The sequence below is a fragment of the Malania oleifera genome, chromosome 10 (assembly GCF_029873635.1).
Source record: "Malania oleifera isolate guangnan ecotype guangnan chromosome 10, ASM2987363v1, whole genome shotgun sequence".
Lineage (NCBI taxonomy): Eukaryota > Viridiplantae > Streptophyta > Magnoliopsida > Santalales > Ximeniaceae > Malania > Malania oleifera.
The window spans coordinates 48,336,389-48,455,977 of record NC_080426.1 but is presented as its reverse complement, the minus strand read 5'-3'; the positions used below and the strand labels follow the sequence as shown (position 1 = coordinate 48,455,977).

The window sequence follows — 119,589 nt, the reverse complement described above, 5'->3', positions numbered from 1 at the left end:
GGACATCTCGTGAGGACCCTCGGTCGACCAAAGCGTTGGAGTACATTTTGGGCTCGGTCGACTAGGTGGTCAAAAAGTTGACTCCTAGGAGGTTCGGTTGATCGGGGCCAAATGAACTATATAGTTTGGTCAATCGGACTGTGGTCAACTTGTTGACCCGAACTAGGTTCGGTCGACCGGGGGCAAAATACATGTGCGGTGCTGGTTGACCGAAGGTGCACATTTTGTGCATTTCGGTTCTATTTCATGCAACAAACACTCTATTTAAAGGATTAACACATACAAGTGAGTGTGTGAGTGTATTAGGGTCATTTCTGGGTCCTTTTTGAAGACACCGAAAAAATCCAATGTCGGTCGACCGAAGGGTGATTTCTAAGGTCTTTCTAAAGTCATTTTTAGTTATTCTTGGTTTGAGCTTACGTATTAGACCATGCAAGTGATGTGTATGTGCTTATTACAAACCAAAGACCCTAATTACTATTACAGACTCTTTGCTTGAATGAGATAAATCACAATATAAAAATTGGGTCTTCATTCTTCACTTTCTTCCATGTGCATTAAGATCTTTCAATTTAAGTTCCTACACATAACCTCAGACACCCATTAGATATAATGAGTATTTGTTATAATCAAAATCGGGCGTGACCTATAAGGTCAACATTTTGTTCCCTTGTGAAGGCTCTGTGTGAGCATTAAGGGATTTGTTCCCTTGGAAAGGCTCCATGTGAGTGTAAAAGGATATGTTCCCTTGTGGTGTAAAGGTTTTTCCGTCCTTGAAGGAGATTGTGATAGTGGATTGAGAATCCTTGAGTGTGTCTTAAAGAGTGGACGTAGGTAAGGAGCTGAATCATGTTAATATCGTTTATCAAGCTTTTTTTTCACTATACTCTTTAATTTATATCTTGTGCATGATTTACATTATATATTATGTTATACAATCATTTGTATCTTGCCAAAATTTTATATTTTGTAGAGAAAAGCACAAATACGCAAAAGAGTTTATTCACCCCCCTCTATTCTCGACCCTAGGGCAACATATTCTACTATTCAATTTTGTAAAGGGAATTTGGGCTTTGATGTTCAAAGTAGTCTAATGGGTCCTTGATAAGGATTGTTGATAACAAAATAAGATAGGTAAGTGTTTGGTGAATATAGCATTTTCATTAAGCAAATGGAGGCATATATATGCTTTTATAGGAATCCATATATCAATTTTGGAATTTTTTAAAATATATTTTGCATCATAAAACGTGTTCCATGAAAGTCTTTGATGAAACTTGGGTTTTAGCCTGCTTCAGAAATGGTGCTATATAATGTGTGTGATTAGAATTGGGCTTAGACAAATCTACTTTAAGAGTGGTTCTATTTGATGCATGCAATTGAGGCTTGGAAAACCCTTTTGTTTAAGTGGTTTTGATGTGGGCTTGTTGATATATGTTTCAATCAATATGTCGACAAGATGGAGTGGGGAAACATGTCACAGGCTTTCATTATTAAGTAAATGATGTGTGCTTGAGAGTTGTATGGCAACCTTGGACTGACATGTTTGGCATGTGGATGTTTGACTTGGAAGGAAGGAATGTGAACTTGGTTTGTAGAGACGTAATCAATGTACTTGGATTGTCTATATGACTTTTTGGTAAATCCCAAGAGATAATTATGTGGCGTTCTCGGTTAGTTGAAGTGTAATTCTTTAAACCCATTAATGGTTACTAATGTTGGAGCAATGATAGTGTGGAATTATTTAACTTTAGGGGAACATCGGGTGTGTTGTCCTACCACTTGGTGTCTTTTCCAACATTAAGCAAGCATCCCTCGTATATGAGGTTTTGACATCTTCCTGAGATGTTTGAAGCTTTTGTTTGAGATTGGAAGTCTTGTGGATAATCCAATATGGCGGAAGGTGTTGTGTGTCACTTTCGATTCGAGTGTTAGGATGGGCATCTATGACAACCTTTAGGGTTAGCTTCAGGAGGTTATATTCGTGGTGAGTTAGGTTCTTTCTAGCATAGGCAATTGTCCAAATCGGGATGGGGAGTTTTAGGTCAAACATGCTTGTCATAAACACATAAGTTTTGCTAACAAATCTCTTCCCACTAAAATTGATATTATGGGATAAAATTCAAATATTAAAAAAGTTTCATGTTCTTTAATGATTTTAAGAAGTTCTAAAAATGTCAAACTAAATTTTTGGCTAACATTAAGACTATTCTATGTAAAAAAGTGAAGAGATGAGATTAGGAGATTTTTTTTTTCTAAATTGAAAATTGTGAAAAATCTAATTGCACTATCGAATATGATATGACTGGGCAAAGATTCAATAATGAGAGGTATAAAGGTTATTAAAGTGGATAAACCTAGAGAGTACTTAAAAACATCGATGACAATTTTGAAGATATATTTAATAATTTTAAGATTTATGCGGTAAAATATTTAAGTTATTTATATATTTATTTTGAAAATTTTGAACTAAGGATAATTAAAATATACACCTATTTTAAAATAAACTTATCCCTAATTTTATTTTTATTTCGATTATTCATTATTATGGTCAAATTGATAATGTGATAATGTTTACAACTAACAAATATTTTTCAACTAGTTTATATGACACCAAAATTTAATGAGTGAGTGATTGCCCCCATTGACCAAAGGTCGTACTTATGTTACTAGTCACACAAATTAGGTTCTCAAGGCAATTAACCTTTATAATATAGAGATGAGAGTTGCCTTCAATGCTTGTGGGAATGGGTGCAACATATTCATTGTTCAAGCCACGATTCCTATGTGACCATCTAAGCTGTGTCAACAATTGTCATACAATGTGATGGGGGTAAAAATAACATGTATACAAATGACTTAGTTAAGGAAGACTAAGGGTTATCTCTTCATGAAGATGCAATATAAAATTTAATTAAAAAGAGAAATAAAGGGGTATAACCCCTTAATTGTGGAGGGAAAATGAAAGGGTATAACCCTTTGGAATTAAGAACATGTAATCCCCTTAGATTTAAAGGCACATTATTAAACAAAAAGGTACTTTGACTATAAATGTAGAGCTCTTAGGGGAGATACACTCATTTCTTCTTACTATTGTCTTTCCAATGCTACCTTTTCTATTGTTTGACTTAAGCATCCAAATGATCCCACGAAGTACTATTCCCAAGTCCTTTAAGCTTCTTTATTCTTTGTGTGTAATCAAAATTGCAAATTGGTCAAGCAAATTTTAGCGGCAACAATTTTGTTTCATATAAGGGAAGGAAAGGATTTTGTTGTCTCAAGATCATGTCAACCTCACACAACAATTCTAGTTATAGCCACTTGAAAGGAGCCAATTACCCCTTGTCAATGCGATCACCACATACTAGTGCCCCCTTCCCAACATGAAATGGTCCAAGTGGAGTAATTTTTAGCCTTTCAAAGGCAAATGAAGGCATCACTTGAAGAAATTTTAAGGCAAAAGATAGATTCTTTGGTAGTTCAAAATGAAGCGACACCACCACCCTTGATTTTGCAGGCAAAATGCAAGTAAGTTGCAACCCTAGCACGTCAGGAGCAAAGTCCAAAAACTCCTCCTATTCCAATTAAAAAGGTTATGGGTGCAAATGTTACTAATAGTGTGGTTGCTAATAAATGTTGTTCTTAAGCATGCGAAGGAAAGTCTAAGGAGACAGATGAGCCATTTGAAAAATGTTAAAGGGAGTTTGAGAGTAGTCAGTATTTCCTTCCAAATTTTGGACCCCCCTAGGAGGTGATGAAAGTGTTTTTGCCCAAAAATAATCAAGATGTCAATCTTTGACATGTGATGATACATCTGACCGATTCATTAAAGACTTTGATGCAGCTTCAACGGAAACCTAATGCCATGCTTCAAGGGACATCTAATACCATCATATGCAGAACCTCTATAACAACTTTGAGAAGACTGGAATAGTCATGGTGTAAAGCTTTGAAGTTGCAATCTATTTGTTCTTTTGCAGAATTGGAGGTGGTTCACGAGGCATTTGTAAATAGTTATAGGATATAGAAAACTTTTACTTATTTTATGAATTTCATCAAAATATAGAAGGAAATGTTGAAAAAGTTTATGCGACAATTTTCGCACGCAACCTAGTGAGTGAAAAATTGGATTATGGAGTGGCTACAATTGCTTTGTAGTAGGCCTATGTCTAGCAGAGCTCCTTTTTTTATTGGGGAAAAGCCACCAATGGATATGTGGGAATTAATGACTTGAGCACAAAGTATATTTGGATGGAATGGTGAATAATCAGAAAAACATGATTGAAATGAAACTCCTATTGAACTTTCATGAAGTCAAGAACATAACACAACAATATATCCTAACACGACTAAAGAAACAATACCTCAAGTCAAGTGTCAACATTGTACCTCTTAAAATACATCTCACGATCACATTTTAATGCAGATAAAGTCGATGAATTATGTTACCTATCTGAGATCAGAAAAAAGTCCCTATATATAAATGTAATACCACATATGAGATTGAGGTCTTATTGTCAACGATGTCATCTCTCTGAGTTCACAAAGAAGGAAGGAGAGATCTTGGAAAGAAGAAAAGAGCTTCAACAATTGTGCATCTGGAAGAACCAATTTCTATATAAATTGTTTTTATTTTTCTGGCCCAAAACCACCAAAAAAAAAAAAAACAATAGAAAAAAAATGAAAATATGAATTGATAAAAGGTATAATAAAGATATATGAAACAAACCATAGAAAACCCCGTAAGCAGGAATCTTAGTTGTCGTGATGACCTTGGCCCTTCACTTATGAACTTGTTTCTTAAAAGTTGGATAAAGAGTGCTATTTAAATCTATCTTCCACAAAACTATGCAATTTTTTATATTTCCAAGAAATTGGCCTCCATATAGGAACAAAAAGACAACTTATGTAAACACATAAATAATAAACCTCAAGGCCTACATAAAAGGGTTGACCTACGGGTCTACACAAAAGGTAGATCTTTAGGGAGCATAAAGGATTGAACTCTGCTTATATTTGATAGCTATGATTTACTTGCAACAAAATGTTAAGTTTTACTATTCAACGGTTCATCTCTACTTGGGATTCAAAATTTAAGCTTTGCGTAGGATAAACAACTAAGTTTTTTCCCGAAATAATTAGGTAAGCCTTACTCAAAATTAATAAATAGATAAACTTTGCTTATGTTGATAGTTTATACACCCCAAATATATTACCTACCGTAAGTCGAGGACACTAGAGCCCAGCATTGATGAGAACGGTTACCACCCAAGTCAACTGCTCGATTAGAGCAATTGACGCCAACACCATGATGATTAGAGCAATCTACGCCAACGTTGTAATAACCGAAGCGATTCACGCTCGTACCATAATTCGCCAATAAATGGCATATCACCCTCGAGTCAAACTTCATCACTATAAATAGGGATTTCGATAAGAGGCTAAGGTATCTCATTCTAAACTCATCTTTACTATTGCATAAAAATCTCTTAAATCAATCCCTAACTTAGGCATCAGAGAGATCCCCTGAAGCATACCTCGGGTCCTCAAAGCCTTTTATTTATCTATTTTCAGGTGGTTGTGATCAGGGATCGTGAAGGTCGTTCAATTTTTGACTACAACGGTTGACACCATCTATGGAAAACTCTTGAAAGGTTTTCTTTTTCAATCCTTGATCATATAACTACATTAAATAATTCAAATCCAATGCATTGGCTCATCTCTTTCCATGTTTCCCTTTGGGACCAGCATTGATGAGAAGCATTTGAAAATATCGGAGCTAGGGTTTCAAGACTAGAACCTTTCCCTGAGATGAGTCTCAAGCCTCACGATGCTAGTCCCAACTCTGTGATTTTTACTTTGAAATTTGTTGTTTATCAATTGACACATCTTGTGCATCTGTATATTCCTTTTCATTTTTCTACATAAAGCATGTATCAATAATCGCGATCCACCATTTATCCCTGTGGATGCTAGAACTTTGCTATCTGCATTTCATCATCATTGCAGATCAGAAATAAAAGGAGTGGCGATGAGATCTCTTGAAGCGACCATAAGGACGTGGCCAATTGCTGCCTCACCAAAATCAGGATCCAACAAATCCTCGGTTGCAGAATCGTCACCATCAAATGGAATAGTGCGCACTTTGGAAATGGCAGGCATCAATCCTTGGCTAAAACTATGGCAGTCCATGGTTTTCTCCTAGTTGAGGCAGAGGCAAAGTGATTGACGGCTTGGCATGGAAATTAGCAGTTTTGATTATGCTAAAGCAAAAGTATTGATCGTTGGTTAGGAGAAAAATGAAGGCAGCGATGAGCAAGACAGAGACGAACAAGACAATTGGGGATTTTCCCTCCCTTACCAGACTCGAAAGCAAGATCTTCATCGCCTATAGAGAGAATGTGCCGCAGGCGATTGCGATGATACCACAGGATCCCCAACGGTCGCACTATTTGGATGGCTAATCTACAACGTCTGCAATTCCCAGATCTCTGCCGAAGTTACCATAGGATCCCCGATCACATGCCTATCTTCATGTCCAAGGTCCAAATGAACGTATTTCTTTTGGAAACACATCTTCACCACGTTTGGCACTGCCAACATCGGTGCCAGTGCCGGATCCTGTAGCTTCGTCACCAGATCCAAAGCAAGGCTTTTATCCAACCCAAACAAAAAAAAAATTCGGATCTCCCGTCGCCGTGGCAGCAGGCGGCAAAGATGTTACCAATGACTACATCTCAATGAATGAGCGCATCAACAAACCACTTTCGCTTCGATTTGGGCTCGTCGGATCCAATGCTCGTCGAAGTGGGAAGGTTCAGGTGGGAGAGGAAAGGCCTGAGCCTCACAGGATTGCTGGTCGTACTTGAGCATCATGTGCTTGAGGTCTTCATCGTTGGTTATGGAGATCAAAGTGCCAAGATCCTCACTCGAGAGCTGATACTCGAAGCAGACGTTGGCACTGTAGAAGATTTCCGGTCAGACCATCTAAACACGAGCTAAATACGAATCCGGGACTGTGCAGTCGGACTCAGGTAAGCCTTCAAGAACAAGTGAGACCTAATCTCCAATTTGAAACAACACAAGTAACAAAAGTTACACATAAACCTGGGCATACCCAGGGACTTAAAGCCATATCAGAACAAGGAATAACCAAGGATCATTACAATCATAGCATCAACAACTACACAACCACACTGTACCAAAATATAGGAGTACAATAAAATCCACATAATGCAAAATTGTAGGAAACAAAACGCACAGAAATTGCAGAACCAAACACAGCTTACGGAAAACCACTACTGTTTATCCAAACATAGTCTGCAGCAAATCCAGCATCTGCAATCCGAAGTCAATAAATCATGCGGCCCACCCACACAAATGACGTTTGTTGAACACAAGTTAACAAATCACGCGGCCCACCCACACACTCCAAAACACTAATCAATCATTTCCAATTACTTTCAATCACAAACCAACATGGCCCACTGCCAGCCTTATGGAGCACATTACAACCCATAGGTAATCCAAAAATTGAAAAACCAAATTGGCTGCAAAAAACCCACTACTGTAAGCCCAAAGACAACTTGTAAGAAATCCAATAGCTAAAAAATAAAAAACCCCTCATGTGATGATATGGGGTAACTGAAAAGACAAGAGACCACTCCAACACAGGACAATTAAATTGTTGACTTTATGAGTTCAATACTGTTTTGATAATGACAGATCACTTGGTATTTGAATTGTATAATTGAGTTTCAGGATCATGATTTAGAATGCACGAACGGTGAACTTGTATGGAAGCCACGAGGAACCTAAAGTACATATCACTTGACACAATCCATGGAACTAGAGGGATGAAAGGATGATGAAGTAAGCTTCAAGTTCAAGATCTTCAATGGAATGGGTATTTAGAATTGAATTTATTTACATATGTCATATGATATAACTTAAAACTCAAATATACCATAGAAAGACCTTAGGACTCATGCATTTCATGAAAAATACATTTACATAAGTTCTAAGTTGAAAGAAATTTTTCGAGGCGGATTTTAGAGGCCTCATTGATGAACCCAATGGCCTCGTCTACGAATGTATGAAGGTCACTCGGCGATGAACAATGTTGTCTCGTTGACGAAAAAGTACTAAGAGCCCAAAAAGTTCAGATAGTGCTCTCGTCGACGAACTCATGGCCTCGTGGATGAACGGGTGTTATACACCTTTCAAAATTTGAAATCTACGCTAGGTGTCCCAAGCTAAACTATCGACAGTTAGAACTTGATTTCCTTCATGTGTTCCCTTTGTGTCTGCTTTCCACTCAGTATGTGAGTCATATTTCACAACAATCTTCACCTTGGCGAACATACGCCCCTTAGGAGAAACTGAAAACATGAACCCACTGCTCCACCTTGAACTTGGGATGTTAGGTTGGGTTCACCTCCCATCTAGCGACTAGAGACTAACACCAAGTCCAAGCAACGCTTGAACTTGCCGATGACAGTTTTGACTTCTACCATCAACACCGATTCAGTTGTAGATGTTACACCCAAAGACTTCACCCTAGGCCTCCTACAAGACCTTCCCACAACAGTAAATGCAAAAGCTGCTGCAAGCCTTCTATCACAAAAGCCCCGTGCATAGTCTTCAACAAATCTCACAATTGACGGTCCACTTTGCTGCATACCGAAACACCTTATTGCACCATCATGGGGGACCTTTGACATATCCCGAACATCATAGTCCGTCCTTGGGTACCAAGCAGTAGACATTTCACATCAATTCTCCACAGAACCCCCCTAAGATGGTAAACAAAGTCTCCCTGTAGTGTTGTCCACAAAGCCACCCTGAGATAACACCAATCTCCATGTAGCCCTGCACACAAAGGCACTCTGAGATAACACTAAAATCCTTGCAGCTTTATCTATGCAAATATTCAAACAAAAACCTTCTTGCGCGTAACCAACATATTCATGTTAAAAACTTTCAATAGAGTTCTCAACTCATTAGCCTCAGTCAAATCCTTCCCAGCCTATAACATGTCATTCACACATAACATATAAATCACCCCATTGCATCCTATCACCCTCTTCCCTAGTGGAAGCCTCACTAACTCACACACGTGGTTCTTATACAATATTTCCATTTCCTCCACCATAACACTTATCCATTTATTTTTCCCTTTATTGTGCACTGCAACTTGAAAAATGGTTGGCACCTTGTTGCTAGTAGTAATGAATGCATAAAACACTAGAATGTCAAATTTATACCACAGTGGTGGTCTGATAGTGCACCTGGGCCCACCATGATCATGCTTGTCTCTCGAGCTAAAACTCCCTGCAATAAGAACAATGTCATCTTTACCCTGAGTTTGTAGCTCCACCTGCATCACATGCCCATTTATACTGTGAAACTATTGACTCGAGATTGAAATCCCTACATTTTTGCCCTGAGTATCTAACTCCACTTGAATTATTTATTTGCTGCTGCTGCAGTTTTCTGGAATTTGTTTCACTTCCTTTACCTGAGTACGTTGTCCTAAGACTTTATCACCAAAAGTCACGTCATCGATCACCCATTTGTTTGCCACAAGATCACCCAGTGATGTAGGACGAGATTGGTCGACCTATGTTCTATGGTTTCAACCCTTATACAAACACATACATTCAAAACACTTTGATTTAAGAATTTGATTAACCAATATATACACCATAAATCATGCTATCTGTTGACCTTATAGGTCACACCTGGTTTTGATAATGATAAATACTTGTTGTATTTCATGAGTGTTTGAGGATATGTGTAGGTATACTGTTGGCAAGTCAAAATGATAGCACAACGAGTAGAAGTTGAAGGTCCTGAAGATCCTATTTATGTTGTACTTAAATTTATTATTCATTATGGGTCTGAAATAGTAAATAAGATCTGGGTTGTAATAATCATATGCATTACCTGCATGGTATGATAGGTAAGCTCAAACAAAAAAGGCCTAGAATGGCCCTAGGACACTCATACATGCACATATATATATGGTCATATGGAAAGGGTGATCACATTATCAAATTGAACCGAAATGTATGAAAAATACATGTTTGGTCGACTGTACTTGAAAGCACAATATCTCTTAGTCAACCGAATCAGGACCGGCTCAGCACTTTGACCACTATCCGGTTAATTGAGTTCCCACGTGTGAGAACTCTACACTCTGGTCGACTGAACTACTTAGTTCAAAAACCTCCTCGTCAATCGAACTGCGCAGAAAAGGAAAATCGCCTTTGAGACACTATGTCCCATCGACCGAACTGTTAGTTCAAATTATGTCCTATCGACCAAACTTACACAACTCGGTCAACTGAACCTGCCTTTGCTCTATCGGTGCTCTCGGGTTACCCCAATATTTTTACCATGGTTAAAATAATAAAACGGGTTTATTTTGGTTAAAATGTATTAAAACATTTATAATAATTCCCTATATGTCCTGGACGACTATAATCAATAGGAAGTCTATATATACCCCCTCATTTGGAATAATTAGAACAAGATTAGCAAACTTGATTAGTGATATTTCTCTAAATTCCAAAATCATTCTCTCTTACTACCAAGTATCCTACACTCATACTTACCTTACTATATTGTCAAAGATTCGTTTGTAAGTGTGAATTAAGTGTTCTTGTCCTATAGGTTTGCTCTCTCAAATTTGTGGTTGATTGATAGTATTTTGTTTGAGAGCAAGACCTCAAGTTTTCTTAGGAGACTTTATTAATAAGTCTTTCCTAAGAAGACTTCACTGGAGCTTCTGAGTATTGCACTATCATTGCAATATCTTAAGAAGTTCTCATTCGATTTTGGTTGCTAAAATATTTTCAAATCATTTTCAAATATCTCGTGTGTTTCATTTTTGAGAAAAATTCTTGAAGATATATTTGTTTATGTTCTAAAGATCTTTGTTGCAATATTCCTTAAGTAATATTATTTTTTAACACAGAGATCAAATCCTTTTGCAAACAAAATCTATACATCTCTTTAGGCATATATATTGAGAAAAATCATTCGTTGAGATATATGAAGTGTAGCAAGTATCTTTGTTTGAACATTGTGATTGAATATATTATGTGATACAAAGATTATATTATTTGCACTCTCACGCACTGATTGCAACGCTTGCTTAAATATTTGAGAGTAGACATCTTAGACCACATTAAGCTTACTTCATTATATCATTTGGTGGTGTACGTGATTGTTTATATCGAGTACATATATGCTTTACATGAAAGCATAATCACTGTACCAATTTCACTATTGTGAACATACTGTTGTATTTCTAGGCCTGAGGGGGTGATAATCCATCCCAGTAAGGATTGGTTGTAAAGGTTGAGGTCAGCCCTGTACTAATTGACCTGGTTTGTTTAGGTGCCGCTCCTCCCATTTAAGTGAGCATTATAGTGGTAATCCTTGTACTTGTTAGTTAAGGTGGGAAATGGAGTGGGACCATCTGCAGGGTTAGAATTTAAAGGTTCCACAAAAGAATATGCTACAAGAAATGAGGTTAGATTTTCAACATTAAAAACATTACTTATGCTAAAATCAATAGGAATATTAAGTATGTAAGCATTAGAACAAGTTTTCTTTAAAATTTTGAAATGATTCATCTTGTTAGCATGTAACTTCCTCACCTTTCTTACAGGAATCTGCTCATGACGAATACGAACTATAACCATATCACCATTTTGAAAATTCTTTCAACATGCAATGTATATCAGCATGAGATTTATAATGTTCAATATTCAAATTAACCTTCATTCTTATTTTAGAGTATAGATTGTGTATATGCTTTGCAAAAGCATCTGTTGGCTCACTCACTCTAGACTTAAGTGGTAGTAGAATAAGATCTATTTGCTTTCTAGGACTATATTCGGTGACAACCTGAAATGGGCTAAGGCATGTGGTCCTATTCACTGAACTACTAAATGCAAAATTGGCCATATGAAGGCATAAATCCCAAGCTAGGATATTTTCAACCACCTTACATCTCAATAGGTCCCTAAGGCTCCTATTCACTACTTTAACTTGCCAATCAGTCTGCGGATGATAGGCACTAACATATGAGCCTAACATAGTCCACAAGGCAAGAAGTAACCTATGAGTTGTACACCTCTAATGGAAACAATGGTTTTGAGAGACCTATTCTCGATGACAATCTTGTTGTTTGCTCTATCATGGGTGCATATAATCCAAGTGTCATTTTCCTTGGTAGTAAGGAGAGTAGGGCAAGCATATGGGCTTAAACTCCTCTGAACAAAGTCCTATTCCTTCAATTCATTCACTTGTTTCAGCTCCTCATGTTTTATCGGGTTCATTATATGATGTGGTAAATGAGGCAGAGATGAATAAGGAACAAAGCCAGTGACGCGTTGATTGTCTCTCAAGGGAGATGACATCCTTAAACTCAAAAGGTAGGGATGATACTTCTAGTGGTGTTTCCTTCTCAAGAAGGGGTATTTCAGTCTCCTTAGTAACAACCACATTCACTTCCTGTGTATCTTGACTTTCCTGCTCAAATTGATTCTTATTCAATGATTCTCTACTAGTTTCTTTCTTTTCCTTCTTATTTTTCTCGCCATCTTCCTTATCAAGCACTAAGTTCCTGGTAGGACATTGTTTGGAAAAGTGTCCTTGTTTATGGCACCTGAAGTACACTATACTGCTAAAACTCTGGTGAGAGGATCCAGTCATAGGGGCTTTTCATTTGTCCATAGGTTGTTGGATTGTGGGATTGCTCCCTTGGAAGGCGACTTGACCTGATTGCACTGGTCATGATTTGTTATAGCTTTATACCCTTTGAGAATGTGGCTCATTTGAAAACTATTTTCCCAGAGGCCCTTTATTCATTTGTTCAAAGTCATGAGCTAGATTATAGGTTTGTTCAAGGGACTCAATGTGAGGGGGAAACAGTTCTCTCCTTAGTTCAGGCTTTAATCCTATGTGAAATCGGGAGATCTGTTGACTAACAATATTATAGACACATCATTTTATTGACAAATTGACTCATGTATTCTGAAACAGTCATGCTACCCTGGTATAATCTGTAAAGTTGATCCATAAGGCTCTCTATATAACTAAGGGGTACTTACTTATCCCTTAACCTATCCTTCATAAGATCCCAATGCTCAATGGGTCTATGATCTAACCTCACTTCTTGCCTTTCGACATTCATCCAATGGAGCTTGGCTTGCCCGATAACCTCATTTTTTGCAAACTTAACCCAATGAGGGTTAGTCATCTTATAACAATCAAAATAAGAATCCATCCCAATCAACCAATCTTGGAAGACTTTAGGATTCATCTGCCCATCATAGGTGGGGGCTTCTATCCTTATTACATCGTTGTAAGGATCATGATGGCCCCTTCAATAAGATCTCCTAATGTGAAAGTTATCAACGTCATAGTCCTTATCATCCCAATGTTGGGGATAAGGCTCATGGCGTGGGGGTCTCCTAGAAAAGTCATCTTGGCGATTCACCCATCTTTGTGGAGGGAGGGAAGATTTTTCTCTAGTAGGCATAGGTGGCTCTCTCTTAACATTAATCCTACGACCTCAGTAAGGATTCCCGACTTGAGTAGGCATCCTAGGGATTGGGGAAGGATTCAACCACACTAGGGAGGCCATTGGAATGGTGTTTGATCATGCAAAGTAAGGTCTAAGGTGAACCTATCCTAACTAAGTTCCACATCCAAAACTCAAAAGATAGGTGGGTTGTTTTGGTCAAAACCGTCGACTGATTGGGCCAAACCGTCGACTGTTTCGGACAATACTGAAATCCTGCAAGCTGCTACAGCAAACACCCTTTGGTATTTAAGACATAACTTTTGCTAGAGAACTCCAAATAGGGAAATCTTGGTATTAAAAGAAAGCTAAGATAATTTTCCACAACTTTTGTGTTCAAACACTTTGAATATAGGAAGTTTTTTATAGAGAAAATGGGACATCAATTTGGCGGCAGAAAAATGAAGATTTTGGGACTTAAAGGGTTCGCCTGATTCGACCTAGGCTTCGATACCAAGATGATGTAGGATGGGATTGGTCAATCTATGTCCTATGGGTTTAACCCTCACACAAGCACATACATTCAAAACACATTGATTTAAGAATTTGATTAGCCAACATATACACCATAAATCATGCTATCTTTCACAAGTTGTCGGAATTTTGAAAAGGTGAATGTGTTTGTCTAGAAAATAAGTTTCAAGTGTTCAATGATTAAGGAATTTAGTTTTATGGGGAAGATGATACTTTTAAAATCAAGATTACAAGTTCTAAGCTACCAAGCTAACATTCATGCAATTGATTTTAATTAGCAAGTATCAATATTGAAATCTAATAGTTCAAATGTGCTTTTCAAATATGGAATTTCAGATTTTCAAGCAAAGGCTTCACAAGATTAAGCAAGGGTTTAAAACAAATACTGAGTTTACCAATAGATACGTTGGATTATTGACGTTGTTCAACATGAGATAAACCACGCCTTAAGTCCTTTTCGAATCACCAAGACAAACACATCAATGGAGTGGGGAAATAGTGGTCGTGTGGGGGTGTATGTATTTTGGTGATGGTCGTGTGGGTGAGTAGGGAAGATGAAGATGTAGTCGCTGGATAGAATAGTGGTCTCTCACCACCCGATCTCGAGAGAGAATGCGTAGCCTTACACTATATAATCTAAATGATTGAACAAAACTAACAAGCTTCAACAAAGGAAATTCCTTCAATATTCAATATATCAAAACTCTCTTCTCTTTATTACAATGATACATGACATATATAGACTTAGCAAGGGGAAAGGGGAGACAAAGCATTAACTAGCTAAGCTAGCATGGGGAGACAAAGTATTAACTAGCTCAAACTTCCCATACAAGCATGGGAGACAACACACTTAATACTACCACAACTTTCTAACACAATAATTACGCTCTTACGAGTTACTAAGCTCATAAACACTAACACAACTCACTAAGCACACACATGTTGCTTAGTTGACTTAAAATTATTACAAATTAAATATAAAAACATAATCCAAAAGAAAGTCAATTCCGTGTGGGGCCCATTGGAGCCATATGGGGTCCATATGACCATGTGGGACCCACATGGGTCTTCTTGCTTAAATACTTCACTAGGCGTCTTCTTGTACCAAAAGTATTCAAGTACCTAATTTTCTTGAAATAATATATCCAAGAACAATATAAATCAATACAAATAACAAAGTCTTCCAAAATAAGTCTTCCATCCAAATAGTTAGATGGTCTTCAAGTATGATTTCCCATTAATCCCACATGTTCCTGCAAAATAGATTTAATGATGGTGGACATTTGGAGGTCGTCCACGTCTTACCATGTTTGCAAACAAGTGGACATCGGGAGGCCGTCCACGTATCACCAAATTAGAAAAAGAACGGGGTGTGGCATGTTGATCCCCTTCACCCAGCTTGCACCCACCATTCTTATACCCCAAAAAGATGTATTGTTCGGACATAACACCAAGCCTAGATCCATTTTCACTAGAATAGTGCACAAGTGGACATCCACTCACACCTGAGTAGTCTACCACAAAACCTGTCCACAATTCACCTACAACTCTCCCATCTAGTGACACCTTTGAAGATCGGTCACACGAGAAATGCGTGTTGACTTTTTGAGTTCGATTCCTATTTTAATTATGACAAACCATAGCATCTCATTTGTGCGTTTAGTCTTTGAACATATTTATGATGCAGAATGCGCAAATAAGGGATGCAAAATGGAAGTCAAGGAGTACCTAATCAAGCACAAATTTTGGCGTATTCCATGGAGTATTAAGGAGTAGAAGCATGAATATTTTATTTATTCTTTAAGTAATAGTAATTAGGCTTTAATTTGTGCATGCATAATCATATGATTTGAATTGAAGCTTTCACAAAATGACCAAGACCTTAGATTGACCTTAGGGGTATAAACTTCTCATGAAAACATTTTTCTAAAACAAGTTTTTTCAAAAAAGAAAAAAAAAAAAAACCCTTCATGTTTCTTTTGTCGTATTGATGAGCACTTTTATCTATCAATAATTCCTTATCATAAAAAGTATTCAACATGAACGTTATGGTATTTTCTCTTAGCTTTCTGTTGGTACAATGCACTTTCAATTTGAAGTTGTTTAGATAAGTTTATGTTCAAAATACTAAAGGGTGTTCACAGTAATAAATATCCCTTCATGTTTCTTTCGTCTCATTGATGAGCAACTTTATTTATCAAAAACACCTTATCTTAAAAATTATTCGACACTAAAGTTGTGTAATTTTCTCTTATATTTCTATTGATACCAAGAATGCTTAATTTGGAGTTGTATAAAAAAAGTTATGTCTGAAAAACCGAAGGGTATCCAAGCAGAAAACGCCCCAATGGTTGAAAAATGGTTAGTTTTCAAATTAAATTATATTTAATATCCCAACATCCATAAAACAACTAATAATGGGTTTTACCTATAAATACAAGCCTAAACCACTTAAAAAATATTAGAAAACCCATTTGGGAGCATTCTTACATATTCTCTCTTTCCCAAACATATTTTATACTCCATTTTTGAAGATCAAAGCTTATTTCTCCTATTCTTCTTCTTGAAAATCTTTTTGGGGGAATTATTTTTTGGGTTTACAAGCAAGGTTTGAGCTTGAGCATCTATTTATATCAATATATATTGCTTGAAAGCCTTCTTGCCATTTGATGCTTTTCAAAGGTTTAATCTTGAAGAAATTCACTCTCCTACTCTTTTTTTGAAATATCATTTTTGGAGAAAATTCTTGTTGAGTATTACAAAAAGTCTTGTGTAACGTCCCTCAATTTCTTAACATAAAATATCACATAATAAATAAAATGGTCAACCCGAACCCGTGGGTAGCGGGGACACCTGTCAAACACAGAGGAAAACCTAGCAGTAGTAAACATAAAATCTCAAACATCCAATCATAAAACATAATACCAGAGCATTCTATACATCCTCACATACATCCAAATATCTTTAGGGTCAAACACAAAATAACTCTGACGTTATTACAAAATTTTACCCTTCTCACAGGATAATCTCACTAGCTTAACGGCGGTCCTGACCCGCCAATCTCTTAGGAGCTCCTGAAAAATTAATTAAGTTTGGGGGTGAGACACTTCTCAGTAAGGGAAAATAAACTAAATACAGCTGTGTGACAACATGAATATTTAATACATTTGTACGTATACAGTACATTTCATAATTCTATAAACATAATCATATCATACTGGGTAAATATATATTTTCACATCTGTTAATAAATCATATCATACATAAAATCATCTGTTATAACTGTAGTACTGAAAACAAACCCAGGATGACTAGCTAGTTGGTGTCATGTATTACCCCCCATGACGTGTTGTGCAGCCCGAAGGCGGGACTCGACAATGGCTGGCCGACCACTGCCGAATCAAATATGTCTGTAAATACGATGAGCCCGTCACACCCTGGTCCGGACTGCCAGGTGAACGTCCACACTCTACTGAAAGCCACATCGACTATTCATCTCTCATACCCTCGTGGGACGGTAACACTAATAAGGCCTCGTGCCAAAATTAACCCATAGCTACGGTACCGAGCTCCTGGTTTGAACTAAACTAACATCCTAGTTGTGAAAACATATAATACATGATCATACGTAACATCATTACGGCCTCGTGCCGAAAACATAGATACGGCCTCGCGCCGAAATCATACATATGGCCTCGTGCCAAAATCATAGTAAATATGGCCCCGCGCCAATAATATAAATACGGCCTCGTGCCGATAGCATAAATACATGGCCTCGCACCAAAAACATAAATACGACCTCGTGCCGATAACATAAATATATGGCCTCGCGCCAAAATTGTTTCAGATATATATATATATACTGAAAATACATCATTTATCACATAATCGTCAAAACCATCACAACATAACTCATATTTTCATAATACCTGAAATCATGCTTGGTTCGTAAAATCTTTCACATCATAATACATTTCACATAAAATAATATTCATGCCACACATATGCTGTTAAAAGTCATACTTTATATTCTAAAATCGTGAATTCCTTACATCTCATACATACATATACATTTTAATCATTATAGCAGTATTTTCCCATTCGTACATTTCATTTGTAATACATAATATAACATATGCTTTTCTGAAAATAAATTTACTCATAATCAATAATAATTTGTATGGAAAATTACTACTTTAGTTTATTCCCTTACCTGACTATTGAGAAATTCCTTAGGACCCAAATCCTACGCCCTTAGCGCCCGAAATTTAACTCCTGCAATTTACATTTTCCCCAGATTAATTAATTTATTTCTCCAAAATAATACTCATCTAGCCTTCCCTAGGCTCCATATATCTCAAATTAATATTTAAACTATTATTTAACATCCCCACTTAATTTTTCAAGTTTTGTCTACAGGTCCCAAAATTAGACCTGCGGCACTCACCTGGACCCTAAATTCCAGAAATCCTACTTCAATCCTAAATGCTTAATATTTTAACATTTCTAAATTAATGCTAATTAATTAAAAATAAGCCCCTTAATAATCGCCGCACCCCAAATTTGGGGTTTTGGCCCGACACCCCCACGAGAATTCCGTCCCACTAGACTTGTAGAGAATCATCCCTAGATTCTCGTGGTAGTATCCGTTCGTCAATTGGACTTATATTTTGCAAGAAATTAAAGAAAAAGGGGAAAGTGGCTTACCCCAGGGAATACGCTTACGCCTCTCCTACCACCGATCTGCTTCGGTAGAAATGACGGCAGCAGTGAATGGAGTCCATTGGTATCTTCGGATTTTCGATCGGGCGAAAATCCGTCACGAAATCGAGGAGAGAGGGAGAGAGAACGTGAGGAGAGAGAGAGAGATTGCAGGTTGCAAGAAAAGAAAAGAAAAGAAAAGAAAAGAAGAAGAAGAAGAAAGGCGGGGGGGTGGCTGTAGGAACAAAATTTTTTATTAAAAATTTCATCCTGAAGCTTCAAAGAAGCTTCAGGATGTTAGATTTATAATAATAATAATAATAATAATAATAATAATAATAATAATAATAATAATAAATATATATTTAATTAATATTAAAAATAATATATTTTATTTAAAAAAATAAAATTTAAATTATTATTTTTTTTCTCTTTTTTTTTCTTTTTTTAATATCCAATTTAATTAATTAATTAATATTTTTATTATTTTTATTTATTTATTTATTTTTATTTTTTTTTTGAAATCATTCTATTAATCTTTTATATCTCTTTTTGAGGTTTTTACATCTTGAGCATATTTTAAATCATATATTAATTGCTTGAGAGGCTTGTTGATTTATCAAAGGTCATTTTAAAAGAAAATCATTTTCCATTCTCTCACTCAATTAATTGTAAAATATTTTTGAGAGATTTTATCATACTCTACCGAACTTCATTTGAAAATCATTTAAGAGTGCATTAAGAATTTTATTTATACAACCCATCTTATTTTAGAAGCATTTTACTTGTACGCAAAATTTCATATCATTTGTATTTATGGTTCAAGTTGTGAACCGGGAAGAGGTAGCTACACCTCGTGTAAGCAACGGATTGTAAAGGAAAGTTTCGCCCTGGTAAGAAGCGGATTGTAACGGAAAATTCCGTCCCAGTTTTAAGGAGCAGATAGTGGAATCCTTGGGTAGTTTGTCCAAGGCGAGGACGTAGATAGAAGTTGTCGAACCTTGTTAAAAACTGTGTTTGTGCTCCCTCTTCCCTATTCTATATAATTTTTGCACTTTACTTTCCGCACTTGTATGCTTATGTTCAATTTGTGCTAAATGTTATAATTATTTTAAATATTTGCATACATTATTATTTGTGGGATTCATGCTTGTTTAGAAAGACCTTAGGTTGTGTTATACTGATTGAGGAATTAAAATAAGGATAAATTAACCTAGAAAGAATTTTTTAAATATCCAATTCACCCCTCCTCTTGGGAATACACCATAACTCTCAATTGGTATCAAAGCCTTGTTACAAAAGCTTAAATGCATTTGTTAAAGATCGCGATGACTTACATTGGTGTATCCCTATTTTGTGAGGGACAATCTTGTTCTAGGCCTCCAATTTTTGTGGTGAAAATTTTACTGTAATAAAAATGAGTGTTTTTTTTTTTTTTTCCAAATCTATGGATTGGAGGGCTTGGAGAATAATAACTCAAGGGAATTTTGTGCCTATAAAAATTGTTGATAATATTGAAATTCCAAAATTAGAGAATGAGTTAAACGAGCATGATATGAATTTATTGTAAATTAATTCAAGTGCTTTGAACATGATTTATTATACTTTAGATGCTAACATCTTTAAGGAAATCATGGCATGCTCAAGTGCAAAGGAGATATGGGATGAACTCAATAGGAGATATAGAGAGACCAAGGAGAAACTACCACTCCAGATGCTTCAAGCTCAAAAGATCAAGAAGGAGAAAATGTTTACTTTATTACTCTAACCAACAAAGAGGTACATTCCTCTCATTCTATTTCTTTAAATAATTCATGCACTGATTCTTACGATTTATCTTGTGAAAATTCTAGTGAATCATGTGATGAATCTGGTAGTGATGATAGCATGTCATCTTACATGGAATTACAAAAGGGATTTATTAAAGCTCATAAGATTCTAATAAAGTTGTCTAAAAAGAAAATATTTTTGAAAAATGAAAATAAAATTTTAGGAAAACAAATAGTTGATTTAAAAGAATCTTATACTATCCTAGAGAATGAAAAGATTGAAAAGGAAGTAGAAATTAAGAAATTAGAAAACAAGAATAAGGTATCATTGAAAGAACAAGAATCGAAAATAATTGTTACTAAGGAAAAAGATTTGAAAATCATGAGATTATAAAACAAGAATGAAAAATTGGAAAAAGAGCTAAAAGTCTTAAGATCCCAAATTTCTAGTGATAATACAAAGGATCTTCTTATTTCTGAGCTTGAGTGTAAAGCAAACTCCATGACCAAAGAGTTCGTAAAATTACAAGCAGCTTGCAAAGGTTTAAAAGATTTAAAAATGATAAGTTTGGAAAGAAAAGTAAATGACCAATTTTAAGATCATTCACACATTTACTAGGGGCAAAGAAAATTTTGACAAGCTCTTAGGTTCTCAAAAGATGACCTTAGATAAGGAAGACATAGGTTTTAATGGCATTGAAAATAGGAAGAAAAATAACTTATACATAGGGTACTTTGTAAGAGCATCTAAACATTATGCTAGTACCTCCTCCACTCCATATGCTCACACCACGTGCTTTTTATACAAAGAATGGTCATATCAAATTCGATTGCCCTTACAAAAGAAAAAGTGTGAAACCCAAACAAGTTTGAAGAGTCAAAGAAATACTAGGTTTTAACCTGCTAAGACTCAAAGAAGAATGGGTTATTAAGAAAATCAACCCCTTAGAAACCAAGGAAAAATGGGTTCTAAAAGGAATTACATAAATTGTCTTTTCCTTAGTTTTTAGAATTTGTCTAAAAGGGATAGTGATGATTAATTAGTGAATAGTGCTTAAATGTCTAGTTTTAGCATACATATTCACTGTTATACTAAGAACCATCGAAAAGCAAGCCAATATGAAAAATTTGTGTGATAAGTCCAATCTATTCGTTTAATGTTAACATATCATAATGCTTAGACAAAATATGATAATATTGGTTATAGCTTGCTCAAATAAATCCACTTCCAAATGGACAAACATGTCTTCATTTGTTAAATGAGTTTAATGTTATATGAATGCTTAAATGTGATTATCTTAATTATAGCATATTTTGTCCATTACACAAGCTTGAGCTTTAGGGAATTGATCATGGTACTATTTATCTTTTATCCCTAAACTCATACAATAGCTTTCAAGAAAGATCATAATACTAAAGTTGCTAGAATTTCATGTTTTTTTTAATAAACATCTTTAGTGGAAAGTTTGGACAATGTTATCAAATATGGGTTCTCTGAAGATAAATTCTAATATTAATCCAAGAACCCTCACTCAACATTGAACCTCAAAGTATTTGTGAAATGCAACATGATGTTTATTATTCAGATCATACGGTTGAGTTAAATAGAAAGAAAAGTCACTCTAAATACTCTTCTAAATTCATAATTGATTTATCTTGTGTAAGAGTATTTATGCATTCTTCCCTCATAAGCTCTTGTCCTTAAACCAAATTAATTAGAGCTTTTGAATAATGTTGAATGGTTAGGATGACTGCACTAGGTTTCAATCTAAAAGAAGGTTAAAATGTCTAAGGAACCTATGCAGAAGTAGTCGAAATGGAAGGCCATTCGCACTAGTGCCCCTCACATGCTGCAAAAATGTGAAAATGGGCTTAATTCACTAAATGAATATTGATTGTGACCCTTTGGTTCCTTAAGCCTATACATTTAAGGTTAAATATAAAATTATTGAAAATTGAGGGCATAAGATAATAAAGAGTTGGCTGCATTATTGAGGGGGAGTAGCAACAATTTTGAAATTCATTGGATAAACACTATAAGGCATTGTGCTTATTTTGGGAATATCTTTATGTTTTATGCTTTTGTGAGAACTGCATATCACTATCCATATTCTGCTAAATATTTAAATATATTTGATGAATAGTTAATATTGTTTATAGCATGAACTATTATTGAGATATACTGAATTGCATACTGTAAAGATAATTAGGGTACTTGCATGCTTTAACTGAATGCCATCTACATGGCTAATGCAGATGCTTATGAATTGCATGTTGGTAGTTAACTAGGATCTTTTATGTGGTCTTGAATGATCATATACAGACATACATGCCAACTAGTTGACCGAGGATATAACTCCATAAGACTGATTTTAAATACAAAATTATTTTACAAGTCTTATGTAGTATCATATATTGACCATGTTGAACCTAGCATTTTTAAACTTAAGTGGTCACTTAGTTTATTACATGCATTGTGTCATTATTAAATAATTACAACTGATGCATGATAAAAAGATCATTTGCATGCTGATTTAATGGTAATAGTAAACCTTTACATGTAGAATGATCATGGCTTAAAATTTAGTGCATGCTAATTGAATTTTAGAAATATCTTAAATAGCATGCTAATTAATCTAATTGATTGGTACATGTTGAAGCCTATATGCTATGGGCTAAATTGAAAGACATGTACAATTTTCATGAAATTCTCCTAGGATGCTCTAAATTATGCATATTCTATGTTGCTAGGATAGTCTAAGATCATGGACACCATTTGGTCCAAATCTTTGGGTTATAAACTTCATGTAAGACCCAAATGGTTAATCAGGCTATTTTAAATTCAAAATCATATGGCTTGATTAAAGTCCATAAACTTGGATAAATTGCACAACATTGGGGTAGCTTTTATTTGTCACACGCTCATTGAGTCTTTTGAGTCTTGTTGCCTTCTTGAACCCCAATTGCACAGTTATTGCATAATATTTGTATATAGCCTTGATTGTCTATTGAGTGCTGATTGAAATGCAATACGTCATGCATATGTGCTGAATGATTTATATTTGCTGCACGTTGAAATCTTTTGAAGGATGAATATATGATGAAGGCGTGAAAAATGAACATCATCCTTGAACTAAAAATGCAAGCGTGCATGTATGTAAGTATATAGGGGAATTAAGTCCCATCATTAGAAAATAAAATAGAGCTTTATTGAGCATTCTTGTGGATTCATATGCATTATTGCTTTTTGTTTATGAGTACTAAACTTTTATGGAAACCATGAACATCATATCCCACTTTTATGGATCTATAATTTAATATAGATTGTTCTTGGGTTATATGAACATCATTATAGGGCTTAATTTCAATTTTTTGATGCATGTCTATTCTATATGGATTTTACTGGTTGGATGAAATGCGAAAACAATATCCAGTAAATTTTTTAAGCTGGTTGCTTATACTGTTGAAATGAAGTTTTCACAATCAGTATCAATATAAGTAGTTGAAAACATCTAAACACATACTCAAATTGAAAGGGGGAGCTCTTAATATTAAATTTCTATCTAGTTATGCTCACCAACATTATACCTTAGATTAAAAATCTTCTCGGGCATGTGCATTAAAGTATGATGATTTTATTAAAAATCTTACATTGAAATATGTTATTTTGCCACAGCCTTCTTTTCCAGCCATATGATCTACATGGTATAAGTTACCTTTTTGGATCTATATGACTGAAGTTCTCTGGTTAATTTATGAAATGTCTGCGTTTAAACGACCACCAGAAAAAATTTTCTTGCTTTAACTTTAGTGATTAAAATTATTATATTGCAAGCATTGTTCCCATTACTTATTGTTAATATTAAGGGAGAATTTTTTATGACAAGAACTGGTTTTATAAAAGATATATCTTATCTTTTGCCTTGAGCTTAAAAGCATTCATGATATATATTTTGTAATCTTCTTCAATTTGTTTCGTCATGATATTTCTAAAATTCAAGGGCAAAGGGGGAGTAAGTTTACATGTTCTCTTTTTCAAAAAAAATATTTTTTACCCTTTTGCTGATGACAAAAGGGGGAGAAGATCTATAAGCAAAATTAAAATTAATTTATTCTCCTACTTTTGTTAATTACAAAATGGAAAATATTAAATGTGCTTAACTGAATATTTTTTAAATCAGCTTCAACGTAAACTGCACATTAAACTAAACTAATCTCAAATGCTTAACTTAGAAATTTCTAAAGTCTTCATGTGTCAATATGAACTTTATTGAATATCATTTTAAATTATGCAAATTGTAAGGGGGAGCCGTGTCAGGCAATTCCAATTTTGCTCATGTGTTTGTCATCATCAAAAGGAGGGAGATTGTTAACTTTTTGAGTCCGATTCCTATTTTGATTATGACAAACCACAACATCTCATTTGTGCGTTTAATCTCTGAATAGATTTATGATGCAAAAGGCACTAATAAGGGATGCAAAATGGAAGTCAATGAGTAACCAACAGAGCACAAATTTTGGCATATTCCATTGAACATTAAGGAGTAGAAGCACGAAGATTTTATTTATTCTTTAAGTTGTAATAGTAATTAGGTTTCAATTTATGCATGCATAATTATATGATTTGAATTGAAACTTTCACAAAATGACCAAGACCTTAAATTGACCTTAGGGGCATAAACTTATCATGAAAACATTTTTCCAAAACAAGTTTTTTCAAAAAAAAAAACCCCTTCATGTTTTTTCTGTCGCATTAATGAGCACTTTTATATATCAATAACTCCTTATCTTAAAAAGTGTTCAACATGAACGTCGTGAAATTTTCTCTTAAATTTCCATTGATACTAAGAACGTTCAATTTGGAGTTGTATGTAAAAAGTTATATTCAAAATACTGAAGGGTGTTTACAGTAGAAAAACTCCTTTCATGTTTTCTTTGTCTCATTGATGAGCTATTTTATTTATCTAAAACACCTTATCTTAAAAAGTATTCAACATTAAAGTTGTGTAATTTTATTTTAGCTTTCTATTGATACTAAGTACGTCAAATTTTGAGTTATATAGAAAACGTTATGTCTAAAAAACCAAAGAGTGTTCGTGCAGAAAGCGCCCCAACGGTCGAAAAATGGCTAGTTTTCAAATTAAATTATATTTTAATACCCCAACGGCCATAAAATGACTAGTAATGAGTTTTCCCTATAAATACAAGCCAAAACCACTTTAAAAATGTTATAAAAACCATTTGAGAGCATTCTTGCATATTCTCTCTTTCCCAAACATATTTTATACTCCATTTTTTAAGATCAAAGCTTATTTCTCCTACTCTTATTCTTGAAAATCTTTTTGGGGGAATTATTTTTGGGGTTTACAAGCAAGGTTTGAGCTTGAACATATATTTATACCAATATATGTTGCTTGAAAGTCTTCTTGCCATTTGATGTTTTTCAAAGATCAATATTGACTAAATTCACTCTCCTACTCTTTCTTTGAAATATCATTTTTGGAAAAAAAAATTGTTGAGTATTACAAAAAGCCTTGAGCATATATTAACTCATATATAAATTGCTTGAGAGGCTTCTTGATTTTATCAAAGGTCATTTGAAATGAAAATCATTTTTCATTCTCTCACTCAGTTAATTGCAAAATATTTTTGAGAGGTTTTATCATTCTCTGTCGAGCTTCATTTGAAAATCATTTGAGAGTGCATTAAGAATTTTATTTGTACAAATCAGCTTATTTGAGAGGCATTTTACTTGTACGCAAAATTTCTCATTTGTATTTATGGTTCAAGTTGTGAACCGGGAAGAGGTAGCTATGCCTCGTGTGAGTAGCGGATTGTAAAGAGAAGTTTCGCCCTAGTAAGGAGCGGATTGTAACAGGAAGCTCCGTCCAAGTTTTAAGAAGTGGATAGTGGAATCCTTGAGTGGTTTGCCCAAGGCGAAGACGTAAGCGGGAGTTACCAATCTTCATTAAAAACTTTGTGTTTGTGCTCCCTCTTCCCTACTCTATTTAATTTCTGCACTTTACTTTCCGCACTTGTATGCTTATGTTCAATTTGTATTGAATGTTATAATTATTTTAAATATTTGCATACATTATTATTTGTGGGATTCATGCTTGTTTAGAAAGACCCTAGGTTGTGTTATACTGATTGTGGAATTAAAATAGAGATAAATTGACTTAGGAAGAATTTTTTAAATACCCAATTCACCCCTCCTCTTGGGAACACACCATAACTCTCAATGCGCCATACTCACTGAATTCACCAAGAATTACCCTACAAGCCCTGTATATAACCTGCTATGCTCACAAAACTCATTGAAAAAAAGCAGCATACTAAGTCCCAACGTGTGACCTGAGAATCTCTCTCCTAGTCTAATTCTCCACCTCAATCACAAGTTAAACCTGATAAACAACTCACGCTTGTGGCAAATAAGATAAACCAAAACCTTTCGTGATAAATTGATGAAAAACATATGTCTGCCCCGTGATACTATCATCACTAGTCCCAAACATTTAAATACATGTAGTCACCCATATGTCTTAACTGCATATGCCACAGAACGCCTGACTCAGATTCTACAACTGCAGCTCCACCTACAACTATAATATCCTGCACTGCATAAATATTTCCCGCTACCTTTTCTCCTTTCATCACTATCAAGTCGCCTTCACACACATTCATTTCCCCACTTTTAGATTTGTACCTATATCCGTTACAATCTAAATTGCCCAATGAAATTACATTCTTCCTTAGATCCAGTACAAGCCTTACATTATATAAGGTTCTTACAACACCATTATACAATTTGATTTTGACATTTCTAATACCAATTATTTTGTATAAAATACAATTTCCCATTAAAACACAACCAGTATTAACCAACATGTATGTGTTAAATCATTTTCTATTTGCTGTCGTGTGATAAGAGCATCTAGTATCTAGGATCCAAGAATCATCTGTGAGGCACTTTGAACCTGATGAAACACATAACATATCACCATCACTACTTCCTAAGTCTCCTTCTACTACATTTGCAAATTTTGACAAACCCTTTTTTGGGGATAGAATTAGTATGCCCAAGATCCAATCTCACATAGTTTGAACACATTTTTTATCAACAGTTTTGATTAATAAATGATATTAACAGTTTTATTATTCAGTTATTTAATTAACTAAATAAATATCCTTGATTAAATTTATAGGCTTTTCATCATGATGGAGATTGTGATAATGAGAGTTAGGCATTTTACTATTTAATCTAAATTATTCTTAGTCATAGAATCATTAATATTATGACATTAATGATCCAATTAGATCAATATATACATGCGGTGATCTCTATAAGATAGAGATTAGTTGATTTCATTAACTAAATTACATATATAGATGATGCTTATGGAGATATGATCATTGAATTGACTCAATTGAAAATTCCTAATGATTAGAATTACCATCAAACTGTCAATAAGATATTTTCTTGAGGAATATGATGTAAGAATTTTCTTTAACTTGAGATCTTCATAGCAATTAACATATTATTTATTGTACTTTGATTCTAGACATGTATTGTACTAGGGTGGTAATTGAAAGGATATTGGATATGATTTAAAACTTGTAGAATTAATGATTGATCAAGATGGAATCCATCAACTCTTGGTAATGAGTTTGAGCTCTATGTTGTCATTAATTATAACATCTAAATTAAGACCTTGGCCAGGGTAGTTGAATGAAAGAAAAAAAAGAGTTTCTTATGTCATTCATTAGTCAGTTAATAGACATAGAACATAGTAGGTTACCTATTGAGATTTGACAGTTGGACCATATTCTAGGGTATACCCGGAGCTATAATGACGGAAGAAAATACTACATTATTCTTCTACGGATTATTGAATATAATTGTGCACTTCATGATATTTGGTTATTAAAGAGTGTTATTAGACACCAACCTTGATTAGTAGATTGGTTTGACAAACTTACTACTGACTTAGTATTGAACCTGTGGGGTCGCATGCTAACGAGTATTCTGATATTTGCTAATGGATTATCTATTTTATTATTTGATAATTAAATTGGAGAATTTAATTTAATAAAATAAATAAAATTTGTAGTCCAAATGAAATATTATTATATTTTTGGCTAGCACCAAGAATATAATTAATATTGGAGACAAACTAATGATTTCCTATTTAGAATAGGAAATTGATAACATCTCTTTGTTATTTAATCGACCAAAATAATTTGCCAATATAATAAAATAACTTATCTCCACCTCTCCACCTACTCCTTTAATGGTGATTGCTATAAAAACCCCTCCCCATATGGACATATGTAGAGTGAAATAAAAAAGGCTCCTCCCGCTAAAGAATGAAGAGGCACAGAGAAATAGAGAAAGGATGGGAGATTAGAGAAGGTAGTTGCACTTGCAACAAGTAATTCTATTAAAAACCTAAAGATGTAGCATATAGATATTTTCAGGTTTGTCTACTTTTTCCATTGATCAAAGGGTTGATTACAAATGTCTATTTCGGTGTGGATACGCATAGAATCTTCGTACTATTGAATAATTTTAATATCAAATATTCGTTTCCAGGTATATTGTTTCAACATTTAGAATAATTTTTAAACATAGATAGATTTATCTTGGATTGTTTTAATCTTCCGCTATGTGTTTTGAACACATAACAATCCCACACCCTTAGACATATATCGACTTTCCAGTTTTCACCAAACTTATGTTGGAGAATCCTCATCCATGACGCGATACAACACGTCATCAACCAAACATAGTTAGATGGTTGATACTGTCTTTGCCACCAATTCATTCCAAGTTGCTTCATCCATGTCTTTCAGTTGAATTCCATATAAGGCCTTCACCATGTCTTGCTGCACTAAGAGATCCTTCTCCCTTCTCTGCCACAAACCAAAATTCTCGGTTCCATCAAACTTGACAAGGTCATATTTTGCATATGAAGATCCAAAAGCCATTACAACAATGCTCTGATACCAATTTGTTGTGTAAACCCCCCAAATTTGCACAACATAATATTTATGTGTAAAGGATCAAATATACAATGCAATAAATGATGAATATACAAAACAATCCATAGCCACAACAAGTAAATGAGAGCAATAATAATCACAAGAACACAAGAAATTACGTGATTTGGCAATGCCTACATTCATATGAGCAAATGACAAAGATTCATTATCTTCTTGTCCAAATTACAAGAACAATACATCAATCCTCTCAACTCTTACAACCATCATTCAACCATACTCTAAATACATCATATATGGCATATCTATAGATTTCTCAGAGGTTTTCCCTCCCAACCCCAACCATATTAACATCCACCTTTCAAAATTTGAAATCTGCACTGGGTGTCCCAAGCCAAACTGTCAACGGTTTCAGACACAATGCAAATTGTTTGAAATCTTGCTCAAAACCATCGACGGTTAAAGCCTTATTGTCAACGGTTACCTTACTGCTGCTTGATCTCCTTCATGCTTATGAATTTCGGTGTTAACCCAAGAGGGGGGTGAATTGGGTATTTTAAAAATTAAGTCTTTCAAGTTCTAATTCTGAAAATTTTCAATTATGAACTTGCAAGCTGCTTACAACTAGTTCAGTGTTCTTCAATTAATCAACCTAATGAGTGATTTTGTCAATCAATCAATTTTACCCAATTACTTTGCAGGCTCTTAGCTTTACCGTGATCCAAAGAGGAGGGGTGAATTGGTATTTTTAAAATCTATCCCCTAGGTATTCCTCCTAACAGTAGTATGTCCATAATCCTATGGTCAATCTAGTGCGAGTAACATCAGAAATTAAATAAAGCAGTTTAATCAATTGCACAAGCACCAGAAAGTAGTAAAGAGAAGGGTGACACACATATATGTTATCGAGGTTCGGCCAACTGCCTACGTCCCCGCCTTGGCTAACCAGCATAAGGATTATCACAATAACTTGGTCACTGAAACAGGTGGAGCGGCACCTATACAAACCCGGTCAAATTATCACAGGGCTGACCTCAACCTTAACCAGGTCAATTAACACAGGACTAACCTCAACCTTTACACCAATCCTTACCGAGCTGGAATACCGCCCCCTCAGGCCACGCCTGGAATCTCTCAGATATACAAACAAAAGGTACAGTATAAGGGTGCTTTCACGTAAAGCATATTTGTACCACAAATGCGCACAATCACAAACACCACATATGATTTAACAATGTAAGCTCAGTGTGGTCTAAGTAGTTCAACTCTCAAATATATTTTCTATCAGTGTTATATGTACGTGAGAGTGTCAACAAGCAATCTTTGTATTTCTAGATGTTCTCAATCAAGAAGCTCAAACAAAGATATCTTGCAATATTCAAGTATCCCAAATTGCAGAATATGTCAATCACGTGAATAGTGTATATTCTTGGTTTGCAAGATATATGTAATCTTTGTATTTCAGCAAATGATGTAAACTTGAATGGATATTGCCACAAAGATTAATATAACACACAAAAATATCTTTTCACAAATGTATCGATATGAATACCACAAGATATTTGAGTACGTTTGAAAATATTTTTGCAAGCCAAAAACAAATACAAACTTCCTAAGATATTGCAATGAGAATGCAACACTTAGAAGTTCAGCAAAGTCTTCATAGGATAGGCTTATGAGAAAAGCCCCTTAAGAATACTTAGGTAATGCTCTCGAGAAAATCGATTCAAACAATTAAAGAATGAGAGAGCAAAACCTCAAACCAATAACACTCAAATACACTTACAAATGATACTGAGATAAAGTAGGTAAGTTTGAGTGGATTTGGAGATAGTATGAGCAATAGGAAGTATTTAGCTTGAGAGAGAAATTTGATTTTTGGTTTTTGCTAATCAATCCTTAATTCTCCTAAATGAAGGAGTATATGTAGGCATACTGAAAATTTTGACCGTTGGGGACCTATTAGGGATTGTTAGAAAAGTTTAATGATGTTTAAGACATTTTAACCCTGTTTAAAAAATATTCACTGCAGTAAAAAATCAGGGCAACCTGAGAGGTCCGGTCGACCAGAAATGTTTCGATCGACCAAGTCTCATATGGTTCGGTCTACCAGGGGACTTTTGAACTGAGGGCTCGGTCGACCAATAGAGGGTGATTTCTCAATTTTTCGAGGTTCGGTTGATCAGGCCATTTTGAACTGGCTAGTTTAGTTAACCAGACCGCTGAAAATTTTCCCGAGGATCCTCCAATCGACTTGGTAGTTGGAGAACAAAAGTGCTCGGTCGACCAGATGGTCAAAATGTTGACTAGGGAGGGTTTCGGTCGACCAAGTCTTTTTAAACTGAGTTGGTTCGGTCGACTGGGACCTTGGTCAACAGTTGACCCAGGTTTGGTTCAGTCGACCAGGCCAAAATGAACTGATTTGGCTAGTCGACCGAAAGTGCACCAAGTGTGCATTTTGGTCTTGTATTGACACAATCAAACCCTATTCGAGTGTCTAACAAACATATATGCAAATTTGTGTGTCCTAAGGTCATTTATGTCCAAAATTAAGACACCAAAAAAGGCCGATGTCGGTCGACCGAAGGGTACACCCTAAGGTCTTTCTAAGGTCCTTTCTCATTCATGGTTTGTTTGAGCTTATGTAGTAAATCATACATGTGATGTGTGAGCTTATTACGAACCGAATACCCTAATTACTATTACAAACAAATTTCACTACAAAAATATTACAATCAAGAGTATGAATTTGTCTTCAAGCTTTGAGCTTTCACGCGCCATTAATGATCTGCTAATATGGACCTGCACATGAACTAGATATTCATTAAATACAGAAGTATTTGTCATTATCAAAACCGGATGTGACTTATAAGGTCAACATAGGCCTACTATATAATCAATTCACATAAATAAATTTTACGCCGAAATTAAAAGAGTTAAGGGTAAGAGAGATGCAAATACGATTTTATGAGATTCAGCTAACCCGGCCTACGTCCTCGCCTTAAACAACCCACTCAAGGATTCAACTACTCCCTACTCCTCTAACTAGGACGAAGCTTCCCTTATAGTCCGCTATTTACAAGAGGCATAACTTCCTCCTCAACCCCGGTTCACAACCTGAACCATGAATACAATATAATGAATTCAATTTTTGCAAAACTCAAAATGCTTCTAACAAAGTTAGTGAGTACAAGATAAATCCTAGTACATAATCATATGATAAAACATGAAGCTCAATATGTACGTAACAATAAGATCATTATATGAGTAAGGAGATGCTTCCCAAATTTACCTTTTAATCATTATCTCCCAAAAATAATTTCTTAAAAATGAGTGCTTTGGAGATCCAAGAGTTTGATGTTAGATCACTTTATGCAAGAATATAAAATAAGATTCTTTTAAAAATAATCTTGAATAATATGTAGATCTATGTTCTTGCTATCAAATAATTTGTAAGATTAAATCTTTGAATCAAAATATAACTTTGGATATTGTAAAAATTTAAACAATATTTTTCAAAAGATATTCCTCAAGAATATGCATTTAGAAACTCTTAGAATTTGCAATAGCCAAATATCAAATCTTGGAATGAAAATATAGTTTTAACTATCTCAAAGATTTTAGTTTTAGAAAAACTTTTCTCAAGTATTTTATTCAATCAATGAATATAAAATACAAAGATTATGATTTTTGCTCCCAAGAAATATATTAAATATAATGAGTATGGGAAACAAGAAAATAGGATTTGAATGCTCAAAATACTCATACCTCAATACCAACAACAATTGCAAAATATGTGCGTGAATGCCTTTTGATCAACGTAACAAATGCCCAAATTGGATGTGAATGCTTTTGGAGTGCAGGAAAAAGTATAGCAATATGTTCAAGGCTCTCAGAATGTAGGCAATAAGTTTATGTTTTAGGGTTTAGAAATTAGGTTTATAAGCATTTTCGATAGTTGATCAAATCATGGTCGTTGGATCATTTAGAATTAAATAATTTCGTTCGTGTCCGCGTTAAGACGACATTTAGCGCCACGACATTCGTCGACGAGAGGATACTTTCGTCGATGAGTGTTCAACACTCGTTCATCAATGGGAACGTGATTTCGTCAACGAGAGCACTATCTGAAAATTTTGAGCTCTCAATTTTTTGTCATCGATAAGGACAAACTGTTCTTCGCCGAGTAACCTTCATGCATTCGTCATCGAGGCGATGTAGTTCGTCGACGAGGCCTCTAAAGTTTGCCTCTAAAAATTCATTCAACCTAGAACTAATGTAAATGTATCTTTCATGAAATGTATGAGTCCTAAGGTCTGTTTAGGGTATATTTGAGCTTCAAATTATATCATATGACTTATGTAAATACATTCAATTTTTAAATACCCATTCCCATTGAAGATCTTGAACTTGAAGTTTGCTTCTTCATCCTTATCTTCTTCTAATTCCATGGATTGAGCCAAGTGGTATGTACTCCATGCTCCTCGTGGCTTCCATATCATCCTTACCATTCGTGCATTCTAAATCATGATCCTGTTCACAAACTCAATTGCACATGTCAAATACCAAGTGATTTGTCATTATCAAAATAGGATTGAACTCATAAAGTCAACAATCCCCCCCTTTTTTATGATGACAAATACACTAGTAAAAATGGGTTATGCCTAACAAGGCTCCCCCTAAGATAATGCATAAATTAGAATTTAGCAATCCTGTTTACATACAATGAAGTTCATACACATTGTAAAATATGCAATATTTCTGTTTACACACAATGAAGTTCATACACATTGTAGAATATGTTATATTTTTGCTAGTACAACTTCTCTCCCTTTCATTCAAAACTATTTTTGCTAGTATATATCTATATACTTCTCCCCCTTTTGGCATCAACAAAAAGGTATATATATATATATATAAATTGTTCTAACATAAATATATCTCATCTTTTAAAAAATTTCTTTATATGTCAAAGTTGTACGGTGAGATATATCTCCCCCTGTGTTACTCAACTCACGTCTCCCCCTTTCTAAGGTAAATTTGTGTTGTTGAATCAAATTTTAATGTTAACATACACAACATTTCAATTTACATAGACATGGATAAGCAATCAGTCCATTAAAGTCCAAAAATTTATGTGAGCATCAACATGTGTCATGTATCCATATAAAATTTAACATGCACTAACCATTCGTTAAGTTTAATACCAAATGTGAAAAAAAAAAAAGTAGCCAAATGTGAAAATTTTAACCAAATGTTACTTTTAATTGAAGTTGCTCACCCTTAATTATGTAGTCTAATGTAACTCTAGGCAACTTCTCGACTATGCATCAGACCTAATTCACGTCTAATCTGGATAAACCTATCCTTCGGAAGTGGTTTTGTGAATATGTCTATCCATTGTTCATCTGTGCATACAAATTCAAGTGTCACTTCTCCTTTTTGCACATGGTCACGAAGAAAATGATGTCTAATTTCTATGTGTTTAGCTCTTGAATGTGATATAGGATTCTTTAAGATGTTTATTGTACTTGTATTGTCACATTTTATAGGAACTATGTCATAGTGTGGTCCAAAATTCATAAGTTGTTGCTTTATGTATAACATTTGAGCACAACAACTTCCAGTCGCTATATATTCTGCCTCGGCTATGGAAAGAGTAACTGAATTTTGCTTCTTAAAAAACCAAGATACTAAAGAATGTCTTAAGAAATGACATGATCTGCTCGTACTTTTTCTATCCACTTTACTACCTGAAAAATTAGCATCTACATAGCTAACAATCTCAAAGGAGGTATACTTAGGATACTATAATCCAAGTTCAATGGTTTCAATCAGGTATATAAGTATTCTTTTGACAGCTAATAAGTGGGAGTCTTTAGGTGCAACCTAAAATCTCACGCACAAACATACACTAAACATTATGTCAGGCCTGTTGGTAGTCAGATATAGTAAGTTACCAATCATCCCATGGTAGAGCTTAACATCTACTAGTATGCCTTACTCGTCTTTGTCTAATTTTACTAAAGAGCTCATAGGTGTTCCTAGAATTTTACCATTTTTCATATTAAACCTTTTGAGTAAGTCTCTAATATACTTTGATTGATTTATAAAAATTCCATGTTTTGCTTGTTTGATCTGAAGTCTTAGGAAGAAATTTAGTTCTCCCATAATGCTCATCTCAAATTCGTTTTGCATACAACTCGCAAACTCATTGCACAACTCTTCATTTGTTGCTCCAAATATAATATCATCTACGTATATTTCTACTAGGAGCATGTTATCATTCTTAGATTTTATGAAGAGTGTAGTGTATATCTTCCCTCTAATAAATCCTTTATCTAATAGAAAATTGTTTAGCCTTTCATATCAGACTCTATGAGCTTGCTTTAAACCATACAAGGCTTTAGTTAGTTTATAAATGTGATTTGGATACTTATGGTTTTCAAAGTCTGGGGGTTGTTCTACATATACTTCTTCACTTATGTAGTCATTTAAAAATGTGCTTTTGACATCCATTTGATATATTTCAAAATTTTTAAGAGCAGCATAAGTTAACAACATTTGAATGACTTCCATTCTATCTACAGGTGCGAAGGTTTCCCCAAAATCTATCCCTTCCTCCTGGTTATATCCTTGAGCTACAAGTCTTGCCTTATTTTTAACAACTATTCCAACTCACTCGAAAAATGAGTAGCTTGGAAGCTACCCCAAGTATTAGGAGTTTTGTCGTGTAATATTCAGCCCAAAGGCTAGATCGTTTCCTCAGGGAATGCATTTTAATCTCAAATTTTATGTATTTCCAATCAAAAATGAAAAGTTACTAAACTCTATTCAAATTCGGGATTTTCAAGATTATTTGAAATTTCTTTTTATCAATTAAATGAATATGCAATTTAAATCCTAATCCCTAACATGCACTGAATTAAATAACGAGAAACGGAAATCCTACATCTAATCAGGCAAGAATTGAAACACGCATTAAACTTCAGACAAAACTAAAAATGATAACTTTAACACGTAATTAAAACACACAATGATAAAAACTCAATCAAACACAAATGCAAACAAGAAAAAAAAAAACAAACTTTTGACAAAATCAAGTACCTGAATCAAGATAAAAAATTAAACGCAAATAAGAGCTTGAACAAAAATTAAAGCTTTAATGACTTAAACAATAACTAAACACAATAAAAATAAGAACTTTAATAAGATTGAACCTAAACTAAATCGAACTTCAACAAACAAGATTTAAAATTTAAGGGGAACTACTAATTTAACTTCTAAGCAAAAATATATTTTTTTTCTTTTTGCATTTTATTCTTTTTTTTCTTCTTAAGAACCAAATCGGACCTTAGTTATTTAACTAAATAACTCGAACAATAATTAAATCTAATGCTAAATTTAATTAAGAGGAAAATAAATAAATAAATAAATAAGCTTTAATAATAATAATAACACACAAACAAAAGTTCACAAATTTAAAATTTTAATTAAACCTCAAATAAAAAAAATTAACAAGATTCAATTAAAGATAAAACAATGAAAAGAAGAGAGAGAGAGAGAGCAAGAGAAAAAAAACAAGCCAGTGGAGAAGTTTCTGGCGACAGGAATAAAGCAAGGGCTGTAGGTGGCTGGCTTCTCAGGTGACTAGAGTTGCAGCAGTTGTGGAGGATGGCCGCCGTACAGTAGCAGGGGACGAGGTGAGCTTGGGTATTCACCAACATTGCAAGGTCTTGGGTGGTTTGGAGCAGCAGCAGTTGTGGCCGCAAGGCAGCAAGCAGGGGGCTCGAGGTGCTCCTTCTTCTACAGACAACAATGGAGGAGACGCAACCGCAACGGGTAGCTCGGATGGAAGGTTCACGGTAGCATGTAAGGAGAGGAAGAGCAGGAACAGCAAAAGAAGAAAGACGAATAATAAAATAAATAAATAAATAAATAAGGCAACTGCAGCAAGAGTACACAGCAGCAATGGATGGCCGCAGCACAGACGGAAGCAAGTAGGGGGAATGAAGCAGGGAGGAAGAGAGAGTAAGGAGAGAAGGGGAGATAAAGGGAAGAATACAGAGAAGGCGAGAGCTAAGGCTGAGACAGAAAGGGGAAGAAAGGAAGAGAAGGGAGAAAAGGGGAGCTGGGATGGCTGGAAGCAGTCGAGAGAGAGAGAGGGGAAAGAAGAAGGGGAAGGAAGAAGGAGAAGAAAAGGAAGAAAGGAGATGGGGGCGTTGCCAAGGAAGAGAAAAAAAGGTAGAATAAATTAAGGGGGAGAGGAGAGAATGCCCTACGCCCGGTTTGGAGAGGACCCGGTTGCATGGCTGGGTCACATCAGGTCAAAAATTTAAAAAAAAAAATTCTTTTTTCTTTTTCCCTTTTTCTCAATTTTTTTTTCTCTGCGAACGAGACCAATCTTGACCCTCTTAGAGCCTGTTTCTCTCAAAGTTCAAAACACAGAAATTGTAGATAATCTTCTCATATTTCTCTAGAATTTCAAATCATCTCAATTGAAGATCGTAAGGTAAAATTATGCACGAATTACGAACTGGTGCCAGTTTTAGCTTCTGATAATTTTCCTACGATAAAAAAATACTAAAACTTCATAAATTGCTCAATAAAACCCAAATATTATAAATAGGATACCGTGTTAAAATATTTAAAGTAATTAGGTATTTAATTAAAAATATAAGTTCCAATGCACGAATTAAAACGCCTACTTACGTAGTTTAAGCGCGTAATCATATTCCATGTTCATTTTTTTATTCTTATATATCCATTTTGTTCCAATAACTATCTTATCCTCAAGTCTTGGGACTAATGTACAAAATTTATTTCTCTCAAACTGGTTTAATTCTTCTTGTACAAATATCAACCAAGATTCATCTTCAATTGCTTCACTCACATTCTTAGGTTCTTGTTGTGATAAGAAAGCAAAATGACTAATCATATTTCTAAGTGAGGATCGTGCAGCTACTCCACGTGATGGTTCACCTATAATTTGATCAATGGGATGATTCTTTATGTACTTCCATTCTCTAGGTTGTACAGTAACCTATTTTTCAACTTGATTATCTTCAGAAGATGTTTCCGTAACTTCATTTCTCTTATCTGAAATATCTTGAATAGACAATTTTTCAAATTCCTTATTTATCTCGATTTCATCCTCATCAATCTTTTTAGCAAATGGATTTGACTCATCGAATACTACATGAATGGATTCTACAATGGTTAATGTTCATTTATTATATACCTTGTATGCTTTACTATCTAAGGCATATCCTAGAAAAATACCTTCCTCCGATTTCACATCAAACTTACCTAAATGTTCATTATCTCTAAGCACAAAATATTTACAACCAAAAACATGGAAATATGAGATGTTTTGTCTATAGCCATTCCATAATTCATTAGGAGTCTTATTTAGAGATGGTCTAATCAAGACTCTATTTAGAACATAACAGACAGTGTTCACTACCTTAGCCAGAAGTACTTAGGTAGTTTATGTTCGTTAAGCATAGTTCTGGTCATTTCTTGTATAGACCTATTCTTTCTTTTAACTATACCGTTTTTTTGTGGTGATTTAGAGGCTGAAAAGTTATGAGATATTCCTAATGACTCGAAGTATTCTTCCATACCTTGATTTTTAAATTCTCTACCCCTATCATATTGGATTTTTATAATTGCATATCCCTTTTCATTTTGAATTTTCTTACACAATTTAATAAATTGTTCACATGCTTCATCTTTGTGACCTAAAAATAGTATCCCATGTAAATCTAGAATAATCATCAACAATAACAAATGCGTATGATTTTCATCCTAAACTTTGAATTGGATTTGGACCAAATAAATCTAAATGTAGCATTTGAAGTGGTCTAGTAGTAAAGATTACTTTCTTCTTCTTAAAACTAGATCTTGCTTGTTTTCCTAGTTGACATGCATCACAAATTTTATCTTTTATGAATTTTGTCTTAGGCAATCCCTTAACTAATTCTCCCTTAACTAATTTAGATATTAAGTCCATGTATGGTTGTCCTAATCTCCTATGCCAAATCCAACTAAACTCATTCATAGCAGAGAAACATGTCACACGTTGAGAAGTGAGGTTATCAAAGCAGGTTGTATATACATTTTCATGACAATCAACAGTAAATAGAATTTTGTTATCAGTTTTGTACCCAACAATGCATTTGTCATGTTCAAAGGATACTTTATAACCTTTATCACATAATTGATTTATACTTAATAAGTTATGTTTTAAACTATCAACTAGTAAAACATCATATATAATAAGTGATGAATCGTTACCAACTTTACCTACTCCTATGATCCTTCCTTTTGCATTGTCCCCAAAAGTGACCAATCCTCCGTCCTTTGGTGTGAAGGATGCGAATTTTGCTTTATCCCCAATCATATGTCGTGAACATCCGCTGTCCATATACCATCTATCCTTTTAGGAGGATGATTTTAAGCATACCTTCAATAGACATTTAAGTAACTATTTTTGGTACCCATTTTTTTTTTTTTGGTCCATGGGGGTTAGTGCTTGAATCTCCTTTAACTCTCCATACCTTTTTAATTTTAACATATTTGTTCTTAAAAGGACAATTAAATTTTATGTGACCTATCCTTTTACATTTAAAGCATGTAGTGTATTTATAAGAGTCTTTTGATGGAGCATAAGCTTTTGATTCTCTTCCATTAAACCAAGTCCTTCTTTATCTAGGGAATTTCTTTGGAGCGCTTTGTGCTCCAAGGAGCTTTTCAAAGTTACTCTAGCCCTTTGTGAATTTATGAATAATTTTAGAATTGTCTTTCAATTTTCTTTCCAATTCCTCAATTTTTAAATCCTTTTCTTTTATCACATATGCATGAGACTCAATCTGTTTTTCAATAAGCATTGATAGTTCCTTTAATTTACATTTCAAATTAGAAATTTTCTTAGTTTTCTTCTCAAGCGTATTAAGAGTGTACAAATATTCTTGTTGCAGTTCATTATAAGAAAGCATGCTATTTCCATTTTCAGAATCACTGGAATAATAAGAAGATGCCGAGAAAGATGATTGTACCTCAAGGTCATCATGTGCCATTAGACACAGATTAACTACCTGATCATCACTAGACTCGGTGTCTGAACTACTTATGTTGTGCGTGTCCCATCTGACTTTTAAAGCCTTCTTTTTTTTTTCTTGGAGGCTTTCTTTAGTTTAGGATATTCAGGCTTGATGTGTCCAACCTCCCTGCAGTTGTAGCAAATTAACGGATCATCCTTCTATTTCTTCCTGCTTGACTCTCCTCTTTCTAATTTCGAGTTCCAAAATTTTCTATCAAACTTCTTATTCTTCTTCAGGAACTTTCTGAACTTCTTTGTTAACAAGGTCATGTCATCTTCTGATTCCGGGTCACTTCCTTCACTAGAACTGCTAGACGATGCCTTAACAGTTGTAACTCTCTTTGCTTTATTCTGCTCATTTTTCCTCTTATTTATTGCTAGCTCATACGTGATGAGTGAACCGATCAATTCATCAACCGACATTTCTTTTAGATTCCTTCATTCGGGCATGGCTGTAGCTTTAGCTTCCCAAACAGGAGGTAGTTCCCTATGGATTTTCCTAATTAAGTCATAAGTACGGTAAGATTTACCAAGTGCATTTAATGAATTCGTGATGTGTGTGAATCTAGTGTACATGGATTGAATAGATTCATCAATAATCATTTGTCTTAGGTACATTTACTTTATCAACTACTTTCATGGGAACATGATTTCCTTTAGAAACTATTCTCCACACTTTCCAATCAACATTTAAAAGATATATACTCATCTTTCATTTCCAGTAGGTGTAATTTACACTGCAAAAATTGGTGGTTTAGTGGACGAGTGTCCCTCACCGAATGGGGTTACACCAATGTGTGTCATTGTGATCTTTTATAAAAATCATGGTTAAGTCTATGTAACCTTGATCTATTACCAAATGTGAATTTCCATGTTAACCCAAGAGGTGGGGTGAATTGGGTATTTTAAAAATTAAGTCCTTCAAGCTCTAATTTTGAAAACTTTCAATTACAAACTTGCAAGCTGCTTACAACTTGCTCAATGTTCTTCAATTAATCAACCTAATGAGTGATTTTGTTAGTCAATCAATTTTACCCAATTACTTTGCACACCTACTATATAATCAAAACATTCACACAATTCACATAAATAAATTTACGCATAAATTAAAAGAGTTAAGGGTAAGAGAGATGCAAACACGATTTTACGAGATTTAGCCAACCCGGCCTACGTCCTCGCCTTGAGCAACCTACTCAAGGATTCCACCAGTCCCTGCTCCTTTAACTAGGATGGAGCTTCCCTTACAGTCCGCCGTTTACAAGAGGCGTAGTTTCCTTCTCAACCCCGGTTCACAACCCGAACCGTGAATACAATATAATGAATTCAATTTCTACAAAACTCAACATGCTTTTAACAAAGCTAGTGAGTATATGATAAATCCTAGTACATAATCATATGATAAAACATGAAACTCAATATGTATATAACGTTGAGATCATTATATAAGTAATGAGATGCTTCCCAAATTTAACTTTTAATCATTATCTCCCAAAAATAATTTCTTAAAAACAAGTGCTTTGAAGATCTTAGGGTTTGATGTCAGATCACTTTATGTAAGAACAGAAAATAAGATCCTTTTAAAAATAATCTTGAATAATACGCAGATCTATGTTCTTGCTATCAAATAATTTGTAAGATTAATTTTTTGAATCAGAATATAACTTTGAATATTGTAAAGATTTAAACAATATTTGTAATGACCTGCTTCTCTTAACATACAATAAAACATAATAAATAAAATAGTCAACCCGAAACCCGTGGGTAACGGGGACACCTGTCATACACAGCGGAACCTAGGTAGTAGTAAATGTAAATCATCATTCTCATAACCACAAAATATTTAATATCAGGGTCAATTATATTCCAAAACACTGTATTTATATACATCTCCTAAAAATACAAAAATATCACTAGGATCCCAAACCAAAATCTCCTGATCCTAATTCAAACTTACCCTCCTAACAGGGTAACTCAACAGACTCAATGGCGGCATCGATCCGTCGGTCTTTCTGGGTTTCCTGAAAATTATTTAAGTTTAGGGGTGAGACATTTCTTAGTAAGAGAAAATAAACTAAATACAGTTGTGTGATAACATGAATATTTGATGCAATTATACATATGCAGTACATTTCATATATCTAAAACATTTATCATAACATACTGAATAATCATATACTTTCATATTTTCTAATAAATCATATAGTTCATAAAATGTCTAGTATAGCTAATAATACTGAAAACATACCCAGGATGAATAGTTAGTTGATGTCATGTGTTACCCCCCATGATGGGTTGTGCAGTCCGAAAGCAGGACCCGATAATGGTTGGTCGACCACTACCGAGTCAAAAATGTCTGTAAGTACGATGGGCCCGCCACATCCTTGTCTGGACTGCCAAGTGGACGTCTACAACTCTACACTGAAAGCCACATCGACTATCCATTTCCCACCCCCTTGTGGGGTGGTTAGCACAAGTATGAACATAGACATCTAATCTATATATAGTTATGGTACCGTGCTCCTGAAACTGAACTAAGCTAATATCTGGGTTCTTATAACATATAGTACATGATAATATAGCATTTAACATAAATGGATTGATAGCATTTCTATACTTTCATAAATATGGCCTTGCGCCGAACATTTCGTAAATACGGCCTTGCGCCTCATAAATATGGCCTTGCGTTGAACATTTCATAAACACGGCCTTGCGCCGGAAACATATAACATACACAACCTTGCGCTAGCTATCAATCACGGCCTTGCTCCAAAAATCTCATACGTATCATTCTGAGTAAATAAGTCATTTATCATGTATTTCAAAATCATCACATATTGCATTATTTCATAATTACTGAAAACATGCTTATTCGTAAAATTGTCATAATATAATATATATCATGTAAAAATAATATTCATGCCACACAATGCTAAATAAAATTATACATTTCATTCTAAAAGCGTAATTCCTGTAAAACAGCAGTATTTTCCCAAATATGCATTTTACTTAATAATATTCAGATATAATATATGTTTTCCTGAAAATTAATTTGCTGATAAATAATAGTAATTTGCGTGAAAAATGATTTTTTTAGTTTATTCCCTTACCTGATACTGAAAAGAAAACCCCCTAAAAATCTACTCGTCCTACACCCGCAGGGTTCCCCGAGTAACACCCTAAAACCAACAACTCACATAACCAAATTTCAGTTTTTTTCTGTGAATATCATTTCCTATAACTACAGTAAGACCAAATTTTGCTTAAAAAGCCTTACCTAAAATGAGGGACGAATTTCAACTCACTTCCACCAACAATCCGCTTTGGCAGATTTGGAAAGAACTTCCTTAGGAGCGTCGTGGTGGTCTCAGATCGTCAATCCAACGAACGACGGAGCCGAAATCGAAGAGAGAGGAGAGAGAAACCATTGGGAGGAGAGAGAGAGAGAGAGAGAGAGTGAGAATTTCTTATTTTTCTGCGTAAAATCGAGTTTTTTGCACTATTTATACTATGGCCCTTATCGACGAGCCACATCACCTCGTCAACAAGGTCAAGAAGGTTACTCGTCGACGAACTCCCCCCTTCGTCGATGAAATTCAGAGTCGCCCAAATATTTACTCGGTATCTTCTCGTCGACGAAGCGTACCCTCATCGACGAGCCCACAGTGCAATGTCGCGTTCGTCGACGAAGGCTACTGCCTCCTTCTATTGCTGTTTTCATTTTTCCACTCTTTTAATTATTATATAAATACCATTATTCTTCGGGTCATTACAATGTTTTTTAAAAGATATTCCTCAAAAATATGTATTTAGAAGCTCTTAGAATTTGCAATCAAATAGTTTTTGCAATAACCAAATATTAAATCTTTGAATGAAAATATAGTTTTAACTATCTCAAAGATTTTAGTTTTAGAAAAACTTTTCTCAAGTATTTTATTCAATTAATGAATATAAAATACATAGATTATGATTTTTGCTTCCAAGAAATATATTAAATATAATGAGAATGGGAAACATGAAAATAGGATTTGAATGCTCAAAATACTCAAACCTCAATACCAACGATGATTGCAAAATATGTGCGTGAATGCCTTTTGATCAACGTAACAAATGCCCAAACTGGATGTGAATGCTTTTGGAGTGCAAGCAAAAGTATAGCAATATGTTCAAGGCTCTTAGAATGTAGGCAAAAAGTTTATGTTTTAGGGTTTAGAAATTAGGTTTATAAGCATTCCCGGTAGTTGATCAAACCTTGGCCGTTGGATCATTTAGAATTAAATAATTTCGTTTGTGTTTGCGCTAAGACGACATAATGCCGCGACATTCGTCGATAAGAGGATACTTTCGTCGAAGAGTGTTCAACACTCGTTCGTCGGCGGGAACGTGATTTCATCGACGATACCACTGTCTAAAATTTTTTAGCTATCGGTATTTTTTCGTTGATGAGAACAAATTGTTCGTCGCTAAGTAACCTTCGTGCGTTCGTTGACGAGGCAATGTGGTTCATCGACGAGGCCTCTAAAGTTTGCCTCTAAAAATTCATTCAATGTATAACTAATGTAAATGTATCTTTCGTGAATGAGTCTTAAGGTTTGTCTAGGGTATATTTGAGCTTCGAATTATAACATATGACTTATGTAAATACATTCAATTCTAAATATCCATTCCCATTGAAGATCTTGAACATGAAACTTGCTTCTTCATCCTTTTTTTCTTCTAATTCCATGGATTGAGCCAAGTGGTATGTACTCCGTGTTCCCCATGGCTTCCATATCATGCTTACCATTTGTGCATTCTAAATCATGATCCTGTTTACAAACTGAATTGCACAGGTCAAATATCAAGTAATTTGTCATTATCAAAACAAGATTTGACTCATAGAATCAACAATTCTTTCCCTTTGTGTATTATTTCCACTCAATATATGAGCCACATTTCACAACAGACTCAAATCCAATTCACCTACTTCTTGATTGGTCAACCCAAGTTGTGGGTGTTCATCACCATTAGCATCCAAATTTATACTACTTGTATCCAAGTTACCCACATCATGATTACCATGTTTAGGGAGTTTCCCGTCTTTAGAAATGTGAACATCATAGTCTAGAGTTTGAACTTCCTCTTGGTATTCCCCCTGAAGTTTAGGCTCAGAGGAAAAATACATGGAGTCTTCATGAAAAACAACATCCAAAGTAATAAACATTCTTTGACTTAGAGGATGATAGCATCGGTACCCCTTTTGATGAGTAGCATATCCAACCAATGCTCGAGGTGTCAACTTTTTGCGCTAATGCTTATAAAGGTGTATGAATGTTACACAACCAAAGACATAAGGAGGTAAGTTTGGAACTGTTGGAGCAACAATTACTTTAGAAATAGCTTGGGATGGTGTTTGGAAATCAATAGTGCTCGAGGGTACTTGATTGATGAAATACGTTGCAAAAGTAAGTGCTTCACCCTGATAAGATAACAACATTTGAGCTTCTATCAATAAAGCACAGACAACTTCCAATAAGTGACGATTTTTTCGCTTAGCTAGCCCATTTTTGTTGGGGTGTATAAGAACAAGTAGTTTGGTGAATAATTCTGTGTGCTTCCAAATATTGTTGTGGAGCCGCCAAAGCACGAGGAAGAAGAGTCGTATTTGAGTTGTTCGTCGCTATTGCAGTTACATAGAGAGAGGAGGAGGGGGCTTTGTGATCGGCGATCAACGTTTCATAGGAATCAACATGTTCGAGGCCAAAAATATTGAAGACCAGGAGAAGAAACTAGGTGCAGAGATTCAAAATTAGGGATCTTGGTATATTTTTCAAATTTGCATATCAAGTTGGGTTTGCAGAATTTCTAGGCTTCTTGCCGGTGACGATGTAATCGACGAGGTCGTCGGGTTTGTAGAGATTCAAAGGGATGGCTACAAACTGGGTGGTGGCAATAGATGTCTGTGCACAAAGCTCTTAGTGATGAATATAAATTTTTTTAAAAAAAAAAAACCACCAAATATATAGCAGAGGTCCCACGACCTTGCTCTAATACCAACTTGAAAAAACAGAGTTTGAGAATAATACTTTTATTTATTTTTCTTTCTCAGTGAATTCATATTGTACATATAGAGACATGTCTCCTATAATCAAGCTATTCTTCCTACAATCAAGTTACACGTATAATGACTGGACGACTATGTTGTCTCTAGAATAGGAAATAATCCCAAAGTTAATTATAAGATCAACCCAATATTTCAACAGTATAAAGTTCAGTGATATCTTATAAAAGATCTAATTCACTTAAATATTCTCTAAGCCAACAAAGCAACTTATTGATCATGGTATAGTGCAAAAGTGTTCAAAAGAATTCAAATAAATCAAGCAAAAGAACAAAACAAGATAAATCTAGAATTTTCCACAAATCTAATTCAATTTCAATCACGTAATATCATAGGCTTGTGATCATCAACCCAAAACCAAAACATAGTGAAAAGAATTTTTTTTTTATTTTCATAATTATATATATATATTTATAAATAAATAGATACTCCAAAACCGGTAGTGTTGGATTGAACAAGACATGCCTCAAGTGGTTTCTTAGGATAACTCTCTTCAAAAGTGTCTACCACAAGTTCATCAACCACATCTATGTTGAAACATGTATCAATTGTTAACGAATATTTCATTGCTTCAAACACATTAAATGTAACTTGTTCATCTTGCACCTGTAGTATTAGTTTCCCTTGTTGCACATCTATGAGAGTTCTTCCCGTGGCTAATAATGGTAGACCAAGAATAAGTGGAATTTCTAGATCTTCCTCCATATCTAAAACAATAAATTTTTTAGGGAAAATAAACTTGTCAACTTTAACAAGAACATCATCTACTATGCCTCTTGGTCGATTAATGGATTGGTCCACCAATTGAAGTGAAACGATTGTGGCCTTAGCCTCTCCTAGTCCTAATTGCCTGAAAATAGAAAAAAGGCATCAAATATATGCTAGCACCCAAAACACACAAAGCTTTTTCGAAATAAGAGTTTCCAACGGTGCAAGAAATAGTAAAACTCCCTGGATCTTTAAGCTTTGGTGGCAACTTATTTTGCAAAATGGCGGTGCACTCTTTAGTCAATAGCACAGTCTCATGTTCTCCTAATTTCCTCTTGTTTGATATAATCTCCTTCATGAACTTCACATAGCTAGGCATTTGTTCCAAGGCATCTGCAAAATGAATGTTAATATGTAACTTTTTAAAAACATTGAGAAACTTAGAAAATTGTTTATCTAGCTTATTTTTCTGAAGTCTTTGAGGAAAAAAGTATAGGAGGAACATAAGGAGAAGTATGAGAAAAAGAAACGAGAGGATTTCCTGAGTGTTCCACTATTTGACTTGGGACAAGGGTGGGTGCCGCAGCCTTGGATGTGGGTGTTGCGGATCTCATAGTCTACTCCTTTTTTCCGAAACTTTGCTCTTTCTCATGTAAATTAAATTTTCTTATACTTCTTAAAGTAATAGCCTTTACTTGCTCTTTCGGGTTGTTTTCCGTGGTGTTTGGAAATGATCCTTGAGGTATTTCGGACATTAATTTTGCCAATTGACCAACTATCCTTTCAATGCTCCGCAATGTTCTTGTTGTTCTTTAAATCAATGTCATGATCTTGTAATCTAGAATGCACCTTGGCCATAAATTGTGCCGTAACCTCTTTCATATTCAACTTTTTCTCTTGTTGTTGATTTTGGAAACTCGATGGAGGCTTGCAAACATTTTGCAAGTTGCTCAATACGAAATTTGGTTGGTTTCGCCATCTTGGATTGTAAGTGTTGGAATACGGATTGTTTTGTCGTTGGTAATTCGACACAAAGTTTGCTTGCTCCAAACTATTGTTGGCGAATGGATTTCCCACTTGACAATCTACCCTCATATGATTCCTTGCACAAAATTCACAAATTATATTAGTGGATTGAATGACATTTACATTGATATTGTCTAATTTCTTAGATAAAGTTGCAACTTAAGCAGCTAAAGCAAAAAAAGAATTAATTTCATAAACTCCCTGGGTTCTTTTAGATGTCACTTGTTTCGTTGGCCATTGGTAATTGTTGGTTGCCATCTCCTCTATCAACTCATATGCTTCTTCTAGTGATTTCTTCATCAAAGTCCCTCGAGCTGCCGCATCAATCATTGTGCGTGTTGTAGGTTGCAAACCATTGTAGAAGGTTTGCACTTGAGTCCAGACAGGAAGTCCATGATGCGGGCACTTTCTAAGCAATTCTTTATAACTATCACAAGCTTCATAAAGCGACTCCATATCAAATTGATCAAAAGTGGTGATATCGTTTCGCATCTTAACGGTTTTGGCAGGGTGGAAAGAATTTTTCTAGAAACTGTTTAGCCAAATCGTCCCATGTAGTTATAGTTAATGGTGGAAGTGAGTTTAACCATGCCTTTGCCTTATCTCGAAAGGAGAGTGGAAAGAGTCTCAATCTAATAGCATCATTAGAAACTTTGTTATGTTTAAAAGTATCACATAACTCGAGAAAATTAGCTACGTGAACATTTGGATCATCATGTGGCATGCCACTGAATTACACCGTCGAGACCACCATTTGAAGAATAGTTGACTTTATCTTAAAGTTATTGGCTTGAATGCCAGGTCATCTAATGCTAGAAGTAGCTCCAGTGACCAAGGGAACACCATAATCTCCCAAAGTCCTGTTTCCGAGTTGATCTTCCATTGCTTCATTCTCGATAGTGGAATCCTTCTTCCTCTCCTTATTTAGACGTTGAAAGGTGCGTTCAATTTTAGGGTCAAAAGGTACTAAATCCAAACTTTGAGTATGCCTCATGCACAACTTGGGAAGCCTGAAAATAAAAAGAAAAATAAAAACAAAATTAAAAATTAATACTAAGGTAAAAAAAAATCAAATTAACCTATAGCTAGTTGGTGTCAAAAGTAATAGAAAATAAATAGTCCCTGGCAATAGTGCCAAAAACTTCTTTTGAAAATTTGTAAGTGCACGAAATCGTAACAAGTAATATAGTGATAAAGAAGGATGTCGACTCACAAGGACTATTTATGTAACACCCCGACCAGCCACGTGGAGCCCGGGGTGCTACTTTAGTGACATCTGTGCGCCTGATATCTTATTCATTATATATGAAACTCATATATGCAGCAGAAATAAAAATACAAACTCCTTAAATTACATTACTAGAGTTATAACTATCTTTATACACAAATATGAGGATTTTGTATTTTTAGAGTTCTAACTATCTTTATATGCAAATATCTCTATTTTCACATAATTACATCCCATAAAACTATACAAAAATAAAATCTTTGTCCATACATGCCACCTACATAAATTTAAACCACTAGCCTGACTCCTTTAGCTTGTTAGACCCGATCCTTAGGATTTCCTGAAAAGATAGTTTGTAAAATAAGGGTGAGACACAACTTAGTAAGGGAAAAACTAAGTTAATGTCAGTGTGTGGACAACATGCATTTAGTGTACAAAAAATAACCAGTTTACTAAGTAGATAAACACATTTATGAAATCATTTTTATTTTACACTCCCTCTGTTCTAAGATCATTATTGCTACTAGGGTACTCACCTTTCTTAGTAAGCCCTCAAAGTTATTTTATTAATTATCCGTATTCACATAAATGAACAGATATGCATATAAGACACTCCTCGTGACAAACACGTCATTTACTTCCCCCATGGCACGAGTTGTGCGACTTGAAGGCTGGATTAATGTCCTGGGGGATCCACCCAAACAATAGTCATCTGTACTCTCTGCTAACATACTTCGCAGGTATATGCAGCTCCAGCTACTGGTCCGATTGCCCTTACCTAAGGAGGTACATTCACCTTACGTAGGCAAATTGAACAAGACCGCCCTACACCTCTTAGCACAAGTGTGGGCGCACAAGGCCACATAACAAATCCCTAGCAATGAGACCGTGCTCACAATACATTGGTTCTCATGATTCCTAAAGCATATCATGCAATTTAGATAATAGAAATTACCATTTAAAATATTAATTCACATATATTTCCTATTATTCTAAAAACCTGCCCCCCAACCACAAAATATAATCTAGCTCATAACCATTTAAACAAAACCCCGGCCCTCGACTGTCATATCAAATTCCTACATTATTCACAAGTATTTCCAGTATTTCGCAAACAATTTCAGTATTTCACAAATAGTTCAATATTTCAAAATTTCAAAATTTCAAATCCAGATATACAATAATCCATACCAATTAAATCATCTGGAACACGATTTGCACATTTTAACATAATTATATAAACAAACAAGCGTTCCACTGTTTATTTTATTCAAAAATATCATACCATATATCCTAAGTTTGTAAAATCTATTTCGAACAGTTGGATTTCAAAAGAACCTTTAAATTCTTATATATATATATATATATATATATATATATATATATATATATATTAAATATAACAATTAAATTGATTCAATTTCCATAAAATTACTGACTTAACTTAATCCCTTTACTTGAATTCTTGAAAAGTCTGGTAACAATTCCAACCTACGCTCGGAACGTTCAAAACTCCAAACCCTAAAATCACATTATCCCCAATAAAATCAACTCAACTCCAAAATTATAATTTCCTTAATATTCCTAAGCTCACAAAATTCTCAATAACTATTTAACATTTCCTAAGCCTATAAACTCCAAATAAATAATTATATTCTAAAAATAACCAATTTTCTTATTTCCCTAAATCCCACTCTCGTTTTGGAGGGGGGCCTAGGACCCCTAAATTGAAAATTCACTCTGGCCAAAATGATGACGATCGAGACTAGGACCCCGTGGTGGTGCCCAATCGTCGATTTAGCCGAAGATTTAAGGAGAAATTGAGAAAAAAAAGGGAGTATACCTTTCCCTACGAGTGATACCTATGTCGCTCCCACGACAAATTTGCTCCTGTAAAAATGTCGGTGGTGAAGATAGAAATCTAGCAGTATCTTCGGTTTTCCGATCGGCGCCCATTTGACCGAAGAAATCAAGGAGAGAGAGAGAGGGGAGGCGGGAGAGGCATCTGGGGGGGCGTGTCAACGGAGGTGTTGTTAATGAAATGCTTTACTTTAATGTTTAATGCTTGCTTGTCACTACTTTTATGAATTGCTTATTATTTTAGTTGCTATTTGAATGAATGTTAATGAAAGTGTTTTGTGGATAAATGTTGGTAAACGATAGACTGACTAGTTAAGCAAGAGTGCTTTAGCTTAGCGTTGCACAACCCTTTCACAAAGGTGTGAAAATAGTCGGCCCGTGATACACAAGTGTGACATTGTCTAGTATTTGGCTAATTGAGGTAAAGATAATTCTTCTGAACTTTGAGATTTTGCCATCCTGTGATAGAATGCATTTTTTTTTTTATTAGCGGGCAAAAGACAAGCAAAAGACACCAATCTCCATTAAATTTTGGCAAAAAGGCATGTATTGCCCCCTAAGATTTTAAAAATTCATTAAAATTCCTCTAACATTAAACTTTTTATGACACTTATACTTTTAAAAAAGTTTATCATTTTGTCAAATATAAAAAAGATTTGTAACTTTTTGACAAACCTTAAAAGAAATTTCTAAAAATTTCAAAACATCAGGGGAGATTATGATTCTTTGACGAATTTTAGAGAAATCAATCACATGTTTGCAGAGATGATGAATTTGTTCAATCCACTTAAATCTAAATTTAAGGTATAAAAATCATGCTCACAAATACATGCATCTTTTATTTTCACAATTTCTCCATCTTCACCATTATTTTCCATTTATTGTTTTAAACACACAATTTGGTTAGTAAATAATATCGTCTACAACAAAATCGGCCCCACCCCAAAAAAAGGAAAACAAAATCCACACTCTCGAGTCCAGGGCGCCAATGAGGTAATTGTGTTTTGTTTCGGTGGGCACGCTAAAAAGGGGACCCGCACGTTCCCGCTTCCAAGATTCAGCAATTGTATTTTTGAAAATAATAATCGCTCCATCTTCCTTACAGAATGGAAGAAAAGGCCGCAAAATTACATTGAGTGAACAAGCTGCGAGAAGAAAGGAGACAGATGGGCGGAGGCACCGCTCTCGGCAAGGCCATTTGCTCAATCTGCTACGAGGACCTCAAGCCCCTCGTTGAAGACCTCCAAGCCATCTCCGTCTGCGGCCATGTCTTCCACGAGCTCTGGTCTGCCTCTCTCTCTCTCTCTCTCTCTCTCTCTCTCTCTCTCTCTCTCTTCTTCTGCCTGCGCCAGCTATAACGCACAGTGTTTGTTCTATTTCCAAACCCTAGCCTTCAGCAGTGGTTTGAATATTGTTTAAATGCGAAGAAGAATAGTTGCCCCGTGTGCAAGCAGACCTGCTCCGCGAACCATGTCAGCCGCCTTTATTTCCAGTCTATTGGCGATCCGGATGATACAATTCCTTCGCAGAGGCCGTCCGATCGCCAAGATGATTGCGAGGCCCTGCGCAGGGAAAGTAAGAGATTAGAGAGCAAGATATCGGGGCTCAATTCGGCATTGGAGCGACACCAGAAGAATCTCAAAGATCTCAACGAGGAGGTATTTGATTTCCGCGTTGGTCCATTTGCTTGCTAAGAAATTGGGGACTGATTAAACAAACAGAACTAGCAATATCTTGAAAAGTAACTGCACACACGACATTAAAAAAAATTTAAAATATAATTATTCTAAACAACAATTAAAAGATTTGAGACTGAGAACGTTACTTTTTTTGGGCTCTTGAGCTCTTCATTCAGTTATCTTATCATTCCAATGGTTTTTGCATTACGATTGGCTGCCAATAATCCAGGAAACGAGGGATAAAAATTTGAACTTGGCCAGTACAACTTGATTTTGTTAAATGTCAAGACAAACTTTTCATTTTTTTTTTTTGCCACACAAAGAAACTCGAGGAAAAGTTTTGTTTTGTTTTTGTTTTTTATTTTTTTTGGGCGCTCTTCTTGGCCTTTTCAGTAATAAAAAAAACGATGTTTGAAATCCTAATATTTCCAGGTTTAATACTTCATTTTCTGCAATTTTGTCCTCTCAAGCGATTCTTGTTTCAGCTTTGCCTCTTTAAGGAGGCTACCAGGATGGAGGCAGCGTTGAAGAATGATGCCCTAAAACAGAAAGCTTCAATTCAACGGATGTTTCATTTGAAATCTGAGGTGAATTATTTTTCCCAAGCTTTTAGCACTTTTTTTTTATATGCTTTGTGTCAAGATATAAATGAAAAGTTTATGATATTGTCTTTGATCAATTGTGTTATAGGAGCTTGAGAAATCAACGGTGGAGTGCTTAAAGCTACAGGAGAGAAATATGGATTTAGCCAAAGAGCTTGCTGCCATAAAATTGTAAGTTGTATTGCAGCTGTAACACCTAATGTTTATCAGTTTATCTTAAGTTTAATTTTCTTATATCAAACTAGGGTATCTGATTTGAACCTGGAGGAAGAAGATGTTTTGAAGCTTGCCTCATTTGGTAATGAGGGCAACAACAAGGACAAAGTAGATGTTCTGAAAAGATCCTTGGTCATTCGTAACAAGTGAGTCATCTATATGTTGTTTTGTGAACACAATGTTGGAACAAAATATTGTGGGCTTCAGCAAAGTAGGTTTTAATGACAGTCAACTTTCATCAGTTTATAATTATTTCCTGAATTAGGTGAATTTATTAGCTATATCATCTGGCTTTGATGTTTGTATTAGGTAGAAAATATCATAATGGCTGAATTTGCTTGAGATTATGTCAGACATTTATATAAGCGGCAAATCCTTATTGCCTTCTCACCTATATGGAAATAATAGTGTAACCCTGTTGGAAAATCATTTTGTATTGATAAATTCATCTATGCATTTTACATTCTCTTTCCATAAAGTCCTCAGAAGGAAAAAGAGTTGCATTTTATTCTTGAACTACTTATTCTATTGGAGCATGTCAGCATTTATGTTAGATGAATGAATGGTAATTTGTGTAGGAGATTTTAAGTTTAATGTTAAGTTTAAACTCCATTAATCTCATACTTGTTATGGTATTTGAGTAGGTGGTCTTAGCTCCTTAGTTCAAATCCAGTTCGTCTTGTGTTGTTATTAAAATAAAAAATCCCATGTGTTAGGGCTCATTCATTAAGTGAAATTTTTACACATGAAGGTGTCTACTCTAGGAGAATGTTAGATAATTGATTGAATGGAACTGCTCATCGCCCACAAATTTAAACATTGATCATTGGTAATTTATTATGTCATCAATTTAAAAACATTAGGTTGAAGTATGAGGTTTAATACCCCTTATATTTGAGCCCTCTTTTAGCATGTGAACATTTGAATTATGGACATTGGTAAAAAAGATTTAGAAACAAGGCACAGTGGCCAACATGGCCTTGAATATGATGTTAAAATGCATGATGTAAAAGTTTAATTTGTTTTAGTGATGCTTAAAATTGATTTCATATTTTTCCTAAGGTATCAAAACCAAGAGTTGATAACATGAACAAAGTGGACCAACCTCCATTATTTGAAATTGCCACATGTTGATTAAGACTCATGTGAGGGAGAAGTATTGAATTACTGTTACACAATCTAATTGTAGAAACCCCATTTTGGTCCCCTCCCCCCCGCCTACATAGCTTTTTCAAGAATTCATTAATTTTGAGGGTTTGAATCATTTATTAGAAGTTGGAGACTCAAAATATAAGGATGGTGCATTTGTAATTAAGTGGGGGTTCTTGAGGGGTATTTGGTGGTCCAAGACTAGAGACTAAATGAAAAACTTAACCAAAATGCTAGATGGCACAAATCAAGGAATTTGAAGGCAAAGAAGGGCCCAAATGGAGGGAGAACTTGTAGAGCCTCAGACTGGGACTCAAGGTTGCCTAATGAACCCAACCTTGTGCTTGCTGATAGGCAATGAGTTGGCTAAGCCCAATCGCTATGTTTTTGGCCATTTCACACACAATTTGAGCTCTATTGATTATTTCTTGAGCTAGTTTGAGTGAGTCGTTGGATCATCTTGAACACTAGGGAAAAATTTTACCTCCATTGGTCCATAAATAGATTTATAGGGAACCTTGGCCAAAAAGAAAGAATTAGAGAGAGGAAAGAGCACAACAAAGCTGATAGAGTGCTTTGCAAAGTTGCAGAAGGAGTTCTTTAAGCCCCTCTCTCAATTGAATTGTAATATTGAAGCTTTAGCAAGCCCAAGGCAAGTTCTTCATTCCTAGTGGGAGGTACATTTTCCAAGCACTTGTCCTTTGCATCCGTTTTGGGGAGGGTATTGGGTTGATGAGTCTTTGTTGGAGTTGTTGGTGCGGTGCTGCTTTGGACTTTTGTTTGTTCCCAATGCACCAATTTCAGCTTTTTATTCTTTTGAGGGTGGCTCTTTTTCTTGAGATTTCCATTTTTTAAGAGTCTCAATGAAAAGAGAGGTTGTTGAGTTAACTTGTTTATTGGGTGTGCTGGATTTTCTTACCAAATTTGCAGGGGATACGAGGCTTTGAATTGGGGACACTTTGGGGTCTTCCTTTTCAAAGTCTTTCTTTTCCAATCTCACAAAATCCACCAATCCTAGCCCTTTCCTTTTACCTAAAGCTGTTTGGAAAGCAAATGTTCCTTTATAAATCTAGGCTTTTAGACTCTAATTCTCAAATGATAAGATGTCCTTACAAAGCCCTTAGCTCAGACATTTGCATGCTCTGCTATGAGTCTAATGAGACTATTAGCCGCTTATGTTCTTTCATTGCAAGGTAGGGAGGTATGTTGGGAAAGGATTGTTTTCGTATTTTGGTGAGGATTGGGCAGGTCTGAATATCATTCATGATTTTTTGAAGGTGAAGTTTTGGGTTTTAGGAAGGAGAGAGGAAGAATCTTTTGGGACTATGTTGTCTTTACAATTCTTTGGTCGTTTTGGCTCGAAAGGAGTGCTAGAGTTTTTAAAGATCAGAAGGCTTCTCTAAGATTGCTTTGAGATAGTTATTTTTCTTACTTCTTTTTGGGCACTCCTTTGGGGTTTTTGGGGGTCTTTTGCTATCCAAAATTCAAAGGGATTGGAAGGCAGCTTGGGTGTAATTTTATCGATTTTTTTTTTTTTTTTTGCACTTCCTTTCTCAAAGGAATTCTTCACTTTAATAGATTTATGTATTAACCCCTCCCCCCCAAAAAAAACACTCATACAATGGATATTGTTTTTTTGCTTGATACAAAAATAATAGTATTAAAGGAAGAAAGAAGGATTAGAAACCAAAAAAAGGGGGAACAAAGAAAAAATCAAGGAGAACAAGGGATTCTCCTATTAGGACTTAGGTTTGGTTTGTTGTTGTTGCTGTTATCAAGATATTCTCCTATTTCTATAAGAAAGTAGACTTAATAGAAAGTAAATACAAATTAATTCAAGAAAGTAAAGCTAGTCAATCTTGTTGCATGTCATCCAAAGGAACATGCTTGTCGAATCCACTAACCAAACGCTAAAGAGATGCCAAAAGGCCACTTTGCTTTGAAGCATAACTCAAAGTGGCAACCTTGTTGGGTTCTGTGTGGAACTTGGAAGATATTAGGGAAAGGAAAGTAAAATATGATGGAATCCACCTTTTCACATTTAGTTATCAAAGAAAACAAGAAAGAATAAAAAATATACCACATCAATGATCAAAATTTGATTTTACACATCATTAACATTTTATTTTTCTTAATTGTCGATCATATTAGAACAATTTTTGAGTTTTAATAGTATTCAATGCATAGAGTAAAGACAATGGAAAATGACTTTCCTTCTTATTTTCCTTTTCTTTCCTTCCCCCAAACAAAATCCTTAATCAAAATGAACCCTATATATGATTTTCTTCTTTTGCATGGGGATGGTTTTTCTTGGAACTTCCATTTTTGGAGAGATCTTGATGAGAGAGAGACTAATGTGTTGGCTCTCTTCACCAATTTGCTCGACTCTTTTCATGTTTATTCGGGGATTGATAATGGGGTTTGGAGTTTACATCCTATTGGGGATTTCTTTTGTAAATCTTTTTTCTTCTACTTGATTCATGACTCTAACATGGTTCCTTTAGCTTTTTACTCTTGGATTTGGAAAGCTAAAGCTCCCTAAAAGCTTTTATTTGGACTGTAATACTTGAATGGATCAATACCAAAGGTTTGCTTTAGAAGAGAAGGCTTAATGAGGCCTTGCCACCTGATGCTTATGTCCTTTGTTGAGGAGTGGAGAGACTTGCTCACATTTGTTTCTTCACCGCCCTTTCACTTTGGTTGTTTGGAATGAACTATTTGGCATTTTTGGTGAAGACTAGGTTTGACCCTCCAATTTAAAGCCTTTTTGTACTATCACTTTTAAGGGTTTTGGCAAGGGAAAGGATAGGAAAGCCTTGTGGGGATGCATTATTATGGCTATTATTTGGTGCGTTTGCTTGGAAAGGAACGCTAATGGCCCATTTAGTTGTGGAAAATATTTGTTTTTCATTTTTTTATTTTTTTCAAAGAATTGTGAAAAATTTAGCTTATTTTTTAGTTTTTCATGATTCATATTGATAAGGTAGAAAATAAATAGTTTGTTTAATTGTGGAAAATGTTTTTTTCCTTTTTTTATTTATAGATTTCAAAGTAATTACAAGAAAAATGATCCATTTTCCAATTTTTGAAAAATTAAGATAAATTTTGGAATCATGGATTTTGGGGCTTGAATTTGAATTTATGTAGATGATAAAACACAGAGTGATCCATTGCACATGGTTGTAGGCCAAACTCAAGTACTACAACATTGAATGGACCAAACCATGCTCTAGGAGATTGTTTTAAACCATGTAGTGCCTCCTTCAATTGACACATTAAGTCTGACTCCACTTGAGCAACAAACCCAGGTGTTTGCTCCATATAGACCTCCTCAAGATCACCATGCAAGAAGCCATTCTTCACACCCAATTGATGCAGAAGCTCGTGACAAGTGGTAGCCAAAGAGATGAACAGACGTACTAAAGTAAGTTTGACAATTGGAGAAGAAGTGTTGGAATATTCCAAACCATACACCTGAGTATACTTCTTAGTAACAAGGCATGCCTTCATATAAGCCATAGAAACATCAAAGTTGACTTTTATAATGCATACCCAGTGACAACCAACCACATACTTGTCAATAGGAAGAGATACCAAGTCCTAAGTACCATTGTCTTGTAAAACATTCATTTCTTCAACCATGGCATTTCTCCACCTAGAGTGGGCTAAGGCTTACGAAATAGATTTAGGAAGGGCAACAGATGATAGAGCATTAACAAAACAATATTAGGAGAGTGGTAAGTAGTCATAGCAAATGTAGTTGGAAATGGGATGTTGTGTATATGTGTGTTCACCTTTTCGGACAATAATGAGAGGATAAACATTGTGGGAAATATATCATCAAATGAGGAAACCAAAGGCATGGTAGTAAAATCTAGAGGGACTCTTTTCTTTGGAGCTGCCACTGTGAATACATCAAATGAGGAAACCAAAGGCATGTGTGTTCACCTAGCAGTATGTTGTGGCAATTGAAATTAGATTGAATCGTAAGAGAACGTATTCCATTATAGAACTGTGATACATCCCTTTATTAACTAGTGTCCCTAAACTAAACCAATAGTGTATGAAATTACTTTTAAAACTGTCGTTCATTTGGATGTCTAGTTATAATGAGTGTGACTCTTTAAGTAGGACCAGAAGCATTGTTCAAATCCTCATTCACTTTAGCTTAGGATTTCTTTGAGTCATACCTCAAGCAATGACATAGGATATTCGTTCCATGTTGCACTTTTATCCACCTTCATACTTAAATCGCTAACCCAATCCATACATGTTTAAGTTTCTTGGTAAGAATATAAACACATTGCATGGTCAAAGTTAAAATCTCAAATGCAAGACATCTATGAACCATTGAACCCTTAAGTATAGGAACATTTCACATAACTATAACTGAAAATATCTAGTTGATAGGTAGTATAGTTCTTTTAGATATCCTTAACATGGTCACACTTAGTGTACTTATCCTCTAACAAGCACCCTTATCTTCATTTTAATGTCGCTATTCAAGTGACTTGAGAGACTAGTCATCCATTTAAGGTTATGGGCTTTTAGATTGGTAGTGACTCGGTGCCCAATTGACAATCTTATGGTTGATAGCATGTTAGAATTAAGTATTGAAATGAATAAATCTCAAGTTATAAACCTCTTTAAGAGTGTATTTCCCAACTTAAATTTAAGGACTTCTTTATGTAGTAGAGACATTATTGGTTGACATGACTCAATAAAACTTACCTATATTAAATATAAATGGAAAGAGTGCAAAATTGTCTTGACTTTTAGGGCATACAACCAACACCTACGACCTAAAATAGGGGTCTTTGTGTCAAAGTATGGCCTACTTTTTAAGTTAGAAGTGGTTTTTTAAAATAAATAAAATTTTGCAAAAAATAAAAATAAAAATTCAAATTAGAATGTTTGGGCTCCCACTGATTGCTTATGCTTTAACTTAAGTTTTTGCTTAGCAAGATGTCAATTTGGCCTGTTAGATTAAGTGATCCTTTAACATGTGGTTGAAGTCACAATGGTTCCTTGTTTAAATGTCCTCATTATTTAGATTTGCATTGTTGAGTAAGGGATGACTCAGATGTAGGAAGTATTACACTGTTGTTATACCTTAATTTAATGGATCAAGCTTTGAAGTGCTTGCTTAAAATCTCATCAAGTTAAACTTTTAGCTTTGATGTCTTAAGTTTATAGGAAATGGTACATCAATAAATACCTATAAGTGAAACTTTTCGGGGTGATGGAAGGCCCAAAGATGTGTTGGGATATGTGGGTTCAATGCCGTCCTAGCAGTATAGAATATAGGGCCGATGAAAATGTCTATATATTATTGTATGGGGATATTTTTGGATTTTTACATGAGCTATTTGTATTTTTACCTGAGAATTGAAATGCTTATGGAAATTTCATTCGACACTACATTAGAGATTTGCAATGGCTCTGTGGACATGGACACATTGCTTAGGCATGTAAAATATATTGTATTGTTCTCTCTTTTCTTTTCTGTTTTTTGATTGCTATGAGCATATGCATATTTCCTGTCTTTTTTTTTTCATTTTTTTATTTTTTATTTTATTATTTTCTTTTTGCAACCACCTGAACACCTAGCCATGCACTAGGCTTACTAGCATGAGCAACTTGAAATAGAGGTTTAAAACAGGAATTTGAAATCAAAACAAAGCAAAGGCTGATGTAGTCCGCCAAAACAAGGGTATCTAAGACTTGGGGTTTTAGAAAACCAAGCACTTATACTATGTTAGTTTACTAGCAGTCCCCAATGCTTAAGATTTTAGATCAAGTCGTCGTCCAACATGTTGTCAAGGTCCAATTTTCAAATCTTGGAACCAGCTCCCTTCATGCTGACTAAGAGATGGGGAGTATCCTTGGAATTAGCCTCCTTAGTTGTGTGTGGTATCCTAGAGTGGCCCTTAACTTATTTAGGAGTTCTTTTGGTTGATAATCCTTGGTTTGTTGGGTTTTGAGATCTAGTGACGGAGAGGGTCTAAGCATTTAGATGGTTGGAAGGGTGCTTTGTTTTCTCTAGTTGCTCTGGTTGCTTGTATCACCCTTAGTCAGGCTCGTATTTCTAGTATTCCCCTTCATTATTCATCAATTTTCAGAATTCAGTAGGGATAGTTTGTAAATTGATAAAGTAATGAGAGATTTTGTTTAGTTAGGAATAAGGGAGAAAGAAGGGTCATCCCAGGGGAGGGGAGAAAGAGGGATCATTTGGTTTGTTGGGAGATTGTATGTAGGTCTAAGGTGAAGGAGGGGGGTTGGGTTTTGGTGTCAAACACTGTCGTACTGGAAAAATGGCTGTGGCAGTTCTTCTTAGAAGAGAACTGCTTTTGGCATTAAGTTACAAAAAATAAATTTAATTTGCAAGCTAACGGCTAGGATGCTAGCTTGTGGTTAACTTGGTTTGTGGAGAGTCTTTGGAAGTGTGGTGTACAGATCTATTTTTGTTTATTCCTTGTATCAAATATCTTATGAGCAATGGGTCTTGGATCTGTTTTTGGAAAGACAAATGGGTGGGGAATTATGCACTTCCCAGTTCTTTTCATTGATTTATAATCTCTCTTTAGCACATAGGTTTTTTTTTTTTTTTTTTTCAATTGCTTTTGTTTTCCTGAAAGTTCTTGTAAGGGTGTAATGAAAGCATTAACTGATTTTGATTCAAATGCCTCAAGTTGTGGGGGCTGATGTGACAAGTCAAATGGTCATCTAGGTCAGTCTCTTTGTGGAGGTAAGACTGCACTCTGCATACGTCTTGCCCTTCCTAGACTCTTGGTGGCATGGTAGCCTTTTGGTTGTTTCATTTATTTTGAGGGTGTGCCATGTCCCCCAATGGTAAGTTTGTTATGTCTGAACCTGAAGGTCAGATCAAGTCACGGAAATGGTCTCTCCAGGTGTGGAGGTAACATTGTGTACATCATGCCCTCCTTAGACCCCTGATGACAGTGGAGCCTTATGCACTGGGCATTACACTCATTTATGTTATAAAACAGTAAATTGGCCACATCCAATTTACACTTCCCTATTTATCTCTACCTTGTTCTATATTTAGGCTGTGTTTTTTTTCTATTTTAATCTGGCTTCTGTGTGGCATTAGGTAGATCTTCTAGCATGTCAACTGCCCAAAAAAAAAAAAAAATTTTTATTTGGTTATTGCATTAACTCCATTTTTTTTGTTCATAATTGTCATATTACTCCCAGTTGCATTGTTTTCACAGGAGTTACAAAGAATTGATGGCTAAATGCAATCATTTAGGAAGAGGAGAGGCTCGTTCTCTTAAAAAACTGGAAAAGGCTAAAGAGAAGATAAATAAACTGAAGGTATATTCAGGGTTTCATAACTGAGTCTCGCATGATGATTACTTATATTATTTAGAATATCTAATGTGCATCTATTATCAGATAAGAGTTCAAGAACTGGAGACAGCCATTGAAATGAAAGACAATGAAGTTTTGAGGGCTTTAAGAGTCTCCAAGAAAACTACCTGTGAAGAGGTTTCCCTAGATGGTTTGAATTGGACCTCAAGTTTCTTGTCAAAGAAACATTCTTCAGAAAATAGAGTGGAGCAACCTGCAACACCCATTATTAATTTGGATCAAGTTAGAAACTTGAGCAATGATCAATTTGGTTCTAGGGAAACGGAAAATTTCAAACCTATGAAAGATGTACATGTAAATGACACTGAGGATGATTCAAGAACTATCTCCGTTGATGGAGAGAAGGATTTCTGCATTTTAATAGAAGAGGATGTTTCCAAAATTTCTAGAGTTCTGCATGAGCTTGATTCAAAACCCCAAGTTAGTGAGGATGTGGCTGTTGGGAAGCCCAGGCTGTCAAAGCTGGAGGCATCTTCCCATCCCCACAAAGAAGCTTCTGTGGGAGCTTCTAACCTGGTTGGGCATGCAATCTTGTCAACTGGTAAAACGGAAATGCTCAATGTTCCTGTTGCTGCAAGAAAGGAGGATGCAATGTTGCTCTCCGTTGATGTAATACAAGATCAATCTCTGCTTCACATCAAAAGAGAGGCTCCATCCTCAGTTTCACTTTCTGTTTCAGGTGGTGTTGGTTGTTTTTTTTTTCTTTCTTTTGCTTGAATGGAACTTAAGTTTGAATGAATAGATTCTAGCCAGATTGATGGGATAAATATATTTATGCTATCATTGAACAAAATTGCCTAATAATTTCCATTTATACTTGCAAAATTCTACAGGAGATCGATGTTTTTCTGGTGGATTGCTAGGTCCTGATGGAACAAATAGGCACCTAGGGAAATGGTGCAGACGATCACAGAGCAAGGGGGCAACAGCATCTTCAGGGGCAATGCAAGCATCCAGTGCAAGCACTGCTGATTTGATTGCTGTTGGGGCTGATGGAAGAGGTGGTAAAATCAAAGTTTTGAGATCTAGAAGCCATTCTTCAATGGTGAATCCTCTTCCTACTTAATTCGTTACATTGATCTACAGCATTGATTCTTAAACTGTAACCATATTAGAAGGCTATCTATCACTTAGATTATAGCTGTCCTCACCCATAAGATTTTCTATTGGTCCATGAGTTCATGACTTTGAGGTCACGCATTTTGTGGGGAAAGCTTTTGATTTTGTTTGCATACTAACAATAAACCATCTAGTGGACCATCCTTATATTCAAATTTTAGTGTTCACTTGTTAAGCGCTTGCTTTGTTTTCCCTTGTGCTCAAGGTCCTTTTAGCTGTACAAATTACATTGCTTCTGAACAATGTTATCATGTTAATGAATTTTCGAACCTTACACAAGGAAGTTTTTTATTTTTTTATTTTTTCTCCCCCACTATTTTTGCAGGATGTCGAGGGGCCAGTATGGACCAAGAGGTGCAAGCATGGAGACAAAACTAGTAGTTTGCAGTCTAAAGGTTACTTGCAGATAGAACATTTCTTTGGCAAGGGCAGTCATTAATTCAATATTTGTAAGTGTAGAATAGGCACGCCTGTAACTTCTCTTCCTTGATGTGTCTGTCTCTTGTTCAAGGCCCAAGTAGAATTAGTGTCTTGTTGCCCTTCAAATCATCAGTAGCGAAAAGAAAAATAGGAAATTTATTTTTATTTTTGTGAGAATTTACCCCAAGTTTAGTATGCAGTAAAATTTTAAAATATAAATTTTATGGAAAGGAATGGAATGGAAATTTGAGTTGAGGATAAGAAGAAATAGCTGGTAGATTAGCTACATGTTTACTGTATGTAGGCCTGCATTAAGGCCCAATCACTGTTAGGAGATGCATAGTGTTAAACTAGCTGGCTTCACTTGGTATCGGGCCTGCAGTGTCCGTACGAGGGCCCATATCCTAGGCATTGTTTAGAAATTTGAGATGAGCTCTAAAACTTCTCAACATCGCCCTTAGTTTAATTTTACAATGTTACTCTTACTCTTTACAAGTATCCATTTCTAGATATTAGTTGACTCATCTCCTTTCATAAGAAATGCATGCTAATAAAGGGCGTCTTAGGATATCTTCTTTTATGAAACGGTCTCTTTTTTAAAAATAGAATTCACGAGTTAAACTTATAATTAATTATACATGCACAACACTTTTCCTTTACTCCATTTTCTTCTTTTATAGTATTAATTTTATATTATTAATATTTAGGCATTGATTTGGATAGTCCCACTTTTTCTTGATGTACTTATGAAATGGAATTCCTGGGAGCAAATTCAAATTTTATTTTGGAAATCGTATTTGTAAAGTAGAGTCATCTTGAAAAGCGATCCCTTCAAACTCAAATGCCCTTTTAACTCTGGCCTCACCAATGGACCAACTGGGCTGGGCTGGGCTCAGTCCGTGGTTCACACTTCACGCTATTACTATGTTCCATGCGTTCGTTCGTTCAATTTGGAAGCGTGCGTTTGGTACTTTTGGCTGGTGGTCGGAACACGTGACGTGGTCGAGTCTTCAGGATTTCCCAACTTAGGTAATATTGATGGTGATACTTGAGATACTCTTCAGGCATTTGTTCTTCTCCCCGCATGCTCAAATCATCTGTCTCATTGGTTTATTTATTTATTTTTTAATTTTTGTCAGTTAGGACAAAGGCACTAACCCTTTGAGATGTAGATGTCTCCTTAGCACACACTCGGTTCATTTCTATGCACAAGCACTCTTTGTTCAAACTATTCAAAGCTCATGATAAAGCAGCACGTGACTTAGAAAATGATTGAAATTTGATTTAATATTTTTTGGACAATATCAAGAAGCATTTTGTTTTGTTTTTCTAATTTTAATTTTAATTTTTATCATATGCATATTTTTCATTATGAGATTCATCAAGTCTTAATTTACATACATTAGGAAGTAGTTCACATATAATCTCAAATAAGCCTTCATAATTCTATTTCCCATCTTCAAATTGATAACACTTCATGATGAGTAGGCAAGAAGTGATCAAAATTTGGTTGGAGTTTACTGTTGAAGAAAGCTGAAGGGATAGTTTAGATAAATTTGAACAATAGTAATTTGCTTTAACACTATAACTGGGATAATTTGGGATGGGCAAGTTTTCTCATGTAGCCAAACGACACCCATAATCCCCCAAAGCTTGTGATTGGAAATACTGAGCTGGTGTTGTTAGACGGCATACAAATTGCAGACAAAGATCGCAAAGCTTCCAATTTTGTGTTGTTAAAACTAAGAGAAGAAAGAAAGAGTTAAAAATAACTTATGTATTCTTTTTCTGTATAAAACTATACAAGGGCCATCCTTATATAGGTGAAGGAGGCAAGCTCACAAAGGTAAATCATTAATGACATTAATGCTAATTACACAAATCATAGAGGTTGACCAAATCATGGAAATTGATTAATCAACTTAATTAGGGAGATATGTTAACATCCCGCCTCAAATTCAAGGTGATATCGAAGATGCCAATTAGAGTTTGCAAACTAAAACACGATGACGACCACGTGGATGAGCCTTTGTAAAGATATTAGCCAACTGATCAGTCAAAGGAATTGACAAGAGGCGAAGTGTCCTTTTCTGAAGAAGACGCACAAAATGACAGTTGATCTCGATGTGTTTGGTGTGTTCATGAAAGACATCATTATGAACGATTTGGATAGCACTATGATTGTCACAATAAAGCGGAGTGCTTGAGGGTTGAGGAACACCTATATCTTGAAGAAGCCAACGAAGCCAAAGAAGTTTTCAAGTAGTATCAGCAAGGGCCCGATACTCAACCTTAGTGCTAGAGCGAGCAACAACAATATGCTTTTTGCTCTGCCAAGAGACAAGAGAGTCACCAAGTAGAAAAAGAAAACTAGTGGTAGACCGGTGATCAGTAGGGCCTTCTGCCCAATCAGCATCAGAATTAACCTACAACGTCAGGGATGAGAGAGGAAAAATGAAGTCCATGAAATAATGTTCCCTTCACATAGCATAAGATGCGAAGAACAGTTGCATAGTGAATGGAAGGAGGAGTCGACATAAACTGGTTAACAAGGTGCACTGCATAGGCAATGTCTGGTCTAGTGACAATGAGATAAATCAAGCTCCCAACAAACTGTCAAAAACAAGTGACATTAGGAAGGAGCTCCCCATTAGTAGGACGGAGTTTGATGTTGGGCTCCAGCGGACTATCAGCTATCTTACAATTTGTGAGACCAACACGTGTGAGAAGATCAGAAGCATACTTGGCATGGGTCAAAGAGTAGCCATCAGAGGTAGGGGAAACCTTTAAGCCGAAGAAGTAGCTAAAAGAATCGAGGTCTTTCATCTCAAACTGCTGACACAGAACTGCTTAAGCTCATGAATACCAGAAGTATCATCACCGGTAATGATCATATCATTAATATAAAGTAGTAGAATGGTGATGCCAGTATCAGTGTGACGAGTAAAAAGATCTGAATCATAGGGACTAGAAGGATGAGGATACCCTAAAGGAGGCTGCATATATACCTCCTCAATCAAATCACCATGTAAGAAGACATTCTTGACATCCATATGAAATAAAGGCCATCGTCGGGCAGAGGCAACAACCAAAAGGGAGCGAACGGAGGTAATACGAGAAACAAGGGCAAATGTCTCCTCATAATCAATGCCATACTCCTGAGTAAAGCCCTTTGCCACTAAATAAGCTTTATGTCTTACTTCAGAACCATTGGAGTTCGTTTTCCTTTTATACACCCATTTGTTCCCAACTACAGTCTTTCCAAGAGGCAGGTCAACCAGGTCCCAAGTATGAGTTTTGTGAAGTGTGTCAAGTTCTTCAGACATAGCTTGTTACCAAACAGGAACAGAACAAGTTTCGCGATAATTGCGAGGCTTGTGAAGGGAGTCAAGAGTAGAAAAATGGTGGTAATCACTAAGATATGTAGGAGGTGCCCTTACCCTACTAGAACAAAGGACATCCAAATTAGAGGACTCAGGCGGAGTGGATGCAATGGCATGATCATCAGATGGTCTAGGTTCATGAAAGGCAAATGTGGAGTGATCACCTGATGAGCTGTCATGACCTGCATTAGAGGAAAAATATGGAGAGGGATCTATGACAGGGTTAGTGAAAATGGGAGAGTATGAGGGACAATCGGATGAAAGTGGAGAGATACTAGTGAACATTTTGTGTTCCCAAAATTGAACATGTCGAGAGACTTGAAGACGCTTGGCTATGGGGTCATAGCACCGATAATGAAGTGTTCGATGCCATAAGCAAGAAAGCAATAGAGACGAGAGCGAGGTTCAAGTTTTGTATGTTCATGAGGTGGGAGTAAAACAAAGTAAGCACAACCAAATACTTTAAGAAGAGAATAATCAGATACCTTTCCATAGAGGACCTTATATGGAGATTTATTGGAAAGAGTAGGGGTTGGAACTCGATTAATAGGGTAAACAATAGTAAGAGTGGCTTCTCCCCAAAAGGATTCTAGGAGGGATGCAAAAAAAAGTTGAGAGCGAACAATGTCATGAATGTGACGATGCTTACGTGTTGCATGACCATTCTATTGGGAGGTGGATGGACAGGATCGATGAGACAAGGTGCCTGCCTCTTTCATTTCTTCAATGAGAGGGGTACAAGTATACTCCAGGGCATTATCGGACCAAAAAACTTTAATGGTGCGATCAAACTGAGTTTTTATCATCTGCTTAAAATAGCGAAAAGCATTAAGTAACATAGTGTGATCATGCAAAAGATAAATCCATGTATACCGAGAGTAATCATCGATAAAAAATAACAAAGTAATGAGACCCGCCCTTAGTATAGATAGGAACAGGTCCCCAAATATCAGAATGAACCAAATCAAAAGGTGCAGTAGACTAAGAATTACTTTCATTAAAAGGTAAAACTTTCTGTTTCCCAAGTTAACAAGACATTGAATCAAAAGGTTCAAATTTAACATTTTTCAAGGAACCACTAGAAGCTAAAGACTGAACATGAGACAAAGAGGTATAACCAAGAAGAGAGTGTCAAATACTACAAGACACATCAACAGTAAGAGACAAAGGAGAACAAGAACTAGGCAAATGCAGAGATGTGAGCTCGAAAAGGTGGCCAACTTTACGCTCGGTCCCAACTAGCTGGCCCGTCTTTGGATCCTGCACATCACAACCTTTGTGAGAAAAAGGTTAAGATAAAACCACTTTCAACAAGTTGACCAACAGAAAGGAGATTTAAAGACAAGTTGGGCACAACATATGTGTCAGGTATAGAAAGAGTAGGAGTATAAACATGACTAAGATGACTAACAGACATATGTGAACCATCAGTAGTATAAATTAAGGGAACATGATTTAAAGACTTCCTATAGGTCACTAAAGAAGAATCAGAGGTCATATGACTGCAACAGGTAGAGTCAATAAACCAAGATATAGAGTTACCTGTGGAGACTAATAAGGTAGTGGAAGTACGGGATAGAACTTGGGTGATAATTGCTTCAGGGTTAGCTGTAGAAAGAGATGGCAAAGAAGGTGCAGAAGATGAATCGGAAGCCGAGGATCTAGTGGAGACAGTAGCAATAGACTTGGAAGAGTAAGATGCCTTAGCCTTAAGAGCATCCCTAGCATCCTTAGCCTTCTTCTTAGGACAATTGGAAATACGGTAGCCATCTTCCTTACAATAGTGGCATTGGCCAATGAAACAACGTGATTTAGAAGAAGCAATAGCTCCAGCAGGAGTAGCCGGAGTAGATGAGTTAGACAGAGTAGTAGCCAAGACCATATCGGTAGAATGAATCCGACGAGTCTGTTGTCATGTCTCCTTAGAAATTAGCTCCGCAAGAGCAACCTCAAGTGTAGGAAGAGGAGATCGATGTAACAAAGATGCTCGAGTATTCTTAAATTCATCCCGAATATGCATCATAAAATATATGAACTGACGACGATATCGATATGCAGTAAAAAGCTTAATCGATTGTTCATCGGAAAAAAGTAGGGTCTGCTTGAGAAAGCTGATCCCAAATGCTACTAACCTGAGCATGAAACTTGGCAATAGACTGTCCAGGTTCCTGATGCATCTGAGAAACCTAGTTTTCAACTCAAAATCGAGAGTAGCATTACTACCACAATTGTATCGTTTTGCCAAAAAATGCCAAGCAAGCTTGGCATTCCGAAACTTAGGAAGTAGACTCTGAATGGAAGGAATTGATGTATTAATAAACTAGGAAATGATCTTATAGGGAGTACTTTCCCATTCATCAAGAGCCTTATCAAACTCTTCTGTGGATTGCTTGTCAGTTTTTGTAGGTTTTTGTTTTGTTCTAGTGACAAAACGCCATAATCTCTGGCTAATAAAAAAAACTGACATTTATTAGGCCCAAGCATTGTAGTTAGAGCCATTCAAAACAATTTTTATAGGACGAGTAACATCATTTAAAGAAGCCATAATAGAAAAAAAATGATAATGCTGACCGATTTAGAGCAAAAGGAGGGGGTCGATGGAATGAGCACGAAAAACTAGTCAAAGAAAACCAACTTTGCCAGAGCTCCGCCGAAAGTGGCGACGGATAGTGGCTAGAAAATTGCTGGAAGGTTGTCGGAGATGATGGTGAGCGGCGGGCGGATGCAGCAGTGTCTAGTTGCCGGTGATTGGGCTCGTAAGGTATGCGGCGTCGGATCGGAATGATCTTTGCACCAAGCAAAAAAATTCTGGAGCAATGGAATCGATTTATGGTATTGGAATACCAGTGGCTAGAGAGTGACGGAACCAAAAGAAAGACACCAAGTAGCGGTCGAGAACCAAACTTGATTTTGATACCATGTTAAAACTAAGAGAAGAAAGAAAGAGTTATAAATAACTTTTGTATTCTTTTTATGTATGACACTGTACAAGAGCCATCCTTTTATAGGCGAATGAGGTAAGCTCACAAAGGTAAATCATTAATGACATTAATGATTATTATGCAAATCATGCTCTAATTACACAAATCATGGAAATTAGTCAAGCAACAACGTAATTAGGGAGATATGCTAACATGTGTGTTGGGTTGGAAAAGTCCCGTCTAGATTGGAATTTTCTAATTTTCTAAAGGGTAGAGATGAGCTGAGCAGAGCACATTGGATGAGGCCTAACAAAGTTAAAATCCTTGTTCCTGCCCTGGAGCAAGAGCAAGCAAAGATAACCAAAAGGAAAAGGAAAAGGAAAAAAGGGAAAGGAGTTGGATAAGGGTAGGAAAGAGAGAGTGAGGGAGAGAGAGAGAGAGATTGCGTGAAGGGGTTGGGTTGGGTTGGATTGTTTGGGGTGGCATATCATTGGCCCAGAATTACTTCCCACTGCCCACCCGCTGGCATTGATGGCAATGTGTCCATTTGGCCATCCCCCCAGGCGGTGGCATTTCTCATATCCTCTGGAAACGTGCACCACAATGTGGGAGAGAATGCAATTGAGATGGTGATGTGTTTGTTTCAGGCATAATCTTTTCTCCGGGGACGCTTGGACATTTGGGAGAGGATAAGAATTATGAATCAGGGGGGTCTAGGCAGTGGGCCTTGTGCTGACCTGGCTGCCTATTATTGGACTCTATCACACGTCTACTGATGGCCACATCACCCATGACGTTTGGCCCAAAGAATTGTGACGATTCTTCTCTGGCTTTGGTCGGTTTGGGAATTGGAAATTTGCGATGGCTCGGTTGACTATTCCTGGGTCGGCGTGGTTCAGGTCAGCCTAGTGGCCAGTGAATGTGCGTTGGGGGTATAAGGGAAACAGCGACCAAAACCCACGCCCCAAAAAAAACTTAAAAAAATAAATTCTGATGATTACAATTTGATTTGACGAGAAAGTTTAATTAATTAATTAATTAATCGCTTCTGTCCTGTTAAAATATATCTCATTTGCTTATAATTAATTAACTAATGTAAATTAATTCTTTGTGCTTTGTTATTGAATTGAATTGAATCCTTTTGTCATGAATCTTAATTCAAAACCACTAAAATTGAGTTGTGGAATACTCCCATCACTTAGTTTTTATGTCGAGAATATAAATTACTTTTAAAATTATTGGTACAAATGGAACGTATATGGGACGACCAGAGCAGTCATCATTCTATCCCTACTCTTGCTCTGTCTTGCTTATTATCCTAATTCTTGTTCGGGAATAAAAACAATGTTCCTTCCTCAAACTATTTAGAGATTCCTCTTTTGTCGGGACTTTGATTACCGCCTTTATCTTAATATCTCAAATAAGTCCCCTATATTTATTCAATACCTTGAATTCATCAAAATATAAAATGAAGTTTTAATTTTTATATTTAGTGTGATTTCTCATTTCTTATTTTCACCTTTTCTCTCATGTTTATTTGTTTAATTATTAAGATTATTGGGTATCTATATGAATAAGTATAATATATATGCTACACACATATTTATTTATGTTTGTATCAAGGTTGATTAGATTGCAAATGATTGTAATTGGGTGGCATGGAATTAATAAAGGGATGTGCACTGTAAAGTATTTTCTAGTTTTTAATTATTGTGATCACTTGTTACTACAATTGATATCTATAATTTATTTTTGGAATTAAATCATTCTATATTTCATTTTTAATGAATAACGTAAAATAAAAATGAAAATATCACAAAATATTTCTAACAATTTTTTAAAAATAAAAGTTATTCAAAAAAAAAAAAAAATCTCACAATTTCCCCCTTATATATCTAGCATGATTGTTCTTGGAGAACTAAAATGAGAGTTTAAAAATATGATAACTAAGTGTCGAACGTCATTTTTTGGATCAAACTCATAAAAAAAAAAAAAAAAACAATTGAACTACTTTAATTTTCAAGATAAACAAAAGAAGGTAAAATTTTTCCATTGTGCGGTTAATCAATCATTTATGGATGGTCGATCAGGTCTTTTTCCCACAAATTTTCTTCATGCACAAGTAAAACAGATGACATCAGTTCCTTTAGAATGGTCAATCGATTTAGGCAGTTTTGAAAATTGAACATTTTCTTTTGATTGGCTAGTTCCATTGGTTTTGCGATGTATTCCCGATCGTTGAAAGAACTGTTAGGATTTTGGTGACTACTCTATCTCGCACATGATAGGTTGGTTAATTTTTAAATTTGAATTTCAAATTTCACCTTGGTCCACTTCCATGCATGCATGTAGTGGGAATTGAACCTTGTGAGGCTTTAGATTTTTTTTAAAAAAACTCTTGCTCTTTTCCCTACATTTGGCCTTTGAGTATTTATCTCTATTATTACCCTTTTTCTATTTTTATTCTATTTCACTTCATTCCTTTCAATTTTCTTGTGAGTTTAATGGATTTCTCATTGTTATTTTGCGATTTTTTTGTTTTTCTGGATTGATTTATGAGATTTTAGATGAATTTTTGGTTTTGTAATTCTTGTGAAAGGATTGAGTCATTTGAATCTAGCATTTTGTTAGTTTTATAGTTTTTCTTCTTAAAAAATAAAAAAAAGTTCTTTTTTTAAAAAGGGGTTTTAAAATATTCATGATATGACTTTTGAATAAATTCTTAAAAAATCAATAATTTTTATTTGAAAAAAAAAAAAAAACTGTATTCAAGGTAGCAACGTCGTGCCAGTTTTATGGATTTTCTTCCCAAAAAACCAAAAAAATTCTCTTAGAAAATTTGACTTTTTTTTTAAAACATTATCCAAGATCCAATTTTTTTGTAGGTTAATAAATTCAATTTTCTAAAAAAACAATGTTTTCAAGGATGGTTTTTTTTTTTTTGAAAAGTTAGAATTCAAAGACTTTTTCTTCAAATTGCAGTTTTAAAAAATTCAATGTTTTAAAAAAAACCCCAAATAGATACAATTAGGCAATTGCCCCTTGTTTTTCACTATACTACAATGAAAAAACTTAAAACATAAAAAAGAAAGGGCACCAAACACCTTATCATCTTTTAAGGTTAGAATATTAAAAATTAGTGTAATCGAAGCACCTATTCAATAGTTCTACACATTTTTAAGCAATGTAATTAATTTAGATTAGTCATAAAAGAAATTTTCATGCCTTTAGAAATCTTTTGCCTTTTAGGTCATACTACATATTGGGTATTTTTTCTATTGCCTTGACAACACTTTTGATCTTCTTCTTGTCTTGAGTAATCCCAACCTAAATTGTTTTGCTTACCAACCATTGTTCCAAAATTTATCAATCATTGTGCCAAAATGACATCATTAAATACTTTTTGTTATGTTGCCCCTTACTTGATCGACAATTATCCAACCTAAACTATATTGCTTACGAGCCATTGTTCCAAAATTTACCAACCATTGTTTCAAAATAATATCATTAAATTCTTTTTCTTATGTTGTCCCTTACTTTGATTGATATTTAGCCTTCTATATATCTTGATTTTTATTGATTAGTGGTGATGTTGTCAACATTCCATTTTGTAGGGGCTAATTCTATGTCTTCACTTGACTACTTAGGGTCACTTCTTTACTTTGTGGAGGCTTTTGGGAATGACTCTCCATTTTATATTTATTTGTTTGTTTGTATGTTCATTTTGAATAGGCAATCAAGTAGTAGGATTCTCATGACGTTAGGTCCTCTACATGGATCCTATGAAAGCCTTTCCAAAGGAGTTAAAGACATTTTTTTTTTTTTTGAAATGAACAAACAAGAGAAATAGAGATCTGCAGAGGGTGGTCAACCGGTCTTTGCAAGCGGTCGACCGCTTGGTGCTTTTCAAAATGCTCTTTTCTAATATTTTTTTTTCAAAATTCGAATGCTTTTTTTTTTTTAAATTTACTTTCAAAAGGGGAGATTCACATGCACACAAAATAAGCATAGTAACCATTCATGGAATGAGTGTTTTATGGTATTAATTCTTTGAATTCTAATAAAAAGGAACTGAAGGAATTACCTTTCCTATTCACAAATGTAATCTCGAACCTAAATCTCTTTTTAAAAAGGTTTTCCTTTTTTTTTTCAAAACTAAAATAAAATGACAACTCCATTTTCTAAAATAAAAGGAGAAATTAGAGAACCAATGGTTTGGTTGTCTATACTTGTTTGGTTTGTAAACGGTCAACAAAAAATTGGCAACCCAAACGGGTCCTCAAAACCCGATGTCAAGAGCTTTGGCGACTCCGCTGGGGACATTTGAGAGTTAAGTCGCCTCTTGTGTGGTTATGTATGTTTTGTTTATGAAATTTTATGTGATTATGTGTTCTTGTGTTTGTGTTATGTATGTATATTTATGAAATAATATGCCATGATGTATATGCTTTACCATGTTCATACATTTGCATTCATAAGTGCTTTATTCACACACTATCACTACATTGCACGAGTCCTATGTGGACTCCATACTTTGTAGGAGATAAGAGAAAGAAGAAGTAGTAAGGTCCTCTTTGGGGCTTTGTCTCTCGTATAGGCCTTACGAAAATTCCTTTACTCAGTTTATTCTCTTTAAAGACAATTTGAGAGCCTTTAGAGTTGTGATGTGCACAACCTTACCATACACTAGATAACTTTATCATATACCATGGGATAGAGACTTTTACTCGGTGTTTGGATACGAACAAGAATGTTAAGGCACAAAGATCCATAAGCATCATCTTTAGGGACATGTCATTCATTGTTTGTTTTTGTCTTAACCCTTGTGGAATTTGGTTGCATAAGGGCTATAACATACCAATTAGATTGATTAAAGAGGCTTTTGAGCCAAAATTATCAAGACCATTTAATATGTTGGACTAATTATGCTATTAAACTCTATCCTTGTTGTCACTTGTGTGTCGCCTAGTAGAATGTTTGCTTTCTCTTTTAGAAATCTTAATTCATACATCTTCATAGGGTAATCAAAATTCCACCAAGAAGGAAAATTCATCTAACTTCTTGTGACCCAATCATTACTAGAATTGGGTCACAAAACATGAAGCTACTGAAATCCAGTTAAAATGAAGAGAATGTAACTATAATGGAATCTCCATTTGATAAATGGATTGAAACTTTGGAAAAGTATATTGTGAATTTAGTCCATCTAATGAAAGGAAAGTCACTTGTAGTTGATTAAGTTCAACCATCAATTGCACCACCAATCATTCAACAATCCATTTTCATTAGCATAATTGGACAAGGGCAACTGCTAAATTAGCTAAGTCAGAATTAACCAAGTCAGCCAAAACCAAGGATGAAGAAGATAAATATTGCATGACTTACATTGAGGAACAACTAAGGTCAATTCATGACATAAAAGACGAAGGTGTAGGGGATTTTGAAGATTTATGCCTTCTTATTGATGTGTACATACTAAAGAACCTAACTTTGATAAGTATAGTGGAACGGGATGTCCTAAGATCTGTCTTCAAATGTATGCTCATAAGATGACACCTTATCCTAAGAACCAGAAGCTTCTGATTCACATATTCCATGAAATTTTGATTGGTCTAGCTTTGAGGTGGTATGCTTCACTTGACAAGAATCGAGTTGAAAAATGGCAAGACTTGACCCATTTGTTCCTAAAACAATATCAATTTTAATGGTGAGATTTCTATATATCAAATAAGGGTATTCAGAACATGATGAGAAGAAGAGTTCAGAAACTTTCAAGGACTATGCTAAGAGATGGAGAATGACTGCTACTCAAGTAAATCCACCACTATTTGATATTGAAATGGTTAGTACCTTTGTTAGTACACTAAAAAATGTATACTGTGACAGGTTCATTCCACAAAGTCTATCTAACTTTGCAACAATTGTGGATTGAAATTAGGAAAGTTGACAAATCAAACCAGTTTGAATTTAATTGATTAAGTTGTTGGAAAGAAAATCTTTGTTAAGAAGGAAAAAAATAAAGGAGAGATGAATGCAGTTTTTAAGAACAAGGCTCATAATCCAAATCCAGTGCAAGCTATTTGCACCTATGCTACTCAACTTGTTATCAATTCACAATCCAATCAAAATGAACTAACCAAAGACCAAGGAAGGAATTTACCACTCTTCCAATTCCCTTGGTTGATTTATACCACCGATTTCTAACTCATGGGAAGATTATGCCAATACCAATGAAACCGAGATAGAATATGAAATTTTATGATCTGAACCTGAATTATGAATATTATATAAATGCACTTATTCATGCTACCAACAATTTCTTAGCCTTGAAACATCAAGTCTAAGACCTCGTCGATGCCGATATCTTGAAATTCTAGCAAGGCAAGAATGTTTCAAGTCTCAATGCAAAAAATAACCCTCTACTAGGTTATGGGAGTATATCCATCAATGCTTTTGAAGTATGTGAAATTCATGGCATCAATCAACCCAAACCTTCCACATCTTCCATTAACATTATCTTCACACCAACAATCATCCAATAGAAGCCATAATCCATATCCAACACTGAAACTTTGATTCTCAAACCACCTACTCCATTTCCATATTGCTTAAATTGAGTTGTCCTTGGAATTTAAAATAGGAGTAGTGAAAGCAAGTAAGCTAGTTGATGTAGCTGATTTATATAATGTTGGTGGTATGACAAGAAGTGGATGTTGCTATACTCCTAAAGAATTGAAAATAAAAAGAAAAGGTAAAGAGAAAGTGGGTGAAGAGAAAGAAAATGAAGCTAATGTGGAGAAGAACAAAGAAGTTAATGATGAAGAGGTTAAGAAGTTCCCATAATAACTTAAGATCAATGATTACAACTTTGTATAACACTTGAATAAGACTCTAACTCAGATCTGCATACTCAATTTTCTTGCGGCTTCAGAAGGTCATAGGAATGTCTTGTTAAAAGTATTGAAGGAGAATTATGTATCTCAGAATATGCCAGTTGAATAGTTTGAAAATATAGTCAATTATATGTAAACAAAATTGCTTACATAGATGATGAAATTCCATAGGATGGAATAAGTCATGTAAATCCCTATACATAATTTTAAAGCATGAATAGAAGATTATACCACAAGTCTTAGTTGATGATCCTTCAACATTTACCGTATGTCCATATTTAACATTGATGAAGTTGGGAATAGACAAGTCTTCAATAAGAGAGAGTAGCACAATCGTTAAAGATTTTTATGGAACCATGAGAGGAGTTGTGGAAATTTAGATTGGTCCTTAATTATATATTTCCAATTACATTTCAAGTCCTAGAAATTGTGCCTTCCTTTAATTTGTTACTAGGTAGGTCATGGATCCATATTGGTGGGGTAGGGGTAGTGCTATCTTCATCATACTAGAAGTTGAAATTCATTTATGGTGATAATATAATTACTATAAATAGAGGAGATTATTGGAGTTATTCAACCAAATGTGATACCTTATATTGAAGTTGAGCTAATGGATTGTCCTTTTAATGCAATAGAGACAATATTTTCAACCTTTGACAATGAAAATGCCAAAATTTTTGAACTAAAACTTGCAAAAGTCATCATGATAATTGCACAACCAACGTTGGAACAAGAAGATGAAATAAAAGAAGAAACCTCGTATAGTATGGGCTAGTGATCTCAAATATTCGCTACAATTTTCTTAAGTCACCAGGTGTTATGAAGAATGAATAAGAGATTGCACCAAAAGAAGACGTCAAGTTCAAGAAGTTCATTAGATCAATCAAAGACAAGTTGACAGTTAATCAAGAAGGGCATCAGTTGGATGTTCTTATGTGTAAGTGATTTGCTAAATACTTATTATTTTTTTTTGGTTTGACCTATAGCTAAAGAATAGGTTCATCATTGTAAGTATACTTATCTTTTAGTTTCCTTCATATCTATACCATCCAATATTTCCCTATACCCTTTCTTGAACCCTAAGACGTTGTTAGTTGTAATGAGAATAATTTATCTAGTCTGAGTGAATAAGATAAGTAATTAGAGACCTAGAGAAGCTTTTAAAAATGAATTAATAAAGCATGAAAACCAAACAGAAGGGAGATATGGAAAGAGATTTCATCACAAAGAGATGAAATTTGGTCTATCTTGTTGAATAAAAAATGACTAAGTTCAAGGACATCAATTAAAGGAGGTTGAAGATAATGGATAACAACATCAACAAAGAAGGATCGACACTACCGAGGGCCTTGTGTAGTAAAGGCAATTCTATTTGGAGAAGCTACAATGTCAATTAAGAAGAATCTCATTTATGATATAATCAAGAATGTCTACGTCTTAGAGCTTTAGTTTTGAAATTGACGTAATGGCCTTTTGAGAAGTAATAAAGTTCAAGTTTTTACCTCAATGTGTCCTAATCTTAATTATTGGGAGTGTGTGGGCTTAGGAGATGTTAAATGATAAATATTTTGTAGACTTTTTATTAAATTTGATTGGTTATTTTCGAGTATAGGAACCGTACAATTATAATATGGTTTTCTAAAGAGGTTAGGAAATTGAAAATAATGATTTTTGGATTATAAACTATATTTTGGAAAAGCCATGTGACATGAAAAGAGTCTTTCATTATTAACTAGTTGTAAATACTGTTCGGTTGTGAATAATGTCTACTTGTTAGTACTGTTTGGTTGTGGATACTGTTTGGTTGTGGATACTGTCTGGTTGTGACTACTATTTGGTGGTGAATACTGTTCGATTGTAAATACTACTTGTTTGGGTGAATACTGTCAGTTGTGAACATAAACATACAGTGAAATACGTAGCTGCTCTACGTGGGCCACGTACAGTGAAGTGCGCAGCTGCCCTATGTGGGCCACGTATTGGGAAGTATGCAGCTGCCTTATGTGGGCCACGTATTGAGAGGTACGCAGTTGCCCTAAGTGGGCCACGTACTGAGAGCTATGGGGAGAGATGCTCAGTACACAGCGTTATGCAGGAGTCTTATGTGGGCCACACATTAGGTAGTACGCAATAGCCCTATGTGAGCCACGTACTGGGTTCTACGAAGTAGCCTTATGTGGGCCACACATTGCGAGGTATACAGTTGCTTTGGGTGAGTAACGTACTGAGATCAATAAAATGTATTGTATTCTGTGTGGATGAACTATGATGTATATGTTTGTAGACTGTGTGGGATGATTGATGTGAATGTGTGTGTATACTGGTATGTGAACATAAGTGCATAAATATTTATGATAAAGTAAAACTCTTCTTCCGAGGGCTTACCGAGTAAGGTGAGTGCCCTGATCAGTATCAATTGTTGCCACACCCAGATTAAAGGGTACGGTTACAAACGATATCAGAGTAAAGAGGCGTTACATGTATAGGCGTGTAATCTCCCCAATTATCGGGAACTTCGCTATAAATATTGGTTGTATGTGTGACTGCAGACTGTGTGTGTGTATCTTTTCAGTTAATTTTGATTATTAAGCAGCTTTAATTTTTATACACTAGAACTCATTTACCACACACTGTTATAGTTTATTTCTTCTTTACTGAGAGGTGTCTCACCCCAGCGAATTATTATCTTTTCAGGTCCTTCAAGTGATCGAGTTTAGAAAGCTCCGGGGTAGGGTTGAGAACTTTGGAAATTTTGGGTGGTAGTTGGAACAGTTTTTTATAAAGTTATGTTTAATATTTCTAATTATGTAACATAAGTGAATGGATATACATTTTGGATTGAATAGTATAGAACTATGGTATTTAATTTGTGGTTGTTTTGTTATTTCTACTGTGAGAATGGTATTAGAGACGGTGAATAACTTCACGACATCTTGGGCCCTATCCGGCTGATTTGGGTGGGGGGGGGGGGGGGTGGTGACAGATTCCAATGTAGATTGTGTAGGAGCTAGGTGGTTAGCGGAGCAGGTGGCTTGTGGCATAGCGATGGTTGGTGCAATGACAATGGCAGTGATAGTTCTTGTGGGATTGCACAACTTGAAGGAGGGAGGTCGGTTGTGGTTGTGACCATATGAGGAAGTTCCTCCTAGTTGGTGGCTGTGTTTTCACACTAGGCCACTTGCCGCATTCTAAGTGGAGTTGATTGGTTGAATTAGTCAAGAATAAATTTGATAGATCATTGCTCTTCCTTTGTTTTTCGTTTGAAAATTTTGACCATATAAAGTTAAAAAAATGAAGGAAAACCCAAAAGATAGAAATCAATTTTTTTGAAAACTCGGAAAATTTTCCAAATTTCTAAGAATGCATAATAATTCAAAAAGTCTTCAAAAATTTGTAAAAACTAAAAAAAAAAAAAAAGATATAATTTTTTTTTTTTTTGAAAATCAACAAAGTTGAAGATAAAATCCCAAGTTTTATAATTTGAAGAAAATTCCAAGTGCAATAAAATGATTGAAAATCCATAAAATATTTTAAAATTTTAAAAAATTCCAAGAAATCTAAAAATATATTAAAAAATTTATGAAAAATATTTTCAAACCCCTAGGAGTTTGCCTTCCCTTTCTTTTTTGGTTCCTTTTGTTTTGCGTATGTGTATGTGGGTGCTTGGGTCCTCTCTCTAGACGATTGATGTACATGAGGGTTTTACTTTCTTTCCAAAAAATCTAGGCAATTTGACAATGAAACTTAGAGGAGGGGGCAATTGCGTCCCTTTAGGTTTTCCTAAGGTGAACTAACCCTTGTGTGCATGAATAGGATTTTAGATGCGACATGAAGAAAATCAATACTAAAAGGCTGGTAATTTAATGAATTTCAAATGCAATTAAAATCAATTTGATGACGTCCCATCAAATTTTACTAAGGCGAGATGAAACTTATGTGCTTGAATAGCATTCCAAATGTATCATGAGTGGATTTATTACTTAAATGTTGATTTGAATATAACTGATAATATTTTTCAAATCAATCCAGTCTTAGAACTCGCTTGCTCTTGGCCTTCAGGCACCCTCACCATCCTTAGCACTATGTAGCTACTGATTGCCAAAGGCCTTCTTTTTTGGTCATGCTAGGTGCCTTTTCCTCCTCCTCCTCTTGTTCTTGTTCCTTTTTTTGAGTAGGCTTGGAACTAGAAATTTAGAGCAAATTTAATATAGAGAAAGAAACCATAAATTTACAAATTAAAAAGAAAATTGAGGCTAGCTTACCCTCAATTTTGGCTTAATTAAGGCTAGCTCAAACCAAGCTCCACTTAGCAAGCAAGACAAAGAAGGAAGCGATTTAAATCTACCAGACCCTTTCTAGTGTGCTCTCTTCCTCTAACTTCATTAGGGATTAAGAAACTCGTTTTCTTTTGACCATTTCCTGCATGTATTTTTTACTAGTAGCCATTTTTAATATAGAGGGTTAACATATACTTCTTCCTTCCTTTATGGATTAAGGAAATGGCATCTAGCATGAATTTGTTTTTGGGTTTGGCACAAAAGTAACAGCACCCTTGAAAGATTGAATGTTACTAGAGGGTGAATAATAGGCAAAAGTACTCAAGTCCTATGGGAAGCCTTGTTCATTCATTAGTACTGTAAACTAGACTATGGTTTCCTAAAATGAGAATTAAAACCTTTGTAATGGTTGGAGATGCCAACAAAGAAATGGAAGATGTGCAACCTAAACCTAGTTGAGGGACACAACTTAGCTCTGAAAGCGTCCTTTTAGATGGTAGCCCATCTCCTATCCTGTACCGCTTCCAACCATCCTATATCTTTGTTAAGCCCCCTTGCTCTTTAAAATATAGTAGTGATGTGATATCATCTCATTTTCTAAAAGAATCTAAAAGCTTAGATTCATTAATAGCTTGTATGGAAAAAACTCTAGTATTAGTCATATTCTTAATCAACAACAACAACATCATGATCGACAATGACACATCTAAACCGAAACAAAGTTTCAGGGCAACCACTATTGTTGCTGAAAATTAAATGTACATATCATATGATATATAAATTAGGGATGTGGTATTATCTCAATTTTTTTTAAAAATAGTTAAAAGCTTAGGTTCAATGAATTGAACGTTAAATAACTTTAAAATTATTATCATTAAATCAACCACAATATCAACATTGACAACGACGTCTAAACCCCACTAGACCCTTAAGGCAACCACGATCAATTTTAGAGGTGATGCTATAAACACATAGGGGATATCATACTATCTCAATTTGTAAAAAAGTTAATCAAAAGCACAAATTGAGTGAATTGTATGCTAAATAACTTTAGAAATCGTATTTCCAACTAGATCACTATAGTAAATGCAAAAATTAGGCCATAAATACATTAGGGATACAATTCTATCTCAATTTCTCAAAAAATAGTTAATAGCTTAGATTCAATGAATTGAATGTTAAACAACGTTATAAGCTGTATTTCTGATAAAATCAACAATAATATCAACATTGACAACGACATACCAAACCCAACCAAGTCTTCGGGCAATTTCCAACTAGATCACTATAGTAAATGCAAAAATTAGGCCATAAATACACTAGGGATACGATTCTATCTCAATTTCTCAAAAAATAGTTAATAGCTCAGATTGAATGAATTGAATGTTAAACAACGTTATACGCTGTATTTCTGATAAAATCAACAATAATTTCAACATCGACAACGACATACCAAACCCAACCAAGTCTTCGGGCAATTTCCAACTAGATCACTATAGTAAATGCAAAAATTAGGTCATAAATACATTAGGGATACGATTCTATCTCAATTTCTCAAAAAATAGTTAATAGCCTAGATTCAATGAATTGAATGTTAAACAACGTTATGAGATGTATTTCTGATAAAATCAACAATAATATCAACATCAACAATGACATACCAAACCCGACCAAGTCTTCGAGCAACCATGATCACAATAAATGCTACCACTAATAATGTGCTACTATCTTAATCTCTAAAAAAATAGTTAAAAGCTTAGATTCAATGAATTGTTCGTTAAATAACTTTATAAGTTGTATTTCCAATAAAATCAACATCCACAACATAAGTGCATGAACCTGGCAATGAACCACTAATAATGTTCTACTATCTTAATCTCTAAAAAATAGTTAAAAGCTGAGATTCAATGAATTGTATGTTGAATAACTTTATAAGTTGTATTTCTAATAAAATCAACATCCACAACGATATACCCAAACCCAACCAAGCCTTAGGGCAACCACGATCACGATAAATACACGAATCGGGCAATGAATCACTAATAATGTGATACCATCACAGTATCTCAAAAATGGTTAAAAATTCTAATACAATGAGTTGTATATCAACTAATTTTATGTCTTATTTTCTATAAAATCAATAAGAATATTAGCATCAAAATAACTATAATGATACGCATAAATATAATAAAAAATCTACAAATACTTATGATCGTCACACGTTCGTTATCATATTATAATTAAATAGACTACTAATGCTATTGTAATATTTTTATAAAAGAAATAATTAAAAGCTCAAATTCAATGAACCGGATGTTTCTTTTTTTAGTCATATTCCTCAAAAAGCAAACAATAAAAAATCACCATCACCAATGACACATTCGAATCCAGAAAAAGCCTGAGGACAGCCACGATCTTTACAAGTGCACAGTTCGGACGGCTGCGATTGCTTTCGAAGATGTTAAAATCACGCGTGTCATGGCTGCAAGATATGACGTGGGAAGCCACATTTCTGCGGGGAATAATAGTGTGCGGACAAAAGCTAGACAGGCGGGTCCAACTGGACACCTAAAAGCAGAAAGAGTCCTCATCACGCTCAAACAGCTGACCACCAGAAGTCAAACAATAACCGATATAGTTGACTACGTTATCGAAAATAAAAGAAAAATGGTATAAAGTTGACGAAATTTATAATCAGATAATCTCAAGCCCACCTGAGTCTTTTAGTGTCCCCTTTGACTTTTCTTTGATTTAATCCAAAATTTTGGGACTCTGATTAATTTGCCGTGGAATCAACGACTTCCGGCTTGGTTTTATCATCATCACAGCCGTTGATTTCACACTATTAGATGAGGCACTCACCATCTAATGTACATCAATTATATGCTTAGCATATGATGACAACCTTTTTGTGTAATAATGTAGTTATAAGGTTCATTCTGTTGATTTGTGTATTTTGGGTAAGGATGAGTTCATCCTAATCTTGATTTTATTTTTGTTAGTAAAAAAAGAAAAGAAAAGAAGAATCTTGGTTTTACTTTTAGGTTTGATTCATTGATTTTCTCCTTATTAAGCTGCATTTGGGAGTATGAATTTCAGAATTTGAATTTGAATTTCGGTGGATTTGGACAAATGTAATGACCCGAAATTTCATACCATTTTTCTTAAAAAATAAATTATAAATTACCTTACTCTAATACTCTTGTAATGACTACTGAAATACCTATGCAGCGGAAAATACAAAACTGTACAACCATATGCATAGTACTAGAATTTAGTATCTCATCAAAATATACATACATAAATACACATCATTCCAGTGTCTTCTACCCACAAACTCCTGAATGCTACTAAAAAGTACAGCCCCCTGATAACACTTATCCTATACACAGGGTAGTGTAGACAACTTCTCTACTTGTGAGCCTGATCTGCTTATTTAGTTGAATCACTTGAAAAATGTTAATTTACTAAGATGAGACAACGCTCAATAAGAAGAAATATACTATTACTAGTGTGTGACAACTGAGTTTACATAATTAATTTACTGATAAATAACTGAACTGAGATATCATATAAAATATAATACTGTGTAACGCACACCTATGTGACTTAAAATACATCTGTAATATCTGAGTTTTCTATTTAATCATACTGCTAGTATTATAATATATCTGCTGTTATTCTGTAAATATGTATATATATAAATAATTATGAAAACTATCCTGAAAATTTGTATGTCATGATTTAACCCCTCATGACAGGGTTGTGCGGCTCGTAGGCGAGACTTAACTCTAGTTAGCTCACCAGGATAAGTCAGCGAATACTCTGTCAATCCTTAGTCTGACCTTACTACAATCCCTCCAAAGGCTCGGTACTGGTATCTACTTCGTCATATCGGTCACCTCTACCTAGAAGATTAGGGAGCCTGCAATCCCTCCAAGGCACGGTTGACGGAAATCCACACACTATTTGAGATATGTGGTTGCACTCTGATCTGAAATAGTTATGGTACTGTGCTTTGCTGACTGAAATAATTAATTTGACTGAAATATTTCATCAGGATCTGATACTATATAATACTAATATATACTTATCTTATTATTTCATCATGATTCCAAAATAGCCACAACACTGTAAATCTGATATGTAAATAATGTAATATCTGATTGAAATATCTGTATATTTGATCTGTACTATCTGATTGAATAAACTGTAATATCTGAGTGTTATGGTTTTATAATTCTGAAAATCATGGTATTCTATAAATACTGTAAAATATCTGTCTGTATAATGTTTGTCTGTATATGTACTGTAATTTATAGTTTTGTAAAATTTAGTAAAACATATTTCAGTATCAAAAATATTGTAAATCAAGGTATTCTAAAAAACCGTATAAGTTCAGTACTAAACAAATATCTACTCAGACCACAGAATTAATAAAACTCATGTTCCAAAATTTGTAAAACTGTATAATTTATACCCTGTATCTTAAAAAACAAATACTATAATTTACTGATAAAATTTTTAAACTTACTAACATAGCATATTTCCCTTACCTGACAAAATACACTCGTCCACTAATCCTAACTCAAGCCCACAGCGTTCATAATTCCATAATCCCGAAATTACACACACACACACACACACACACACACACAAATATATATATTCTTGTCAAATAACTGAATTCCTCAGAATAAATTTTATACTCATATTTCTTGAATTATAAACTATTCATTATTTTACCTGTGTTCCTGGGAACACCCTTTAGGTCCCCTAACCTACCTGCAGTATAAGTCCCAAAACCCTAAATTCACAACATCCACATAAATCATCCCAAACACCAGTATAACAAGATCTACTACTAAATTTGGGTTCAAAAAAACCTACAAACCAAATAACCCTTAAACAATCTACTTACCCTGATTTTGGAATGGTTCCCAAACTTTTCAAATTGAAATTCAGTTTTAGTTAAGTTGTAGAAAATCTCCACAAGATCATCGTGGTAGCTTTTGATCGTCAAATCGAGGAGAAAAGGGGCCGAAAATCTAGAGAGAAGTGAGAGAAACCGAAATCTAGTGAGTGAGAGAGAGAAAATTAGCTGAATTTTCACCTAAAATCCGATTTTGCACATATATATAGACTGCTGCCATGTGGCTTCGTGGACGGGTCGACAAGATACATGGACTCGTCGACGAGTCGTAGAAGGAAGTTCATCGACGAGGATAATGAGTTCGTCAATGAACCAAAGGGTCTACATGTCCTCTTCTCGGTATCTCTTCGTCGACGAGGCACTGAACCTCGTCCATGAACCGTATAAGGGAGTTTGTCGACGAAGTCAGGGCATTCGTTGATGAACCCTACTTTAGCTCCTTTAAATTTTTCTTTTCCTCTTTATTTAATTACTATTATTTTTCGAGTCTTTACAACAAATTTTAATATATTTTTTTATTACATCATATTCAAATTCAATACAAATCCACATTGAAGGCATCTCCAAACATAAAAAATAACTCTATATTTGAAGAGGTATTAGATTTGAAGTTATATTATATTTGAATAAGATATAATATAAAATTATAGTAAAATTTATTTAAATCCACCCAAATCTAAATCTAAAGTCTAAAATTCATGTTCCCAAATACAACAAGTAATGTTTGGTAGCATAAATTTTGAACCTTCAGTTTGGATTTGGGTTGATTTGAACAAATTTCAATATAATTTTATGTTACATCATATTCAAATCCAATACAACTCCAAATTTAAGGACCTTTTATATTTTCAAGATACCAGTTAATGGAACATATGTTACGCACGTCGTGCTCCCCATAAATTTCAACAAATAAATTATAATAAAGTTATTTAAAATGACAATGTTTAAGAAATAATTGCATTAAAGTTGACATGCACGCACATGTTGGCTAACAAATTCGCAAAAAAATTATGGTTATTGCATGAAATATGAATACACCAAAATTTACAATTTAAACATAAAACAAAAAATTTTATCGCTACATCCTTATTATCTCATTCTAAGTTATTTTAGGTCTACTCCTACCTTTTCTGTTGTCCCTTTCATTAACTAAATCACTTATCCTCACTAGTGCATTATGTGACCTACATTGCAAGTGCCAAACTATTTGAGTTGTGCCTCCCTTATCTTATCTTTTACAGGAGTTACACCTAACTTATCACGAATATATTCATTTCTTAATTTATCTTTTTAGCGATATACCACTTATTCATGTAAGCATTCTCATCTCGATATCTTTTACTTTTTGAATATGTTGTTTTTTAGTCGCCCAACATTTTGATCCATATAACGTAGTTAGTCTTACAACAGTTTTATAAAACTTTCCTTTTAATTTTAATGTTATTTTACGATCACGAAATACACTTAAAGTACTTTATTTTACCCAACCTGCTTTAACTTTATGTATTACATTTTCTTCAATTTCTCATTCAACTTGCAAAATAGATCTAAGGTATCAAAATCTATTAGTGCGAAAAGATTAGTAAATTAAATATTTTTAATTTAACCGTACGAAATAAAAAAATATTTTTCACAATTGAATATAATATTAAGATTTTTATTGATTGTTATAAAAAGATCAACCATTTATTAAGCATTAATTGAAAACACACAGTTTGAACTTGTTTTTTTTCGTTTTTAAAAATAACTCGTAGTGCGCTAATGGTGACTTGAGAATCAAAGCATAATAAAGTTATATTATAATATTTTTGTCTTTGGTTCAAATACATATGCATACGTACACAAGACAACATGTGCAACTAATGTTTCATGACACTGCCAAACAAAATTTGATTTCTCACATAAGAAAGAATAGAATTTATGTATTTATACCTATGGCATCACACTTTTCGTAATTTCTTATATAAAATTAGTATTTGAGAGTCAAAGCATAGTAAAGTATGAGACAAAAGTGTTCCCTCTCTAATTATAAGAAATTTAATAGATCATAGTAGTGTTTTTTGTTTGTTTTGGTTGTATATATATTATCACTTATACTTTCTAAATAATATGCTCTCTTTCTCTTACCCTCCTTTTGGGAAAAAAAATATAGCACATAATCTAGAGAACCATTATTTGTAAATATAACATAAATAATATTTCTATAAAATCATTACTTGCAAATAATATCTACAATATTATTTATAGTTTAAATAGTGTACGCATACCCGCAAAAAGAAAATATGTATAGTAAATATACCATAAATTTTAAAGTATAATAAATTTACCTTGAATTCTATAGAATCTTTACTTGCAAAAGCAATATGTTCATGTATCACTTCTATTTATGAGTTTTGTATTAGATCTTGATAATTCAAAAATCCCACATCATTGCAGTCGTTAGAATACGTTAAATACATATAAGTACATAGTATACATTGATAACCAAACTTTATTTAGAAGGTTATAAAATTTGCAAGAGTCCTCATTTACTGAAAATAAGAAAATAGAATTTGATGTACGTAATTTGAATATGAACTTTTTTTTTTTATGGAAGATTCAAATAATAGACATTTAAACCTTTTAAACTTTATATATATATATATATATATATATATATATATATATATATCCCAATTTTCATTTAAAATATTTTAAAAAATTTTAGATGAAATATCCATATCATCTAATTTTCAAAATAAATAAAAGATAAAGTAAATTAAAAAATTTTAAAATAAATTCTTGTTTTGAATATGATCCAAATCTAACATGTAAAATCCCAATATTCAAAAATAGAATCCCATTTATATTTTAAATGTTTTTAAAAAGATGCATATTGTTGACGTTGGATTCTACCTGGGGTGCCAATGAAGAGGGAATGATGGTCCTCCAAATAATAAAAGAAGATGTTTGGATAAAAAAAAGGGGGTAAAATAGTTAAAAAAGGAGTTGCCCCTTTTTTTTTTTTTTTTTCCTTTTGAAAACACAAGAAAAATAAAGAAAAACTCTTTAAAAGGTTTGCAAAAATCAATAAATGAATTCGGAAGTACATTTATGCGAGTAGAAGGTATTAATACCCCCTACAACACCCGTTTGTAAAAAAGGTTGCCGCAATTACATAGGTGATGCCTTCAAAAAGAAAAAGAAAATAAAAGGAAGAAAAAAAAACCCCTTTTGGCCATTCAGTGATGAAATCACTTTCCAAGCATCCCAATATGGCTTCTTGAAGTTCAAAGTATTACTTTAAAAGGGGTTGGTCTCAAAATCCTAAATTTTGGTGAAAATGAGATGATGGTGATGACTAATAAATGCATAAAAACAATTGGTTTTGAAAACGTTGGATTTACATTACCGACCTAAAAAAATGAACGTTTTAGAAAAGGAAAATCGAGCTTGTATTATTGGAAAATGAAAGAGTGAATGCAGTAAGAAAGTTTTGAAAATTATTGATTTCAAAAATGTGGTGAGATGAATAATTTTTGAAAATCTAGGGTTTCATCATTGACCTTATTTAAAATCGAGAAAAATGCTGCAAAAATCATATTTTGGGATTTTTCAACAAATTTGTATTTTTTTTTGAGTTTTCAATAAAGGTAGGATAAAATACGTTGTAATATACATATAATAAACACACAACACATACATAAACTAATATTACAACACATACCATACATACACATTAGTATATCTATATATATATATATATATATATGTATGTATGTATGTACCAACACACCAAATATGCCACAAACACACACACACACACACACACATAACATTAAACACATGCAACATTCAGAGTACACACATATATCACATATGTCCCACACATGTATGGTACATACTAAATATACATAAATATATATAAATATATAAACTTATATAAATATAAATACAAGACAACATGTGCAACTGATGTTTCATGACACTCCCAAACAAAATTTTACACCACACTTTTTGTAATTTCTCATATAAAATTATTAATTGAGAGTCAAAGCACAGTGAAGTATGAGACAAACGTGTTCCCTCTCTAGGTCAAAAAATTTAATAGATCCTAGTAGTGTTTTTTGTTTGTTTTGGTTGTATATATATATTATCACTTACATTTTCTAAATAATATGCTCTCTTACCCTCTTTTTGAGAAAAAAAGTATAGCATAAATTCTAGAAAACCATTATTTGTAAATATACCATAAATAATATTTCTATGAAATCATTACTTGTGAATAATATCTACAATATTATTTATAGTTTAAATAGTGTATGCATACCCACAAAAAGAAAATATGTATAGTAAATATATCATAAATTTTATTTATATACCTTAAATTCTATAGAATCATTACTTGTAAAAGCAATATGTTCATGCATCGCTTCTATCTATGAGATCTGTATTAGATCTTGATAATTCAAAAATCCCACATCATTGCAGTCGTTAGAACAAGTTAAATACATATAAGTTCATAGTATACATTGATAACCAAACTTTATTTAGAAGGTTATAAAATTTACAAGAGTCCTCATTTACTGAAAATAAGAAAATAGAATTTGATATACATAATAAGAATCTGACTTTTTTTTTTATTTTATTTTTTATGTAAGATTCAAATACTAGACATTTAAACCCTTTAAACTTTATATATATATATATATATATATATATATATATATTTATTTATTTCAATTTTCATTTAAAATATTTAAAAGTTTTAGATGAAACACCATATCAATTAATTTTCAAAATAAATAAAAGATAAAGTAAATTAAAAAATTTTAAAATAAATTCTAGTTTTGAATATGATCCAAATCTAACATGTAAAATCAAAATATTCAAAAATAAAATCCCAATTATATTTTAAATGTTTTTAAAAAGATGCATATTGTTGACGTCGGATTCTACCTCGGGTGCTGATGAAGAGGGAATGATGGTCCTCCAAATAAGAAAAGAAGATGTTTCGATAAAAAAAAGAGAGGGTAAAACAGTTAAAAACGGAGTTGCCGCCTTATTTTTTTTTTTTGAAAACACAAGGAAAATAAAGAAAAACTCTTTAAAAGGTCTGCAAAAATCATAAAATGAATTCAGAAGTACATTTATGCGAGTAGAAGGTATTAACACCCCCTATGACACCCGTTTGTAAAAAAGGTTGCCACAATTACATAGGTGATGCCTTCAAAAAGAAAAAGAAAATAAAAGGGAGAAAAAATATCCCTTTTGGTCATTCAGTGATGAAATCACTTTCCAAACACCCCAATATGGCTTCGTGAAGTTCAGAGTATTACTTTAAAAGGGGTTGGTCTCAAAATCCTAAATTTTGGTGAAAATGAGATGATGGTGATGACAAATATATGCATAAAAACAATTGGTTTTGAAAACGTTGGACTTACATTATCGACCTAAAAAATTGAAAGTTTTAGAAAAGGAAAATCGGGCTTGTATTATTGGCAAATGAAAGAGTGAATGCAGTTAGTGGGTTTTGAAAATTATTGATTTGAAAAATGTGGTGAGATGGATGATTTATGAAAATCTAGGGTTTTATCATTGACCTTATTTAAAATCGAGAAAAATGCTGCAAAAGTCATATTTTGGGATTTTTCAACAAATTTGTTTTATTTTTTTCGAGTTTTCAATAAAGGTAGGATAAAATACGTAGTAATATACATATAATAAACACAAAACACATACATACACTAATATTACTACACATACCATACATACACATTACTATATATATATATATATATATATGCATGTGTGTATGCATGTATGTATGTATATACCAACACACCAAATATGCCACAAACACACACACACACACATAAAATATAAAACACATGCAACATTCAGAGTACACACACATGAACACATTTACACACGCACACACACACACATGAAAATATACACATACTCACACGCGCGCGCACACACACACATATATCACATATGTCCCGCACATGTATAGTACATACTAAATATACATAAATATATATAAATATATAAACTTATATAAATATAAATACAACTATGTATACACACACGCACACATGGAGATTACACACATATATTGAAAGTGGGGTGGTATGCTGGGATACCACTTGTCAGCCTAGGAGTATATAGAGTCAGAGAAGGAGGGGAGTGAATGAATTCTTTTTGCATATTTTGATTTTCTCAACAAAATAAAACACTTGACAAGATTCAAATAATTATATCACAATATAAGCAAAGTAAATCAAGCACAAGACAAATAATAAAGAGTAGGGCGGAGAAGCTTAGTACCAATATTTTAACGGGGGTTCAGCACCAAACTTACATCTACACTTTGAGACCAACTCAAGGATTTCACAATCCACTATAAACTCCTTCACCGGTGGAGAAGCCTTACACTTGGGAACAAATCCCTACGCTTGGGTACAAAACCCTACCACGCTCACAAAGAGCCACAAGGATTACCATGATGTCTTACAAGTCGGTTCACTAAGAACCTTCACTAAATGGTTCACAAAGAACCTTTACAAAAAAAAGTTGGGTATACAAAGAAATGCTCCACAAATGAGCTGATATCAAACACAAACCAAAACTCACACTATTCTCTCAAGGATTGAATCGCACAAGATTAAAGAGTAAGAGAGAATTGAGCACTTGTGAATAATAACTAATATGAAAAGTGCCTAAGTTTTGTATTCAAAGATATTTTTCACTATGAACTTATAAAATCACCAAAAACCATTACTAAACAAGTCTATAGACTTGTATTTATAGCCAAAATTCCGAGCTAGCCGTTATGTACCCGTTGGGAGTGAACCCAAAAGAAACTAGCCGTTTTCTAGCCCTTGGTGTTCAGGTCCTGATATGAATCATCGACGAGTGCCATCGATTTGTCAACGAGTGACCCTGAGTCATCGATGAGTTACCCCTTTTCATCGACGAGTCACTTGGGCTGAAAACTCATTTTGGCTATTGGAAAAATTTGTCGACGAGTCCAAACCATTCATTGACTAGTTATGCCCGTTCATTGACAAGTCTATGCCATTCGTTGATGAGTGGCCTAGGCAGAAACTCAATTTAGGCTGTTGGCTCGTTTAGTCGATGACTGTATCCCATTAGTCGATGAGTGCTTTGTTTTTTCATACCAAAAATCCTTTTTTCGGCTTAGATAAATCTTGGACAAAAGTATATTAAATTTATTAACTCTAATGAAGATTTATACTTGTCGAAATGAGTTTCCCCTTGAATATAAGATATCTTGTTTGTGAAAACAAATTTGAAGGCTCATTTGATATCTTATATGTTTCTATGTCCTTTATGAAAATATATTTGAGTATAGGATATTTTTGACAAACTCTTGTTTTAACTTTGAAAACCAAGTATGTTTAGTTTCTGATTTAGTGAAATCCTATATGCTCATGTGTCCTAGTATGCGTATGCAAATTGCTCAACTCTTGCTCAGAAATCATGCATGAAACAAAACCGCCAGAGTTACAAAATATACTACCTCAAACACAAATCCTATTACATATAATTCTACATTAGGCTTCCTTTGGTTATGCTTGGTTCCTTTCTGAGTGAGTGTCCTTTTGATCTTTCCTACTCGACGTCAACTCGGTCCGATCTTTGCCTTTGATCCAGTACTTTGTGTATTTGTGATTTGCACGTAAACTAAACACGATCTGCAAAGATAGGAAACACTAGGAACAACATATAGGTTAATATCATAAAAAAATTTAAACCGTGATTATGTAGGCACCAAGGCTAGCATTTATGAGCATAAATACATATGTATATATATATATATATATATATATCCACACGCTACAAAAAATTTGGTTTTAAGTGAAGAAAGTATTAGTGATGCTTTTAATTTTGTCACTAAAAGTGCAGTATTAGTAATGATTTTAAAAACTATCACTAATACTTTTAAAAGCATCACTAATGCTTTCGTCACTAAAAATCAGATTTCCTGCTAAAACTATCGCGGGAAACTAATAGTGACGTCTTTTTTTTTTTTTTTGGTATTAGTGATGAATCCAAAGTATCACTAATAATGCAATGTTGACCGTGAAAAAATCAAAAATATTAGTAACGATTCTCGTAAACCGTCACTAATAGTCATATATTAGTGATGATTTTACTATCACTAATAGTCTTAAATAAGTGACAGTTTTTAGAACTATCACTAATAATGCGTTTGTTGACGGGGAAAAAGGTCAAGAATTTTAGTAACGGTTTTTTATAATGACTTGGATAGTGTGCTTCAAATGCACGGGCCAAAAACTATTTGGAAAGACTAATTCACAAAAACTTCTAATGGAGCAACGAAAATGGTCATCAAGTGCATAAGGAAATGTATACACAAAAATGACATTGCCTTGGCAAAATACCTAAAAACTAACCTAACTGGTGAGTCAGACCAAACACTACCTTGCCATATTGATCAAACCGGCACCCATCTCTCTCAAACTCTAGATCAGAATGATCTATATATTTGTCTGGCCATTTACTGAGATTGTTCTTAACGTAGTGGACGAAAAAGATGGAAGAGTTGTGATTGAGAGTGAATATTGGTTGAAAAAATTCTCTAAATTTTAACCTCTTGAAGTTCATACATTTTGGAATGACTGTGTATAGATTGACCAAGGAAGTTGTGGTGAAGTTCTGCAATGATTGGATTAGTTTTTTTAAAATGAAATAGAGTTTGAGAGATATTTTGAAGCTATTCATCATAGTAAAAAGGAATCCCGCAAAAAAAAAAAAAAAAAAAACTCTTGAAACTTCAAATCTCCTGAACATTCCTCGATCTCGCCTAATTTGTTAACTTTACCGTGATCCCAAAGGGGGGGGGGTTGAATTGGTACTTTTAAAATTTATGGCCTTGGTATCCTAACAATAGTATATTCACAACCCTATGGTCAATCTAGTGCAAGTTGTAGTAATCGGGAAAAATAAAATTTTTTAAAAAATATATAAATAAAATAATAAAATAATAAAATAATAAAATAAAATAAAATAATTAAATTAACAAGTAAAATGAATAGTATGATAAGGAAAATATATATATATATATATATATATAAATAAGTTATTATGATATATATGTAATATATATATATAAGTAAGGTATATATATAAAATTGTGCAAGCTTCTTGAAGAAGCTTGCTTAGATTTTTTTGGAAGTGCTCTCTCTCTCTCTCTCTCTCCTACGACTCTCTCTCTCTCTCTCTCTCTCTCTCTCTCTCTCTCTCTCTCTCTCTTCGATTTTGGGCCAATTTTACGCCGGATCGATAAACCAAAGCCACCACGATGCTTATAGCAAAGTTTTCTACAAATCTGCCGGAGCAGATCGTCAGGAAAACGAAGTTAAATTTCATCCTAAATCCAGGGTAAGACTTTATACTCAATATTTGAATTTTTAACAGTTGAAGAAAGTGATATACGCGTTGAAATATTAAAGTTTAATACTGGGAGTTTTCGTTTCTAGGGGTATTGATTGTGAACGTTGGGAATAATCCCTAAGTTAAGGTAAGACTTTTTAAGCCGAATTTGACTTAATGGTAGTTATAGAAAATGTTGTACATACGAAAATATTGAACTTTAATTCTGTGAGTTTTTATTTTCAGGGTATTGAGTTGAGAACCCTGTGGGTACGACGAAGATTTTCTTAGGGGCTTTTCAGAAATCAAGTAAGGGGATAAACTAAGCTAATTTTGTTTTGAAAAAAAATGTATGTGTATATATATATTTAGCATCTGATTTGCAGAAAATGTATATATATTTATATATATATGTTTTATATTTGCAAAATACTGTGAAAATGATCATATGTTTGAATATATGAAAATCCGTTTGTGTGGCATGAGTATAAAATGTATGAAAAGCTGTTTTGTGGGAATGTGATTATGGCACGGGTTTTTATGATGGGAAACGGCGTACGGGTCGAGATATTTTTATATATATATATGTGATTTTTCGGCGTACGGGCCGTGCTATGTGGATGTGATTTGCCGGTGTACGGGCCGAACTATATGATTTGCAGCGTATGGGCCGAACTATATGATTTGCCGGCGTATGGGCCGAGCTATGTGATTTGCAGGCGTACGGGCCGAACTATGTAGTTTGCCGGCGTACGGGCCGAGCTATGTGATTTGCCAGCATACGGGCCGAGCTATGTGATTTGCCGGCGCATAGGCTGTGCTATGTGATTTGCCGGTGTACAGGCCGAGTTATGTGATTTGCCAGCGTACGGGCTGTGCTATGTGATTTGCCGGCGTACGGGCCGAGCTATGATAAAATGTGTAATTCCAGCGTATGGACTGATGATTTTCATGAAATACGTATATGTGAAAAATGATATGATTGATTTGATAATTATTGATATGAGATATCCATGTATCACGATTTTTAGTATATGTATATGACATCAGAACCTGGTTGGCTTGATTTAGGCTAGCACTTGCACGGTACCGTTGCTATGTGTCCATGGTCCTCGTGATCATGATATCTGTGTTAACACTGCTGTACGGAGTGGTGTGAGATTGGATGGGATGTGGTTATTTTCAAGAAGTGTGCTGTTATCGCTCCTGGTGTACGGACTAGTCTGGGTAGACTCATCGGACCTACAGACTACTGTTTGACTTGGCAGTAGTTGGCCAACCATTGTCAGGTCCCGCCTTACGGCTACAACCTAGTCATGTGGGGGTAATACATGACAACAGCCAGCTAACCTACCGGGATTGTTTTATGTTATTATTATTATGAGATGAGATATGTTATGAAAATGTAGTATGTTCTGCCATGTTTTGTTTTATATATAAGTTTTCCCTGATTTGATAAATAGTACTGAACATGTTATGTGTGATATATGTTGAACACAGAATACTCATGTTATCACACACTAGTATTAGTTTATTTCCCTTATTGAGAGGTGTCTCCCCCCTAAATTTTACAAACTTTTCAGGAGCCCTTGATAGGCGAGTGGGAAAAGCCTCGCTGAACTAGTGTTGTGTATCTACCCTTTTGAAGGGTAAGTTTTGTAGGGAAGGTTAGATTTTTGGGGAAATGTCCCTAGATTTCATTTTTGGGATGTATGTATAGAAGTACAATGATTATAGTAACTCTGGTATATTGTGATATATGAAATGATGAGATGCATGTGATTGTATGTTTCCTGCTGTTTAGGGCTTCTACTGTATGTTTTGATGTAACCCTGGTACCCACGGGTCCAGGTGGATCGTGACCTGCTGAACTGGAATGTGAGATGTGTGGTATTGATTTTATGATGATATTATTAAAAAAAAAAATGTGGAAAATGAGCAGGTTGTGACACAAGTAATGTAAATCAATTATAATATGTACTAGAAACTAAATAGAGCAATTTAATTAACTACGCATGCACCAGAAAGCAGTAAAGGAAAGTGACATGCACAAATGTTATCGAGGTTTAGTAAATTGCCTACGTCCTTGCCTTGGATAACAAGCACAAGGATTACCATTGTAGGCTCTCTTAAAGGGTGGAGCGGCACGTAAACAATCAGGTCAATTAGCACAGGGCTAGCCTCAACATTTACAACCAGGTCAATTAACATAGGGCTGACCTCAACCTACACAATCCTTGTGGGCTAGATTACCGTTCCCTTAGGCCACGCCTGAAAATACAATAGTAATTTCACAATAAAATGGTACAATAATTATGCTTTCATGTAAAGTAGATATGTACCCAATACGCACAGTATATAATCAATGCACCTCAAGTATGTATGAACTATAAGCTCGGTGCTCTATGTGTGCAATCAACACTCAGATAAATAACTTTATCTAATTAAGCACAAAAGTCTATCACAAGCTCATCTTTGAAACTAAGCAAAGTATATCAAATCCCAATATCAGATTACTGTTTCAAAGATGCTAGCAATAATATTCAAACAAGCTCAAAAGTATTTTCTCAAATGTATTTAGCGCAAGAGTTGTTTGAAATCTAACTTTGTAAAATATTTTGCACACACAAAACAAATAAAGCTTTAAGGAATCTTGCAATGACAATACTACGATACACAAGCTAATGAGTTTTTTCCAGCACAAGATTTATCAAGTAAAATCTGTGGGATAACTCTTTGCTTAACTCCCCAAAATCAATATCAAATAAACAACCAAGCAAATGGGAGTATGAGCAAACTATATTAATCAATAACACAATCACTCTCACAAAGATAGGATGTATCAAGGGAAAGAAGGTTTGAGAGTATATGGAGTGGAATAGGCAAAAATAAGTTTTTTTTTGTAGATTGAGAGGATTTTTTACTAATTATATTACTAATCTCTCCTTAATTTTGCAAATGAGCCCCTATATATAGAAGTTGGGAAAATTATAGCCGTTAGGACATGTAAGGTATTATTAATATTGTTTTAAAATATTTTAACCAAATTAACCCTACTTTAATATTTTAACCACGGTAAAAAAAAATAGGGGCAACTCGAGAGCATCGGTCGCTTGAAGGAAGTTTGGTTGACCGAGCCGTGCATGGTTTGGTCGATTGGGAACAAATTGAACTATAAGTTCGGTCGATCGGACATGGAGGTGCAAGGGCGATTTTTTCATTTAGTGCAGTTCGGTCGACTGGGAACCATTTGGACTAGAAAGTTCGGTCGACCAGACCGTTGAATTCCACACGTGGGAACTCGGTCGACCAGAGTGTTGTTATGCAATCTTGGCATAGTCGACCAGATGGTCAAAGTGTTGACTTATAGGGAGTTTGGTCGACCGGGTATAAATGAGCTAGGTGAGTTTGGTTGACCGGGCTGTGGTAATTCTGTTGACCCAGTCCTGGTTCGGTCGACCGGGAGGATTTTGTACTAAAAAGTACGGTCGACCGAAAATGCAACTTGAGTGCATTTCAATTCTTTTCACTTATGTAATCACTCATTCCATTTAGCCATATATATATATATATATATATATATATATATATATATATATATGTGCGTGTATGTGTGTCCTAAGGTCTTTCTAAGGTTATGATTTTGTGTAGGGATCTAGAGTCGTTCTATGGCCTTTGAGCTTATAGTTCCTACATTCATGAAATGCAGATTATTACAGACCTTTTCTTAATTAAGATTACGGACCCAAATAGAAATTACAATAAATAAATTACAACTAGGGTCTTCAGGGTCTTCATTTTCTTCCGGGTCTCCGAGTGCCATCATATGATATTACCAAGATAAACCTGCATATCAACTCCACAGACATTAAAGACCTGAGTATTTGTCATAATCAAAATAGGGTATGACCCATAGGGTCAACACAATTCACTACCGCTTCTATCTTACTTGGATCTATTGAAATATCATCCCCGAAGATCACATGTCCAAGGGAGTTAACCTCCTTCAGCCAGAATTCATATTTATTGAACTTAGCGTACAACTTCTTTTCTTTTAACACCTGTAGCACCATCCTCAGATGATCATCGTGCTCCTAAAAAATCTTTGAGTAGACCAGAATATCATAAATGAAAACAAGAACAAACTAGTCCAAATACTGGAAGAATACCCTGTTCATTAGGTCCATAAACGATGCCAGTGCATTGGTCAATATGAAGGGCATAACCAAAAAATCGTAGTGGCCACACCTTGTTCGGAAGGATGTCTTCAGAACATCTTTTGCTTTAATTTTTACCTGATGGTATCCTGACCAAAGATCAATCTTAGAGTAGATCCGAGTTCCCTGGAGTTGATCAAATAAGTCACCAATATGGGGAAGAGGATACTTGTTCTTAACTATTACTTTATTTATTTCTCTGTAGTCTATACACATCCTCATCATCCCGTATTTCTTCTTAACAAATAAAACTGGTGCTCCCTAAGGCAATACACTAGGCTTGATAAACCCTTTGTCTAATAGTTCCTGCAACAGGTATTTCAGTTCTTTCAATTCAACTGGAGCCATTCTATAGGGCGCTTTAGAAATTGGTGCCGTCCTTGGAAGTAAATTAAACGCAAACTCAATTTCACATTCCAGTGGTAAACCAAGTAATTCCTCTAAAAAAACATTTGAAAATTCCCTAAATACTGGAATATTATCAAGTTTTAATTCTCCCTCTAGCATTTCTTTTATACAAGCTATGTATCCTTGGCAATCGTCCCAGAGTAGTCTTCTCGCTTGAATAGATGAGACCAACTATGGTGAGGTGCGCACACAAGACCTAATAAATCTGAACTCCTGCTCTCCAGTAGGCTTAAATATCACCTCTTTCTAATGACAATCAATACTGACATAATTTGCTGCTAGCCAGTCCATACCCAAAATTATATCAAACCCCTGCATATCTAATACTACGAGATCATCTAGCAACACTCTTCTCTGAATTTCCACTGGATAACTTTTAAGCACCCTTCTACACCTCACTACTAATCCCATCGGTGTTGCTACTAACAACTCGGTGTCTAACAGCTGAGTTTCTACTCCTCATAATTTGACGTACCCCATAGACACAAAAAAAATGTGTGGCCCTTGAGTCAAATAAAATAATAGCTTTAATTGAAAGCATATTAATGGTACCTATCACCACATTGTCCCCAGCCTTAGGGTTTTTTGGTGTCAACGCATAGACCCCTGCTGCGGCGGTGCTCCTTTACTGGCCTCCTCGGGGTGCCTAGTTATTTCCTCTGAATGATCTAGGAGCTGGTGCATTGATCAAAAACCCATGACATACCCATGCAATGAGTCTCGGTCTCCCACATTGATAACAAATATTCTCTCCTACACGACATTCTCCTATGTGCCTCCTACCCAGATAAGATAAATATACTCGACCTGATACCCACGGTTCCCCATCACCTGCCTTTGGCCTCTGTCGTACCGATCTTCCCTCTATGTGCCCTGGTCGGAACCCGCCTGAAATCTAGGAGGCATGGGCCTCTTTCTCTAGATCCATATCCCAACACCCCTTTGCCCGCTTGCCTATGCTATAGCGGCCTTGTCTACCAATTCTGAAAAATCTTGCACTTTCAACACTGCCACATGCTCATAGATTTCTTGTTTCAATCCTCTCTAAAATTTTCTTGCCTTCTTTGCCTCATCAGGAACGATGTACAGGGCAAAGCAGAATAGTTCAATAAATTTTTCCACATATTGCTGGATCGTCAGATGCCCCTATGTCAAATTCAAGAATTCCTTTGCCTTAACTTCTCTAACAGTGGCAAGGAAATAATGATCGAAGAACACCTCCTTGAACTGGTTCCAGGTCATGGCTACTGGAAGAGGTCTATGTTCCTTTAATAGTCTCATAGCTATCCACCACGTCTCGACCTCACCCGTCAACCTGTACGTGGCATAAAGGACCCCCTGATCATCATTAAAGTGCAACACTGTCAGTATTTGGTCAATTTCCTACAGCCATTTTTTAGCAACTGCGGGGTCAGCTTTGCCTGAGAATGTCGGAGGATGCATGCCCATGAACTGTTGGATCGTGCAATCCTGATCAGCTAGTGGGCGGCCCTGTTCTCTATTGTTCCGTGCTATTTCTACCATCACCGGCTGTGCTACATTGCACAACACCTGGTTAGAGTCATCGCCACCCATACTGGAAGGCCTTGCATCACTACCATCACCGACGTGTGTATTGCTATTTTCAGGGTCCATCCTACAATTACACGAGAATAATCTGAGAATCCTTGCTTCATAATAGAATTCTTACATTAATCTAACTAAGAATCATAACATATATTCATTCCACCAATCCGCTAATTTAAGGCTCAGTCTTACCATTCAGAAACAAAAATTGACGATAGCTTACCATGACTTTCTTGAAATCATCACCCAGGAAAATCACAGAAACTACACTGAAGTTTCTGCCTCCAAACTGCGAGACAAAAACCAAAATTCTCGTCCTAATCTCCCATCTTGACTTTCCAAAATCTCAGTCTACCCATTTCTACCCTCATTAAAATTATTGACCTGATTGGTCACACCTAGTTTTGATCATGACAAATACTCTTGGTACTGATGGTTGCACTAAGGCTTGCATGCAGGTTCACTGTGCACGTGTGTTCGGACTGAAAGACATACCATGATGGCGTGTGGTGCTCGTGCCAAAGAATGAAGTTTTCTATGTTCTATTTATTTATCTTTCTTGTTTTTTTATTTAGGGATGTAATATTTATTATGGACTATATACCCTATGGCATGTAATATTTTGCATCATGCATAATACGTAGGTATGCTCAAACGACCCTAGTTGGACTTTAGGTTCTGTAAAGACCCATAAATTTAAAAGGATTAAAATAATTTAGAAAAAAAATAATAAATAACATAATAGATAAATAAATAAAAGAAATGGTGTGGGAAAAAGAAAAAAAATAAAAAAAAAAATTAAATTAAATTAAGATAAATTAAATAATTAAATAACTAGTTGTTAAATTAAATATTATTGTATTGGATTCATAAAAAAAAATAATTAAAATAAGATATATATATATATATATATGTAAGCAAGTTAATATATATATATATATATATATATAAGTTAAAGTAATAAATAATATATATATATATATATATATTTATATGATAAGTATAAGTTTAATATATATATAAAGTTACTGACAGAATGAAGAAAAGAAGAAGAAAGAAGAAAAAAGAAAGAAGAAGAAGAAAGAAGAACCTGGAGCAGAGCTGCACGACCCCCACTGTGAATATTTTTCTTGCGTGCCAACCACTCCGTCTCCGTCTAAGTAGCGAAAAACATAAAATATCCAACTGTATATACAATACCAGAGTTCTACTATGTACATAAATACACATATACATCCCCAAGAGGAACACAATGTCCTAGGGGCATACCCAAAAATACAACTCCCAACTTAAAAACTTACCGTGCAGTTAGGGCAGTACTAAAGTCCCCTTTATCTCGGAGCTCGCTCCGCACATCGGTCTGGATTTCCTGATGTAGTAACCCAAACCTATAAAATTAAAAAAAAAATGAATAAAATAAAATAAAAATAAATAAAGGAAAGGAAAAAAAGAAAAAAAGAAGAAGATGGCTTTGTTCAACACCAAAACGTTGACGGTTTGAGGATCTCTCAGAAAAATTGTTGACAATTTTCTCTTCAGCGAGGATTTTAAGAACCAAATCGTTGATGGTTTTTTCAAGTTCAGGAAAATTGTTGACGATTTTCTTTGGGGACAGAATACGTATAAATAGATCCTAGTTCTTTTTTTTTTTTTTGAAAATTCGCTTCTTCTTCACTCTCTCAGCTAGAGTTTTGGGTCTTTAGGGGGGTTTTAGGGCATCGTAAGTGTTTCTAAGCCTATTCAAGGGTTCGTGATCGCTTTTGGACGTAGGTTTGTATTGTAGCTCGTCGGTTTTCATTCGTCGGAGAGTTTGGAGCCTAGGGTTTTGAGTTTTCCATTCATTTCAGGCGGTTTCTTTAGGAATCAGGTATGGAGAATTAATTGTAGTAGGTTTTATTAAGTTTGATTTGGGTAAATTTGATTATACAAATTTATATACTTAGGTATGATTTTCTGAACAGTTAGGCATTTGAAAAATAATGATTTTTGATATATATTATATATGGGAAAAATTGTGTGGCATGAATATAACTTTCATAATTTATTTGGTTGCGAATACTGGCTGTTGTGAATATTGATTGGTGATAAAAATCAACTGCTTATGAATATTGGTTGATTATGGATACAGTTTATCTGTGAATATAGATTGGTTACGAATACTGGCTACCTGTGATTACTGTGTGGTGAATAATTTGATGTGTGGGAATGTGTCATTTTGTGTGGTTATTCGTGTGTATCACAATATAACGTTGGCAGACCTGAGGAGTTAGTTATATTGCCTAAATATAATCACGATATAACGTTGGCAGGCCTGAAGAGTTCGTTATATTGTCATTATAGATTGGGGTAGAATATTGGCAGGCCTAAGAAGGTTGTTCTTCTAATATACTATGGATAGGTCATTGTGAAAGTGTGACCGTGATGGTTGGCAGGGTAGAACTTGTGCAGAATCTTGTCTGGATGTGAGTCTTGTGTGGACGGTATTTCCTGTGTGGATAGTATTTTCTGTGTGGATGGTATTTCCTATGTGGATGTGTGTAGTTATGTGTACGCATGGATCTTAGTGAAATGGTTTATAATGGATGTGTGTGAACTTAATTACATAAATATTTATGGCAAAGTAAAACTCTCCACCCAAGGGTTTGCTGAGAAAGGCGAGCGCCATGATAATTTTTGGTCTGGTACCAGAGCAGAGGGAAACTACTTGTATAGGTGGGTAATCTTGCCTATTCTCGGAGACTTTGCCTATATACATAACCCGAGGGCTTATTGAGTAAAACGAGTGCCCTGGTATTGGTATTAGAGTAGAGGGAAACTATTTGTATAAGCGGGTAATCTTCCCTATTCTTGAAAATATCATTAAAAATAATTATGTATGTGTCAATGTAATCTGTATGTGCTTCCTCTACTGATGTTGAATAACAAATGATTATATTTTGTATTAAACTCTATGCCACACACTATTATGGTTTATTCTTCCTTACTGAGATGTGTCTCACTCTAGAAAATGATTATATTTTTAGGTCCATCAGATGATCAAGCTTAGAGCTCCGGGCAGGGTAGTATTTTTGGTAAATTTTTGGGTGACTGTAAGAACAAATTATGTATAATTTATGTTTTAAATACTTGGATGTAATATAAACAGATGGATGTTATTGTTTTATTTGGGATTTATGGATAAACTCTGGTATTTAAATTGAGATTGTTATTTATTTCTGTTGCGTGATTGTAGTTTATGATATCGAAAACAGGTGAATGAAATACGTAACATTTGGGCCCCACTTGGTGAGTTTAGGGCATTACATCTGAAATGGTTGAATTTTTAGGGTGAGACACTTCTCAGTAAGACGAAATATATTATTACCAGTCTGTGGCAAATGAGTTTACATGAATAATATATTTACTAATCAAGCTGTAACTGAGATAACATGTTAGGGTAAGGCATATCATAACTCACACCCATGTCACTTAAAATACAAGCGTTTTTGAATTTTCTATTTAATCATATTTTTATCTATAATAGATAAATCTTGATTTCTGTAAATCTACATACATATATATAACTGTGAAAACTTCCCTAGATGGATAACTGTATATCATGAATTAACCCCGCATGATTCTGGTTGTGCGACCCGTGAGCTAGACTTAACTCTGGTTAGCCTACTAGGCTAAGTCAAACTATAAACCTCTTAGTACGATTGACTCGCTCAACCTGATCCTGACTACCAAGGAGCTCTTTGTCTCTCCCCTAGGCACAATCGACTGTCATTCCACACTCTATCTAAGATGTGTGGTTGCACTATCTATACTGTATTAGCTAATGTACCGTGCTTTGTAATTTGTCATGGTCCATCGCGGATCTGATATCATATAATATTATGTCTGTATATTACTGTTTTACCATGATTCCATATAACTGAAATAACCTTGATTTGGTATAATATTTGTAATACCATGATTCTATAATATCTGTATTTCATGGTTTTGTAATAACTGTATAATCATGGTTCTGTAAAAATTGTATAATCATGGTACTATAAAAGCTGTGTAAAACTCTATACTAAACTGATATTTCTTATGCCACACAATTAAATAAACTCATATGCTATAATTTGCATTTTTCCGCTGTATAAGAAATATATTTATATCTTTCGAATTTTTCCTAAAATCTAGATTTCTAAATTTTCCTGAAAATACATAATTTCATACCCACAATGTCATACTTCTAAATTATCCAAAAATCATATTTTGAAAGCACATAACTATATATATATATATATATATATATATATATATATATATATAATATTTTACTGGTAAAAATTTCTAAAATAACTGGCATAACATATTTCCCTTACTTGATTACTAAGAGGCTGGCCAAACTTCCTAAATTCATGCCCGTGGCATTCGAAACTCCAAAACCCTGAAATCACATTTTATCAGGCTCACACATTCCGTTTCATCAATGAAATTCCAAATAGTTAAGTATTTATCACCCCTATTTGATTTCCCAAGGGAACGCTCACAGGGGTCCTAGCCCAGTGCTTGCAACACTTGCACAAAACCCTGTATTCCAAAATTTCTAATTTTATCAGTTCGACCCAGAATGCATAACAACCAAACATTACTAAGTCCTATTAACTCAAATAACTCATTAAACTTAAAAACATCTCCCTTACTCTAGTTTTGGAGTGGTGTTCGGGATCTTCAAAACATAATTTTGCTCTAGTCAAATTGACGAGGATCGCCGCTAGGTGTTAGATACGGAGTCTGATCGTCAATGGGGTGAGTTTAGAGTGAGAAAATGAGGAGAGAGGGAGAGGTTTCACAGCATTGTGTGTATGAGAGAGAGAAAGAGCTTTTGTAATTTTTTTTTTAAAATGACATGCAACCCTTAATAAGTGTTCTGTCCCTGGCAAAAACTGTTGATGGTTTTTTTGGGTTCTCAAAAAATCGTCTACGGTTTGGTCTTTAACCAAACGAGCTTTCACTGTTTTACCTTTAACCTGGCTGCGGTAATAACAAAATCGTCGACAGTTTTTCTGCACCCCCACCAAACCATCGACGGTTTGATCCACACCAAACCAAAAATTCCATTTTTCTTTATTTCCTTATTTTTATTATTTTCCAAGTCACTACAAAATATGAATACACCAAAATTTACAATTTAAACATAAAACATAAAATTTTATCACTATTAAATCTTTCCTATCTCATTCTAAGTTATTTTAGGTCCACTCCTACCTTTTCTGTTGTCCCTTACATTAATTAACTCATTCATCCTCACTAGCGCATTATGTGACTTACATCGCAAGTGTCAAAACTATTTGAGTTGTGCCTCCCTTATCTTATCTTTTATAGGAGTTTAACCTAACTTACCACGAATATATTCATTTCTTAAATTATCTTTTTAGCGATATACCACTTATTCATCTAAACATTTTCATCTGGATATCTTTTACTTTTTGAAAATGTTGTTTCTTAGTCGCCCAACATTCTGATCCATATAGCATAGCTGGTCATACAACAGTTTTATAAAACATTCCTTTTAATTTTAATATTATTTTATGATCACAAAATACACTTGAAGTACTTTTTCATTTTATCCAACCTGCTTTAACTCTATGTATTACATTTTCTTCAATTTCTCAATCAACTTGCAAAATAGATCTAAGGTATCAAAATTTATTAGTGCTATTGATTTCTTCATCATCAAGAAAATATAAGTAAATTAAATATTTTTAATTTAACGTATAAAATAAAAAAATATATTTCACGATTGAATATAATATTAAGATTTTTATTGATTATTGTAAAAAGATCAACCATTTATTAAGAATTATGGAAAACACACAGTTTAAACTTGTTTTTTTTTTCGTTTTTGAAAATAATACATAGTGCATTAATGGTGGCTTGAGAATGAAAGCATAATATAATTATATTATAATATTTTTGTCTTTGGTTAAAGTTCAAATAGCATATGCATACATACACAAGACAACATGTGCAACAAATGTTTCATGACACTGCCAAACAAAATTTGATTTCTCACATAAGAAAGAATAGAATTTATGTTTTTATACCTATGACTTCACACTTTATGTAATTCTCATATAAAATTAGAATTTGAGAGTCAAGGCAGTATGAGACAAACGTGTTCCCTCTCTAGTTCTAAGAAATTTAATAGATCCTAGTAGTGTTTTTTGTTTGTTTTGATTGTATATATATTATCACTTATATTTTCTAAATAATATGCTCTCTTACCCTTTTTTGAGGAAAAAAAAAAGTATAGCATAAATTCTAGAGAACCATTATTTGTAAATATACCATAAATAATATTTCTATATAATCATTACTTGCAAATAATATCTACAATATTATTTATAGTTTAAATAGTGTATGCATGCCTACAAAAAGAAAATATGTATAGTAAATATACCATAAATTTTATAGTATAATAAATACACCTTAAATTCTATAGAATCATTACTTGCAAAAGCAATATGTTCATGTATCACTTCTATATTTGAGTTTTGTATTAGACCTTGATAATTCAAAAATCCCACATCATTGTGGTCATTATAATAAGTTAAATGCATATAAGTACATAGTATACATTGATAACCATACTTTATTTAGAAGGTTATAAAATTTGCAAGAGTCCTCATTTACTGAAAATAAGAAAATAAAATTTGATGTACATAATTTGAATCTTACTTTTTTTTATGTAAGATTCAAGTACTAGACATTTAAACCCTTTAAACTTTATATATATATATATATATATATATATATATATATATATATATATATTTATCTCAATTTTCATTTAAAATATTTTAAAATTTTTTAGATGAAATATCCATATCAATTAATTTTCAAAATAAATAAAAGATAAAGTAAATTAAAGAATTTTAGAATAAATTCTAGTTTTGAATATGATCCAAATCTAACATGTAAAATCCAAATATTCAAAAATAGAATCCCAATTATGTTTTAAATCTTTTTAAAAAGATGCATATTGTCGACGTCGAATTCTACCTGGGCTGCCAACAAAGAGGGAATGATGGTCCTTGAAATAAGAAATAAGATGTTTCAATAAAACAAAAGGTAAAATAGTTAAAAAAGGAGTTGCCACCTTATTATTATTTTTAAACAAAAGGAAAATAAAGAAAAACTCTTTAAAAGGTCTGCAAATATCATTAAATGAATTCGGAAGTACATTTATACGAGTAGAAGGTATTAACACCCCCTACGACACCCGTTTGTAAAAAAAGTTGCTGCAATTACATAGGTGATGCCTTCAAAAAGAAAAAGAAAATAAAAGGGGGAAAAAGACCCCTTTCAGTCATTCCGTGATGAAATCACTTTCCAAGCACCTCAATATGGCTTCATGAAGTTCAGAGTTTTGCTTTAAAAGAGAATTGTCTCAAAATCCTAAATTTTGGTGAAAATGAGATGATGGTGATGACTAATAAATGCATAAAAACAATAGGTTTTTGAAAACGCTGGACTTACATTGCCGACCTAAAAAAGTGAAAGTTTTAGAAAAGGAAAATCGGGCTTGTATTATTGGTAAATGAAAGAGTGAATGCAGTGAGTGAGTTTTGAAAATTATTGATTTGAAAAATGTGGTGAGATGAATGATTTTTTGAAAATCTAGGGTTTCATCATTGACCTTATTTAAAATCGAGAAAAATGTTGTAAAAATCATATTTTGGGATTTTTCAACAAATTTGTATTTTTTTTGAGTTTTCAATAAAGGTAGGATAAAATACGTAGTAATATATAGGTATGTATGTATGTATGTATGTATGTATATACCAACACACCAAATATGCCACACACACACACACGCACACACATAACATAAAACACATGCAACATACAGAGTACACACACATGCACACATTTTTACACACACACACACACACACACACACACACACACATACGCAAATATACACATACTCAGACATGCGCGCGCACACACACACACCCACATATATCACATATGTCCCACAGATGTATAGTACATACTAAATATACATAAATATATATAAATATATAAACTTATATAAATATAAATGCAACTATGTATACACACATACACACATGGAGATTACACACATATATTGAAAGTGGGGTGGTATGCTGGGATGCTCTTGTTGGCCCGAGAGTATATAGAGTCAGAGGGGAGGGGGGTGAGTGGACTCTTTTCGCGAATTTTGGTTTTTTCTACAAAATAAAACATTGGACAAGATTCAAGCAATTATATCACAATATAAGTAAAGTAAATAAAGCTCAAGGAAAATAGTAAAGAGTAGGGCAGAGAAGCTTAACACCGATATTTTAACATAGTTTGACACCAAGCCTACGTCCACGCCTTGAGACCAACTTAAGGATTTCACAATGCACTATAAACTCCTTCACTAGTGGAGAAGCCTTACACTCGGGAACAAATCCCTACACCTGGGAACAAATCCCTACTACGCTCACTAAGAGTTACAAGGTTCACCAAGATGCCTTACAAGTCGGTTCATTAAGAACCTTCACCAAATGGTTCAAAAAGAACCTTTACAAAAGGAAGTTGGGTATACAAAGAAATGCTCCACAAATGAGCTGATATCAAATACAAACCAAACCTCACACTATTCTATCAAGGATTGAATCACACAAGATTAAAGAGTAAGAGAGAATTGTGCACTTGTGATGAATAACTAATATGCAAAGTGCCTAAGTTTTGTATTCATAGATATTTTTCACTATAAACTTGTAAAATCGCCAAAACCATTATTAAACAAGTCTATGGACTTGTATTTATAGCCAAAATTCCAAGCTAACTGTTATGTAGCCCTTGGGAGTGAGTGCCAAAAGAAACTAGCCATTGGTGTTCAGGTACCGATACGAATCATCGACAAGTGCCATCGATTCGTCGATCAGTGACCCTGAGTCATCGACGAGTTACCCTTTTTCATCGATGAGTCACTTAGGCCGAATACTTATTTTGCCTACTGGAAAAATTCGTCGACAAGTCCAAACCATTCGTCGACTAGTCATGCCCATTCATTGATGTGTCTATGGCATTCGTTGGCAAGTGGCCTAGGTAGAAACTCAATTTAGGCTACTAGTTCTATTAGTCGATGACTGCATTCCCTTTGTCGACGAGTGCACTACTTTTTCATACCAAAAAGCCTTTTTACGACTTAGATAAATATTGGACAAAAGTATATTAAATATATTAACTCTAATGAAGATTTGTACTTGTCCAAATGAGTTTCCCCTTGAATATAAGATATCTTGTTTATAAAAACAAATTTGAAGGCTCATTTGATATCTTATATGCTTCGATGTCCTTTATGAAAATATATTAGAGTATAGGATATTTTTGACAAACTCTTGTTTTAGCTTTGAAAACCAAGTATGTTTAGTTTGTGACTTAGTGAAATCTTATATTCTCATGTGTCCTAGTATGCATGTGCAAATTGCTCAACTCTTGCTCAAAAATCAAGCATGAAACAAAACCGCAAGAGTTACAAAATATACTACCTCAAACACAAACCCTATTGCATAAAATTCTACATTAGGCTTCCTTTGGTTGTGCTTGAGTCCTTTCTGAGTGAGTGTCCTTTTGATCTTTCCTACTTGATGTCAACTTGGTCCGATCTTTACCTTTGATATAGTACTTTGTGTATTCGTCACTTACACCTGAACTAAACACAATATGTAAAGTTAGGAAACACTAGGAATAACATATAGGTTAATATCATCAAAACATATAAACCATGATTATGTAGCCATCGAGGCTAACATATATGAGCATAAATACATATTTATATATTCATATATATATATATATATATTTATTTATATATATCCACACATTGCAAAAAGACTAGTTTTTAGTGACGAAAGTATTAGTGAGGCTTTTAATTTCGTCACTGAAAGTGCAGCATTAGTGATGGTTTTTAAAACCATCAATAATACTTTTAAAATTGTCACTAATACTGTTGTCACTAAAAATCAGTTTTCCCGCTAAAACTATTGCGGGAAACTAATAGTGGCGTTTTTTTTTTTGTATTAGTGACAAATCCAAAGCATCACTAATAATGCAATGTTGACCGTGCAAAAATCAAGTATGTTAGTGACGGTTTTGAAGACTGTCACTAGTATTCTTAAATTATTGACAATTTTTAGAACTATCACTAATAATGCATTTGTTGACGGGGAAAAAAGTCAAGAATATTAGTGGAAGTTTTTTTATAATTACTTGGATAGGGTGCTTCAAATGCAGTGGCCAAAAACCATTTGCAAAGGCTAATTCACAAAGACTTCTAATGGAGCAACGAAAATGGTCATAAAGTGCTATGAGCAAACGCAAACATAAAAATGACCTTACCTTGACAAAATATCTGGAAATTGACCTAGCTAATGAGTTAGACCAAACATGTCACCCTGTTTATCGAATTGGAACCCATCTCTCTCAAACTTCAAAACAGAATGATCTATATATATGTCAAGCCATGGACTGGGATTGTTCTTAACATATATAGTAGACGAAAAATATGGAAGAGTTGTCATTGATAGTGAATATTGGTTGAAAAGATTCTGTAAATTTAAACCTCTTAAAGTTCATACTATTGGCTTTTTGAGTCTGATCCCTATTTTGATGCTGACAAAGCACTTGTCTCTTATGTGTGCATTCAGTTTATGAACAGGTTTGTAATTTAGATCACACATAAGAGAAAAGGAAAAATGGAAGCCATGAAGAACGCAAAGCATATACATTCATTGGCATATTCCATAGAAGATCGAAGAGTAAATAAAATAAGACATTTATTATTTTAATTTCTTATGCATTTAGGTATTTGTCTGTAATAATGCATATCTTGCATGATATGATGCTAAGCTTAGAATGACCATAGACAGACCTTAGGGCACCTAATACTTTCAAGAAAAATCCTTTTCATAAAAACTAAAATCATACAAAAAGGATTTAAATCATTTTGGGTCAAAATCGGACAAAAATTTAGTTTTGAAGTTCCTCGGTCGACCGACCCTCCCACGTATAAAATACCTTAGCCGACCGACCTTGCCATAAGGGCAAAATTGTAATTTTATTCAAACTCGGTCGGCCGACCATTTTTTTAATTGCTAAGCCCAGCCGACCGGCCATACATTTTGGTATGTTTTCTATAGCTCGGCTGACCAACTAGTTTAGTTCAAAAACGCCTCAGCCGATTGGTCCAAGAACTGGAAGACTGGCTTAAGCCTTAGCCAACCGAACCTACGTAGGTTTGGAAAATCGCTTAGGCCAGCCGACCGGCGTGTTCCATAGCCAACCGTGCCCACTTTGAAAATTCAAATTTTAACTTGGGTTAGCCGATTGGCGCAACCCTCGGTCGACCAAACCTCTTGATTTTTTTTTTTAAAATTTTTTAGTGCTGATTAGGACTAATTTTTTTAATTAAACAAATTGAAAAATACCTTTCGTGTCCTTTAATGGTCAGATTTTCTGGAACTCTATATATACCCCTTCCATAAGCTTAATTAGCAACTTTGATTGGCCAAAATTTCTCTCAAATTTATTTGGGCTATTTTTGAATCAAAGGTCCCCCAAACTCTTTGTTGCAAAAATCTTTTGTTGGGGCAAATTTTTTACACACTCTCCTACTCTCTTTCCTTTCTATTCATTTGAAAAATCCTTTGGAAGAGAGCATTTTATTCATTTATTTTATTCAAATGCATTTACTCTCACTCATTCATTATTTTTGAAAATCATTTTTGAGAGTAAGCTTTGAGTGTTTCCCATATTATTTATTTGATAAATATTTATTGGGAAAACTCTTCGTAGCCTTTGAATCTTTGCACATCTATTGCAAGATTCAAAAACTCATATTGTATTTATTGCAAAAACATGTTTGAGCATAAATCCTAACTTCTCCAAATATTTTTTATTCCAAATCTTTGTTGGAGAAAATATTTATTACATTTAGATCTTTGAAGCTCTTATTGCATATTTCACCCAACATCAAAGATCATATATATTCATTTTTGCAAAAATATTCTTAAGAGCCAAAACCCTAAGTTCTCCTGTTATTCTTTGAAAAATATTTTTGGAGAAATATTTTATAGGGTTTAAATCTTTGAGTATTTATCATATACATCATTTTCAAAGATTGCAAGTTTATTTTGAAAACACCTTTACTCTCTTGAGTATAAATCATATCATATGAGAGTGCGTTTTAGAGCTTTCATTGTGTACATCTCTACTTATTTTCAAAAGCATTTTTATGTACAAATTTTTTTTTTTTTTTTTATGTACCAATTTGGCTCACCATGTAAATTGAGCTTGGTAGACTTTGCCCCGTAAAGGAGTCCGTGTTTGGCTTGAACCCAGTTAAGTGAGGTAGGAGGTGCACCATCCAGTAAAGTGTGTACAACTTGGTTCCGTTCGGAAAGTGAACCGAGGTGTCTCCGCCTAGTTAGGAGAACTGGTTGTGGCTCAGCCCTATAATTGAGCTGGGGAGACTTTACCCCCACAAGGAGTATTGGTTGTGGCTCAGCCCTGTAATTGAGTTGGGGAGTCTATGCCCCATAAGGAGAATTGTAAATGGTTTTTGATCCACCCGTTAAGTGAGCAGGGTTAGTGGAATCCTTGGGGGAGGGGGAGGGGGGGGGTGTGGGTATGCCCAAGGCGGGGACATAGGCAGTATTGGCTGAACCTCGATAACAAATCTGTGTGTGTCTCTCTCTATCTCATTTAATTTCCATACTTTAAATTCAGTATGTGTATACTTGTTCATTTATGGTTATAACTATCTTGCATGCACACATTTAAGTAAAATGAGATATGTTGCACATGTGTATGTCAGCACACATAACTTAATCATTTTACATACATGACTATATTTCAAATGTAATATGATTTGTGGTGAATCGGTGCAAAGATTAAATTAGCCAAATATTTTTAAAACCCAATTCACCCCCTATTGAGATCACACCATAACTTAAATTTCGTATTAGAGCCTGGTTTCTATAAGCTTAATCGCGTTTGCATAAAAATTGCAATGACTCATATCGATGTATCCCTATTTTGAGGGTCATTCCTTTACAAATTCTCCACTGATGTTATTGTGTAGATTTTACCTTATGGATATTGAAAATTAGTATTTTTGTAAAATCAGAAGATTTGGGGTTTTGTAAAGTGAATGATGAAGTATATTATATCCCATTGAGAATGCTTTTAAAATGCAGAGTTTCCCAAATTTGCGAATGAGTTGAAAGAGCATGACATAGTTTTAGTGCATATCAATTTGAGTGCCATGCATACTTTTATTTTGTCTTAGATACTAATGTTCTTGAAAATTTCATGTCTTATAGTAGTACTAAGGAATATTTGGGAACCATAAGAGGTATAGAAAAATCGAGAGAGTGGAGAACACCACTCTGAACTTAAATGATTAAGAAGGGCTAAATTGGAAAGATATTTCTTTTCTCCTTCTACTTTTTTGGCAATTCATGCCATGATTCTTGTGTTATATTTTGTGTTAAAACTTTTATTGAATCATGTGTTGAATTTATTGATGCATTGCATGACATCTTATAAGGTTCATTACGAAGAAATTTTTATATACTCATAAGATTTTAGGATAGAATATATAAGGGATTATAATGCTTTAAATGCTTGAATAGTGTTTTGTGCTTAATTTTTTAAATTTTAGTATACACTATTATTATACTAAGATTATTAACAAAGCAAGCCAATATGAAAATATTAATTGATACTATCCAATCTATTCACTTAACTTATATATATCATTTTGATTGGTTAAAGTTTGAAAATATTAGCTTTAGTACGATTTAGTGAATCCCCTTCATATGGACAAAAATGTTTTTAATTGTTAAATAATTCTCAATGCTAGACATATTTACTATAGTATAAATAGATTAAGTATAGCATATTGTTTTGTCCATCACGTTGAATTGAGTTTTAGGAAATTAAATTCATACTATGTGTCATATCTTCCTAATCTCAGCATAAAAAGCCAAAGTCATGTCATTGAAAATTAAGTAATCTTTGCTGAATTTTTTAAAATTAAAAAGATGAAAAAGGCATAAGATAATAATAAATAAAGTGTATAACTTAGGGGGAGCATTTTTCTTTCATAACTATATAAATTAAATGCTCTCATGATCATACTATACTTATGTCCATACGCCTTTATGAAGAACAACATTGCGCTGAGCTCATAACTATCTACCATTGTTTATCGTTCATATTATCTTGATGGATGATTTTTATGAACTGTTGTCTAAACTACTGGATTGCATGCTTGAACTGAATGCCACTTGCATGCCTGATGCAGTAATATGAATTGCATGCTGGTAGTCGATTTTAGGAGTGCATTCTATTTGTATAGAATGCCATAGTAAATCCTTAACTCATAGCATCTAAGCTCGTATTCAAATTCATAGGAGGAGTTTTTGAAACTACATTTCTATCTTGTGTGCTCACCTACATTTGTAGCTTAGATCCGCTTCAAATTCATTGTGGTCTGTGCTAAATTATGATGATTTTATTGAAAATTCTTAAATGAAGATATGTTTGCTTTGCCACAAGATCTTTGACTTTGCCATATGATCCCTATCTTTTAAAAATCTTCTGATATCTTTGGGATCTATATGGTTGTTTTTCTGGTTATATTATGAAGTGCCCTTAAATGCTAAACCAAAGAAATATTGCTTGCTTGAACCTTAAATATTAAAGTTTTTTTTTTAACAAGCAATGACCCCAGTATTTATTGTGAATTATAAGGGTATATATACTTATTTACTTCTATACATATACATATATTTTTGGCAAGAAATGATTTTATGTGAGACATACCTTGTTTCTTGCTTATGTGCTTAAATGCTTTCATGACTTGTGCTATTTTTGTGTTATAATTTTATGTAATGAAATTTCAAATTTTTTTTAAAGCGTGTTGCACAACTGGTTCTTTAATTATACATGAAATGCATGTGAACTAGTTAGACCGATTTTAGACTTAAACCAACTTTTTCATATGCCGCATGCTTTAAATTTCAATCTTTTGCAGGTCTTATATAATGTGTAAACTGCAATGTGTTGGCTTAACTAGACTTTTCAATCAGTTTTGGTGATAACAAATGACATTTTAACTTGGAATGATTGAGTTTTGGTGATTCAGGAAAACAAGGATCATTGTGGACCATCAAGCTACATAAACTAAAAAGCGATCCAAAAAGAAGCTCAAAGCAACTATACTGATCAAATCATGGGAAGCTAAAACCAGCTCAAAGCTAACATCCAAAGGGGATTTCAAAGCAAATATGAAGTGGATGATTTCAAGGCTTAGAGTATAAGGTTTTAGGAAAAATAATGTAAGTACTTCAAAGTCAAAATATCTATTAAAATATCTTTCGAAGCTTCTTTAGGGGATTATCTGGACTTAGAGATCTATTTAAAAACCCCAAAATTTTTTTTATAAATGGATAAATAAAGAGAGCAAGTCATATTTTGAATTAAGTTTGAAAAATCAGAAAAACAGAACCTCAGAAGACTAAAGTTTCTGCTCAGAAGCCTGAAGTGGCAACTTCAGATGATTGAACTCAAAGTTCGGTCGTCTAAAGAATTACTTCAGACATCTAAAGAATAAGCTCAATCATATGAAGAATTATTTGTGAAAGACAGTAACTGGCAGAAGCACTTCAAACGTCTGACCCTTGACCTCGATCGTGTGAACTCAACTCTTCGGTCGTTTGACCCTTGACCTTGGTCGTCTGACCCTATATCCAGTTCATTTTTTCAAAAGGCTCAGGAAAATCAGATGATTGAACTCGAGTGTTCAATTGTCTGAACACTAATAACGGGCATATTTTTCAAAAAAATTATTTTTTAAATAATAGTTGCTTGGGGTCCAAACATTCTAAAAACTTGGGAATTACTTCAAGTAAACTTGGGCAACAAGAAAACCCCTTTGAAAATGCCTATAAATACATGGTTTTCTAAATCAAAACTTACCAAGTATTGAAAAATCTACCATAAGCTCTCTTGCTCTCAAGGTTCCGACTTGCTCATTTTTTGCAAACTGAAAGTGCTGGTGTTCTGAGATCATTGATCATCAATTCTTGAGTTATACTTGCTGATTTATCATTTGGAGAAAAGGGAGTTTGGTGAATTCTATTCTTAAGCTTCAAAAGTGTATTTCTTTCTTGATATTTAAACTTTTGAAGTACATAGATTTGAATTGTACTAACTTGCTCTTTGTGTGAGCACTCTTTGTACACTCCTATTATTGTTTCTTTTTAGAAATTGGATGATTCCAAGTTGTTGGATCGTTGATCGAATGAGTGTACATCATTTGGAGAAGGCGGGCCCTAGCCTTAACAAAGGAGTGTTGTAATTGGTGTTGTTCCACCCGGAAAAGGAACTACAATAGTGGAACCCTTTGGTGGTTTGCCAAGGGCGAGGACGTAAGGTGTGTTGAACTCTCTCTCTCTCTCTCTCTCTCTCTCTCTCTCCTTATTTTCTCACTCTAAATTCGCCCAATTGACGATCAAACACCGTATTTAAGGCCTAGTGGCGATCCTCTTCATTTTGACTGAAGCAGAATTATGTTTGGAGGATCCCAAGCACCACCCCAAAACTGAGGTAAGGAAGTTGTTTGTGATGTTGATTTGTGGTTTAACTTGTTTAATGGGTGTATAGGTTTAGGAATGTGAGTATGAACAGAATTCTGGGGTTGAACTGATAAATTGGGATTTGTGGAATACAGGATTTTGGTGTGAACGCCGTAAGCACGGGTTTAGGGTTCTTGCAGGTGTTTCCTCAGGGAATGAGGTAAGGGTGATAAATATTTAATTGTTTGGAGTTTCATTGATAAAATAGAGTATGCGGGTCTAGGAAAGTTTGAATGTGATATTATTCTGGGGATACATGATTTTAGGGTTTTTTGAGTTCTAAACACCGCAAGTGTGAGTATAGAGATTTTTAGCAGGCCTCTCGATAATCAGGTAAGGTGAATAAGTTAAGCCAGTAAATTTTAGAAATGTTATTAATTAAAGTGTAACATGTGTTGATGGGAATTTAGCCTATGATTTTCTGGATATTACAAAATATAAAATTTAGAGCATAAATTGTGATTTTTCATATGTTATATATTTGTGAAAGTTCAGAAATTGGGTTTCAGAAATACCCTACAGATGATATATTAATATTATTTTTATTATACAGCAGAGAATATGATTTTCCCATACAGTAGTAAAATACAATTTTCTCCTACAGATATAGTATTATGAGTTTTACCCTAAAATGTGTGGCATGAGAAATACGAGTTTTAGTATAGAATTTTAATTCAGAATTTTATAAAAATTTTACAGAACCATGATTTTATATAGCTTTTATAGAACCATGATT

At 34.4% G+C, this 119,589-nt stretch overlaps 1 protein-coding gene across 2 annotated transcripts; it reads left to right on the top strand.

Moving 5' to 3' along the window:
* The first annotated feature begins 5,174 nt into the window (after nt 1–5,174).
* On the top strand, nt 5,175–64,408 carry LOC131166808 (uncharacterized). Of its 2 annotated transcripts, XM_058125394.1 has the most exons (13): nt 5,175–7,034; nt 7,762–7,872; nt 20,403–20,554; nt 26,335–26,488; nt 52,673–52,852; nt 52,958–53,225; nt 53,732–53,833; nt 53,937–54,019; nt 54,094–54,210; nt 62,449–62,551; nt 62,633–63,287; nt 63,442–63,653; nt 64,053–64,408. In XM_058125394.1, exons 5-13 carry the CDS (start codon nt 52,734–52,736, stop codon nt 64,164–64,166), a joined length of 1,773 nt encoding a protein of 590 aa, XP_057981377.1. In that variant the 5' UTR covers nt 5,175–7,034; nt 7,762–7,872; nt 20,403–20,554; nt 26,335–26,488; nt 52,673–52,733; the 3' UTR covers nt 64,167–64,408. The 2 variants fall into 2 exon arrangements, with proteins under 2 accessions (XP_057981377.1, XP_057981378.1); XM_058125395.1 differs by lacking the exons at nt 5,175–7,034; nt 7,762–7,872; nt 20,403–20,554; nt 26,335–26,488 and adding an exon at nt 52,534–52,560.
* Nucleotides 64,409–119,589: the final 55,181 nt, after the last annotated feature.

What these genes read in the sequence shown, in the direction of transcription:
- LOC131166808 (XM_058125394.1), top strand. Translation starts at nt 52,734, where the DNA reads ATGGGCGGAGGCACCGCTCTCGGCAAGGCCATTTGCTCAATCTGCTAC. An exon ending in GAGCTTGCTGCCATAAAATT is followed by an intron (nt 54,020 to 54,093) that starts GTAAGTTGTATT and finishes ATATCAAACTAG; the next exon opens with GGTATCTGATTTGAACCTGG. An exon ending in AGAAGATAAATAAACTGAAG is followed by an intron (nt 62,552 to 62,632) that starts GTATATTCAGGG and finishes ATCTATTATCAG; the next exon opens with ATAAGAGTTCAAGAACTGGA.